Raw genomic sequence first — 106344 nt, 5'->3', positions numbered from 1 at the left:
TTTCACATATCTGTATTTCCAGCTTCTCTTGACAAAGATCTGGCAACACTGGGCCCTGCTGCATTCCTACAAGGGAATAATCAGCAGGCGGTGGGTAGAGGCTGCCCTCTTTAGAAAAGTATGCCATCCCATTTCCAGTTGGCTATATTCCCCACCTGGCACTCTTCACCGTTTTATGTAACCTGCCTAGTCTCTACAGGCATCTGAGTTGTGATCTCTGGGCTAGGCAAACAGAAATGTGATCCACGTGCTTGTGGAGGATAATCCAAAAATGACACCAGTAAAAAGTTTCCAAACAGACAAATGGGCCATCTAGAAAAAAATGTTGGATCCATACCTTCCACACACTACATTAGGATAAATTCCAGATGTCAAAGATTTAAATGTAAAAAAAAACTATAGAATAATTTGTTTATAACTTGAGTACAAAATACCTTTCTACTATGATATAAAATCTAGAAGATTGATATTCTATTTTTAAAAATATATGGCAAGGGCTGGCCTGGTGGCTCAGATGGTTGGAGCTCTGTGCTCCTAACTCCAAAGGCTGCCAGTTCGATTCCCACATGGGCCAGTGGGCTCTCAACCACAAGGCTGCCAGTTCAACTCCTCGAGTCCTGCAAAGGATGGTGGGCTCTGCAACTAAGTTTGAACACAGCAGCTTGAGCTGAGCTGCCGCTGAGCTCCCAGATGGCTCAGTTGGTTGGAGCAAGTCCTCTCAAGTACAAGGTTGCCGGTTCAACTCCAAGGGATGGTGGGCTGCGCCCCCTGCAACTAGCAACAGCAACTGAACCTGGAGCTGAGCTGCGCCCTCCACAACTAAGATTGTAAAGGACAACAACTTGACTTGGAAAAAAGTCCTGGAAGTACACACTGTTTCCCTGTAAAGTCTGGTTCCCCCTCCCCAATAAAATCTTTAATAAAAAAAAAATATGGCAAAAACAAAAAACACCACAAGCTAAGCCAAAGGCAAATGACAAACTGGAAAAAAAATTATTTGCAACTCATTTCCTAAAGAGTTAATATCCCTAATATCTTAAGAGTTCCTACAAATTAATAAGACTAAGACTCAGAAAAAAAGGATAAAGGACATGAAAAGACAGTCACAGAAAAGGAAATATCTCTTAAACATATTAAATATGCTCAACTTTAACTCGTGTTATGCAAAATGCAAATTTAAATTATACTGTTATCATTTTCAACTATTTGAATTACACACATCAAAACGTTGGATTATACACTATGTTGGTGAGAGAATGGAGAAACAGGTACTCCAATATATTATTGGTGAGAGCGTAAATTGGTTCAACCTCTATCAAAAACAACTTGACAATATATATGAAAGTTGCAAAGGCACATTGCCTTTGATCCAGTAAATTCTAGGAATATGTCCTAGGTATACTTGCTCAAATGTGAAATGACTTAGCACAAGGTTATTCATTGCAGTAGTTTGTTACAGCAAAAACAAAACAAAAAAACCCTAGAAATAAACAATTTAAATAATCATCAGTAGGAATAAGGGACTGGCTCAACAAATAATAGTACATCCATAGAATGGACCTATAAAGTCATTTAAAAAGAACCATGCCACCATGTTGTGTTCAGGTCTCTCGAACTTGAACATTCTCAAAGATACACTACAAAGTGAAAAGAGCAGGATGTATAATATAGTATTTAGAGCATTCTACCATTTGTGTAAAAAAAAAATGGAAGGCAGTATTTTATTACATATATAGTATCTCTGCAAAGCTGCAGAAGGTAGTGACAATTCTTGTTGCCTCAGGGATGACTGGTTGTACCTTTTTGTGACATTTAAATTTTAAACCATATGAATGTTGTACTTATTCTGAACATTAAAAGCCATTTTTTAAATGAAAAATTTCTAACCTCATTATAAGCACCTGCTTCAAGTGTTAAAAATGGAAATATTAAACACACTGATACTGTACGAGGAAGGGCCTATGATATATAACAAAAAGCTCAATCAAATTTGAGTTAAAATTAATATGCTATCATAGTAATACTTTGATAGTAATTTTGTCTTTTTAGAATTTAGAATTCTAAATTTTGGGAGATAACTTGAATGACCCAAGCACATCTCAAATTTTAAAAGGCAGTTAAAATTTTACCGCTAATATTCTCCCACTGAAAACATTTTAGAGAAGGACTTACTCAACATTTCTCCCATTTACTCTCTACTTCCTCAATTTCTTTAAAGCTACAAGTGCTGCCAGTCAGTAGCAAACCAAAGCAACACCACAGGAAACAATAAACGTTGTTGTCACTCACTTTCATGGTTCGTTGATGTAGCTAACTTTGGTTCTTATAGTCCACCTACCAGAAAGAAGTTGGGGCAGGTACTCAGGTCATTTGCCCTGTAATGGGAGGCCCATGCCCAGATGACAGACCCCCTATAAAAGATAGCATACCAAAAATGTTTTCCCTAGAACTGTAAGTTTTAAAGAAATTCCAAAAGATTTATTTATTAGACTCCCCTCACCCTGAAAAGCAGTGTGTTTATATGTTATATACCTTCTGCTACGGAAAAGAAATAATGTTCCTTGGTGCTCTGGGGTATGATGACGACACTGAGGTCAGCCAGATATTGCCACCACTACCAGATGGAAAGCCATTTTTGTAAGTGGGGAAGAGCTCCAATTATTACCCAAAATCTCAAATTACTCTATGTCATTTTTATACACAAACACAGATTTTTTTTAAAGATTGGCTGCTATCTAAAGCCTTGATAGTTCAAGTTTTACACCCCAAAACTCTATTTGAATCAGTTTTTATGAAACTAAAAATTATGTTCACAACACCAAGGCTCATCAAAATATTTTTAATAGTAATATACATTTTCTTCTCTCAGAAATACACAAAACTTAAAAAACTTATATCAGTATTACACAACAAAACCCTATTGACATAAAATACAAAATGTTTTACAAACAGAATAACCTACACATTCAAAACACTTGCAATAATTTTTTCACTTGTATTTTTTGGGGGGTATAGTACAGACCCACATAGAATGAGGGTTGCTTTAATTAAGACAATTATTTTTGTAATTTCAGTCTTTCACAGCTTAGTGCATATATAATCTTACTGTTGATGAAATAGAGAATTGTAATATTTTCCATCTCTTAGTAATCTTGTAATGGAACAGAAAAATATCCTGTGTCACATTTCTTGGAGGAATCAGCTGTTATGAAGAACCATTAGGGCTTGTTTCTTCTGTGAATGGTTTCTGAAGGCTTTCAAAATGCTCACCCAAGTTTTGAATAATTGCCTAGTCTATTTACTTGGGATATGTTACTTCTTGAACATGAGCTGATGATGTGTTGCCTTTCCAATTAGTGGATGAGGTAGCTCACTCAATGTAATCACCGAGGCTTGAAGTGAAAAGGAAGAAAACAGAAAAATGTTTCCTATCAACCAAAATGCATATCCTTCTAACTCATCCATCACACTGCTTTGGAGTGATAAGAGGAAAGAAAAAATGAAGAGTGGAAGATTAATCCTGACAAGAGTATACAGGAGGGAATGGATGAAAATGTCTCATCTAAATAGTGGTTCTGTAATAAAAGTTTCCCCTCTCAGTAGGCTGCCATATTTTCATTTATATTTCTATTTTCCAACTTTCTGAATTGCAAGAATATTTTCAACAGATTCCATACACTTAGATACAGTATGGCACTGGCCAGCAATTTCAAATACTCATGAAGTACACGTGAACATAAGGCACTTTTGCGGTTACAGTGAACGCCTCAAAGTTAGGTATTTTCCAAAAGTGAAGAAATATCCTCATAAAAGTTTGTAGGATCCCTGTAAAACCAAGTAGGCATGAATCATTAAGTAATCTTGGCCAACATTTGAGAAACTTGGTGTAACTGAAGAACAGAGACATAAGAGGTAAACAATTTTTTATATTATAGAGTTCTGTATATCAGTGCCAGGATTCTAAAATTGCTCTCATAAAAACCTATCAATTCTAAGTTCTTTTATTTTCTCAACCACAGAAAACTGACGAGTTGGCAACAACCATTCATAGTGTACTGCTGTTTAGATTTAGCGACAATACCACACCAAGTCTATATAAAGAGGCTGTGAATAAAAAGGCTTTGAGTTTCTCTGCAAAGTTAGTTCTTAAAAATATTATAGCTAAGATAGAATTTTATTCAAACTACTTAAAAATGTGAAACTTCATGTATTTTTTAATGAAGAATTTTAAATTCCCAAATACAAATACTGTTGTTCGAAATAATGTGAGCTTTTCTATGATTCTTCAAAATTAAAAGGTTTGCGATCTACAGTATATTTTCTTGTCTATGAGAGACAAAAAAGCTTAGATATTATAAAGCCAAAAAGTTAAGGGAATAAGCAATTTTTTATGCCATCATTCCCCCAAACTGTAAAAGAGTCAAATCTCTAGACCATGGCTGGTGAGACCAGGTCATTAACAAAGTCAGGGATTCAGGACAGACACAACTGCACCTTTCCCCTTTGTTCACAAAGTATAAGAACATGGACTTTCAAAAAAAAATATTATTTCTATGTTGCACCATTTTAACAATTCAGTGGTTATTTAAATGAAATATCTAAAAATGATATTTTCAAACCTGTTTTTCTTAAAATTAAAGAATGCTTCATGTTGCTGAATGTGGAGATTAAAATGCATACCTAGCTCCTTTCACTATTAGAATTTAAATCTTTGTTGCACTTCATCTGCAATCATTCCAGAAATTGCAAGGGAAGACGTAGCAGCAGGGGAAGGTGCATTTCTCACATGAAGAATGCGATTTCCAATTACTCCAACTCCTCCATCAAATACGAAATCTTCTATCAGATTTCCATCTCTATCCAGGGCTTGGGCTCTTACTCCAGCTGGACCTCTGCAAAACCAAGAGTGGCAGTCAACTGACTGGAACATAGGACACTTTACAAGTCAGTAGTCTCAAAGTATTCTTAAAGCAATAAAGTCTTTATTCTTCTAAATGCCCAATCATGAGAAATCCAACAGGTTTGTGTTTAGGCAAAGGCTGTCAGTTGTAGCCAGTAAAACTTACATCCTCAACCTAGAGCGTAATACCTGCCACATAGCAGTGCCAATAAATGCTTATCAATGAATATACAAATGGGTAAGCTAGGTATAAATATCTGCTCTTTCCCAAAGTAACAAATAAATCTGTATTTAATTAGAATAGATGTATTTTTTATTTAAATTTATAAAATGAACTTATTATAAAATCAATGGGAATAATAAAGCTCTTCTGGTTAATACAAAGCAATGAAAGCAGGATTTTCATGTTACAGAATTGTATTTGTGTGTGTGTGTATGTGTGTGTGTGTTTTGTTTTGATTACACTCTATTAAAATTTACGGAGAAAAATATTTTCAAGTGGCAGCAAGTTCATGTTTTGTAGTTTTTTTTAATTTTTAATAGTTTAGCCTTGACTATCAGGATAACGTTCAATTAACTAAAGAGATGACAGGAAAAGCATAAAAATGAATTAACTTGGCAGCGTGTTAATATGTAAGAGCCTTTACTACTAAAAGTTATGTTTTGTAACACTTGAGTTTACAAATGAGATTTAAAAAATTTTTTTAAATAGTTTAAAATTTTACAGATGGAATTTGAATAAAATATTTTTGGAATCCAAAAGCACCTTCATTGGAACTATTCAAGAAAACCCAATTTGAAAATAGCTGCCTTATACACACCACTGGGACTCAAGAAATCAGGCAACAATATTAAATATTTTTATTGATTCTGGGCCAGTGCAGATACACACTTGAGGAAGATACAAAGAACAATATGAGAGCACTGCCCTCTGAGACCTTAGCCTGGCTGAGAAGAGATAATGATAGTAATAGCTATTATTTGCCAACTGCTTATTCTGTGCTAGGAATTCTCTCATTTAATCCTCACAACTCTAAGTGGCTGATATAGTTTATATTTAACAGCAAAGAAACACAGAGTGATTAAGTAACTTGCCTGAAGTTACACAGCAATACTCTTCATTTCTAGAAAGGTAAATAAGGATTACAACAAGGGTGAAAGGTTCTATAATAAAGCTGAGTAATCTGCTCTACAGACTCATGCAGGGAATTTGGACAAGAGATTTTTGAGCCGTAAGGATTTCTGAGTAAGATCAGATATAACAGAACACAACAAGGTAGAATGGGACTGAAGCTGAACTTTCTTAGAGTAAGGATACATAACAGTGTATCAGTCAGTGTGTGGTCCATTTTGTACATTCTGTATTTGTAGCTTATCTCAATTCATCAAAACAGCATTTCTCCCTTTTTCTTGTACAATGTGCTGCTTCTGTTGAGAGTATCTCTATGGGTTTCTTATCCCTCTCCTTTTATCTGGCAGAAGGCCAACATATAGAGGACACACAGTGGCTTGACCACTGATGTTGAGTGTTCAAAGTAAAACTATACAGTGGCTTGACCATCCACTGATGTTGAGTGTTCAAAGTAAAACTTCTCTTTCTACAGAAGTTTAGTTAGCACATTCCCATTACTCCTTCTAAAACAAATAGAAGTTAATACTGATTAACTACAGTTAAAATGTGTCTGTTTATTTTGCTTACAAACACCAATTATGTTTTCAATTTCCCTATATTCCTGCCAAAGTGTTCCAGACCTATAGTCCAAAGTGTAAAAAAAAATATACAATGTTAATTTTTTCCAAGGATCTCACTTTAGTTCAAACTAAAGTAACTATTTAATATGACATGTTTAAACTATCAAACTCTTCATATTCGCTACTTAGCACTTAATGCAAATTCAGGGTTTTTCTTTGCATTTTTACCTATAGGCATCCCCCCTCAGAATACCTCAGTTTGAGATGAGTATTATAATTTGAAATTTCAGGTAAGATTAACCATAAATGTCTTGCGGACCAGGACAGCATCTTGTACAACACCTCTTCTTCACCTCCATGTCTAGATTTGTGCCTTGTACATAGTAAGGCCAGACACTTTTAATTTTTTAACTTCTGATTTTTAAAAATTCCATTTTAATAGTCAAAAGAACAAATGATTCAGCAAATTTAATATTTATGAAGTCAGCTACATTTAATTGTTTAGTGCTATTTGTAGCCAATGTATTTTACTATATTTGAAGCTAAATTTAATGGGAATGTACATCCTAGACCCTTAAGTATGTCCAGAAACAACAGCTGAATATCTAACTAATGGCATTAATTCATTTGAGAAGCATTTTTATTTATTATTTTACTGTTCTGCGGCAGGCATTATCCTGTGGGCTGGGAAACAGCTATGACCCGCTATACCTGACACCTTTGGCCAGGTCCAAATAGGTCAATTTAGTATTTTATAAAACTCACCATAGGATCTACTGTTAATCTAAAAGTAGAAGTTCACATGAGCATATTTAAATTGGAAATGGTGGAATGGGGAAAGTAAACAAATCATCTTATTTCCAAACAACAAGGAAGGGTATTTTGGCTACTAATCTTCAACTTAACTGGATTTTGACAAGATTTTTCTATATTCAATTTTTGAATTTTGTTGAGAATTTGGTTTTGGGTTTAGGACATTGTCAGCTTTTGTAAATGTTTTCTAAGGACTTGAATAACACAAGTATCCTGTAATGGGGTGGAGGAGTTCTATAAATCCATTAAATCAAGTGCTATTCAAATGTTAGATATTTTATCTGCTTGATCTCTTCTATCAATAGTCATGTCTTAAAATCACCCACCACAATTATGGATTTATTGATTTCTGCTTGCAGTTATATCAGTTTTTGTTCTCTGTATTTCATATTATATGCAACAAGTTTATGGTGACCCTCTTTATTTCTAATAATAATTTTTCCCTTACAGTGTATTTTACCTGAAATGAATCCAGTTCTCATCTTTCTTCTAATAAGCATCTGTCTAGCACATAAATGGATTTTTTGAATTTAACCTGACAATCTCCATCTTAACTATTAAGTATATTTACATTTATTGTAATTATTGATATGTTTGACTTCTACCATGTCATTGTATGCTATTTAATTTGATTTTTTGGGGGTTTTCCCATCTCCTTTCCTGACTTACTGAGTTTTCTATTAATATATTCTTCTTTCATCTTTTACCTGATTTAAGGGTTATATAACGTTTCAATTCTTGTAGTTAATTTTATTTATTCAGATGGGACTCACTGTGCATCCTGAATTTTATGTCTTTTTTCCTCTGAAACTTCCATGAGATGTAGGCTGGAATCTTCTAATTTTTTAGTCCATGTCTTTTAATTTCCACATGATGCATCTTTGTCTTATAACATTTTAAATTTTTCAGATTTAACTTTCAATTTACTGATTTTCTCTTAAGGTCTAAGCAGCTAACTTAGTCATTTGAGTTTTAAAATTTAAGAACTATATTATTCATTTTTAGAAATTAGTGTATTTCCAAATTTGCCTAGGGTTTTTTTTTCTTTGCCTTATTCTTTTTCATGTTTTCCACTCCTGTTTGTTTTCAATTCACTAGAGCATATTTACTTTACGGTTTCTAAAATTACTCTTACCCAAAATTGTGAGGGATCTAATTCTGGTATTTATTTTATCTGCTTACTCTCACTTATGCTGCTCTGTAACTCTTGATGGTGAGTTTCTGTTCAGCAGGGAATACTGCAAGGATTGTGTTGAGGTTTTGTTCCTCCACACAGAGGTTTTACATTTGCTTCTATCAGGTGCTCCAGGGGTATTACCATCCTGGGAACACTTTTTTTTTTCATGGAATTTTTTAACATGTACAAAATAAAACAAATAGTATATCAAACTCCCATGTATGTATTACCAAGTTTCAATAATAAGCAAAACACAGCCAATCTTGTTTCATCTAAATACCAACTCACTGTCCACCTCTCTCCACTGGATTATTTTAGAGCAAATCCCAGATGGCATATCATTTCACTTTGATGTATATTTCTTTAAAAAAGATTCTTTAAAATACTAATAATACAAAACCAATAATTGCTTAATATCAATAATATTCAGTCTGTGGTCAAATTACCCTGATTTTCACTTTCTCTTTCTCTAATCTGTTTAAAGTGAGTGAGGGAGAAGTGGTTAGTTTGAAGCAAGATAGTAACAAGTCTGGAACTACTTTTTAAATTAATTTCTTAGCTTAAGGTCCCTAGATCAAGCTGGTGGTATAAATTCACACTCGAAGCACTTGTGAGAACAGGCTCAGGGTTTAAGATTTTTAGGAGCTTCCATCCCCCTTCCCTCAAGACCAGGACAAACAAAATTCCTTAACATTTCCTGGTGCCAAGGGGAATCTTCCCCCCCACCCCCCCAGACTCCCTTTTCACTGAGAGTATAGCCCATCAAGGGTCCCTGGCTTTCCACAGGGGTCTCAGTTCCAACTTTTTACCTTTTACAGACCTAAGGCCTCCTTTTCAGCACTTGAGTGAAAACTAAAATAAAAGACCCTTTTATATCTTGCTTTGTGTGGTGGATAATACTTAATCTGCATTATTTTATTGCACGTAAATCACTTACCACTTAAAAATAAAACTCAATTACATTTACATCAAAACCAGCAAAACTTTCCTATCCCTCCAGGACAGCATTAGCATAAATTCCTCTTGGTACCTAGCTTTTCAATTTCCTCCTCGTTTTTTGCTCCTGGAATGCCCCTTACTTTCCTGCACTCTCAGCTATACGCATTTCAAAGGATTTTTATTATCTCTTCTCCAGGCTCTCTCAGTATTTCGTAGTGTGAGGGTTACTAAATTCTCTGGACTAGTAGTTCTTGACCAAGGGAGATTTTGCCCCCTAGAGGACATGTGGCAATGTCTGGACACTTGTGTTTGTCATAACTAGGGGAGTACTGCTGGCACCTAGTCGGTCGAGGCCAGGGATACTGCTAGGTATCCTACAATGAACTGGACAGTCTCCCACAACAATGAATTATTTGGCCCCAAATGTCAACAGTATGAAGACTGAAAAACTGTGATCTAGGTCACCTTGACTGTAGGAATATTTGGCTTTCACCTTTGCATTTCACAATGACAGAGAATAGTCTTTAGCTATCACTCACGATGAAAACATCTCGCCTAAAAATTTACTCTAGAACTCCCCAAATAAGACATTTTCAAAGTGAAGAGTGGGAAAAGGGGGGATCTTGGCACATATGTCTTCATCTTTCATATCCTTACAATGCTAACAGAAAGAAACTGCTGTTAGATTACCATGCCAAAATTAATCACAGAACTGAAGGACTTTAGAGCTAAAATTAAGAACCTTAGAGATCATGATTTAACAATGGGAAGTTTGTACACCTAATGCATATATTTGACAGATTATAACTCTGCATTCCAATCTAATGTTCACCAGGAAGTTATTGCCCAAGATGCCCTGGCTAGGCAATGAAAAGTCAACCTGGATGCCCTTTGTGGTTACTGCGATTCAAGTACACCATCCTGAGCTAAATATGCCACTAAAAGTGTTGGTTTGATTCTTTTACTATCTAGAACTGCTTAATGTGCTTCTGCCTCAATATTAATCATAGAGTATTTATGCTTTTACTATAGTGGGTTGCAAGATAGACAAGACTTGGACTTCAAAATGTGGGAAAGTCTATTGATCTTTTCATTATTATTATGTAATATTTCAGGCATATAACATAGTACAGAGAATAACATAATGAACACCTATTTTCTTACCAAACAGCTTAAGAAATAAAGCATTATAGATATGATAATAGCCCCCTGTGGAACTCTCTGAATCCCATTCCCTTCTCTCCCCAGAGGTAAATACTCACTCTCCCGAATTAGGTGTTTATCACTATACTTGTTTTAATTTTCACATTACATATGCAATCCATAAATAATATATGGTATTGTTTAAACTTATATAAATAGTATCAAACATATCTTCTATAACCTCTTTTCTATTAGTGATAATTTCCTGCATATAATAGCTGCAGAAATGGAGTAAAAGGGAAGGAGAAAATAGAATTGCTAAATGTGTTCAGCTTCTCTGTCTCCAAAGTGGAATTCATCTGTGATTGGATTTAATTTGTCCCCAAATGCACCCGCCTACAGTGCTGTGTACCTTTCTCTACTACCCACTAATAAAACTGGTAACTGAAATGCACACCCTTACACCCAGAGACAGAGGAAGTGTTCACCAAAACTCACAAGCCCCAAGCCCAGTTCTACCATATGAAATCCACTGGTCTACAGTGTTCCTCAGGCTCCTAGAAAGGGTGGTAATTGAAAATGGGTAGTGAATTCACTGCAACTATTTATACACAGAATCCACTATCCCTACCTATTGTGTTTTCCAAGGAATACTAATGGCAGTTAACAGACACCAGATTTGACCAACCTATTTTCAGACAGAAAACAAAACAAGTCTGCTAGAGCAGACCACTGAAAACCTAAAAGCCTTTATTGATTGAGTGAGTGAAAAAAAAATAAAGCCTAGATATTTTTATCCCTTCCACTTCAGAAGGTAAGCAGAAGAATGAGAGAGAGAAGAGTAAAGACATTAGCTGGGTTTTAATAGTTCTTCTAAGGATTCAAAAAAGCTGGTCTAAGAATGATACATTAGAGTCAGATTTAGACCAGGATATGCTCCCAAGGAAGACAGCTGACATGATTATTGCTCTCTTCCCAGATGCAGAGTCAAGCTGCTGACATTTTACGCCAAGCAAGTTCAGCAGCTATTACTGAGGCAATGCTTAGTTCTCTAGAGATTCATGGGATGGATTCATGGAGGGGGAATACCTCAAAGTACACTGCTGACTAGGTCTAACAAATATAATAGCTTATTCAGGGAAAAAGGTGAACACCCTAAAAATATCACCAAGGAGAAAAGGAAATAGGCTTGGGTAGTATTTAGGACAATTTACAGATCAAGTCCAGAAAGCCTTTTAATAAGAAAAAGAATTGTTTTAAGTAATACTTCCTTTGCCCCCCTTCCTTGTTATCCCAGTAATAAGGACTCAGACTGATGGTTACCACACTACTTCCCACTTCTGTCCTGCAAGTGAAGTCCCTGAGTGGAGTAAGACCCAAGAAAGAACAAGAGTGGTAGAGAAGAAGCAAGCGAAGATGTCGGTATATGATGTGTGTTTCTAAAAGGTTTTAAGAATCAATCAAAATAGAATGTTTTGATGTGTTTATTGCCTAATTAGTTGACAAGGTGATCACTGATCTTATATAGAATTAAAGTCAAAAGGCTTTGGAATCACAGGAGGCAGAGGCCAAGGAGATTCTTAAAAATTCGAGCAAGTTGTATTTATCATGAGTGATAGCTAGACACAAAAGCATAGGAGGCATCACAATACGACTGCAGTGGAGATTTCAGTACGGTAGTTTGTAAGGTAGTCTAGATAATTAGGACCTAATTCAAGCACTAAGAGCCATGATACGGCAAGGCCCAATACATGCACTGCAAAGGGAACGCATCAACTCGTTGGAAAGAGAGCCCACAAAGATTCAGGGGACACACTGACTGAAAATGTGCTGAAGAATCACCAAGTCAGACCCACCTTGCAAGTTCCACTGTAGGTCATGACTGTATGGACAATCCTATGGCTTTTCCTTACCTAATTATATCATTGATGGTAATTTCAGGGATAAACTTTTGAAGGTACTTCACTGTTACACTGAGAAAACAGGCTTTATACATTTCATTGACTCCATAGGACAAATTCTGGAACACCAGTTTAATCAAGCCACTAAAAACAAAGAAAATAAAATCTCTATGAGAGAAAGAAATTCTTTATTACTATAAAACACCTTTACAACTATTAGATTTGGGCGGGGGGGGGGCATCACAGAAATCTAGGCAGTCAGAAAAACCACAAATTAAAAGAAAATCAACTTTTGGCCAATATAAGAAGGAAATTTCATCAAAGGACTACCTTCCAAACTCCAAAGGTAAATACCTTTCAAACTCAAATTCCCGGGGAATTCTGGTTTCAACTAGGATTTTTATAAAGACTGCCAACACAGCAAGGTTTTCTAATACAAACGTTACATGCTTTCAAAACACACCTAAAAGGCATTAGCAGATCTTTAAATCTGGGCATTAAAGAAGTGAGACATTCACCCTACTTTTCTTTAGTCAACCGGAGGTAAGATACTCTACTAGTGATTGTCACGTGAGACTCTGATGAGTCTGTGTGTGTGTGTGTGTGTGTGTGTGTGTATTTTTTTTTTACAAGCACACATGCTGGGGAAACCCCATCCTAAACCTTCTGTTTCAGAATCTGTGGGAGGTGAAACTCAAGTACAGCTTAAAAAGCTTTCTAGTAATTTTGATGTGAAACCTACTGGAGAGAAACACTGCTAAAAGGACGCCCAAAAATACCTCACTGAGTTCTTACAAGAGTAAAGAATCTGCATCCCAACATAATAGTATTGTTAGTTTTCCACAAAAAGAAAAAACTTTAATTATCAGTAATTTCTCCAGTGGTTTTCAAAATGATGGTGACTGGATTGAAATGATCTTATCAAAGCAAGCCATCTACTGATTTCGAGAGAAATTTTTTTTTTTTTTTCCAAACTCAACTAGAAGGTTAGCAAAACAAGATGTACATTGTCTGATGTGTGATGGGCTCCTGGTCTTGCTCTTTTTAACCAAGACAACACCCTGAATCATCAGGATTTTCTTGAAGTAGTTAAAATATTATGCTTATTCCACAAAACTCTTAATTTGGATTAATAAAAAGAATCGATATACCAATCACAAATATGAGGATTTATTCAATAAACAGAATATCAAGAAAGACAAAATGTCTCACATTACAAATATAAGCACATAAAATCATTTGTTAAGTAAATAATGTTACCTCTTGGTAATTATATCCATACTATCTCTGGCACTGAAGTCAAAGGGTTTGTAACCCTCTCGTTTAAAGGCAAGAACTGCATTAGGCCCTAGCCAAATACTGCCATCCATCCTTGGTGTGAAGTGAACTCCTAGGAAAGGAAACCGGCTATCTGGGACCTACCGATTTAACATAGCAAAGATACTGTTAGCCCTACAGCATACTGCATTTTGGTATGCATGCAAACATTCAACTGGTAATATAAATAACTTTCTTCCCATCCATTTAACTCGCATTACTTTCTTCTTTACTCAGCTATACCTTTCTACTTACATGCTCCTACCTAGAAATGCCACCCAGGAATCACTGATGCTATTGAGACTAACATACACTGTCCCATCTATTCCTCTTTCTGGGTAAAGAAAAAACAACTGTTCTATTTCAGGTTATTCCCTGCCCTCCCCCTACCTCCCCCACCTCCCAACTAGGGATATATGTGGCTGGCAAGTAAAATCAGAGCTGCCAGAAAAACACATACATTTATAGCACACGTTTTTGTAAAGTTGGAATGTATTAGGTTGAAGCAGATGAAATGGTGTTTTGGCAAGGTCAAAAACATTAAGTAGCTGAATATTGGTAATTTCATCTGGTTCAACCTAGTAGTTCCAGATGGAAGAATGAAATCTTCATTTAAAGGGCTCTGTCTTCTACACCATGAAACCACAGAGGTAGCGAACTGAGAAAGAGGGTTGGGTATCTGGGCACAAAAAAAGGGAAAGTTCTCTTATGAGTGCTCCTTCCAGCAGAGAGGAAGAAGAATCAGGTCCTTTCTTGCTAGCCCTTCTCATGGTGTACTCATGCTTTCCGCAGACATGTACTTGTGGGCAATTAAGTATAGTTTAATGAGTATGATATCAGATTAAAGACTTAGGGATTTAACATAAGAGAAACAGGTGGAATGCTTGCAAAAAAAAAGTCCTTCAAAATATCTTACTTCTGACCCAGATAAAAGTTTTCGTTTCATTGCCTTTTTGCCCACAGTCATCTCGAAAAGGGTGAGAAGGCAGAAGCATCATTACCTACCGGATAAATATTTCCTTTTACAAGATAGCATTTTTCTGGCTTCAAGAGCAGGTAATCTCCCCGGAATGGTACAATTTGAGGATCGGGATTGCAGCCACTCAACTCGGAAATACGGTCTGAGTAAAGTCCTGCACAGGTCACAACATACCGACATTGAACTTCCTCTCCCTAGTGCAAAAGAAAAGAACAGTGATTTGTGGGACACTGAGAGGAGAAGAATATGTCAAGGACAGAAAAACAGATTATAGAAAAGATATTAAGGGTACAGGAATGGACTTTTTTTCTTTTTATTCCTTTTAAAACAGGACATTAGATACAAGTATCAGCAAAATAAATTCTTCAGCATTTAGGCGGCAGCTAGAACCTTAGAGTGGTGGCATACAAGAGGTTGTCATCTTAAATTTTGTACTTTAAATTGAATTAGGGATATAATGGTTGACCTAATGAAGACACTTAACAACACACACACACACACACACACACACACACACACACACACTTATTTTACTAAGATCTAGCATGGAACTTCTTAACTATTTGTTACATGAAGAAGCAAACTTCATTTAGATGGTCCCACCAATTTGGCCTCTTCTGTATTTCAGACAGCTTCTCCTGCCTTATCTATGAGTAATTATCCTGTTTCTCTCAGGTTGTTTCACACTCCAACCTTAACCTTCCTGATCAATATTTACTTTGCAAACTGAGACTACTTTCAAAACCTCATTCATTCACTCCACATTTACTGAGAACACATTACAGTCAAGGTTTGCTTTAACAGCTAAGAGACCGCTAATCTTAGGCTATTGTATTTTCTCATAAATTTTATTTTGTAATTATCATCTGCCTATTTTCAGATTTACCCTGCTGGGGTTAGTCAATGTGCCACCCTATTTCCTAAATGATTTCATTAAACCACAATTCATCATCACACTCTAATACCCATCTCTTAAACAACTAGCACCTCCTTGCTCGAGGTAATTTCTTGTTCTTAGATTTCCTCCCCAAATGACCTGTTTCTGAAGCCTCCAAGTTCTCACCTATCTCAACATTCTCTTTCTTTGCAACCTTCACTGACTCATCCTTATTCTATCTCTGCATGCATGCTATTTTCACCTACCTACAAAGATAAGCCTTTTTTCAAGAGATATATAAGTTACACTTCTGATAAAAATCAGATGAAACCTCTTTGTAGTGAGTTCAAGTTAGCTAGACTAAACCATGATAATTTTAAGACCCTTGAAATTAAATGGCTATGGAAACAAAAACAAAAATGCCTTCTTCTAAATAGGTTAATATATCTTTCCTGCTCATCTACAGTTATATACCAGAAGCACAAGAAATATTTTTATGTGGTATAAATCTACTAGTTCCTACTCTGAAAAGTCAGCAGTTCTTTTGTTCTTAGAACATAAAATGGAGATAAGCCATATGATAAATGTAAAGATAAGAGAATGTGTAGAATGGTGTCAGCATGCAAATAACTTAGATGTTCTCTTTAAAAAACTTATGAAACAGTTCCAAAGAAAAATGATTAACAACTGTCATAGGTGTGTGAAATCTTTTTATGGTATATATGAAACAATAGTTAAATTCAGTAACACACTAATTTCACATCCAAAATGGAAATTTAGGTAAGCATTGAATGATACATTTGTTCAAACATACATTTCTTTAAAAACATTAAACTATGCAACTCTATTGCTATTTCATAAGTGAGTCTTTTTCCCTATATGCAGTCTATAAATCTTTAGTTTGCAAATCCTTTCCCAAGAAGTTTCTTTTTAAAATCCTTTTTTTAACAAACTCATAGAAGCATAGATGTTCAATCTGATAAGTTGACTCAAAATTTTTAATTATATTATTTAACTATACTAAAGAAAAATGCCAAAATAACAGGCAACCACTATAAAAACTGTGGGTGAAATACATATTCACTGGTATCCCATAAGCCCCTACATATCTTCACATGACGCCACACTGTTGAAAAATGTCCCTTAGGTGAGAGCAGGGGTAAAAGCAAACTTTTAATTCTTCTTTGAATGGAGATCCTGGTTGCTTTGCCACTTGGGCCACATGACCTGGCAAATGGGATGGTAATCAAAGTGTCTGTGGCAGAGTGTGATGGTGTATGGAGACTCTAGTTTCCTGTAGGCACATCAGAGCACAGAACTTCAGGATTTTGATGCTAAGTTATACCATCCTCTGCAGATAACTATCCTCCTTTTGGGAAACTGCTTCTGGCTTTGACTCAACACTTGACCACAGGTCATCAAGTTACCATGTGAACTACCCATTATTAACAGGGTATTGTCTGACTCACCGAGCCACAGAATTGGGTGTGTACAGCAGCAGTCTGTCATTAAGAGGAAGTAGAATACATACGATCATATAGGTCCTGTAGGCACAAATAAGTTGCAGAGGCAAGTGGCTCAAATTTCCACGACCCCTATTCCTGCTAAACTACCTCCTCCTTCTCAACTGGGACCCCTTAGGAAGTTCTCTATGATCAGCTGACCAAGGAAGAGAAAAGAGAGGCCTGGTTTACAGATCGTTCTGCACAACATTCTGGCACCACTTGAAAGTCAACAGCGACAGCACCAGAGCCCCATTTAGGAGTAGCCCTGAAAGACTGTGGTGAAATCCTCGCAGTGGGCACAACTTTGAACACTATACCTGGTTGTTTATCATACTAGAAGGAGAGATGGCTAGAAGGATGGATCTACATTGTTTCATGTGCAATAATTAATGGTTTGGCTGGATGGTCAGGAAAAGGAGCTCTGGAGAAACGGTATGTGAATGGACCTCTCCAAACAGGTTCAGAAGGTAAAGATATTTAAGTTGCACGTCAACGCTCACTGAAGAGTAACCGTGGCAGAGGAAGATTTAATCATCAATAGACAAGATGACCTGCTCTGTGGATGTCTTCGCCTCTTTCCCAGTCACCCCTGTTCTTACCCAGTGGCTTCAGAAACTAAATGGTTATGGCAGTAAGGATGGAGGTGATGTGTGGGCTCAGCAACACAGACTTACTCACCAAAGCTGATGTATCTACAGCCACTGCTGAATGCTCAATCTGCCAACAGCAGAGAGCAACAGAGCCACTGATATGGGCCTTGGATCACTTCAATTAAAAAAAAAAAAAAAAAGAGGCAGCACTTAGTCCTGACTGGAAGACACTTGCTCTGGATAAACATGTGTCTTCTCTGCCCACAATGCTTCTGCAGAAATCACCATCTGTGAACTTACAGGATGCCTTATTCAACATTCTGGTATTTTACCCACAAGCATTACTTCTGATCAGTGAGCCTATTTTACAGTAAATATAACAATAGACTCATGCTCGGGGAATTCACTGATTTAATCATTTTCCCCATCATCCTGAAGCTGCTGGGTGACAAAATGGAATGGCTTTTGAAGATTCAGTAACAGCACTAGCTGGCTGGCAACACCTGGTAGGGCTGGGGCAATGTCTTCCAGGACGCTCTAAATCAGAGACTAATATATGGTATTGTTTCTCCCATAGCCAGGATTCACAGGTCTGGAAATCAAGAGGTAGAAACAGGAGCATAGTAGCTCCTTGACAATAATCCACTCGTTTCGGCTCCTAATCTAAAAATCTGCTTCCTATCCCCCCAACTTTGGGCTCCAATATCTTAGAAGTCTTAGTTCCCAAGGGAAAAATGCTTCCATTAGAACATATGCAAAGATTCCATTATGCTACAAGTTGATACTGCCACACCTGGCCGTTTTGGGATCCTGTGCCAGTGAATCAACAGGCAGAGAGGTTTACTGTACTGAATGGGGTAACTGATCTGGACTCTCAAGGAGAAATAGAGTTGCTACCACACAGATGACTTGGGATGAGAAAGAGGAGTATGTCTGAGATATAGAGTTCCTGGCGTATCTCTTAGTATCCCCATAAATTGTTATAAAAGTTAATGGAAACCACTACAATCCAAAACACACAGGGCTGTTTATGGCAGAGACACTTCAGGACTGAAAGTTTGAGTTACCCCACCAAACAAGAAACCATCACCAGCTGAGAGGCTCGCCAAGGGCAAAGGGACTATGGAACGGATAGTGGAAGAATGAAATTATCAATACCAGCTATGACCACATGATTGGTGACATAAATGTGGTAGTTATGAATGCAGTAGTTATGAATATTTCTTCCTTACTTTGAAACACATGTATTTGTCTATAATTATCCAATTCTACTTTTCCCTCATTGTTATAAACTGAATTGTGTCCCCCCTCAAAAAAAATAATCGGTATGTTAAAGCCTTAACTCCCAATGTGGCTGTATTTGGAGACGGAGCCTTTAGGGAGCCTTCACTCTTGAGGTCACAAGAGTGAAGCCCTAATCTGATAGGACTGATGTTCTTACAAGAGAAAGAGACACCAAAGATGGCTCTCTCTCTTGCGTGCTCTCTTTCTTTGCACAGGTGCATGCAAAGAGAAGAGACCATGTGAGGACACAGTGAGCAGGCAGCTCTCACCAGAAACCAATTCTGATGGCACCTTGATCTTAGACTTCAAACCTCCAGAAAACTTAAAAAATAAATGTCTGTTGATCAAGCCACCCAATCTCTGGTATTCTGTTACAGTGGCCCAAGAAGATTAATACACCCATCTCTGCCATTTCCTCTCTAACAGAGTTTCTCAGCTTCAGTACTATTGACATTTGGGGCCAGATACCTTTTTGTTGTGGGGACCTGTCCCTCACATTGTAGGATGTTTAGCAGCAACTCTGGCCTCTCCCTACTAAACGCCAGTAGCACTGCCCTACTTCGCCAGCTGTGACAATCCAAATTATCCCCAGACACAGCCAAATGTCTTCTGGAGGGGCCAAATCATCTCTAGTTGAGAACTACTGATCTAATATAAGATGTTCATAGTGGTGAATCTTTTATTTCAGTATTTAAGTTATAGGATCTCAAAGGGGGAGTGTGACTCACCTAGAAATGACTATCACCCAAATATGGATAATGTAGATTTCATATCTTTTTTGGAGAGTAAGCCTGTCTTCAGTTGTATGAAAGATAGTTGCACCTTGTAGGTGGAAGCATGATTTTACTACTATTTTAATTTGATAGTTAAGTGTGGTTATAAAGGGGTGTGAATGGATGCCTTGTTGAAAAGCGATGGACTACCGGGGTTTATATCGTGTCAATTCAGTTAAGCTGGGAACTATGCTTGATAGAATCCCCTTCCCTGTATGGTTCCAACTTCAAGTTGACCAAAACAGGAACTGCATATGATTTGGCAGACAGAAAGTAAGGCAGCAGCCATTATTCTCTAAAGGTCATTCTAGTCCAAGGTGGTGACAAACACCCAAGGCCCAGTGAATTATTGCTCCACATCCAGCTCTGCTTCCAAACTACTGATCCGACTGACCAACCGCTGCACTAGCCCACTATTTGGGTATAGACATGGAGGCAAGAGCTCCCCCAGATATCCTCACGAGCTTCCCATTTGCAGTTCCACTTCAGGAGCTGGACACACTTGGCTTCTCAGACTTGTTACATATGCCTCTGATCTTCCAACTCCCCTTCTGAAACCTTTGCTTCCACAGATCCTTTCACAATTGTGTAAGGCCTAATTTCCTATAATAAATCCTATTACACTCATTCATGATTCTGCTTTCCTGACTGAATTCTGATCACTCAGTAAACACACAGTGAACGCAACACGGCTATGCCATTCAGTAGTTCTTCTTTTAGACGATGTGAAGTTGAAGGAAAGCAGTCCATCTCCCTTTGTACAACCTGCCCCCCCCGTCCCGCCCCCCGCCAAAGTCTTCTCAAGAGCAGAGAGTTAATAAGTTAATGTAGATAAGCAGGTAAAACAATAAAATGTCTATCATATTTGCCTTAAAATTAAATACCCCAAGTGCTTATAATCATATTCTTTGCTGTGTGCAATCACTATATGAATACATTTCCAAGCTGAAACGCTTCTTAGAATGAAAGCTGTTACACTGCTCTCCAAGAATTTCTCTCAGAATAACTTTACATTAGACAAATTTCATTTAATGACATAAAATACAGCATGGTGGTTAATTCAACTTTTTAATAAAGGAGAGGGAATAAAAATAGATAAAATAGATGGAAGTAGTTTTGCTTAAGAATCTTTACCTTTGTGTTCCTTATAACAACTGGATATTTCATCCCTGAAAAAAAAGAATTAGTGAAACATTCATTTTTAGTAAAAGAAGGCCTACATTATTTGAAATAAATAAATTTATTAACTTAAATTTAGTAAAAGAAGGTCTACATTATTTAAAATAATTTTCTTCTGTCACAACCGTGATTGCTCCCCACATTTCTTTTTTTTTTTAATTAAAGTTATTGGTTAGTAAAGTTACATAGATTTCAGGTGTACAATTCTGTAATATATCATCTATTTATCCCATTGTGTGTTCACCACCCAGAGTCAGTTCTCCTTCCATCACCATACATTTGAGCCCGTTTACCCTCATCTACCATCCCCTTCCCCCCTTACCCTCTGACAAACACTAAACTATTGTCTGTGTCTATGAGTTTTTGCTTCTTTATTTGTTTGTCTCGTTCCTTTGTTGTTTTCAGTTTTATATCCCACATATCAGTGAAATCATATGGTTCTCGACTTTTTCTGTCTGACTTATTTCACTTGGCACAATAATCTCAAGTTCCATCCATGTTGTCACAAATGGCACTATTTCATCTTTTCTTATGGCAGAATAGTATTCCATTGTGTATATATACCACATCTTCTTTATCCAATCATCTATGGAAGACACGTTGGTTGTTTCTATGTCTTGGCCACCGTAAATAAAGCTGCAATGAACATCGGATACATATATCTTTATGGATAAATGTTTACAGGGTTTTTTTGGTAGATACCCAGGAGAGGGATTGCTGGGTCATATGGGAATTCTGTTCTTAATTTTTTGAGGAACCTCCACACTGCCATCCATAGCGGCTGCACCAATCTGCATTCCCACCAACCGTGTATGAGGGCTCCTTTTTCTCCACAGCCTCTCCAACACTTGTTACTATTTGTCTTATTGATGACAGCCATTCTAACTGGTGCTCCCCACATTTCATTCTGAACGTTTTTACCAGTAACAAGATTAAACTAGCTCATATTTAACAATATATATAACTATGGCCTGTTTTTGTCATTATTTTATAAGAATTCATTAAATCTATGCTTATAAACCTTTTCCCACCTTAGCTTCAACACAGGCAGTCTCAGCTTTTCTCTGAACTACAATCCTAGAAACCATGCTATAAAATGGATCATTATAAATCAGTATGTATTTTCCCACAGGACTAATTCTATGACATTTGCTGTCTAAGTGTTGGTTACCTGAGTCCTTGCAGATTGTAGGTTGTGGAGAGAAGCATGAGTTATCTCAACACAAAAATTTCCAATAATAAACTATGTATAAAATTAGCTCCCAATTAGATACATGGGACCTCAAAGTCTTATAAAGCACACATATAGCACGTAAAGAATACTTGTATCATAAATTTGATTGATTATGCTACCTAGCTATAATAATCTTAATTATTTAACAATTTTTCTCATCATCTTAGAATTTAGAAGGATACTTTGAGAATGATTCAGATGACCCAGATCGCCTTAAAAACCTGTCAAGGAAGAATAAATTCAGCACTACTTTTTTTCTCCTTCAAATTTCCCAACAGCAAATTCTAAACTTACAAACCAATTCATTTTTTAAAATAATTGTCCCCGAAGCAAAACAAAACAAACAAAATGCAGTCTACAGTGGCAGGGGTAGGTGAGAGTGGGTGAAAGGTATCGGGGTAGTTCAGAATGGCTGAGTCATACCCTATCCCAGCCAGTATGACTGATCAAGACGGGGTGATGCTAAAGTTTGCATTTTTAACAAGCATCCCCGAGGGATTCTGACTGTAACCTACAGGATAAGGACCTGTCTGGGAACTAATTTTATATAAACAGCCATGGCAGTTCAGGTTTTAACACCAGTCCGATCGATCAGTGTCCGATCAGTGCCTAGTTCTATTGGCACTAGACGCACTGGAAGTCCCAGTTCTCCTATGTCCTGTCTCACCCTTGTCCCTTCTGTACCTGCCTCCAGGTCTGGGCCCTGCCATAGCCTAGCTCCTGGAAGACCTCCCGCCAGGACTATCCCAGGCAAAAAACGGTACCAAGTTTGTTTAGAAGTCAATACAAGTATTCATAAGAAAAGACAAGGATGGCTTACCATCTTTACTTCTTGAAGGACTTTCTTTAGCCATTTCGATATCTTTTACTTCAAAATTGGTCAAGACAGAGCCACCTGCTTCTTGGAAATCCTGGGCAAATGACAAAGCCACCTGACGATAGTCCACAATGCCAGTATATGGGCAATCAACAGCCATTAGACCCTGCGACAGGATTATGAAAAAGTCAAGACAACATAGTTAAAAATCACTGAGGACAGGTTGTTCAATAAATTTTATTTTGTGCTGAAGTTTTTTACTATCTATTTTGATGGATTAACACACATTATCCTTTCCTGGCAAAACCTGATAGTTTTAAAGAAAAATAAAAGCTTGCTCTGTTCAGTGCCTAAATTTGATCTTGAATATATATGTGTGTGTATATATATATATATATATATATATATATATATATATATAATATATTATATATATATATCAGATATAAGAAATAATACTAAGTAAGAAAATCTTTACAATTAGAAAATAATTTTCTTTCTTAAACGAGTTAATATTGCCAGGCTCTTCCAGCTGCTACACTGAGTTTTTCAGTTTTATTCATTTCTCATCATATCTGATTCTCAGTCAAATTCTGTGTCACCAACGAATTGTGTTTTAAATAAACTCCACTGATATCTTCCAAGCAGTGAATCATATGTCATACACACTCAGTGAGAACTCATAATTGTTCATATGTTTGCAGAGCATTGATTTGGTTGGCTACAGACTCTATTTGCAAGACTGCAATATTGAATGGAGATTATACATGGTTAATTCAAACTTTCTTTTCAGTTACTATGAGAAATTAACAGCCTGGGTTGTTTTTTGTTTGTTTGTTTGTGTGTTTGTTTTTGCCAAGACATGGTCAAACTCTATAGATGAATGATCTACAGTCACACTTAGTTAATTTTTTGGAATAAATGTTGACTGCACATTGGCTTTTTCTAATTCTGAACAAAAGAATAACAGTAGAATTTCATACACTAAGTGTTGACTACATTTGGGGGAATCTTTGGTAATAGCACCATTTTCTATTGCCTTATTATTTGAGTATATCAGTTTTCCCAATCCATTCCCCCTAAGAGGGTAGCCTGGTTCCCAGGATAACTAAGGCCCAGAAGCTGAGTGTGACTGGTAAATGCTGCCGTCTTCTTGTTTGGTCAGCACAGCACTGTCACTGTTGCAGTTTTAAATAATATATTGTCAAATATTATTTTAAAACATTTCATTCTTGTATTCAGTGCCTCATCCCTACCTCCAATACATTTACCTGCTTATCCTTGAAAAGCTTTTAACTTTACCATCCATTCCTGACCAGTGGTACCTAAGGGTAAAGGTTCACAAAACACCCAACAGTCTCTTTTCACAAACTGAAAGCAACATTTGGAAAACATCATTTTCCTGGCAGTTTTGCTTTTATAGTATGAGAGCATTTGCCCAAGTATAGGAAATCATCCCTTCTGTTTCGATATAGTAGATACACGTAAGATTTTATATAGACCTTATACTGCCTGACAATCCCTAAATTCACAGGTCAATAGTTACAATTCAATTTCAACCTATAAATAGTATTTTGGTTACAATAACCTTGGAATCTAAGATAATACCGAGAGTTTACTCACAAAATCTTCTTTACCTAGCATAAAACTATGTGACAAGTATGATAACAGAGGGATAAAAATGTGCTGTAAAAGTGCTTCATATCAACAGTTTTTTGGAATCCCAAATATCCTTCTTATTCATCTTATATGCCTATTGCCCAGCACAATGCCTGACACACAGAAGGCACTTATTTACTGAATGAATGAACTTTTGAAGGCTGAGAAGATTCCCCCCTGCCTTCTAGAACTTCCCTAAAAGGTCTCCCTTCTTTTCTTTCCTTTTCTAGTCTTGGCTTTGCTCCTCCTCATGAGATGTTGGTGTGCCCCACCTACACATGTATGTTGGGGGAAGGCAGAGAGAGTCACTGCTACCAAGCAATCGAACACTCTGGCTGGGGACGGGGCTGGTGGACAGGGGGGCCGTCAGCCAGGAGCTGGGCATACCGTGTCCAGGTTAGCAGGTCAGAGCTTGAAATCTGAGGCCACAGCAAGGCAGGCGGCTGGAAAAGAACCAGGCAAGCAGAACAGGTAAAGCTGGGCGTCAGAAGTCAGTCAGGAAGATAGAAGAACAGATGAACGTGTGGTTGAACAATTAAAGCAAAAGAAGACAGATCTGCATAGCTAGGGTGAAAAGAAGCAGTCAGGATTTGCCCAGAAAGACAGCTGTCAAGAACTATCCTCTGAAGTCAAAGTTTACAGAGGCAGTTTAAAAATTTCCAAGATGCTCCCCTGGGAGTATTTCATCTCCCCCTCCCCCTCCCCCTCCCCCTCTCCCTCCTCCTCCTTCTTAAAGGTATCTAGTCCAAGAAGCCATTTAGAGCTGCCTTAATAAACTTTTTCTTTTTGGAGAGCCTGAAAGAAAGAGAAGTAACCCTGTACTATGGAAATTTTGCCTACCATTCTTGGTCGTGGTGGTGAGGTTGGGGGAGAAGGCAGAAATTCACTCGAGACACCTTTATGAAATAACCAGACTATATTTTTCCACTACATATTGCCACCCTTAAATAGGCATTGATAATTACAACGCGGCATTGTATAAAGTAGATCACTTCTGGAGTGAGAAAAGCAGGATATACCTCTTATAAGTTATACTACTTATTTTTATTACTACTTATTCATCTTTCAAGTGGGAGTTCCCCTCCGAGAAGGCTTTCCTAAACTCTGGGACTAAGCTCAAAGCTCTCCCTTACACTGCTACAAGTCAGACTATCAGTTCTATCAGCATTCTTATCACTGTATGAAAATGGTATCTTCTGCTACACTATAACTTCCTTTAAGTGACTATCAGGTCATACTCATCTTATCTGCTGTGCCTAACATAGTGGGTGGCACATAGTAAAGAAGAAAATATTGCTCAAGCTAAACAGAAAAAAATACCAGCTCTGAGTCAGATCTGGGGGCAGGGGACTCTTTAAGAGCTGTGTAACCTTGGGAAAGTAACTTCACCAGTTTTTTCATTTATAAGAAACAAAAAGATGTGTAGATAGGTAATTTGATTTTCTATGCACACATACCTCTTCTACCTCATTCCAAGACCTGTAAGGATCGTGGTCAGGGTCACAGAACAATATGTAGACTCATCCTTAGCTTATATGATGTGTGAAGTTATTGTTGGTTGTTTTTTGTTGTTGTTGTTGTTGTTTTAACAGGAAAGCATGATATAAAAAATCATGGGTTTTTGCTCCTATTTTTTCTCTCTTTAAAGCCCCTCATAAAGATACATGACAGACAATGACTGTTGTTCCAGCTGATTAGCTGAAATCTTCAAAAATCCTCCAAATTTCAGTATTACAACAAAACCAGTAATCTTGTTTTTCAAAATCTACAATCGATATTGTTTTACATCATGACCAAATCTACAGTGGGTCAGGGGCTCAGATGTCCTTTTTTGGGGGTACCAATTTTAAAGTTTGAAAAAGCATTTCGTTAGCAAATAAAAATAGAAACATGTTAAAGTTAGCATGCTTTTATGAAGGAGGTTATAAATTGTTTTAGTCTCAAAGGCAAGGTAGTACTTGATAGGAACAGAATAGTGAGATTCTGACATCTTAGTTTCACAACCAAATTCCAACAAAATCACATAAAGCTACCTATAAAGCAGCAGCAGGAATAGCACACTTTTAGAAAGCACTCAATAATTTTTGTAAAGCACTGTATAGATAAGGGACAGAAAGTGAGTTTAATTTTTTTAGACTTTATTTTTTAGAGCAGTTTTAGGTTCACAGCAAAACTGAGCACAAGGTACAGAGTTTTCCCATAGATTTTCTGCCCCTACATAAGTACAACCTCCTAATCTCTTAATTTTAATACTAGCATTTTTTTCCTTCAAGTATGGCCTCAGTCTAAACAACCAGCTCTGCTGTAAACAAATGACTGTGTGCCCCTAAAATTCATATGTTGAGACTAATCCCCAATGGTACGGTAGTTGGAGGTGGGGCCTTTGGGAGGTGATTAGATCATGAGGGTGGAGCCCTCATAAATTGGATTAGTGTCTTTATAAAAGAGACCCTGGAGAGATCCCTCACCTCTTCTCCCATGTGAGTACACGGCTAGAAGATGGCTGCCTATGAACCAGGAAGTGGATTCTTACTAGATACCAAATCTGCGAGAGCCTTGATCTTGGACTTCCAGCTTCCAGAATGGTGAGAAATACATTTTTGTAATTTATAAACTACCTAGTCTACAGTACTTTGTTATAGCAGCCTGAACTGACTAAGAAAAGTTCTTATGTGGCTTATGATTTCTGTTGCAATTATTCAACTGGTTTTACAATATTCTAGGATTCTTCCACAATGTTTTTAAATAGTCTGTATTACTCTCCAAAATTACTGACATGGCTTAAAGGAAATAAACAGAATAAAATAATGAGTTATACGTAAAACATCAAGAAAGGGGCAAATATAAACCCAGGGGAAAAACATATCTGACTAAGTATACCTACTCATCTTAACAGATATCCCGAAAAATCCCCAAATCTTCAAGCAAACGAATGGGAATTCACGAGAATTCTTTAAATAAGCATGTAATAGTATCTACTACCTCTTAAGGATTAACATACACTGGATGCCTTATGCATGTTATTAGGTTGGTGCAAAAGCAATTACGGTTTAAAAGGTTAAAAACTGCAATTACTTTTGCACCAACCTAATATTTCATTCAATTCTCAGAACATATGTCTGTCTGACTTCTCAACCACAGCATTATGCTCGTCACCTTATGTTAGATTCCAGTTTATGGGGGGAAAGGAGTGCATAGTGAGATAAAAATAGAGGATAATATGTCAAAATTCCCTGAGGTCTGGGAATTACTAACCTATGACGTACAAGAGATACCAGATATGCATCAGATATTCCAAAAATAACTATTAAGCAGCATTGGTGATACAGTGGTGAGCCTAGCTACCTTTCAAAAATAACTACAAATGGCTTTGGCTTCCCACTCCAAGGCTCCCCTCTCTCCCATGCCCAGTCCAAATTCTATCCTATGTACCAGGACTTGTTTACCTTTCCTAAATTAGCACATTTTACATTGTCGTTCTCCTGTCCAAATCCTTTAGTGGCTCCCTACTGTTTAGATCAGGGTTTGGCAAATTTTTCTATAAAGGGCCAGACAGTATATTTTTGTCTATGTGGGACGTATGATCTCTATTGAAACTACTCAACTTGGCTGTTTGGCATAAAAGCAGTCATAGACAATACATAAATGAAAAAATGTGGTTGTAGTCTAGTAAAACTTTTATTGATGAACACTGAAACTTAAAATTCCTATAATTTTCACATGTCACAAAATATTCTTCTTCTAACATTTTTCAACCATTTAAAAATGTAAGAACTATTCTTAGCTCACAGGTCATAAAAAATAGATGGCAGGCTGGATTTGGCCCACAGGTCGTAGTTTGCTGACCATGTAGCAGCATTGCCCAAAGCCAGAAAGAACTTATTTATTAAATTAATAAGTCATGGGGATGTAATGTACAGCATGTGACTATAGTTAATAATACTGCATATTTGAAAGTTGTTAAGAGCGTAGATATTAAAAGTTCTCATCACAAGAAAAAAATTTGCAACTGTATGGTGACAGAGGTTAACTAGACTTATTGTAGTGATCATTTTGCAATATATACAAATATCAGATCATTATATAGTACATCTGAAACTAATATAATGTTATAAGTCAATTATACTTCAATTTAAAAAAAGGACATTGCCTAAAAATTAAAAAGAATAATTGATAAGAAAGACCGCAATAGAAAAAATGGGCAGTAAACATATGAAAAGGTGTACAATTTTATGAATCATCAGGGAAATATAAATTGAAACTGTAATATTATACTACTACATACCCACCAGAATGTCTAAAATGGAAACAAACAACACCATGTGTTGATGAGGATACAGAGCAACTGAAACTCTCATAAACTGTTGATGACAGTATAAAGTGGGACAAAAACTTTGTTAAACTCTTTGGCAATACCTGCCAAAGCTCAACATGTATAAATTACAACCTAGCAACTTCCCTCCTAGATATATACCCAACAGAAATGTGTACACCAAAATACATGTGCTAGAATGTTCACAGTAGCACTATCTGGAATAGCTCAAAACTGGAAACTATCCAAATATCCATCAACAGTAGAATCATGCTATGCCCATATACAGCCACCTGGTATCACAAAGGAAACACTGCAGTGCAGTGGGAAATAATGGTCTTTTTAAACAAAAACTCATAGACACACAACAGTTTAGTGGTTATCAGAGGGTAAGGAGGCAGGAGGGATGGAAGAAGAGGGTAAAGGGGGTCAAATATATGGTGATGGAAGGAGAACTGACTCTGGATGGTGAGCACACAATGTGATGTATAGATGACGTATTATAGAAATGCACACTTGAAACCTATGTAATTTTACTATCCATTGTCATCCCAATAAATTTAATTTAAAAAAAAAAGAAATAATGGTCTTTTTAATAAATGGTTCTGGGTCAACTGGAGATGCATATGGAAAAAAATATATACCTTGACCCCTACTTTCACACAATGGAGTATTATACAGCAATGACAACAAACTACAGCTATATACAATAATGTGGATGAATTTCATAAACAATACTGAATAAAATAAGTCCAGATACAAATGAGCACATATTATATGATTCTACTTACATAAAATTCAAAAACCTGTGCTTTAAAAAGTCAGAACTGTGGTTACCCTTATGGGCCAGGTAGTGACTAGGAGGGGTGATGAAGGGAACCCTGGGAGGCTGGTAATGTTATCTGGGTGTTGGTCACACTTTATCAAAATTCATCAAGCTGTATATTTATGATTTCTGTTATATGTGATGATTCAATAAAAAGTTCCAAAGTATCAGGGTATATAGAAAACAAGGATGGAAAGATAAAATGAAATGAAGAGGGAAGTTAATACATAAAAATAAAAATGTATCCTTAAGGCCCCAGATATCTGGCAAGAGTAGGACACAAATGTGTCTCTAAGCTTCCTTGAAGCCAGGGCAAACAGGACAATAATTAAATGATTCATGGTGTTCATAAGATGAAAACAAACCAGTGGTGCTCAGGGAAAACAAAGTTATTGTTAGAACTGAGGTCTGAGAGAAATTTCTCCTGTGGATTCTCAGAGAGAGACATTGTGTAACAGTGAACAACCTATGTCCTAGATCAAATTCTTACAGTAGACAACGCAGGGACACAATGACCTTCTCCATAGGCTGATGCCATAAAACTAAAGAACAATTCAAAGAGAGTGATTTGGGGTCAAGGAGAAGGATGAAGAGGGCAAAACACTGCAGTGTAGGTGTGCCACTCTGATGATCTAGAAAGATGTACAGGAATGGTCTACATACCCTCCAGGCTAACTCCCATAAATAGCGTTTCTTTAAACCAAGTTTCTGATAAGCGTTGCTTAGCAGTGAGTTCAAAGTCACACTCTCTAAGACAGGTACCTGGAGTCCAACTAATGCATACTGTCGATAAAACAGTGGGGGAGGGGGAATAGGAAATACAGCCATTTACTGCAACAGTAAGTGGAACTGGCGGTTGACTGATCGCTACTGAAAACCTATCAAAGAAAGCTGATATGAACAATAACTATTATTATTCATGTCTCTTTCATGAATAAAAAGATGTTTTTCCCCACATGTTTTAAGCAAGATACTCTACAACCCACCATTCACACTCACGCCAGCCTTATCTTCCTGAAATACAGATTCAATATTGTAGCCACTCTCCTCAAAAATTTTCAGTGGCTCCTGTACTTACTGGATAAACTTCAAAGTTATTAGCATTAATATTAGGCACTTTATGCGGGCCTAATCCTGCCTTTCTAGTGTCACATTTTCTCTCTCCCCACACACTCTACGATCCTACCACACCTCACCACTGAACGCTTTCAAAGCATGTCATATGGTCTCAGACCTCCTCTTGCCTTTGCTTATGTTATGTTCTTCAGACCTGGTGTTTTCCATAGGGAAAGGAAAAAACAGGTGTCCAGTTTGTGGCAATGCCCTCTTGTGTTTGGCACCTCACTGCTTTTATGACAGGATTATCTGTTTCTAGTAGGATTCCTGCCTCCTCTAAATTCACCCTCAGCTTCCGTGGCACAACACTGAGCCCAAAATGAAAATGCTCCTATGCATATGTGTGGAGTCACTGAACCACTCACCCTACAATACGGCTCCTTCTTTTTTATATCCTCCTGCTGGATCAGTCTCAGGCCCTGGACACCATTCTGCAGGCCTCTCTCATATAAGGCCTGAAGTCTGGGAATTTCTTCTTGTTCAACAGCTACTATAAGCTTAAAAAAAAAAAAAAAAAAGATAAAGAATATGGATAGAGTTAAACATACCATCAAAAATGAAGGATAAAGTCCATAGAAAATCGTAAATTATTGCATGACTCAAATTGGGTTGATTTTTTTTTTTAAGTTGTTTCTTTTCTTCATATATCTACTTCTCCCTTTCTTCATGACCTCATTTTCCTCTCTGAAAAAAGTTCTCATAAGAAAACTGCATTAAAACAAAATTTTCCCACAGGTGAGATATAGCCTCAATTTCTGCTTCCATTATCAGTTGCTACATGCATCTTGGTTATAAGCTACTGTTAATCACTACCACTCCCTCAATTCCAGAAGGGAGAGAAGCACAGGTAGCTTAGTCTTTACATAAAAAAAAACAAAAAACAGAACAACAAGAAACAGAATGGCCTTCTTACTTCTATAAGAGAATGTAAAACACCAGCACATTAGAGAGACAGCCAGTATTCAGTATAATGGAATATCACTAACACGTAACTATCCATTTGATTTCCTGGAATAAAGTACATTACAAAGTATTCAGTAATGCATTCTGTTGCAGAGAAAAAACAGGTAAGTTTATTAACTTTACTGAGGAATCTTTTCCTATTTATTTCTGGGCAAATATCTGTTTCAGGTAGTTTCTTCCTTACTTTAACAAGCTCCCAGCAAAGGAAAGCACAGATGTATATTCACAGGCAAATTAGAATTCACAAATCACTATTTCATAGCAAGGAGTCAACAGAATTTCGCAAGATACTTTAAATCAAGGTGTAAAGGTTATTTAAATTAACAAATAATTAACCTTAAAAATAGAAGTGGAATCAAAAGACACTATCAAGAAAGTAAAAAGACAAGCCACTGAATGGGAGAAAATATTTGCAAATCACACAGATACTAGCTAACCAGAATAGATAAAGAACTCTTATAACTCAATCATAAAAACTGCAAATACAGTTTTACATCTTGCTTTTTATCGCTTAACAGCATGTCAGGACCGTTTCCCCACATTATTTAAAAAAAAAATCTTCATAGCATCTTTGATGGCAACAATGAACTTTTATTCTTAAAAATTGCATGGAGAAGACTTATAAAGGGATTTTATGAATAACCGTATGCCAACAAATTAAATAATCTATCGGAAATGGACAAACTCATAGAAAGACACAAACTTCTGAAACTGACTCAAGAAGAAAAACAAAGTCTGAATAGACCTATAACAAATAAAGAGATTGAATTAGTAACTTTAAAATTTCCACAAAGAAAATCTCAGGACCAAGGACTTTACTCATGAATGCTACCATGATTAAAGAAGAATTAATAGTAATTCTTCATAAACTCTTCCAAAAAACACAAGAGAGAATACTTCCTAACTAATTCAATGAGGCCAGTATTAGTCAGACAGAGACATCAAAAGAAAATAAACCTATACACCAATATCCCTTATGAATATTGATGCAAAAAAAATCCTGAATATTAGTAAATTGAATGCAGCAACATAAAAAAGAATTCTATACCATGACCAAGTGTATATTTTTTGCAGGAATGAAAGATTAAGTTAACATCCAAAAGTCGGCTAGTGTAATATATCATATTACTAGAATAAAGAACAAAAGCTACATGATTACCTCAATAGAAGCAGAAAAGGCATTTGAGACAATCCAACATCCTTTCATGATTAAAAAAAAAACAAACTCAACAATCTAGGAATAGAAAGGAATTTCCTCAATCTGATAAAGCTTATCTACAAAAAACTCACAACTAGTATCATACTTAGCAAAAGTGAAAGATTTAATGCTTCCTCCTTAGGGAAGATCAGGAAAAACACAAGGATGTCCACTTTCACCACTTCTATTCAACACTGTATTAGATAGAGATTCTATCCAGGGAAATTAGGCAGGAAAAAAATATAAAGAGCATCCAGATAGAAAAAGAAATAAAACTATCTTATTTACAGATGACATGATCCTGCACATATAAAATCCTAAGGAATCCACACGGGAAAACAAAAAACAAACAATAAAAAGAACTGAACTGTTAAACTAATAAATGAGTTCAGCAAGGTTGCAGGATAAAAGATCAATATAAAAATCAATCATATTTTATACATTAACAATGAATAATCCAAAATGAAATTAAAAAACAATTATCCTCACAAAAGCTTCAAACAGAATATCAAGGAATAAATTTAACAAAAGAAATGCAATACTTACACACTGAAAAATAGAAAACATTGTTGAAAGAAATTAAAGAAGATCAAAATAAATCGAAAGATATCCCATGTTCATGGCTGGCAAGATTTAATATTGTTAAGATGGGAATACTCCCCAGATTGATCTATAGATTCAACACTATCTCCATCAAAATCCCAGCTGTCTTTTTGGAGAAACTGACCCTAAAATTCACATGGAAATGCAAGGCTCCCAGAATAAACAAAACAAATCTTGGGAAAAAAAAGAACAAAACTGGAGAACTCATGCTTCCTAATTTCAAAATACAACAAAGAGTTACAGTAATCAAGATAGTGTGGTGCTGGCATAAGAGCAGACATACGAGGTCTGACAAGTTCACGAACTTGTTGCACCTATGTTACTAACCTTTTTTGATATCAGAGGGATTATTCATTCTGAATTTGTACCAACTAGACAAACAGTTAACCAAGTTTACTATTTGGAAATGCTGAAAAGGCTGTGTGAAAAAGTTAGACAAAAATGATCTGAACTTTTCACCAACAATTCATGGCTCTTGCAACACAACAATGCACCAGCTCACATGGCACTGTCTATGAGGCAGTTTTTAGCCAGTAAACAAATAACTGTACTGGAACACCCTCCCTACTCACCTGATCTGCCCCCCAATGACTTCTTTCTTTACCCAAAGATAAAGGAAATATTGAAAGGAAGACATGTTGATGACATTCAGGACATAAAGGGTGATACGATGACAGCTCTGATGGCCATTCCAAAAAGAGTTCCAAAATTGCTTTGAAGGGTGGACTAGGCACTGTTGGTGCATAGCCCCCCAAGGGGAGTACTTTGAAGGTGACTGTAGTGATATTTAGCAATGAGGTATGTAGCACTTTTTCTAGGATGAGTTTGCGAACTAAATTGTCTGACCTTTGTATATAAATTGAACAGAATTGAGAATTCTAAATATATCCTATTACATTTATGCTCAATTGATTTTTGATGAAGGTGCCAAAACAATGTAGAAAGAGCAGTCTTTTCAACAAATGGTCCTGAGACAACTGGATATTCACATGCAAAAGAATGAAGTTGGACCCCTTCTTCACACCATATACCAAAATTAATTAAAAAGTGATTATACACTGGAGGTACAGGTGCAAGGGGTAGGGAGCTCTGCTTCTGATAGCAGGGTCTGGGGAAGGTAGGCTGGCTGCAAAGGTTGTAAGATGCCCTGAAGGAGCCCAACAAGCAAGCCAAGGAAATGGACCAGGAACATAAGGCATTCAAGCAGAAACAAAAAGAAGAACAGAAGAACCTCAAGGAGCTAAAAGCGAAGGCTGTGGGGAAGGAAATTTCACATTTGGAATTCAGAAATCGGGCAAAAAATAAGCTTGTGCCTGAGACAATGGTGATCCTTAATTCCATTCCTGTTTAAACATCTAGATTCTTTGCCATACCATCTGTTGGCACCTATAGCTAGAATGAAGTGTTGTCTTGGAGCCTGATGTACATTTAAGAATAAACTTAAAAAAAAAAAATCATACTGTGGGTCATTTTCTCTTTAGTTCTTCTCACTCGGCCATTTCTTCCTTAACTGTGAGGTCAGGGAAAACCCAGCCCAGAATCCTGCCAAAGTCTGTTCTTCAGTCTTTGTTCTACCCCGATTCTATATCACCTGGAATTAAACCAGCTTATTTGGAGGAAAAAAAAGTGATGAAAAATCTAAATGTCAGAGCTAAGGCTATAACAAAATTCTTAGAAGAAAACATGAGTAATTTTTCATGATCTAAGGTTAGGCAATGATTTCTTAGATATGACACTAAAAACATAAGCAATGAAAGAAAAAGAGATATACTGGACTTCATAAAAATTAAAAACTCTGTGCTTCAAAGGACACCATCAACAAAGTAAAAAAGAATATCTACAGAATGAGAGAAAATTTTTAGTAATATTTTTAAAATTACTATTACCATTACTATTACTATTATTTATTTATTTTTTTAACAGGATTTTATTGGGGAACAGTGTGTACTTTCAGGACTTTTTCCAAGTCAAGTTGTTGTCCTCTCAATCCTAGTTGTGGAGGGTGCCATTCAGCTTCAAGTTGTCCTTTCAGTCTTAGTTGTGGAGGGCGCAGCTCAGCCCCAGGTCCAGTGCCGCTGCTAGTTGCGGGGGGCGCAGTCCACCATCCCTTGCGGGAGTTGAACCTTGTGGTTGAAAGGACGCGCTCCAACCAACTGAGCCATCCAGGAGCTCAGTGGCAGCTCAGCTCAAGGTGCCGTGTTCAATCTTAGTTGCAGGGGGCGCTGCCCACCATCTCTGACAGGACTCGAGGAATCGAACCAGCAACCTTGTGGTTGAAAGCCCACTGACCCATGTGGGAATCGAACCAGCAGCCTTTGGAGATAGGAGCACGGAGCTCCAAACGCCTGAGCCACCGGGCCGGCCCACTATTACTATTATTTTTAAAATAAAAAAATATTTTAATATGTCATAACTAATTAGGGACGGTATCCAGAATATATAAAGAACACATACAACTCAACAATAAAAAGACAAGTCAATTTTTAAAATGGGTAAAAGATTTGAATAGACATTTCTTCAATGAATAAATGAAAAGATGCTGAACATCATAATAACTAGGGACATGCAAATCGAAACTACAATGATATACCTCTTCATATCCACTAGGATGGCTAAAATAAAAGAGACATACAACAACAGGTGTTGGCAAGAATGTAGAGATGTTAGAATCCTCATTAATTGTCAATGGGAATGTAAAATAGTGCAGCACTTTGGAAAATAGTTTGGCAGTTCCTCAAATGTTGAACATGGAGTTACCATATGACCCAGCAATTCTACTCCTAGGTATATACCCAAGAAAAATGAACACATAAGTCCATACAAAAACATGTACATGAATGTCCATTGCAGCATTATTCCTAATAGCCCAAAAGTGGAAACAACCCAAATGTCTATCAACTGATAAATGAATAAACAAAATGTGGTATATCTATACAATATATGAGTAAAATATAAAAAGGAATGAAACACTGATTCATGCGACAAGATGAGTGAACCTTGAAAAAGTTATGCTAAGTGAAAGAAGCCAGTCTTAAAAGACAACATACTGTATGCTTCCATTTACATGAAATGCCCGGAATAGGCAAATCAACAGAGACACAAAGTATATTAGTGGTTGCCAGGGGCTATGGAGAAGGAGAGTAGAAAATAGGGGGACATGGGTAATGACTGTTAATGGGTATAGGGTTTCTAAAATTAGACAGTAGTGCTGGCCACACAATTCTGTGAATACAATAAAAACTAAATTATACACTTTAAAATGGTGAATCATATGGTACATAAATTATATGCAAATAAAGCTATTATTATTTTAGAAATTACATGGAGTTAGTCACACCATCTTTTTTTAAAGTTATTTCCTAATATAAGATTTTGCAAATTACATTGATATAAAGAAAGAAAAGCCAGGTTTTTTTTTTTTAACTCAACATTAAACATCAATAAGAAAATGCTAGCTATAAATAAGGCCCTAGTAAAATACTATACCTTGCCACATTGCTTGTAGGAAATTCCCTTTTGGTTACAGTATTCATAGAGGAGGGCTGCGCCTTGTACACATAATTTAGCTTTCAGAGAGTCAGGTTTATAATAAATTCCACTATGTATGACACCACTGTTATGTCCAGTCTGATGAATAGCTACCGAACAAAAGAAAAAGAATAAGAGAAAGTAATGACTCATATAAAACCTAAGAAGTGGGCGGACAAACACAGTTGAAGCTATCAGAGACCACATTATTTAAAGAGTCTTACAGTTAGAGCACTGGTAATTTCCTCTAGCAGACGTGCCTGGTGTCTGTGTCACTTCCCTCCAGCTCAACTCTGATTTCAGTTACTACTTTGGTGCACAAACTCACCTATCACTACCAGCAAACCACTTTAAGGGCCCACTATAGCTCTCTGCATTCTGCCCCAGGACCTTTTTTAATATGGGGAGGGGGATTCAATATCCCTAGGGGCAGCCTATTGGAATCCTCAACCAATAGGGGCAGGAGCTGATGGATAAATGAGCATGATCCTGGCAAATGTTTCTGTAGCTCCTCAGAGGTCCCAGTGGAATCAAGCTCACAGGAGCAACTTTGATAATGCAACCTCATGTAGCTTTTCCACCGTCCCTGTTTACTCTCCCCACTCCCTTACTCCTGTCTCCTAGGTAACCTCTCAAATAAATAATCTACACCCAAGTCCTAGTCCCAGGCTCTGCTTTATGGAGAATTCAAATGAGGGTACTAACATTGATTGACATTCAGCATGAAGGATGCAGAACTGACAAAATGAGCAGGTGTTCACGTTAAGCCAGAAGAGCAACACTGATAACATACATACCTAAATCTTTCTCCTTTTCCAGAACACCAATGGAAAGTGCTGGATGTCGAAGGATGAGTGCTCTGGCAGAGGCAAGCCCCACAATTCCGCCACCGATAATGACTACATCAAATGAGCTTTAAAGTAATGCATGGTTACAGTAGACCTCATCAAACTTCACATAATTTTGATCACCCAGGGATAATTAAACTATTAATTTGTAATCATTAAAAGCAAATATTCATTTGGCTTTATGCTATTTGACTTCATACTCATGAAGAAAACCTTTAAAAGTTACATGCATTGCTGGTCAGTACATAGTCAGCAACATTGAGCAGGCATGGTGGCTAGTTGCTCAAGCAGCTCTCCTCCACAGTACTCTGCCTGGGCTGGCTACATCAATGATTATCCTGTGTTAAGCATCACACTCTTCTCTACCATCTAGTCTTTTAAAATTGAAGTACAGTGTTCTTGAGCATAAGCTAACACAGTAAATCTTTAATGTCTTAATGTGCAAGAATTTGTACATTTTTTTCTGTTGAGGAGGAAATGGCCAGTGAGAACATCAAACCTTACGGAAATAAGGGGTCCAAAATAGGTTCAGAACCACAAATTTAGCCATGACAGACCCTGATTACAAAACCATTTCAAAAATTAGAAAGGGCTTGTATAGTCTAACTCTGCAATGAGAAGAGTACAAGATTACCTTTAGCACTGACCTTACGGTGAACAAATCTCGGTCTTATAGGAACATGGCCAATCTTGCTTCTTCTGCACCCCACCTATTTCACCCCTCCTGTATTATATTATTTTGATGTAAATCCAAAACATCATCTGTAAATATTTCCATGTTATTTCTTTTATTAATTTATTTATTTAAATTTTTATTTCAGTATGTTATTTCTAAAAGATCTCTTCAAAAACACACACACACAATACCATTATTCATATATAAAATTAACAACAAATATTTTATATCATCAAATATTCACTATAAATCTTTTAAAAGGAGAACACAGAAGAAAATCTTGGGATGTAGAGCTAGGTGGAGAGTTTACACCAAAAACATGATCCATAAAAGAAAAATTTGATAAATTGGACTTCATCAAAATTAAAAACTTTTGCTCTGCAAAGGATCCTGTTAAGAGCATGAGAAGAAAACCAACACGTTGGGGTCACTCACATATTGCTGGTAGGAATGTAAAACAGTACAGCCACTCTGGAAAAAGAGCATGGCAGTTTCTTAAAAAACTAAACATGTACTAACTGTATGTCTCAGTGACTGCATTTATCCCAGAGAAATGGAAAGTTATGTTCATACAAAGACCTGTACATAAATGTTTATAGCAGCTTTATTCATAGCCAAAAAATGGAAACAGCCCAGATATCCTTCAACTGGTGAATGGTTAAACAAACTGTGATTAAACATTTGTGGTTAAACATCCATGACATGAATGCTACTCAACAATTAAAAGGAACCCACTATCCACATAGGTAACATCTTGGATGGATCTCAAGGACATGCTGTGTGAAAAAAGGCAGTCTCAACAGATTACATACTGTGTGATTCCACTTACAGAACATTCTCGAAATGACAAAATTATAGGGCTGGGGGAATAGATTAGTAGTTGCCAAAGGTTAAGAAGGGTGTAGAGATGGGATGTGAATATAACAGCCAGTGACACAAGTGATATCTTTGTGTTGATGGAACATTTCTGTTTCTTGTGGTGGTAGTTACACAAATTAACACAAATGATTAAATTGCACAAAAACACACACACACAAATGAGTGCATGTAAAACTGATAAAATCTGAACAAGGTCTACGCTTTGTGTCAATGTCAATTCCCTGGCTTTGATATTGTACTGTAGTTATGTAAGATGTTATCATCGGGGTAAATTGGATGAAGGGTACATGAGATCTCTGTTTTATTGCAACTTTTTATGAATCTGTAATTATTTCAAAATAAAAAGTATAACCAAAACCTTCACTAACTCTACTTTTCTTCCCTTGAGCTTCCCAAAAGAATTGCCTACATACCTCATGATGAATCATGAATCCTATTCCACTCTAATCCCCCTCCAATCCACTAACACACAGCAGCCAGAGTCAACTTTTGAAATATAAATTTAATCACCCCCTCTTCTTAAAACCCTTTAAAATCCTCACAGCGCTGTTAGAATAAAATTCAATGTGTAGTTAAAATAAAATAAAAATCCTGCTGTGATGTAGCCCCTCGCAGTGTCATTCCACACCATCTCTGTTCTGCCAAACTCCAGTCACACTCATCTTCCCTACCTTCTAGTTCTAGAAACAGCCAAGGGCTTTTCAGCTTGAAAGCCTTCGCGTAAATCATCCCCTCTACAGAAAGCAAAGACAGTGGTTTCCACTGTGACCTCCAAACTTCAAATCACAGGACATTGAATTCTGCAGACTTGGATAAGAAACTGAGCTGCTTCTCACAGAGGTAACTCTATGCGGTGTCTGCCAGGAACTGACTTAAAACTGGTTTCAGATCTTCCAATTAACACCAGCTATGTCAGCTAATAAACAGCGTATTTAATTGCTTACAGTGTGCTAGGTCCTCTCATGCTCAAAATGACCACCTGCGGGAGAGACTAGGCTCCAATTCACAACTGAGCCTTTAAGGAGCTTACGTTAACCCGCCCAGAGTTAAATGGGAAGCGGAGGGGCTGTATTCAAAGACAGATTGTTTTAGACCTCTACTCAACCTCCCTCTCTTATTCTTTTCCTCCCGCTCACAAACAACGAATAAATCCTGCAGGTAACTCCTAGGATCCAAGGTAGGAGCCCGAGCTCCACAGGATCCTGACCTTCACTCAAGGCTGGAACAGGGAAGTAGGGCAGGGGCATAAGTCCAGCACAAGGCACCTCTGAGACACGATGCAACGCAGGCAGCGGGGACCACTGTGCTGTACTCACCTGGTGCTGGCTCTGCGGCCACCCTGGCACAGCGGCCTGTGCCTCCCCGGCGCGGGCCCCCACGCCGCGGAGAAGCCCCCGGGGAATCCCCCGCGGACCCATCCGCAAGCACTGCCCAGGTAACGCAGCGCGGGAACCATTGCCTGCGTCCCCCTTAACCTGCCTCAGCCAGAGGTGGCCACGAGCCCGACTCTGAAGGGGCCTCAGGCAGCACTCTCTAGCTCCGCCTCCCGCGCAGCGACCAATGAGGCGTGCGCCTTCGCCCAACGCAAGTGACCAATGGACGCGCGCGGCGGAGGGCGAAGGGCAGGCCCGGCGCTGCCGCAGACGTTGGGGGTGCTTACTCGCTCCCTCCGGTCGACGCTGTGAGTAGAGGAGCTAGGCCCCGAGTTGGGCGGGACTAGGGTGGTGGTTATGCTCTGCCCTTTGTCTCCTTTCTTCGCTGGGCTTACGGAAAACTTGTCCCGCCGAGTCACGCGTTTTTCATCTTCACTGCCGAGCGGTCTCGGGGCCGCGGGAGAAAGGCGGGGCGTGATTACGGTGAAAACTCATTTGGGTGGGCCCAGCGGCCTGCCTTGTCTCCCTCTCGGGCCGGTCCGGGCCTTGTCCCGGGTCGGCTCGAGGCGGATGGCTGGGCACCCGCTGTCTCCAACCCGGCCCCCACCTAGCGGAGTGCCCACTGAAGGGGCGCTCTCCGTCCAGCCCTCGCTCGGGACCGAAACGCCTTGTCACGGCAACGCCTGATAGCCTGCAGTTTTCCCGACTTTTTGTGGGGCTCTTGGCAGTGTCATTCATTCGGTCACTGGTGGTCCTGTAAATGTTGATCGCCTAGATGAACCAGACGGCTCGGTCTCTGCCGTCATCTAGCAATCGTTCCTTAAATACTGGACCGAGATACAGTTTTTAAATATGCAGTGCGGGCCTGGGAACAGCGACTCACCTGTACAGGTCACATCTCACGTGTTCCCTTATCTGTAAAATGAGGGAAGTGGGCTGTGTAATCTCTAAAAGACCTTTTAACTGTAAAATTACGTGATTCTGGCACCGTGCCAGTATAACACCCGTTCTCTGTGCTTGATGGCAGTTTTTAATTTTTAGGGTCAGAACAGCTGACCAGAAAAATAGAAGAATACAACTTGATTCCTGGAAGGACTTTGTTGCCTGTTTGAATTTGGTTCCAGTCGTTAGTCAGGTGACTTGGGGAAGTCATTTCACCTCTATGCCTCAGACCCTCTGTGAACTAGGCGTAACAGTCTCCTTCATAGGGCTGTTTGCATTACATGAGATAAGGCTAATCAGGTCTTTAGCACAATGAATTACTTGATAAATGACTGCTTTTATTATGCTCAAATGATTTTACCTCTTGGATAGTTGTATGCATTTTGCTTTATTTGTGAAAACAATGTAGAATGTTACCTATCGGTACTTGTTCCACAAATTAAAAAGAAAAAGAGATGGTTATTTTTTCAATTCAATTTTTAAATTTTGAGATAATCATAGATTCCCAAGCAGTTGTGAGAAACAGTAGAGATCCTGTGTTCCCTTCACTCAGTCTCCCCCAATGAGAACATATTGTAAAACTATAGTACAACATCCTAACCAGGAAACTAAGATCCATACAATCCATTGATCTTATTCAGATTTCCGCAGTTTTACATGTACGCATGTATATAGTTCTATATCATTTTTATCACGTTTAGGCTCTCGTGTCCACCACCACAGTCAAGCTACGGGTAAAGCAGTTTTTTTACCACAAGAATCGCTCTGGTTGCCCTTTTATAACTACACTTCCCTCCTGCAGGGCACCCTTCCTCAGTCTATTCTCCCTTTCTAAAATGTTGTCATTTCAAGAATTTATATAAACAGAATTATACAGTATGTAACTTTTTGGAATTGGCCTTTTTCACTCAGCATAATCCCTTGAGATCCATCCAAATAGGTGTATATATCAATGATTCATTCCTTCTTACTGCCAAGTAGTATTTCATGGCATCTCAGTATGTTTAACCATGCATTGAAGGACATCTGAGTTGTTTCCAGTTTTTAGCTATTTTGAATATAATTGTACAGCTTTTTTGTGTAAACTTGCTTTTGTTTCTCTGGGATAAATGCCCGAGTCCAATTTCTGGGTCATATGATTAGCATACGTTTAGTTTTGTAAGAAACTGCCAGACTTTTTCCAAAGTGGCTGTATGTTTTTACATTCCCACCAGCAATATTCGAGTGATTCAGTTTCTCCCATTACCAGCGTTTGGTGGTGTCACTTTTTTAAAAAAACTGAACCATTCTGATAGCTATGTTGTGGAGATGGTTATTTTTCAGTTTGCACAAGATGTAGTTGATTTGTTACTAGGTTGAATACAGAATTATACACTTCTAGGGTCTGTGGTCAGACTTTCCTGGGCCTGCTATGATTTTGAGCATGTGCTTCTTAGCAAGGTGAAAGAACTCACAATACATGTGCTCTTTTTATAATTTTTTTCTTGCTTACCTTCTCACTTTTTGACTGTACATTAGAATTTGTTTCAATTAGTAATTTCAAATCAAGAGCTCACCATACAGTTATGTACCCTGTCATGTCTTAGGCTAGAGATATTTATACTCATGATACCACCCTCCTCAGCTGAGAATTCTTGTTCATCTTCATCTATGTCAGAAGCTGTAAGACTTTAGTTCAGTGCGTGTCATGTGATGTTGTTGGCCTAGAAATGGCTTTTGGGAACTTTGCTTCCAATTCCTAATGAATTGCTGTTTTATTTCACTAGACTCTTCATATCTCTGGAATAAGAATTGGCATCAATAATAGGTTATTTCAAGAAGGTGGGGTTGTAATTCCCCATTTCTGATACCACCCTACCCTCTCTCCACATTTTTACCACCCTTAAGAACTAATTGGCTTGTTCAGTCTTTTTGACCACTAAGTTAGCCATCACTTTAAATAGCCCACTGAAGTAATTGTATTTAATATGTAAAAATAGAACTTCCACTTAAAAAAAAAATTTTATGCAAAGACTGAATCAAACCTGTTCAGAAAAACTTCATATCCTATTTTGAGTCACACATTGGAAGTCTGGCTTTCTCTAAGTCACAGACATTATTGCAACTTTTAGAAACATCTGCTAAAACTTATGGCTCAAGCCATGTTATGATAGCAAGAACTTGTTTTGTTTGTTTTTTCATGATTTGGATTTCTGATTTATTGCAGCAGTAATTTAGTAATGGTTATTTTTTTAACTTGCTTTTAACTGGTTTCTTTCATTAGAGTTAAATTAACCAACTCACCACTAGAGGTCTCCTCTTTCCCTATAGAAAGCATTCCCAGAGGTAGCTGCTTGAATTCATCAGAAATTCCTAAAATCATTTAGCAAAGTTGTAGTTGAGAATGTAAAAACCTACCAATTTATTTTTTTTACCTTTATTGCCAAATAAAAATTTGTTTGCATGTTTAAATTACTTTAATATATCTAATATTTTTAGAGATCATAGCTGAAGTAAATTTGGCCTTTAAGCTGAATTATAAGGTAGGCCAAAATGAATCAAGTGAAAGTACTAAAATTTTCACAGACCACTCTACCTTATCTGCTTAATAACAGTTTCTCTGGTTTTATCTTTATCCATGGAAAATATCAACCATTGAAGACTTATTTAGCAAATATTTATTAAACTCTTCCATTAGGGGTATAACACTGTACTGTGCTAGGTGCAAACATTTAATTTGAATATAGGTTCAAAATTAAGAACAATGGAAATGAATAAGATATGACCTTGCTTTTCCTTTTTCTCTGCATACTTTTTTTTTTCTGCCTAACTACAAAATCTTCATCATCGTTTAAGACCCATCTCAAAAGAAAACTCTAGTGTGAAGCCTTCCCCTTATTCCTCTAGGCTCCAACAGAACATGTTTATACCTCTACTAAGACACCATGTTGCATGTTGTTTGTTTATGTTTATGTCGTCTGCCTTCATTAGACTATACATTCTATGAGGATAGGAACCGGTCTTTCTGTCTCGCCTTTGTTTTGTTTGATTTTTCGATCTTCCTGTTGTATCTCTTGCACTAGGTAGAGCAGGCATGCAAGAACTATTTATTGAGTGAACGAATAGATGGATGGATGAAGATGGCATTTGAGTAAGGTCTTGAGGTTGGGTATGATTTCCACAGACAAGATTGGGTGGGTGAGGAGGGACGGTACATGGAGGGAACAGTCTGAGTAGAAGCTGGAAAGCCCAGATGCAGCTGGCAGTCAATGGAGTCATCAGAAGGGGGCACAGGTGGTGAGAGCTTTAACCAAAAGCTGAAGAGGGCTGAGGACGTGATGATAGCAAGGAGTAAGGTTCGCAGTAATGAAGGCAGAGTGATGGTGGGAAAGGGAGGAAGTGGTGATTCCAGGTTCTGTCCTCAGACCTCACCTCTCACTGTTCTACAACCTCAGCTTCCTTGGTCACTTCCTCAGCTCTAAGGTGGTTCCCACTCAGGCCTCCTTCTAGTCCTCTGTTTTTGTTTTGTTTTTAAATTTTATTGGGGAATATTGGGGAACTGTGTTTCTCCAGGGCCCATCGGCTCCAAGTCGTTGTTCTTCAATCTAGTTGTGGAGGGCGCAGCTCAGCTCCAAGTCCAGTCGCCGTTTTCGATCTTAGTTACAGGGGGCACATCCCACCATGCCATGCGGGAATTGAACCGGCAACCTTGTTGAGAGCTCACGCTCTAACCAACTGAGCCATCCGGCTGCGCCTCTGGCAGCTCAGCGGTGGCTCGTCTTCAGTCCAGTAGTTGTAGAGGGTGCAGCTCACTGGCCCATGTGGGAATCTAATCGGCAACCCTGTTCAGAGCTCGCGCTCTAACTAACTGAGCCATCGGCCGCCCCTCTTTCTCCCCCCCCCCCCGCCCCCGAGTTGTAGAACCATCCAATAGATAAGGAAAGAGCATTGGACTGGTGGTAGCACTAGGTTCAAGTTTAAGCACTGCCACCAATTAGCCATGAAACATTGGGCAAGTTCTTTTAAATACATGCATTAAAACCCCGCCTTGTTCCAGAAGGGATTTAGGGTGTCGACAAGTTACTTAATGAGGGCTTTGGTTTCCTCATCTCTGAATTAGAGGTTTAGTCTAGATGATCTGAGTTCCTTCCAGCTCTACCATTTTGTGACTCCAATTCTAATGATTTGTTGGTCTTCTCCACTTAGAAGTTCTGCCAACGCTTTATATTTAGAATATGAAAAATTGGTGAACCCACAACCCTGTCCTCCTGACATTGATTTCTGATAATGACATCATCATGTTACCGGGACTCAGGACCAAAACTTAGTGTCCTCTTCAACTTCTCTAGCCCTGCCTCTACATCTCACTTACTGAATCAGGTGGAGTCCACTCTGTAACGTCATTCCCATTCTTCCCCCACTTGGTGCTTTCCCATGGCCACGTGTGGGTGAAGCCCTTGTTAGCTGTCTCTCTGACTTGTTCTGTTGTACTCAATCTTGATGCTGCTGTCTGAAGCAAACATCGAACAATGCCAGTGTTCTGTGCATTCAGTCTCCCCCAATGAGAACATCTTGCAAAACTATTGTACAACATCACAACCAGGAAACTAAGATCGACACAATCCATCTATGCGCAAACCTCAGTGACTCCCAACTACCTGCGTAAGACAGTCAATTCCCTGGCTGAGCGTGCCACAGCCTCCTGCTGTGACTAAATTGTCTCCTCCAAACTGAACTACAACATGCTTTAAATGTTCCTGCCTCAGCTAATCAACTTACAGGCCTTTCCCTGGTATCTTTATTGAAATCCTGGTCTGTTCTTATTTTAACTTTTTTGAGGTATTTATCAGGTTCTGTGCTTTAACTGCTTGGTAGCTTGTTTTAACTCACTCCACCCTGCCTGAAGTTGTCAGCTCCCCAAAGGCAGAGACTGAGTTTCATGTATCGTTGTCCCCCAGACCTCCTCCCTCCTAAACTGGCACACTACTAGAGAAACTTGAATTGAGATAAATTGGATTGAGAACCAATTCAAAAATCACTTTCTCAACTCATGGTGATAGATTTTTACAGCTGGAAATCATCTGAGCACATCATCTCATTTTATAAATGAGAAAACCACGGGTTAGAGCGGTGAAGTTACGTACTTGCCCAGTCTTTTCCAGCTGCTCTTCTACCACCGTTCCTTGCACTGTTGTGGTGACACTACTTGCAGCCTTAACATAGCGAGATGTTTCCAAGTCTTCTCTTTCCTCCTGTATGTGTCTTGACTTCGACACATTGCTCCCTTGGTGATTTTAGCTTGCCATTTTGATACTGGAAATGTATACTGGGAGTGGAGCTGGTTTCAGTAAATTTGTAGGTGCACTGCCTAAATGGACACCAGGTGGCAACCTGCAGGCTAGAACGATGGGACTTAAGTCCAGGCTGGAAGGAACCATAGAGCCTGTTTTTTTGCAGCAAAAGAAACCAGGAAACTGAGACTGGAGTGACTTGCCCAATAACTATTGAGAGACAAGTGAGTCATCAGCTTTATTGGCACAAGAGCACTGACTTTGAAGTTGTGAAGTAAGTGACTATATGTATATGACTGATTGCCGACTGATGACCTAATATAAATACTGTTTTGTGTGTCTAGATCAAATCATGCTGTTTGGAAAAATTTCCCGGCAGTTGTGTGGCTTAAAGAAACTCCCATGGTCATATGAGTCCAGATACTTCTGGGGCTGGTTGAATGCAGTATTTAATAAGTAAGTCACTCTAATTAAAGTGAAGAAACTTGGGGAATTGTTAAAGATAGATGAGTTCCCAGTAGCTATTTGACTATTTCTTTTATTTCAAATGTTGTTGTTGTTGTTTTGTACAGTGTGTGCAGTATGATCCTCATTTTGTTTCAAAACAAACATATACATAAGCATTGAATGAAGACTAAAAAAATAGATTACAAAATATTAATGTGCCCGGGTTGCAGGATTTCAGTGATTTTTTTCTTATTTGGCCTTTCCATGCCTTTCAAGTTTTCTAAATTGAATATTTATTACTTTTATAATCAGAAAAGCTCAGTAAATGTAATTTTAGAATATTTTATTCCATGGCTTCTTAAGGGATGTAGTTATCCTTTTGAATACTATCAAGGGAACTCAAGTTTTTAAAAAGTGGGTGGTGTGCTTAGAAATACTTTGAAACTGATGAAACTAATCTCCTTGTTGCTTAACATAGCATTAACACCACTAACTAGAGAAAAAAGCATATGTAGAAATTAATAAGTATCACTTAATGAGATTTAATTTGAACATAGCTTCAAAATTATTCCCTCATTTATCATTAATAAAACAGTAAAAGCAATAACTAAATGTGTCATTCATTCAATGCATAGTTATTGAGTACCTCCTGGTGTCAAGTACTGTGCTACAAACAAATCAATGAAGACTCATGTCTGCCTGATAAACTCATATAAAAATAATATGCCTTGACAGAGTTCCCTTGGAAAAAATAAAAGCAGGAAAGGTAACAGGGAGAGAGCCATTGTATGTTGTTTACATGGATCTCACTAATATACTTACCTCCCTCCTCAGTCATTTGAAATGAAAAGTTGTTGCTATTCTGTATTTATGTTGGTGAATATAGTTAAGAAGCTAGTGATTGTAGTAAAAGCTAACCGCTTTTGTTCTCTTTCCAACAGAGTAGATTATGAACGTATCAGGGATGTCGGCCCCGACAGGGCAGCCTCTGAGTGGCTGCTGCGCTGTGGGGCTATGGTGCGCTACCATGGCCAGGAGAGGTGGCAGAATAACTACAACAACCTCCCAACAGGCCCTCTGAACAAATACAAGATCCAGGCGATCGATGCCACAGATTCTTGTATCATGGGCATTGGATTTGATCACATGGGTAACTACCCTATCATTTGCTTATGATTTACAGTGACATTTTGTTGCTATTGAATATGATAGTCATAGGTGTGTCCTTTTTGCTTTTTCAGTATAATCCCATTTGTTTTTACAGTATAATCCAGTTTGCTTTTGCCTATGTATGATATTTATCTTTAAATTGGAGATTACAACACCTTCCTGTCCTTTCTCCCCTTACTAAGCTTGTCTCTACATGACTTTTCTGTGGTTTATTGATTTAAAATTCAAGGCCTTGTTTGTCAAATAGTCTTTGTCAAAGTTCTGTCATTGAGAAATCCTCAGTAATATAGGAATAATTGTATCCACACAGCTTCTGCCTGTGTGGGCATTTCTTTCCTCCAATGCATGGTGTCTGACTGCAACATGGTCCTGTCCATCAGTACAACCTGTCTAATGAATACCTTGTAGAGTTAATAAGGTGACTATCCATTAAAGTTTTCCTTCCTGGGCCTGAGAGCTTTCCCAGGACATAGGACTTTCAATCCTAAAACCAGAACAGTCCCGGGCAAACTAGGACAATTGGTCATCTTAATGGTAAAGCAGATTCTTAAACTGTGCTTTTTTACCCCGAGAGGGCCTACAGCATGTTGAAAAAATAAGGCTATGCAAGTGTCATTATATCGAGGATGACTGTTTGGAGAGACTTGGTCAACTTGAAAATTTACAAAAAAGCATGTTGGAAATGGAAATAATTTCATGTGGGAATGTCACAGACAGAGGCATCATTGCTTTGCATCATTTAAGGTAGGTAATCATTGCCAAAATGGAAACTTAGTAATGATGTGAAGATGAATAATCAGAATTTTTTTTTAATTACAGTTGACATTCAGTATTTTTATATTAATTTCAGGTATACAGCATAGTGATTAGACATTTATATAATTCACCAAGTGATCCCCCAATTAGTCTAGTACCCATGGGGCTCTATGCATAGTTCCTACGATATTACTGACTGTGTTCCCTATGCTGCACTTTACATCTCTGTGACTATGTTGTAACTGCCAATTTGTACTTAATCTCTTAACCTCTTTCACCCAGTCCCGCTACCCTCCACCTTCCTGCCCTCATCTGGCAACCGTCAGTTTGTTCTCTGTATCTATGAGTCTGTTTCTGTTTTGTTTGTTCACTTATTTTGTTCTTTAGATTCTACATATAAGTGAGATCACACAGTATTTTGAATAATCACAATTTAAAACAGTTGAGGGGTGGTATTTTATTTTAGTTCTGAAAAATATAATTGAAGAAAATGACTTAACTTTCATCTATAATACTTTAGAACAGTTATAATTATCAACTGTAATATGTCAAGGTTCTATTGTATGTTTTAGGGGACATCTTTTTAAAAAATTAAATCTACATAAAGCACCTAGCGTGGTGCCTGCTATAGTTAGCGTTCAATAAGCATTTGCTAGTATGCTTCCTCTCCATCTTTTAAAGCAATTTCCCTCATCTTCTGCCAATAACCTATCACAGGAAGTCTGAGGAATTTTAAACATTATAAACAAAAGTACAAGACTATTTGTCTCATAGATTAGTTGAGGCTTTGAGGCTTCATCTTTTAATAGCCACTTGAGTTCCTTTAAAACTTCCCTGTTTTCCCTTTCTAGGTTAAGATTCATATTTTATATCTCACATGCAAAGTAGTTCTGTGCCATAATATACATATAGTAGTTGGAAAGATTCAGCTAGAATTATTGATGTAATTCAGAATAACTAAACTTTCCCAAGTCTGGCCCAGTTCCTGGCATGAATTTCATTTGAAGTTGTATTCCAAGACTACTGTTCTAAAAGTCATTTTGAAAGTATAGGGTGACATATACACATTCTGTGTAATTTTTTTCTAAAAGTCAATATATCGAGTTTATTTTTAGTGCTGTAAGGGTAAAGGCCAAATTGAAGTAATTTTTTTTTTCTCTTTTTACAGAAAACTCAAGTATTTGTTATTAAGTGATCTTCCTGGAATAAGAGATAAAGAGAACCTTGTCCAAGCCTTTAAGACAGCATTACCTTCTCTGGAACTAAAATTAGACTTGAAGTAAAATAATAATCAATAAGTGCCTTATTCAGTGTAAAGTATCATTTAAAATTGTTGATCCTACACAGCAACAAATATAATCAACAATAGAACTATAGGGATATCATGACATTTTAGAAGCAGAGTCCATCATGTAGAAAATAAATATTCAGATATGACTCACTAAAGTTACTAAACTGGAAGTGAGGGTTTTATGTACATTAAATCATTTTAAGAAAAATGCAAACTAGGTAGCATTTTAATTCTAATATATTCCTCATTTTATCTAGCTATCTATATAGATACCTCTTGATGTAGATACTGAGAGGTCTTTAAAGTGATTTAAATGTACAACAGATATTCTTTGCTGTATTTTAACAGTAATTTATGTTACATTTTACTTTAAAGTTATTGAAGCATATTACTATAAATGTACAATGATGAAAAATTGGAAGCCAAATTTCAGATTCATTGATGGAGTCAATTATAGAAAGTAGTTAGTAGTTGTTAAAGCATTCATATTGCTTCCCAGGATTTGCATGCCTTTCTCATGATCCTGCATTCCTGTGTTTTTTATAACATACACTCTTTCTCTGAATGAATAATTTCTGGCTAATGTGTCTTTTTAGTAAGCTTAGTCTGGTGTTTTATGAAAAGTAGACTAAATACTTGGCTGACTTCAAATAGTTCTGCTGATTGCAATAGAACAGAGGAAACAGGCATGTAGACCAGCACAGTTGTACTTACTTTTTGCTTAAATTAAAAAATTGCATTAGGGGTGGCCTGTTGGCATAGTTGGTTAGAGCACAGTGCTCAGAACACCAGGGTTGCTGGTTCGATTCCCACATGGGCCAGTGAGCTGCGCCCTCCACTAGATTGAAAACAATGACTCGACTTGGAGCTGATGGGTCCTGGAAAAACACACTTTTCCCCAATCTTCCCAATAAAAAAGTTTTTTAAAAAATTGCTTTAAACAGAAAATTTTAACATGTCAATTAGAAACGAATTTTTATTCCCTTATATATGTTGGATGCTACTTCCTGTGAGCTCAAAGGACATAAAAAAGAAGTATAAGCATAAAATTCAATTTATATCTAGAAAGCAGTGATAAAGAATATCGTTAACAGATAGAAACATCTTTATTTTCATCTGCTTGAAATGGCCCTGATTCTGTTATTATTAGTTACATGCCAACTTGTTTGTGGATTTCTGTATATTTAGTTTGAACATTAAGCTGTTGAATATAACCTTGATTAGAAATAATTTTAAAATAAATACATTCTGTGATGCAACATTAGGTAGAAAAATGAATTTTAATCATGTTTAGAACCCAGCTTATGTAACTAGCACAGACCATAAATGATACAGTATTTACTAATATAATTGACACTGTCGTTTTTAAAAAATCAGAAAATACTGAATTTTAAAAAAAGAATATAGAAACAGTGATGATTCCATGCTGAAGAAAGGATTGCAGATCCTGCAATATGGATAAGTTAAACATAAGCATACATATAATAGAACTCCTTAGGAAAAAATAAGCACTTCTGTCTCGAGTTTGTCTGATTACTATGTGGTGAGGCAAGTGGTTCACCACAAATTAGTCTGGAGCTCATTTTCTATTCTGCATGGTTTTCTATAAAACTATTAGATGAATTAGTCAGTTATAGTTATCTGCCTCATCAAGTATATATTGTTTTGGGTTATGAAAAAACACAAAATGTAAACTACTTACAGAAGTTGGTTGTCCTTCCTTGTCATTTGAATCAAGGCTGCATAACAAGAATTAGATAATACTGGGATTAGTATTTAGCCCACTAACACCTGTATGCAAGAAGCTACATACATCAGGAAGCCTTAGGATATCATTAATCTGGCTGGCGAAGCCAAAATTATTAAAGAGTTACCAGAATTTGGTGGATTACTTAGCTGTAAGTGAATACGGGCAAATGTTCTCATGAAGAAAATTAACATAGAGTAAACAGAGTGCAGAAGAAATGGTGTGAAGATACAGTAAAATATAACTTCAAAAACCGCAGCTGAGACGTGCTAGAAAACAACAGAAGCACATCAACCAAAAATGGCTTTGAGTTATAAGAAATTGATATGAATTTTATATTGCCTTTGTGTCCACATGACAAGGATGAAAAAGCTTTTTGAATAGGAGCAATAGGCCAAATCAAAGCTAATTTTATGTCATTTTAAGTATCACTGTGCAAAGCTAGGAATCCTCGATATCATTTTGGACGTTTTTATTATTAGTTGTTAGCATAGTGTGTGTGTGTGTGTGTGTGTGTGTGTGTGTGTGTATGTAGATATATGGAGATATATGCATATATACATGTATATACATACTTGTATATATACATATAGTGTAAAAAGATATTTCAGGGAAAATAGTTTACAACATAGTGTGTTTCATGACCCAAGGAAAAGCTCACAAACCGTTTCTTCCAACACCCAGATCGCTGTAGTCCTGCTTGTAGATTGGTCTCCAAGTCTGAGGCAGAGCTGGAGAGACTGAAGGACTCATTATTTTCAGGATGGCAGGCTCAGTTCCTGCCAAGCCTCTAGGTCTTGTTGTACCCCTTGATCACCTTGGTCAGCTCCCAATCTTCATGTTTGCAATGGGAACTGGGTGTTTGCAAGGGGAACTGGGTGAACAAATGTAGATGGATTATAGTAAATCCATCTTGCCTGCAAAAAAGGACTAAGATGCATCCTTTATTTACTAAAGGTAAAGACAAAAGTATATGTAAGAAATATCTATAAACGTATTAAGTATATAAGCACATAAGTTAGTCTTTTTGTGATAATCCATATGATATTAAATATTTTGAACTCTTAAATATTCCACAAAATGTTTTAAAATATAAAAATCAAGATAGAGCAACGAGGAAATGGAATTTTAAATATTTTGATGTCAAGTACTAACACTCTCCTTATGATGCTGAAACACTGAAAAGGCAGGACACAGCACTCAAACAACACACAGAGGTCCAAGGAAACATATATGGGCACTGTATAATCTATTTTTCATTTGTTGCATATGATACAATTAAAGCATAAATCTTTTTTTATATCTCTAATTTTGCCCAAAGTCTGGGCAGTCGATACCGGTTATACATCTGTCCATAAACTTAGCTACTTAGATACAACAAAAGCAAAAGTGAAAATCCAAACGAGTTTCCTTTCTGTTCTGGACACCATCATCAAGCATGAAAACAGCCTCTGCAATTTCCTTTCAGATCTTGCCAAGTGACCTCCTCCAGTTAGTTATGTTTTCTCAACAACTGTGATTGTTTTCAATCAAATGTATTATTTTCTTTGAATTATTGATCAAGCCTTTTTATCATCAATCTCAAGCTCCTCAAATGTTTGGAAAACGGTAGTTAAGTTTCTTGGTATTATAGCAGTACTTCTTATTATCCAAAGCTGGAAGGATACTGCAGCTAGTCAGCTGAGGTAGGTACTGCAACTGAAAATACAAAACACAGAATGAGGTTCAGTGCCATGCACTTTTTTCATTATTGATAACACCAAAAAAGAGGTAAATAAGTAAATTTTTCAGCACAGAAATACTTTTTCTGCACAGAATCCAGAACCTGAGAGAAAAAAAAATGTTTAAATTTGGTTTCTGCTTTTCGTTTTAAAGGTTTAAATTAAAAAGCAAAGCAAAACATGCACATTAAAGAACATTTAGAGCGTATGAAAAAGGAAAAATCTACATGTTAACATTATTGGAAAAAAACATATATTCAGAAGCGTTAAGAGCTTCCTAGGACTGTAGGATCATTTAAGCCAATGCCTTGTTTTATAGCAAAAACAGCTGATGTCTGCAGCACTGAGGCGGTTTGCCCACTGTACGCCTTAAACAGGCAACACTGCTCCCTTCATGCTGCCTGAAAATGTTTAAATTTCTTGTCAATGTCAAGTGAAAGTAAAGAGAACACGTATTGTTTGTATCATACTATATGGCCTTAGGTATCCAAAAAGCGGGTACCTCTTAATACTTTCAAATCAAATACTTGAATCCTCCAGTACCTCTTAGGTTGGTGCAAAAGTAATTGTGGTTTAACAGGTTAAAAATAATTGCAAAAACCGCGATTGCTTTTGCACCAACCTAATACAAGCAATACGCACATAAGTGAGGTCCCCTATTCTTTCATGCAAGTAAAAATATTTCCATCAAGATCTTTACTCTTGAATACAAAGAAACAGCAAGATAAGGGGAACTGGGGGGAAGTCTATTTCTGGCCTGTTTTGTATCCTGAGTCTTACATGACAGAGAATAAAATAAAAACATTAATTTCTAAACTCTGGTTTATCTCAGGGCCCGGGGGGTCATGCAGCATCTTTTCTAGTGGCTTGTCCACTGTCTTCCTTTCTCCAAACCTCACACACCACCAGAGACCATGGAACATGCTGTGCAGAGGAGGCTGCAAAGGGAATGACTAAGGCAAGATCACTTAGGTCTAAGGGTACGTAGGCAGATCCAGAAGTGAGCAGGGGCAGCCTGTCATCTCATTTGTGGTTCTGTTCTAAATTATCACAGCTTTTGCCTTATGACAAGACACTAACTGTAAGGCTGTTTTGTCACCTTATACCAATCATGGTTCTTCCCAGCTCCCAGTGTACAGTTGGGATGCTATTCTTTGGTTAAATGTACTGTTCCGCTGCTGTCACTGAAAGCACACATTTATTGCATTGACCCTAGCCAGCTCTGATGATGGAAGGATCAGGGAGGAAAACAGTTCCTTTCTAGGATAAACCTGGGATGTCAATTAATACTGAAGGTGAACATGATGGCAGAGAGCTGCCTTGCATACATCTGATTTTGTTTTCCAAAGCAAAAGAAGCTTGCTCAGTTGGACTTCCCCGTGTAGCTGGCTGAGACCTGTGCTCAAGCATAACGCCCAAAGCCCTGATCCCTATGGGGTAGCTGAGAACTGCAAGGCAAGGACACCTTTAGGATTCAGGGAGAAGGGGCCTTAGGAGGCAGTGGTCTCAGGGGCCCTGGTCAGTAGACCATGTGACTTGTCTTCTCGGGCTGGAATGAGGGTGGTCGAACTGCAAGCCACACCTGCTGCCTCACGTATAGCTTTAGACTCTACACCAGATGGCAAGTATGAAATCACTTGAAGCTGCAATCTTGGATGCCTCCGGAAAGCAGGGCCCCATTTTTACCCTAGGCAGGTGCTTTCGGTTCTGTCTTAGGGTCTTCCTTGTTGGTTTGCCATGATCTTTTGCCAAATCTCCTATTTCTCTGATGCTGTCAAAATATGGGTGCTTCAACAGCTGTTCACATGTCAGTCTCTCAGCAGGATTCATGTGAAGACAGCCCTAAAAGAACAGGAAATTCCATCTTTAAAATAGTATTCACTTAGTAATGTCATTTTTTTCTTCTTTGTAAGAGTAAACTGTTCAGTTGGGAATAAGAGGAAGGAGAAAAGTAGGAAAAAAAAATCCAATCATGATTTTATTTCCTTCTATTATCATTCCTAAATGGGTAGCCATAGCCACATAAATAGTTTCTAGAAATAGTAACAAAAAATCATTTGCCCCACCATATGCTGTTCTTGAAGCAGTTGGTGCTTTACCCACAGGAAACAGGATACAATTTTTGAGTTCACCTCTGTGTCCAACTAGAATAATCCACTTAGTCTGTTTGGTCCCTTGCATATACTTTGTAAAAATTAGTTGTTTTTTTAATTTAAAAAATAATCCCTACATATGGTAAAAATAAACATACAAGATATAGCACAGTCTAGAATGGTTCTTCCATTCCCCCTTTCTAAAATCAGCGCTTTTTTGTATATTCTTTCAGAAATAGACTATGCTTTAGAGGCATGTATGTGTCTGAATGGGAGAAGAGATGTAATATATGCATCCCTTTATGTTACATCTATTTGCTTTTCCAGTAAGTGGGCCATGGGGCTCATACTTGAATAGATTAAATCTCAACCCAAGGAACTGTCTCATTCTTTTTATTATTAATATATTATAAATACACAAGTAAACATATTAAATACTTTTTGAAATGTGTGGGACATTGACAGTAACTTGCAAATATTTTAATTGGTACCTCATTCATATAAGACCTATGTATTTCTGAAAATGTATATATAAATCAAGTTTTAAAATCAAAACCTATTTCAAATATACTAGGGAGTTGGCTATTTAAAAGGATCCTATGGCTAAACATTTTTTGAAGAAAAGGATCCTTTTTTAAAACAAACACCACTCCTCTGAAATTTCTATTTTGTGTAAATTTAGATTTCAAACACAATGTTAGGTTTATTTAAAGTAAAAAACACTGATGTTTTCACTGTAATAGAATGTGACCCATTTTAAAAACTGAAAATATGTATACTTTTCAAAAGAGGAGAGGAATTCTAAAAGGAACACTTTTTAATCCATGGATTCCCCAAGGATAACAGCTGCTGCGTACTTTCTGGTTGGCTGGAAATCATGATTTTTACCTTTAAGAGTCCCAGGGCAGGATAAGAGATGTTTGGAAATTTTAATTCAAGTGGTTCCTGTTTAAAAAAAAAAAAAAAAGAAAAGAAAAAAGAAAAGAGGTTATAGACAGCATGTATTCAAATATAAAGTTACCTCAGATTGCATTTCTTTAGAGTGAGAGTATCTTCCTGGCACCTTCCATTCCTGCTCTACCCTCTGCCCACCATACCTCTCACCTAAAACAACCTCTCTACGCCTGTTTCACAAGCTGCTTCTCTCTCCACCTCCAAAATGCTTTTCCAAATTTTCTTCCTAACCACTCCTTTCATGTCCTGAAGAAATGATATAGGTAGCAAATTATGAAAAAACACTAATGAAAGAAAAAAAAACATATCGAGCAATTGTTATTTCCTCTTTTCTGCCTCAATTTATGTAACTTGCCTGGCCTCAGAATAATTTTTGGCACTTATATTGGCATTTATATAAAGAGGCCCCAATTATTGCATTTATTGATATTAACATAAAGGGAGTTTCAAAATATATATATATTTTTTGCTACCCAGGTGAACAGATACTTCTTGGTTTTCTGGAACAAACACTGTTGTCTTCACGCACAAGAGCCTGCTGTTCCCCTGATAATCCTACTGTCACCCAAGCAGACATTCCTCAGTCTTCCTTTGGCCATATAAGACTATTTTGCTCCAGTCACATGCTGGAGACAGTGAGGAATAACAAACACGATGAAGTGGGAGGAATGCCCAATGTCAGACAGGCAAGCCAGTTAAAGAAATATACCACTGACAAAGAGGCTAATCAAAGAAGGGAGCTGAGAAAGTAAGAGCCAGCCAAGCTGAGGAAAAGAAATGACCAGAGTGCACTGAGTGTATAAAGATGGCAGTGTGAGAGCTAGAGGCTGAAGCAGCTGGCCAGGCTCATGGAATGCACACAATCCCTGGTGCTGTGAGCACAACGTTATTTGGGACAGGGAACCAGCCAACAACAACCAGTTCCTGAGTGTGCACTTATTAATCACTGATAAGAGTAAGGATAAGAGCTTCACTTTTGGAGTTCCCTAACAGGAAAAAAAAACAACCCTAAAGCAGACTTGTATTAGCCGTTGAGAGTAGCCCTTTCCCCCCTCATAGCTTAAATATTTCTCTTGCTACTTCTGTGTGTTGAACGTGAGCACCACTGGGGGTTGACACGACACTGCTGTCACTGCGCTCTGCTGTCTCAGCAACAACGCCTGGGATGAGGCGGCCTGCTTGGCTGTGATAAGATGGGCCCATTCTGCCTGCTTAGCCGGTTTTCCCCGCCCTCCCCCCACCCCCCCCAAACAAGCAGGCCTCCCTCCTGCAGGGTTACTGACTGGCAGAAGGGCTCCAGCACAGATGTTCTACCAGCACAACGCCCGCACTGTTTCTTCCTGTGTTTCTGTCAACAGGAAATCCCCTGCAGGACAACCTCTGGGAAACCATGGGAAGCTTTTTACATTTATGAAACCTGGGTTGTTACTGAGGCTTCCCCAGTAGACAAGCGAGCAGGAAATTGCTGAGGGATATTTAGTGTGGTACTGGGAATGTCCAGGTCACAAGGGAGCCAGTTAGGTCACCTCCCATATGCCAGATGTCATTCCTGCCTCTGCCGCCCAGCATGTTCCCAGCATGACCTACTTTTCCTCTTGCTAGTGCTGCAGGAGAGGGGGGCAGTGGGGAAGTGGAAGCGGAAGCCTTCACTGTGGGACAGGCCAGAAGCCGAGGGAACAGACAGCTCAAATGGAACTTGACAGAACTTCCATGTGGAAACTGAGCAACGGGAAGGTTAGTTTCAATTTGAAAGTGACTTTCTTAGTAGAAACTCAGGATTTCACAGACTTTAATTGTGCTCTGAAATGTTTCTGATTATAATAAAGCTCTTTAGGAGACATAAAAAATATTTAAAAACCACACAAAAAGAAAAAAATTACCCCACCAGAGAGAGAGATGCACTGTTAACAATTTTTGTATATATCCTTGCAGCCATTTATTTCACAGATGTGAAAAGCTTTGCATGATATTCCAGGGGTTGTCATATTATTTTATATTTATATATGTAAATACATGTATATTAAATATTTATCAAAATTGTGTCAAATTATATATACTGTTCTATAACCTTTTTTTTTCATTTAGCAATATGTTATGGACTTTTTTTTCAGGTGAATACATACAAATCTATTTTTACTGCCTATGTGCTTCTATTATAAAGATATACCGTAAGTTATTTAATTATTTCCCTACTGATGGAACACGAAAGGAAATGATTTCTATTAAAGAATGCTACATCTTTATGCCTTTGTCTAATGATTTCATTGGAAATAAATTCTTGAAAGTGGGCTAAGGGTATGCACGTTTTTAATTTTTCAGTTTTTGTAGAATGAGTGTGTTCCCCGCATTGGCCACAGAGGACACACGCCAAATGAGGCTGACCAGGCAAGTTCATTACCATTTGCCCCCATGGCCTGGGGAGGGAGAGCACAGTAGACTAGGAGATTGGGACAATGCGGGATTTTCCTGGACGAATCATTGTCTGCAAGTTGACTGGCTCTGAGCTACCTAGCTTCAACTGCTGAAAGTGCTGCAGAACAGGTGAGGTATGGCAGGCCGTTCTGCAGTCCTGTCCAGCCTGCCAGCCAACCTTTGCTATCAGCAACCTCTAAGTGAGCACTGAAGGCCAGGGTGTTGCTAGCCGACTTGCCCCGGTTTTCTTTTTCACCCTTAGACTGACCTTACAGTGCAGAGTGGGCCATGGGGCTCAGGCAGGTGAATAACTACCAAAACCTACTTAGCCTGCGACTCCCCAGGTAAACAGAACAATCACCACATAAACACGTTGGTAACCTTAGCCCTGACATGCAGGATTCTTTCCAAAACGGGTCACTCACCCTATCTTCAGGGTCTGGAATTTTCACCCCACTGAAGTACTGATTTGTGCTAAATACTTGCTGGTGCCTAGGAATGAGGTTTCCTGTAGACAAGAAGAAAAAGGAAGGTCAAATGAGATCGGTTAGCAAGCATTGACCTGTGCTGTCCCTCCTCTGGTGCTGCGTCCATCTGGGCCTACAGCTACAGAGGCTGCAGTTTGCTCTTCCAGTCTGAGGGAGAGGCATTTAACAACCCTCAACAACCTACAGGGGGTGACGTGCCACGTTAGGCACAGAGGAGGCATGCACACACATGGAAAGCTACCAGGTTCTTACCCTGCAAGGCTCACAGTGTATTTAAGGAATCCAAACCAAACAACTCAGAAGCAAGCGCGCACGCGCGCACACACACACACACACACACACCAGATAACACCCTTTTTTAAAATAGCAAAAGTGCAGCAACTACAAATCAAAATCATGTTAACTGGATCCTGATTTGTCAGGATAAAAGTGTATTGGCCTAACACTTAGAACAGCGCCTGACACATAGCAAGTACTCAAATATTTGAGGAAGGAAGGGAGAGAAGGAGGGAGATGGATGGAAGGAAAGGAGGAAGGGAAGAGGAAGGAAGGGGGGAGGGAAGAAGGGAGGAAAAGTAGGAGGGAAATCATGGAAGATCTACCTAAAAAGACTACATTTCTAAATTGGAACCATCTTATTTCCCCAAGTAGCGATCACCTAAAAATCCAATTTTATCTACTGTTTAGAAGCACTTAGGATGTGAAGCAATGAAACAAAAAGAGCATTTCTATATTCTGGGGATTATGTGAGGCTCACTCTGCCCATGTTTCAACCAAATCAGCTAAAATCATGCTTGTGTACATTTCTAGCGATATTACACTTGAAGAGGAATTTTGTTCAGAGAACATAGGGAGATACTCTGAAGGGCGCCCCTGGGGCACACTTCCCATTTCCCAGAGCAGAGTGAACAATAAATACCTCTAAAGCTGCTGTTGGACTGGGCTGGAGTTCCTACCCCTGATTTTACTGATTTGATTTGGAACTTTATCTCTCACTCAAATCTAAAAGCTGCTAACCTGTCCCACTTTGGACGAACAGCCAAAATATACTCTCTAATGCCTTGCCCCAGATATCATGAGAGCAGTGCCTGTACCTTCATAACCTTCTTCCATCAGAGAGCTGAGGGGTGGGTGGGAGGGGGGACACAGAGAGAGTGTCCTAAAATCACAAGGGGAAACACAGCAAAGGAAGACTCAGTGTCCCTGGAAGGAGCTCCACGGTGGCTTACACGTCACTCAACAAAAGCCATCAGCAAACATTTACTGCTTAGCTTGTGCAGATGTTGGTGGAGGACAGAAATAAGACATGATCTCACCCTCAGGCAGCTTACAGTATCTTTGGGAAGATAAAAGTACAAGAGAAGACATGGTGACAGCAGGTGCTACAAGAGTTCAGAGGAGGACAATTTCACTTTAAATTGGAATGCACAGGGGAGTAGTAGCTAAACTCCCTGCCTTGTGAAGAGGACAGTTACTGCTTGTAGGTCTTTTCATCGGTCTCTTTCCTCCCCTCTCTACTCCCCTCCTCTCCTTCACTTCAAGAGTAGAAAGTAAAGAAAGGGCTTTGAGGTGGGAAAGCAAGATAAGAAGAGTGACATCAGAAGAACCAGCCTTTCTTCATGACACTTAGAAGGTTCAGAAACTTCCTCTACAGCATCTAAAGAATTGAACCTAGCCTGGCAGGCTGGAGCCAAGGACATCCAAAGAATGAATGACCACATCATCCGAAATGAAATAAAATACATGAGCATTCTGTACACTGCGAAGCCCTTATAGGAATGTATGTTTTCAGTGTTGCTACGATCATTATTCAGAGTTGACTTGATCCAAACTATGCCGAAGAGAGAACCTTGTGTCTTTTATGACAATTAGTACATACTCAAAATTGTTGATTCTTTTTATTAAAAGAAATGTGGACACCTTTAATGGAGTCACTTAAATGTGATGCTGAGAGTTTCCGTCGTTCATAACTGTAAAGGGCATTAGATGAGACTAGGAACTTGGCTCTGCCCTACACGGACAAGGGTAAATCTATCCAGTTTCCCAAAAGGCGGGACGAAGACACCAGATATCACTTACCCAAGGTTTTCCTGATCAGATAGAGCTGATCCACATCTGATTTTCCTGGCCACAGAGGCACCCCTGAGAGCAGCTCAGCAAAGACACAGCCAATTGCCCAGACATCTACTGGGGGGCCGTACTGCGTGTCCCCCACCAACAGCTCTGGGGAGCGGTACCACCTAGTAGCCACGTAGTCTGTGTAGTAGTCACTCGGTCCAGCTGACCAGGGATAGGCCATGGAAAACAAAGCAATGGAAGCATGGAATCAAAACCAGGACAGGGAGGACCTAAGGCATCAAGCTTGTGCCTCTTCTGTAGCTTTTCTCAATCAGTGGTTCTTAATGCTGGTTGCACATTAAAATCACTTGGAATATGATATTTTTAAAATTACTGATGCTTGGGCCCCACCCCCGTCCAATTAAACCACAATCCCTGGGGGGAGATCAGTATAGTTTTTATAGTTACAGTTTATAGTTCCCCACGCGATTCTAATCTGCAAAGTTGAAAACCACTCTTCTAAAATAGTAAGTCTGAAAAAGTGCTACGTTAGCAAAACAATGGTAGAAACCAGGAGAGTAACATACTTTTTAGTAACCACTTTACTGTGGTACAATTTATATATAGAATACATGTTTAAACCACTGTATGTGTCTCCATGTTTTCAATAATTACGGAATTGTAATTTATATCAAGCCTATGCCCTACATTTACAAGAACTAGCTTTCTATAGCATTTAGATCAGAGTCATATAAAGAATCTTTCATCTTTACACTTCAGAAGAACTTCAATACTCACTCAAAAGCCGAGCGAATCCAAAGTCACAAAGCTTAATCACTGAGTGTTTTGTGATGAGGATATTTTCTGGCTTCACATCTCTATGTATGCACTAGTCACAAAAATCAAACCAAAACAGATTATTAAAGAGCAACTATAAGATATGGCATAAATAAAACACATGAATATTTAGCAAATATTTAAGAAATTGTTTGAACTTCTTACTGGCCTTTTGGATAATAGGAAAATAGCAGCACAGTTTGCAAAATAGCAGCATAAAATAAATCTAGTACCATACCTATTATAGCCCGAATTATCCCAAATTCCTGAAGGGCCCAAAAGCACCAACAAGGGTGAAGGGAAAAATGAAAGAAGGGTAGTCAGATTTAGCAAATAAAAATATAGGACACCCGGGTAAATCTGAATTTTAGATAACATTATTTTTTAGTATAAGTATGTCTCATGCAGTATTTGGGGCATACTTATACCAAAAAGTTATGTTTATCTGAAATTCAAAATTAACTGGGACCCTGTATTTAATCTGGCAACCCTAGGTGAAAGGGAAAATGTTAAAAGGTTCTGGACGAGGCCTGAACCATGACTGCTGGTGCAAGTTGGTGCATAAGCAGAATTCATAATTCGGTTGTTTAACAGAAAAGAACACAGTCCGACTGGTAAACAGGACAAGCCCTGGGCCTGCTGAGATAAGCTGGGGAAGAGAAGGGCAGGAACCAGGAGCTTGCCAAGAGACTTCCCTTCAAGCTCTGACATTTGTCCTGACAAGATAAACAAGAGTAGGCTGCGTTTGCCCTCTGGAGAGAGTCGCTAGATGTCAGCTCCATTCCACACACATCAAGTATTCTGAGAGCTGCATCCACCTCACAGGATGAGGGCCCCCACTCCATGGTTTAGACTCAAATCACCTGTGGTTTCCAAACGACAGCTGACATTGTTTAACAGAGAGATGTTAGAAGAATGTTTAAGAAGCTTCACATGATTTTCTTATTAAAAAAATTTTTTGGAAAAGAACAAATCAACAACCTAATTAACAATTACATAAAAACAAAAGTTGGGTTCAAATACTGTTTCAGCGTTCTTAATAATCTTCCCTTCTTCCAAGCATTTTCCTCTCTGGAGAAGAATGTTGGATCCTTCTGCAATGAGAGACCCTCTTTGGCTTGCAGCTGAAACCCTGGGGTATTCTTGACCTTCTAGAATTTGGAGAGAGGACAGAGGTTCTTCTTGGGCCTGGCCTAACATTCATTTCAAAGGACCTTCAGGGTGAGAGACCAGCGTCAGTGTTTCCCCAAGGGTACTAATTACTCTGGAAACAAAATTGGGGAGACAATTTCTGAATTATTCTATTACAATCTATGTGGTTCTCAGCAATTACTGGCCCCGAGATCTTCACTCTTTTACCACTGGCTTCATGTATTACTATAAATGGGTACACCGTGAATATCATGATGACAGATGGTCAGAAGTACTTGTAAGCAAGAATGTGCTCCTATTCTGTGCTGGGAATTCTTTACAAGTTTCTACATCCTGCCCCCATCAGCACATATGGCCAAACAGAGTGTCAGGGGCTCTCCAGGGAACTGTAGGATGCATTATATTTGTCTTCAGTATCTCTGGTTTTCCCCACCAGGGCCTTTATACCAGCTCTCTTGCACCCCCATCCTAAAACCTGCTCCCAGGAAAGCAATACCCTCACTCGCAGTAAATAGCAATACCGTGTTTCCCCGAAAATGAGACCTAGCCGGACAATCAGCTCTAATGCTTCTTTTGGAGAAAAAATTAATATAAGATCTGGTCTTATTTTACTATAATATAAGGCTGGGTCTTTAATATGATATGATAATGATATGACATAATATGATATATATATAATATAATACTGAGTTTTACATTAATTTTTGCTCCAAAAGACACATTAGAGCTAAGTGTCCGGCTAGGTCTTATTTTCAGAGAAACAGGGTATAAGGTGCCTATGCTCCTTGCTATACATGCAAATGTAGCCTTCAGCAAGGCAGAGACTCAGTAGGGAGAAGTTCTGGCTACTCCTATATTTTCTCCTAGGAAGGTGGCATCAGGAAAAATCATTTAGAAAAACTCAGAGATGGGGATTCAGACCCACCAGCTAAAATGACCCTGGCATTTGGTAGGATGACATATTGCAGTCAAACTGCCCTTGTGACCAAAATGAAGCTCTCATAGTGGGATGTGGCTTCTGCGTGCAGGGAGGCAGCAGGCTTCTCAGCACCTGGGAAGTCACGCCACGTGGGAGCACTGTGTGTCCTCCAGGCCTCGCTGTGGCCTGAGTGTCACAGGCTGCCACTGGGCTGCTTTGTTTCAGACCTGGCACTCATATCTCAGCCAAGCAGACACGAGCACTTGTGTATCATGCCTGGGACTCTACAGCAACCAAATAAGCATGTGTCATGTGGAGGTCTCCCCAATTTCCGAGCGTTTTCAGAGTACCAGACCCCTACAGGCTCTAAGTCAATGGGATGCTTCCTTAAATATGAGTAGCTTTTGATCAGTATGCATCTATAACTACTATCTCAAAATCATAAAAGTGCATCTTTTATGTAACCTGAACAAGAAGGAATAGCTAGGTTGGCATTTTTCGCCTCTACTTACCCCAACCAGGCTTAAGAAGATTTGGGTGAAAAACTACGCCCACAAAAGGATGATATAACTTTGAGCAGAGGCTCCACCTCAGCTTAAGGGCAGCCTTCTGATGTTTCAAGGGAGATCATGGGACTTACATTGTGTTTATGGCAAAAATTAACTGCTTGCAATGTCTGCCAAGTTATGCTCTTCACGAGATGTTCTGGTACCCTAATGAAAATAAAGAAGCAGCACAAACACATTTTTTAGTGTAGCCATGGAATCCAGCTAACAAAAGAAAAAAGTAAATTAAGACAGGCTTAAATAGTGAAAACTCCTGGGTGGCACATAGCGTCCTCTAACTCATCGAAATGTCATTTCATAGGTCCTACGTATAAAGGACATGTGATCAGCGCACTGCTGCTCTCCAGGAACAGCGAGCTAACAACAGTGCTACCAGCTACTTCTACAGGGAGGGACCGTGAAGACCCACGGGGATTTCAACAAGTATTGATGACCAGCGACCTCAAACACCTGTGACCCCATTGGGAACTTGCCTGGTAACCTGAGCTCCGTGCCTATAAGAAGCTTTTTGTGGATGGAAAGTTAGTTAATAGGTGGCATAAAAGATGCTGTGTTTTTTTTTCACATTGCCCCAAACTAATGGCTTTGCAGCAGAACCCATTTTCTATGTGTGGGAACATGGTTTCTCCAGGCTCCCTAGGCCACATTTTTTTTTTTTAAGGCAAACAAGATTTTACTGAAGATAGGGAAGAGGTTTACATTGTGCACCATGTAACAAAAACTAACAATAAATAAAAACGCACAATCGCATGCTGGCTCTTCGCCCACACTGCTCCTTGCTGGTAGTTAGCTGCATCCCCCTCTCATCTTTCTGCCTGTCCTTGGTCATAGCATCTAAACAGGATGCCACGGTGCCCAGCACTTCTCTGACTCTAACGTTATGTGACCAGGAAACCAGTAGCCCCAGCAGGTCCTTTGTGGGTATCAGAAAAAGGCACTTCCTTGGGGAGCATTTTTAAGTATATATATCTATATATACACACGTAAATTAGGCAATAAGTGAAATGGATTACAGAAAGAGTACATTTATTTTCAGAGACATCCACCCACACACCAGCTGGACTTACTGTTTTTATGAATCAAACATTCGACAATGTTGTTGTGGTCCTCAGCCAGAACTAATAAAGTAAACCAGGGAGGAAACTCTTGTCTTGCATAGTTGTGTTAAGGTGATCAAAAAAAGCCTCTAGGAGGGGCTCCAAGGTCACAGACCACATGTTCAGGAAATCCTTTCAGACAGATGAGAGGATGCTTAAACAGTGGGACAACGTGCCAGAAATGAAGAGGCCACTTCCAGGAAGAATAGCTGGGACATTTCTGCACCAGAACTATGTCCCTAGGCTTGAAGTACCTTCTTTCCAAAATTCTCTTCCTTATTCTAGAGGCATATATAGGCACAGGTGCTAGAAAAACTCACGTCTAAAAAAGTACAACTAAGAAGGTAACATTTCAGGGGAGATGCTTTCCCCCAGCCTTTACTTTTTGTCCAGAAAAAAATGGAATATATTTTGATTATTTAACAAATTAAGTATTGATATAAGGTTATCAGTGCCAGGCAACTTTCGTCTCTAAGAACATTTCCCAAAATAAATTATTTCAAAGGAGCATTTAAAAATAAATTATAATAGCATATCATTCAGCTCCTCTAAGGCTGAGCACATTAACACCCAATTCCCTAGTGTAAAAATCTGTACACATCTCCTAGTGTCATCTTGGGTTAGCCCCTCACTTCACTTCTGTAGGTATTACTCTATTTCTTCTCTGAAATGCCAGAGCCTCAGGCTCTAAGACCCTTTTAAACTGATGATGATAGGAGCCAGGTTTTTACTGCTGGAGAAGGGGGTTACAGATATGTCAAGAAAGAAAAATGGAGCCTGTTCTGTGGTGTTAGGCTGGAATTGGATATACACATATGTATACAGGGTGCTATGCTGGAAGGGATGCTATCTTACATAGAGTATTCCAGAAAGCTTCTTTGCTTAACTACGTCTGAGACAGTGGTTATGTGATGAGATGTGGCCAGCTGTGGGTTATATTTTTAAAAATAGAGTCTTTAGGAGTTTCTGAGAGATTGGATGTTAGAAAAAGAGAGAAATCAAGTAATGACACGAAGGTTAGCAGAAGTAGCTGGTTCACGGTGGGACCTTTTACTGAGGAGAATGAAGGGGGAGGAGCTGGTTTGGGGGAGGGAGGGTGGCTAAACCGAGATGCTTGTTGGACATCCAAGGGAAGACTCTAAGTAGGCAATTCTGAATTCAGCAGGAAGGTCTAGTTGGAAATATAAATTTGGGAAGCAAAAGCATATTAATGGTCTGTAGAGCCCTAGGACGTGAGGAGGCCACTTAAGTGAATACAGAAAAAGAAGAGGAAATCGATGTCTGGAGGCCCTGAAACATGTAGAGGTCAGAAAGAAGAGGGGGACCCAGCGTTGGAGGGGACTGAGCATTGGATGAACTGAGACGACACTCAGGAGAACACGCCACTGAAGCCAACTGAAGAAAACGTTTCAAAGGGCTTCTTGATTAAGATGGTAGATTGAAAACAAACCCGCCTAATTTCACTCTCTCCTCAAACCTGCTAGAACTACAATAAGAGGCTTTTTGTTTGTTTGTTTGTTTGTTTGTTTGTTTGTTTGTTTGTTTAAGACAAAACCCCACATGGTCAGAGAGAACAGGAGAAAAGATAAAAGCAACACATTTTGAAATTTGGAAAGCAGTCGGATGAATGACAAATCCTAGAAAACTAAAACCTAAGCTAGGAGAGGGAACAGTGGAAGAGCAACCAGCTTACCCCAAAGAATCCTCAGAAGGCTCAGAACTAGCAGCCAAGATTGCTATGTAGGTGAGAAGGAAGGAAGAGTGTGGAAAATCTGTTTGGGAAACAATTAAATCCTTAGATCCCCTTCCTGTTCATTTCTAATAGGAAACACTTCCCCTACCTAGCAGAAGGCTGGAGTTTTGTTTTCTGGGGAGGATAAAACAGAAGAAATTTGGCACAGTTCAGAACGTGGATACTGTTCCAAAAGAGGGGATTAAATGATTGTGTATGTACGTGTTGAATACTGAGACTCCCCAGCCCTCCTCCTGCACTAGGTTCTGAGAAAGCTGACAGCCAGACTTCACTCTCCAGACAAAATATTGGAAGATTTTTTGGGAGGAAGCTCAGAAGGAAAGATCTGAAGATTGGGGTTCCCCCAGCAAATGGCCCAGCCAGATAACCCCACAGTGAAGTTCAGAGCTTCCAATAGTTCCCTACTCTTAACCATGGGCATATAGCCAAGATTATATGATGCCCAAGAAAAGTCTCAAATAAGAAAGTCAGAGACCAAAACATACAGAAAACAACTTAAAAGATACAGGAACCATGGAGAGTGAAGAGCACATTTAAAAAAAAAAAAAATTAATATCCTCAGAAAGGACAGCAACAGGAAAGATGCTGCATCTGTGAAATAAGAACGGGACACTATAAGAAGACAAGAGGACCAAAGAGTCCAAAATCCAAATAATAGAAGGTCCAGGAAAAGAAAAAGCAGAGAAAATAAAGAATAGGAAATCAATAACAAAACAATTCAAAAATTTTTTTCTCAGACAGAAAGTGTCCACCAAATGCCAGCATAGTGGATGAAAAGCAAGGCTCATGATTTTCATAACGCAGAATGCTGTGAGCAAAGAGAAGATTCTACAAGCTTCTAGAAACAAAAAAGAAACAGGGCTTCACAAAAGATCAGAAAATAGAATGACAACAGACTTCTGAAGAGCACTAGAAGATCGAAGGCACTTAAAAGATGCCTTCAAAATTTTGAAGGGATATTATTTTCAACCAAAAACAAACATACAAACCTATACCCAAACAAAAATTATAAATCACGTGTGAAGAGAAAATGAAGACGTTATAAACATGCAAGGGCAAGGTCTCAATCTCTCTCTTTCTCTCTCCCTGTTTCTCTCTATATTTTTAACCTCTCATACACTTTTTCTCAGGAACCCCTGGAGGATGCACTCTACCAAAAAGGAGTAAACTACCAAAGAAGATGACATGAAACAGAGAAAACTGGAGACTTGACACAGAGGGAAGCAATTGAAACCCCTAGGAGGATGGTAAAGGAAAATGACAAGGTGGTAATTGCGTTCTAGGAGTAGAAAGCAACCCTTCCAGATTGGAACAGTGTGACTCAGAGCCAGGCATGTTGACAGTTGTCATCACCATGCCCTGTGCCTTATATTATCTTAAATAAATATGAAAATATTTAACAAACAAACTTAAAAGCTTTGGAAGAGTCTGAGTGTCTGGCCAAACCCTTTGGGCTAAAGCAGACATTCTTAAGGATGCAGCTTACTCGTATGCTGGCGAGGCTAAGGAATTCACTCCACTTTATAGTGTTTGCTTCCCAACTGGTGGCAAACGGTGGTCATGGCTGAGCTCTGGGGCAGAGTGGGGAAGGACTGGAACAGAGAGGAAGGGAAGGGACCCAATTCTCTTCCATTCTTTACTGCCTATAAGAGCCCCCATTGGGATTCTAGCTCAAAGACAAGCTGTCCCTTCAGAGAATCATGTATAAACTTAATCTTAACCTGTGAGGGAAGTGGTGTTTGAGCTTTTCTCCTGGGCCTGGTTCTCCTCCAGATGATATTAGGCTATTGAACTTCAGACAAACCATATCCCCATTTCCTTTTCCTAGCATATAGTGTCCCAGAGGGGTGAGACAGGAGGATCCAGCCTGGGCCTCTTGGACTCCCAATTAGCTGGGCAGGTCTGGTGGGATTTGTACTCCTAAACATGTCCGCTCTCCAGACCTAGAAATGTGGGTCTAGGCAGGGTATGAGAAAATTGAGCAAGGACACTCGCTTTATTTTCTGTCCCAAACCAAGGAGGGAAGGGCTCAGCAAGGCATGTCTTCATTCCCTGGGTAGTCTTCTTGAGGGTCTTCAGTTCTTTCTAGGGAGGGTAGAATGGAACCCTTCTTCTACTATTAGGAAGAGGTGGAGGAGAAAAACACTCCTTAGTCTTCCACCAGTGTGAACTCACGGCATTTTTCCTGCACTTTGGGAGTTTGTTTTACCCCCAGGAACATAAAGGGCTCCCAACTGTTTAACTCCAAGGAGAGATGAGGATTGGGGGATGGGATGTCTTTAGAAATGTCTGTAGTCTAGATTTCTGTGTGACTGTACCATCTTTGGGAAGGATTGGAGATGGATCTGCTTGGCTAAAATAAGCAAACCTAGAAAGAGGAGGACAGAAGATCCCAGAAGTAGTAAATCCAACTGTAGAGAAATGCAGAGGGGATTCCAAGGATGACCGCAAAGGGACGTCCCGGGAAGACAGCTGGACAGCGGGCTTCGAGTCCAACAAGCCAAGAAGATCAGATCAGATGGAGAATGGGGGGCATCACAGGGAGGCAGGATGTGACCAAAAAAAAAAGAAGAAGTGAATGGATTATCTGGTGTGGTTATCTTGTGGGAAAGTATATTTAGATGGTATTAAAAAAAGTGAGAAAAGTTAGCAATAGGATTAAAGAATATTAAGCAAATTTAAAAAGCAAGGCAAACATTAATTTGTAAAAAAGTATAAAAGGAATCTCTAGTAGAACAAAACACTCAGCTACAAGTAATGTTTACATAAGCATAATAATGGGAACCATAAATATTGAATTGATAAAATTTTAATGTAACTATTTTAGGGGAGTAGAATAATGGTGGAAGAAGGCAAAATTCTCATCTATCATAATAGGAAGTCTTTGGATCATCTCCAAATTGATAAATCAAGAAATAGCAGTACATCACTTAGTATATTATACGATATGTTATATTATATTATATATTTTATATTATATTATATTACATTAAATTATGTTATATTACATTATATTATATTCTATTGCTGGATTTGATTTGCTAATAATTTTGCTAAGGATTTTTGCAACTAAGTTCATATTTGTCTGTCATTTTCTTTTCTTGAAATGTCCTCATCTGGTTTTGGTACCAGGGTATAATAGCCTCATAAAATGATTTGGGAAATGTTTCTTCCTCCTGTATTTTCTGAAAGAGTTTGTATAGGATTGCTATTATTTCTTCCTTATATATTTGATAGAATTAATTCATCAAATATTTTAATAATAGAAACCAACATGAGTAACAGGAAAAATATATAAATGCACTACACTGGTGGTAAGGTAAATTGGTTCAGTTTGGCAAACCCTACAACCCAATAATTCCATTCTGAGAACTTCTAAGGGAAAAGTGCAAAAGAAGAGAAATCTATTGTAGCGAGAGTTTGATAGCAGAATCATTTATCAGACCAAACACTAAAACCAACCTCAACATTCAACAATGGAGAAATGGTTAGATGGTAATGTAACTACATGTATAATCTTACAGTTATTAATAATAGATCTAAAGATTATATTGCACATACATAAAAATGCATATGAAAGACTATTAAGTGAAGAATAGAATTGAGGGGAAAACGATCATCTCATCACAGCAGCACGGAGAAAGTAGTGCTTTGCTTGGACAAGCAGCCAGCAGGTTGGCTGCTTTTATAATGGTCTTCAAGCTTACAGACCCAGACACTTAATATTGTCAGCACATCAAGACAGTGCCCATTTCAAAGGGGCAGGTGAATATTAAACACATTTTCTAGCCTGATATATAAAACCAGAATGCCAATTTATTCATCCATGTTCAAATCCTGAGTACCAGCTCATGCTCTCTTTGTAGGCAATTCCATAAACAAAGTCAAGTTATAATCAGAATGGTGTTTGGTAAGCAAAGAATCTAGATGAAGGAAAATAGACAATTTGACTGATTTTTGCCATTAGGCTGTAATAGCTTAATTGCACCCATTTCCAAATTAGGAGGATCTTGTCATTAGATAAAACATGCAGTCAACTCTAACAAGCCCAGCAGCCATTCTATCTCTGTAAGTTTGCTCTCCATAACTCTGCCCTGATCCATCGTGTTGGTTTCACAACATAACTCTCAGAAAGGAATCTTCTGTCTCTCCAAGTGTCTGGGACAGGATGGACTGTGACCCAAATGTTCTAATAACAAAATTGAAATGAACAGAGAGAAACATAAACAACTGCTGTGTGAAAGTGAAGAGCTCAAACTGATTTTTTTTAATTTTAGAAATTTTAAGAGAGATGATGAAGAGAGAACATGTATCTCTCCAGCATTCTCAATGTGGCAGCTGTCCTTTCCACTACTGTTCTTCTAATATTTGTGACATTACAAGAAGCCAAACAACCAACATTCATCAAAGCTTGATTTCTATACAAGGCTCCAACAAAGGAAGAGAGAACTGGCCAAACTCCTGTAGAAATAATATGTTCTTGGGAATTTATCCTATAGAACTACGTATTTGTGCAAATGTTTGTTCACTGTAGAAAACTAGAAACAATTTAAATATTTATCAATGGGGGATTGAATAAAGAAACAACGGTATGTTTGTACAATGAAAATCTATATAGCTACTTTAAAAATATAGAAGTAGATATGTATGAATAAAGAGACAGCTCCCAAATACACTTAAAAAATAAAGAACAGTATATAGAGTATAAGCTATGTAAACATATATATGTGCATAGAAAAATACTTAGAAAACAATTTCTCAAGCTAATTTTATTTCTTTCTATATGTTTCTTTGATGACTGAAACAGTTTTACAACAAAAAAAAGTACCATTTTTAGTGAAAAAAGAGAGATTTTTAGGGTTCTATAAGGGTTCTGGAATTCCACTGTCAGAAACTGAAAACTTGTAGTAACAACTTTAACCAACAAATGTTCTTTGAACAAACTATATTAGAGTCAGAGGAGGAACTGGTGGTAATGGTATCTGTGCAGGAAAGAATCAGTGAAGGATTGTGTCTGGCTGTACTTATAGAGGGACAGAAAAATGAGGAGAGAACACCAAAACTAGTCATTTACAAAACTTTGAGATAGGAGAGACAAATAGTTCATATAATAATAATTACAAAGCACATTAACACCCACAGAAGATAAGGAATTGTAATATGCTTGTATGAGGGCAAATATGAACATGAACACAGAACCAGGAATCACGATAGACGTGTTTATATCACTGTAGCAGGATACATATCTTGTAGCATAAATTGGCTTATTAGTATCAACATGGATTTGAATCTTCTTCAAAAGCTTTCCAGAGGAGTACAAGAACTTACAAACATGTTAATAAGAAGATGAATTAGTGTCCATTTCAGATTCACAATAGAGAGAAGCCTTTGAGCCTAATTTGGCAAGAATTTTTTTTTAATAATTAAAATATTACCATAATAATAAATGGAACATGGAGAAAATCGGAAAAAAACAAATAAAATGAAAAATACCTATAACAATCATAACTCAGAGATAATCATTTAAAAATGTGTATATTATTTATTTTTCTTTCTCCTACCTACATATATGTTTTGTGAAAATGAAATATGTGTTTTTATTATAGCATAATATTTTTTCATTTTGCAACCACTCATGAACATATTTCCATGTCAATGTATGTTTTATCAATAAGCAGGATTCTTAATGGCTCCTCTGTATTCCATTGTAAAGATATGCCATAATTAACCAATCCTCTATCATTGGACATTTCTGTTGTTTACAATTCTGTCATCATAAACAATACTTTAACAATAAACACGTCTATAACAAAATCTTTACATATATACTCAATTATTTTCTTCTGTTAAGTTATTAGAAGTAGAATTGTTTGGTGTGGATTATGTCTCTAAGGCTTTTAACACATGTTGCCAAATTGCCCTCTGGAAAGGTTGCTCCAGCAGTTGTATTAATATCCTTTGACAATATTAAGTTTTAGCATTTTAAAATCAAAGTCACTATCTTAAAATGAAAAATAATCAAAACTTTGTTATGATTCCTCTTCTTTAAAATCAGTTTATAAGTATCAACTTATTGGTTTGCTGACTTGGTCATTCCACAACAAGTGTCAAGAATTAAGCTAGAAGATACTGGGGATATACAGGTGAGGAAGGCACAGCTCTCGCTGAAGATTTTATATGAATAGTTTACTGCACAAATGGGGTATGTGATGTAAATGATCCCAGAAGATGTTACAGACCCTAGAGGAAGGAACTCCTGACTATCACACAAGAGGTCATATGTGAGCTATATGTGAAGCAGGAGTGTGCTAGGCAGAGTAGACAAAGTAGGGCAACCCAGGCTGAGAAAACAGCAAATACTGAAGCTTTAGACTGCAAATGATTCCATGGCGTGGGAAACTTAGGTAGGAAAGGGGTGTCTTGTAGAGTGAGTGAGAAGTTGCCTCCCATGCTAGGGTTTTTACCACACTAGTAAAGCTTTGGGGAGCTAGTAAAGGATTTTACGTAGGGAAGTGGCATGATCCAGTCTGAGTTTTAGAAATTTATACTTAGTAATACAGTGATCACAGGACATTCTTACAGTAAGTGTGCAAACCTAAGGAGGACACACCCTAGCACCAGGCAGGGAAAACAACAGCGTTATCCTGTGTTGATATTGTCTAACAGATCCAATATGAAACTAAAGGAAAACCAAAGTCTTCTAACTTCTACGATATTAGATCATCAATTCATACCATTATAGAGTTGGAAGTTCCCTTACACTTTATCTGGTACTAAACTCTCATTTTTACGGATGAAGACACCAGTAGGCAACTTGCCAAAGCTCATATAGATGATGATGACCCACTTTTCCTTCAGCGTACTTACAAAGTTTTATAATATGAGATCTCTAAATAAAAAATAAAAAAAAAGTTTTCCTATGAATTTCAAAATCTTTGGTTAACACAATTTAATGACATTTACTTTTCAATGATGACAAGCAAAAATTTGAAATAGAATTTAAAATAGATTGAAGAATTGCCAAATAGTATAAGGGAAAGTAACTTTTACTTTAAAACAAGCAAGCAAACAAAATCCTTAAACTTCCAAACAAACGGACATGACCTGGCTTAGAATAAATCTTATTTTTCAAACTTGCTCATTTATTAGCGTTCCCTAAGTCAATCTTATATTTAAACCACAGCACATTGTCATTTGGAAATAAAATTGCTTGTACTTAACCACACATATCTTCTAATCTTTCCCTTCTTTAATCCACCTCCATATTAAAGTATTGTCTATTTCCTGGAATATAGATAACATATTTTTAGACAGTGGAGTTAAAAAAAAAATCTGCTTTCAAAACTCTAATCACTCCTCGTCCTGCCCTTTTTTCCTTCTGTTCAAATTATATGCCAAAAAAAGAACTGACTCCCAATTACTTTCAACCCCCGATTTATCAGTGTTTCCAAGTGACTCAATGTAACATGATTAACCAAACTCCCTGCGATACCTCCCTTGTACCACACAGCCACGAGTAACTTATAGTATTAAGTTTAATTGAAGTGTCACTTGCAAGCTGTCAAAATAGCAAATATCAACATACTAAAGATTTTCTCTCTTGAACACATAATTTCTCTGTATCAGTAACTTTCTGAAGGGAGGTGTCTGTTTCTTGACTCTGGTTGTGTAAATTAACATGAAAACCTGTGCCATGGTCACTAACAAACCTCGAGCCACTTTAATCCCATTTGCCTGCAGGTCACAGTAGATCATATATAACCACCACTACATGGCAGAGCAAGCTCTTAGCCCAGGTTTGCAAGCACTGATGAAAGAGCCTCAGGCTCTAGCTACTAAATGTGAATGTGAGCCAGGATGGGGTGCCATTCTACCACTCTGATCTACAATGCACTCAGCGTTTTGTCCCCAGCCAAGTTGGGTTTCCAGGAGCAGAGCAAAAGGAGAGGATGGGATATCCTACCCTGATCAACTTCTCTTAAACCTCCTCACCTCCCAACTCAAAGGCCACCTCCTCCACGAAGTCTTCCTCAATTGCCCTGCTTTGAATTATATCTCCCAGAGCCTGCTGATCATTCTACCCTCTCCTTCTGATCACGGTGATTGGTCCCAGGAATAGCTGCATCATATGAGCTGAGCCAATCAGAGTGTCCTCTGGACTTTATATGTAGATGCTACCGTCTTCTAGAACTTCCTTTCTTCTTGAATGGCTACATAGGTTGATAAAAGCCTGTAGCCATGCTTTCTATCATATTTCCCCCTCCTAACTCCTTCCATCCTACAACACACACACACACACACACACACACACACACACACACACACACACCCCTCCAAAATCTACCTTATAAGAGAGACTCATTTGCAAGGCAGAATGAAGCCAACACAAAGAAGAAGAGTTGAGAGAGAGACAGAGACAGAGGGACAGAGACAGAGAACAGCCACCACCTATGGTGCTCTACCTAAGACAACCACCTGAGCATGGGTGGGAGACAAAATCCAGCCTATATTCCGCTCACTCTGGCTACAAAAAGAGGCTACTCTTAACCAGAGGAGGCAACTCCCCCTTTTTTTCAAACAAAGGCTCTGTCTGCTCACTAAGCCTTCTTCTAATGCACAAAAGAGTTTCAGGTGCTAGAGAGAGATGTGTGATACGCTCAGCGGAGCCTTTAACGTCTCCCTCCGTCCTTCCTAGTTACAGCCACAACATTCCTTTTTCACCCACACTTGCTTCGCTGGGTTTTTGTCACTTGTAACCAAAAGAGTCCTGACCAATACAGCAGACCAGACACCCGATTGCTTCAGATGAAACAACATGTTCGTTTTAGCTGTAAACTTCCTATTAGCCATGGTCTTTGGACTCTTCCTTTCAACCTCCTGTCCTTACACTTTCCTGGTCAGGCACAGATAACTAATATCTTTCGTTTTCTTTCTTTGAGAGTCAGCATCTATGCAGAGATAATGTACCAAAGAAATCAAGTTCAATCTAATAATGCTGCTGCTGCTTTCTTCATGAAAATGATTACTAATAATCTCTTCCCCAACATTTTTGGTACCTTCTTCTCTGTCAACCCCAGCAGTAGAGTGTGCTGTCTAAACACTGACTATTCTCGCCTAATCTGAGAAAGAGTCATTGCTAATTTTCCCTTACCATTTTCCCACAGTGTGTTTCGTTGTGTTTTGTTTGTCAGGAATGGGTCACTCACCCCCTTTGGTATCTGTCCAACTCATGGAGAACCGTGTGGTCGCAGTACTCAAACACCAGGTGAAGCTTCCGCTTCCTCCGGAAGACTTCAATAAGGTTGATGAGGTTGGGATGCTTGAGTTGCTGAAAACAGGAAAAGGAAGATGCTAAATATGAGTTGGGAAAGACAGTTTCCTCTAGTTTGGATCCAGTAGGAAGAAAGCTGTTTGTCCTTTAGGAAGTTTCTTGTCTTGGTCTGAAGGAGGCTGTAAACAGTATTGTCTTACTTCTGTGAGCTGTTTGTGGCTTGTAAGTGAGAAGTGATTATAACCCAGGTGGTTGGTGAAGGCAAAGAGAGATATGAGAAGGCTGGGAAAGAAAGGAGAATAAGAGCGGGGGCGGGGGAGGGGGATTTTTAGTTAATAGAAACTGATCCTTTAAGGCTCGGAGGAAATGTCCCTTCCTATGGGGGTCTTCCCTGATGTCCCCAGACTGGTTCAGTGCCCCTGTATGTCTCATAGCCCTCCTCCCCGAAGGGTATGTCCTTCAGGATCCTTTGGAATTACAAAGTAAGGATCACTTAGTAATCGCTGTTCAGTTGCTTGTTTAATGTCCTCCACTGTCAACAGATATAATAGATACTTTCAATAGAAGTAAGACCCATGTCATGAAGGTCCGTGTTCTCTTGTCCACTCGGAATGATGGTGTTGGACCCCAGCCTGGGGCCTCATACGTCATAGGCATTTGATAATTAGTTATGAATGAGTTAGCAAATCATGTTTCCTACATGGATATAACACTTTAAAGCAGAAAAAGGAGGAAGACTCTCCAATCTGCTGTGCCTGAAGGTGTGTATCTGGAACATGGGCCCCGGTAAAGGCGAGGGAGTGGTGAGAAAGGTCCTGCTGGGAGATGTACTTTGTTATTAGTGTAGTCAGGATGCAGTGATGGACTGGAGGTGAGGGGTGAAGGAGAGGGAGGGGTCAGGAATGCCCAAAGGTTTATATAAGGGGGCAGATGGTGGGGCCATCAATGAGACGAGGAGCAGGTTTGAGGGGGAAGAAACTACTGCTTTTGGCCCATTGGGTTGGTGAGGACTCGGATACCCAAGGGGGTAGTCAGGTTGGCTGCAGTGTGAGCTGAAGGGAAAAGCCAGAGTCAGCATGAGTGTAAGCGCAGCGATAGATGCATGCGACTGCCCAGAAGAGTGAGTAAGAAGGGAAGAGGCCCAAGGAACCCAGCACCCAGATGTGTTTTGCATGAGGAGAAAGAGAAGAAGGTCCCCCAACATAAGAGAGAAGACAACAGAGCATGATGCCATGAGGTCACGGGCATATCATGGAAAAAGGAAGTGGTCTGAGGGGACGGATGCTGCCGAGAGCTGCGTGGCGGAGGGGTGTGTGACCTCCCTGGAAGCGGTGAGGTCCTGTGCATTCAGCATCTCAAACCACATTATCTGTCTCTCTCTGTTGACTCCTCTGGCCTCAGGGGCAGAACTCAGAGGGACACCTCTGGTCTTAAAACCAGTTTGCAATCAGCAGCCTGGAGGTTTCAATATTGTGAATGTTTGCATTCACGAGGGTTTGGATGTTTCTATTTCAATACTGAATGGGCTTCTTTAGGGATATACAGAGGAATTAGACCAGAATAACTAAGCAACGTGAAGGACAGATGTTCACAAGCTCACTCAATATGTTTATTATGCAGACACGTAATCTTAATAGAACAGACTAAATTACCATATATACTACAAAGATGCAGTTCAGGGCTCATTGGAGTATACCGCCTTCCTCTTTATGAGTGTGTGAAGCCAAAGCCTCAGGCCTGTTGTTACTCCTCAGCATTCTGAATTGGGCTGGCCCAATCTGGAGGATCTCCGTGGTTACCAGGCCAGTCACGACATCCTTCAGTTATGCTGTATCTGGAAGCCTGGGCCGCTCAACTCAGATGTAGTTTCTCATGTATAAAGTTTCCGCCTTTGCGGCTGCTGTTTTACTTTGGTCTCCCTTTTATTTTTACTCTGTTTTAAATACTGGTATTTCCTGTTATGCTGTGAAGTGAAACATTTTGTCCTATATTAAGAAAAGGACTCCCTTTTTATCAGTTGAATTTAAACTGAGCCCTACTTGGTTCCCCTGCAGAGCTGAGAATGCTGTATTCTTGGACAGCGTCCTTCATCTTGTCATCAGCCCTATGTCTTCATTGCCCACCGGTCCATGGTGATGAGCTCAGGCTCCTACCTACACTTTTTAAGGTTAAATGTTTGGCCTGTGTAGCCCACAGCATTTTTTGTACTAGTTGGCAACATTTCAGACCAGAAAATGTTACTTTAAGAACCTGGCTATCAAGATTCTCTTGAAAATGCTAGAAATCTAGCAATACGGGGCCTGCAGTCTCTGTGGCATTAGTAAACTGGGGCTGAGAAGCAGCTGTTCACTTTAGATAAAGCCTGTATGCTTTAGTTCACCAAAGTCCCTACCACTGCTGGACACGAAGGCCAAGTGACAGCTGGCCTTTATCATCACTCTTGCATTATTAATTTTCTTATATTAGAGTTGAAAGCGAGATAGTCAATGTACCCATGTTTCTATCAAAAGTACGAAAACATACAAGCAATAGAAATGACTGCATATTTCAAGACAAATAAGAATAAGTATATTATCAATGGAATATTATTCAGCCATGAGAAAGAAGGAAATGCTGCCATTTGTGACAGCTTGGATGGACTTTGAGAGCATTATGCTAAGTGAAATAAGCAGACAGAAAAAAGCAAATACTGTGTATCACTTATAGGTAGAATCTAAAAATAACAAACTAAAAAAAAAAAACCCAGTAGAATGGTGGTTACCAGGGGTTGAGGTATGTGAAGAAACTGGGCAGATACTGCTCAAAGGGTACAAATGCCCAGTTAAAAGTTTAACAATTTGGGGATCTAATTACAGCTTGGTGATTATAACTAATAATATTATATCATATATTTGAATGTTGCTAAGAGAGTAGATCTTAGATGTTCTCACCACAAAAAAGAAATGGTAACTATGTGACAGGAGGGAGGTGGTAGCTAATACCATGGTGGTAACCATTTAGTAATTTATAAAGGTATCAACATGTTTCACACTATAAACTTATATAATGTTATGTGCCAGTTATATTTCAAAAAAGTTAGGGAGAAAAGGTGTATTCATTTGTGGAAGTGAATCATTTGACCCACACCTGCCTGGCCCCTGTATTGGGTCTGTAACCTCTACTCGAGGGGGTCTTCAGTGGTCACATGCTTCCAGAGTGACCAGCATAGAGACCGTTACATCTGTGGTCTCTCCTATCCTTCAAGAGTCAAGGATTCTCTGGTCTATTTGTAGGGAGAATGGGGGATATTTATCCTATCGATGCTTTAGACAAAGAACAGCAGATCATTTTCTCAATGGTCATATCCTGTTTTCTTTCTAAATCATTCTCCTTCTCCCACAACTGGGTTAAATAACAAAAGAACAGACATTGGAGTTTAGAAAGTGGGAGCTATCTTAGTAAAATGTTTTATTTTTTTAAAATAATTTTTGAAATTGATTTCAAAAATCAACTAAGAAACTGGGTCTTAGTTACATAGACATCTTTGCGGGAGTCTTTTGTCAATTAACGTTCACCCAGAATAGAGAAAAGCAATGTACCCCCTTCCCTGCTTTACAATAACAATTAATCCTGGGTACTTCCCAAATATTCCTACACCAGCATATTATAATACCCTCAAGGTCTTGACACTGAGCAAGGTTGAGACCTTCTCCAAACTAAGAAGCAGAGAAAGAATCAAGGTTCTTCATATTTCCTTTCATTCTTCTTTCTCACCAGGATGAATGTTCTTGACTAAATCATACAACTCATTGTAAGAGTTAATAGTAACGGTACTAAATTTTGCTTTTGATTCACAATGAAAGCTCTAAAGTTCACCTTTACCCCATTTAAAGACTTTGGAATTATAAGTATGCTCACGACAAAATGATACCACTGAAGAATTCATATCACAAAAAGGTCAATTCTTATAAAAATAATATGTAGATGTAATGAAATTCCAATCAGAATCCACATGGGATCTTTTTTAGAATTAGATAAACTGACTTTTAGGTTCATACAGAACTATAACTCTCTAAAAATCGCCAAGTTTGAAAAAACTAGTGGGGGGCAACTTGCTTGACCAGTTGATAAAATTTTCAATAAAGTGCCTGTAATCCTCCTTCTCCTCCGTTTCATCCTCATCATCTGAAGGCCAACAGGCCATTGGCATAGAAATAAACAAACAGAAGTAGTTTGGAACCTAGAATCAGATCCGAGTATTTAAGGAAAATTAACATATGACAAAGATGGTACTTCAACATAGTTGGAAAGTATGTGCTTTCTTTAATAATAATTCTGGGAAAACAGGCTCTCCATCAGGAAAATTAGAACCATATCACACCATTCCATATACAAAAATAAATTTCAGATATATTAAAATGTCTAATATAAAATAATATAAATACTGGGTAGGAGAACATTTGTATGACCTTAGGATGGGAGAGAGCATCCTAAAGAACAATACCGGAAATCTAGAAGAAAAGAGACATAGAGGGGCGGCCGGATGGCTCAGTTAGTTAGAGCGCGAGCTCTGAACAACAGGGTTGCCAGTTCGATTCCCACATGGGCCAGTGAGCTGCACCCTCCATAACTAGATTGAAGAACAACGACTTGGAGCTGATGGGCCCTGGAGAAACACACGGTTCCCCAATATTCTCCAATAAAATTAAAAAAATAAATTCTTAAAACAAAGAAAAAGAAAAGAGACATGTAAGTTTGACTACATAAAAAATAAAATAATGTTAGGAAGATGACAAAAGTTCTGGAGATGAATGATGGTGATGCTTTAACAACAATGTGAGTTACTTAATGCCACTGAACTGTACACATAAAATTGTTAAAATGATCAATTTTATGTGTATTTTAGTGTAATAAAGAATAAATAAAATAATGTTGGTTTGGTTTTTTTAAAAAAAGCACTACAGGCAATATCAAAAGATAAATAAATAGCTGGGAAATATTTGTCAGAATTATGACAAATACAGGATTATAGCCCTAATATCAAAAGAAGCTTAATATGTTATGAAGAAAAAGACAAACCTGTGGGAAAACGGGCAAAAGACATAAATAGGTAACACACAGAAGAGGAAATACAAATAATCAAGAAACATGAAAAGATAATCTCAATGGGATACTGTTACACATGTATTAGAATGGCTTAAATTCATAAAAAGCTGACAACACCAAATGCTTTTGATGATACTGAGCTACAGGAACTCTCACTCATTGCTGGTGGGAATGCAAAATGGGAGAGTCACTTTGGAAGACAGTTTGGAACTTTCTTATAAAACTACATATAGTTGTTCCATATTATCCAGTAATCACATTCCTAAGTGTTTACTCAAATGATTTGAAAATTTATGTCCATACAAAAACCTGCACACAAGTGATTGTAACAGCTTTATTTATAATCACTAAAAACTGGAAGCAACCAAGTTGTCTTCCTATAAATAAATGGATAAACAAATTGTGATACATCCATGGAATGGAATATTATGCAGTAATAAAAAGAAATGAGCTATTGAGCCACAAAAAGACATGTATGAAACTTAAATGCATATTGTTAAGTGGAAGATGACAGTCTCAAATGGCTACATACTATATAATTCCAATTATACAACATTCTGGAAAAGGCAAAACTATGGAGATAATAAAAGATCAGTGGTCGCCAGGGGTTCGGAGGATATGTGGGAGGGTAGAATGGATGAAACACAGGATTTTTTAGGACAGTGAAACTATTTCTATGACATGGATTTGTGACATTATGAGTTTATCAAAACCTTAAGCACAGAGAGTGAACCTTAACATACGCAAATTTAAAAAATCATTGAGGAGGTTGGGGAATCATAGGATAGAATGCAGACTCTGACAAAGAACCTATCACAATGTGTGAAACAAGCTCACTGAAGGGGGCGGGGGAATATGTGCTGACCTAAGTAACTCTGTAAATAGGTAGAGTCTGTAAGACTAAAGGTACTACACACAAGCCCTGGACTCTTATTGATAAGTTTGTTTCCCATGGGGGTAGAGATGAACAATTCTGATACTGCTATATACGTATCCTGCAACAACAATGAATTAAATTAGTGCCGGACAATGGGAGCCAGGTTTCTCCCTGAGTATACAGATAAGCAAGGAGAGGAAACGAGTATAATCCATGATCTAATCAACCCATTGGTTTGAGTTGGAGACATCAGTATGAACTCATGTTTAGCTTAATACAGGTACAGGCAACTATATATAAATTAACTATAGATATATAATATAAATTAACGTTTCTATCCATGTGTTGGTATATACATAAACCATGTTTCCCCGAAAAAAAGACCTAACTGGAAAATAAGCCCTAGCATGATTTTTCAGGATGACATCCCCTGAACTTAAGCCCTAATGCGTCTTTTGGAGCAAAACTTAATATAAGACGCGGTCTTATTTTCGGGGAAACACGGTATATTACCTTGCTCTGTCAGCTGAAAGGGCCTAAAAGCAACCACACTGCAGTAGCAACAAGTACAACTAGTGCTCAGATCTTGGTTTCTAACATCATTCTCCAATAAAGGGAACCAGAGCTCCTTGGAGAAAATGGATAATTCTAGGTAGGGCACGAAAAGTATAATATGAGCCTGGAGCATCTTGCAGTGCCAAGATGCTAAAACAAAGTGCTAAAACAAAAACAATTGTTTTTGATGGGGTATGTCAAAGGGACACAAATATCCACGAGTCCATACTGGTATGAATGACCGACTGACTGAATTAATTAATTAGGGAGAATAAATAAATCTCCTATGTAGAAGAATTCTAAATAATTTTGTATAGCTACTCTGCCTTCAAGGAGGAGAGCCTAACTCCCCACTCCTTAAGGGTGGGCTACACATAGTGACTTCCTTCCAAAAAAGTACAGCATGGAGAGACAGAAAAAGAGTAACTTTATAGTGGAAAAACCTGACAAACACTATCTCAGCCAGGTGATGCCTTCTTTCCCCAAACCCATCACCCCAGTCTAACCATGAGAAAAACACCAGACAAATTCCAACAGAGGGGCATTCTACAAAACACCTGACCAGTACTCGTCAAAGCTGTCATGACCATCAACAACACGGAAAGTCTAAAACTGTCATAGCCAAGAGAAGACTAAGGACCTATGACAAGTAAACGCAATTTGGTATCCTAGATGGGATTCTGGAACAGAAAAAGGACATTAGATAAAAATTAAGAAAATATGAATAAGGTATGAACTTCAGTTAATATACTGGACCAATATTGCTTCATTAATTATAACTAATGTGCCATACTAATGTAAGATGCTATTAGGTTGGTGCAAAAGTAATTGCAGTTTAGAAGGTTAAAAACAATTGCAAAAGCAGCAAGTACTTTTGCACCAACCTAATAATAATACGTGAAACTGGGTGCAGGGTGTATGTGAATACTCTATATGAGCATCTCAATTTTTCTAAATTTTAAACCTTTCTGAAAATAAAATCTATTGAGACACACACAACACACACACACACCCTTTACCCAGCACATCACTTTTGGGAATATACCTTCTATAAATAAAAGCAGTTTTGCATAAAATTATATATACAAGGATAGTTATTGCATTGTTTGTGGAGGCAAAAAAATGGAAACAACACAAACAAATGTCCTTTGATAGAAGAGGATGGGTTAAATAAATTGTGATACAGTCAAACCATGAAATATTAAATAATATGCAGCTATTAAAAAGAATGAAATTAATAAAGGTCTCTCTATTGACCTAATGAAAAATGACGTATTGTTGAGTGAAGAAAGCAAGTTACTGAGTAATTTTATAAAAATATATGAAACTTGAAAGTGTATTAAATATATGCAAAATTATTCTATTTTCACATATTCATTTATTGTATATTATTATTTAAAACATACGCTGAGCCCTACTCAGTGCCGGACATTATTCTAAGCTTTGGATTACAATATTTAACAAAGCTGACAAAAATCTCTGCTCTCAGGGAGGTCATATTTGAGCACACTAGATGGTGATAAGTCTTAGGGAAAGAAAGAAAGTAGGTGGGGGCATAGCATAGTAGGAGGGTGCAATTTAAAACAGGATGATCAGAGAAAGCCTCATTGAAAAAGTGACAAATGAAAAAAGATCTGGAGAAGGAGAGGGTCATGAGGATATCCAGAAAAATGTTCCAGGTAGAACTCGGGAAATACCATTCCCGAGGCTCTTGTGTAGGACCTGACTGGAATGTTTGAGAACAGCAAGGAAGCCGTTGTTTTAGCCACTTCTTGTGTCTTGCTTCACATACTTTCAGTACCTCTTTTAATTTAACCACTGCTGCAGCAACCAGCTTTGTGCAGGCGTAACCTGCAGCCCCTCACCTCAGCTGCACACTGTATCTTTGGGGCTTCAGGGGTGATGAGGTGTGGGATGCTGGTGGGATGATTGTAACACGCAGGAGGTCACACTCCACGCAGGGAACCCCTGACCAATGGGGGACAGAGAGTGGTGGGTAAATGCTCCCCTCCTCTGGTCCGTGGGCTCCCGGGAGAGACCTGGCAGGATTAGTCTCTGTTTCCCCTGGCAGTGGCTTTTCCTCCTTCCCCATTTCCCTCTCTCTTGTCCCCTACTCCTGCTCCCTAGTCTCACTTCCCAAAATAAGCTACTAAGAGAGTCCCTTATCTCAGACTTTACTTTCTGGTGGTGCACACGCTAAGACAGTTGGTACCAGAAGTGGTCTTAACTAGCACATCTTCAGAATGGGATTCTGGAACTGGACCAACCACCAGGCAGATGGCAACAAAGCCCCTACTGCTGGTGGTAGGTGGGCAAGAGGCAGCACTGCGGAGCTGCAGCAACACGATTACCAGGACTTCCATCCGTGGCGGTTTTGAATGAGGTGCAGGTTGGCCTATGCAATAGCAGTGGCACACGAATAGCATTGGGCAATGGCAATTATGGGGATTATCGAATGAGCTGGCTTTACTTAATACCTCCAGTTCACTGAAAAAGGAAAAGAGGTAATGATAGGTTCGAGTTAGCCACCCACCCGTCAAGCGTGGGAGTCAGAAGGCCTTGATGGCGGTAACTACAGAGACATTCATCTTCTGCAGTCATTGGACAGACTGCTAAAATCAGGCTCAGGACTTAATTTTAAGAGTGGCAGAGATAAAAAAAAAAACAATAACAATGTACAGCCGCAACAGGTCTCTTATGCCCAAGTCAGGGCTCCAATGAGAAAGAGAAGAACCCAGAGGTCTGCGATAGGGACATTTATGGGGATGAGCCAGAGAACCTTAAACCCTCAAATTTCCCTCACCTCTCTGGGCTGGGAGAAGCAGCCTCTCTGCCCGTTTGCCAAATGAAATGCTTGCTCTCACGGGAGACCTGAAAATACCTCACTGAGGCACGTGCCTCCTGATTCTATCCCTACCTCCTCCCAGGGCCCACAGAGGTTGTAGCAGTGCCTGAGGCAATATGGTTCATGCTTCAGGAGGAAATAACTGTACTCAAAGAATTACAAGACATGCTTCATATGTACCAGCTGGAATCCTGAAGGTGCTGGACCACGGCAGTGGAGAAATACAAATGGTTTTAAATGGTTTTAAAATGGTCTCTTCATTATATTGTAAAACCAAGATAGATATTTTGAAGTTAGTTTCAGAGAGCTAGTTAATACATCAGCCTTGGGGGGCAGCTATTTTCAGTATTTAAAAAAGCTGTTTAATTATTACCGCCGTCTCCAGCCTAGAGGGAAATAGTCTGCATCCATCATGGGGTAGCTGAGGAATCATTCTTTAACACTCGCTTTGGTAAAGGAAAGCTGCCTCAATTCTGTATTTCCTCCAAATGCTAAGAATCCCAATGGTAGGTACCCTGGCTAATGTTTTGTTTCAGGGACGGGTAGAGAAGGAAGGAGTGTGACATATGGAGTGGAGGAATACTGAAAAAACTGGAATCATGGGTGGAAATTTTGGGTGCTACTGAAGTTTATTTATTTTAGGTTTGCTATAGATAGCATGGAAGGAACAGAATGTGTCAGGCTGGTCCTCTGGCCAGAGAGCTGGGCTGTGATCTCTTGTAGATTCTTCTCTAAACCAAGCACAGGCTAAGGATGTGCACAGTGGATGCTTGATCTGTTTTATCGTGATGAATAAAGCATATGCAAAGTACCAGGAAAGAAGCAATCGTACAAAAGTGATCAAAATGAAAATGAACAATGACACAGCCAAAAATTAATGTAGCAATGTACTGTTAGTTATAAAACAAACTGTTTGGGTTGGCCTGGTGGCTCAGGTGGTTGGAGCTCCATGCTTCTAACTCCAAAGGCTGCCAGTCTGATTCCCACATGGGCCAGTGGGGTCTCAACCATAAGGTTGCCAGTTCAACTCCCGCAAGGGATGATGGGCTGCGCCCCCTGCAACTAACAACGGCAACTGGACCTGGAGCTGAGCTGCGCCCTCCACAACTAAGACTGAAAGGGCAACAACTTGAAGCTGAACAGCACCCTCTACAACTAAGATTGAAAAGACAACAACTTGACTTGGAAAAAAGTCTTGGAAGTACACACTGTTCCCCAATAAAGTCCTGTTCCCCTTCAAGAAAGAAAAACAAAATGAACTGTTTGGTTTCTATGTATGGTGATAGCATCAGTTGATTTAGAAACTCACCTTTCATTATTCTAACAAAAAGAAGAAGAAAGTTCAAAGATTTTCAACCTGGCAATTTTATCCAACAGCATTTTTATGATAGTGCTTTTAAAGTTAATAAATAATAAAGAATGTTAATAATTAGCAAGAAAATATGCCTGTTGAAAGTAAATTTGTGGCCTGAAACATAAATCCTGCCAAATAAAAAGGCGAATTAAAACACTAAAAAAAATTTAAAGTGAAAGACTCAAGCCTGGCTCATTTTTTAAAATTTCCATTCCATATAAAAGTACTACTTTCTAGTGTGGTTGGACTGTTCTATAATAACTATATGCAACACAGGCTGTCTACCTATACATTTTATTTGCTGGAAATAAAAATAATTTAAGTGGTAAAAAAAAAAAAAAGAAATAGCAAAATTTATTTTTTATCCCTGTGCATTATAAAATCACCTTTTCTGCCTCCTCCTGCTCTATATTTTATCTTCTGGAGTCCAAGAGGTGTGTCAGGATGTGTGTAGGGGCATTTAGGGCACTGAATGGTGGTATGTGCTTAATCTTCTTACAAACGGGGTGTCTTTAAGAAGGTAATGAACCAGCTTGTTGATTTCTGCTTCTTTTGTTCTTGAAGTATTTGCGTAACAGCTTTATTATTTAGGAGTTCACTACACAGCAGGAATACAATCCTTCTAGATAAACACCTTATGAGCTAAGGCAAAAAATCTTCCAATAAACAAACAAAAAAGTCTGTTACTATTTGCAGTTAGTATGTTATCTTGTAAAAATAAAATTAAACAGGTCTCCACTTGTTGAACAAATAAAGAGAGATGATGATAAGGGGATTGTTTGGTTTCTCTCACCGTGGGCACGGGAATGCTCTGCTTGGTCTTCTACGCTGGTGACGACTAGTTTCCATAAACTCCCAACACCTATCTGCATATTAGAAATGGGCAGCGAGGGGCCAGCTCTGCCAGGCCACTGAGAACATCGACACATAAGGAAAAGCTGTATAATCCGAGGGCCCAAAATGGAGCCTGCAGCCCAAACACGGTCTACACATATGTTTTGTTTGGCATGAATGGTGTTTAAAAATTTTTAAGTTACTTGTCAATGCTTTAAAGTCAGATTTCCTTCTCACTAAAAGGGAACTGGGGCTTGTTGCAGAAATGGCTGATTCCAGAGATGAGGCAGGATGAGCCTGGGACGTTTTGTTGTGCACGTATTGTAAAGACGTATTCAAGGAATGAAGGGCCTCTGTCATGACAAAGGTGCGAGATTCAAGGAGCCGCAAGTGGCCAAAGGTGTGCAATTTGAGAATCAAGAAGAAGAATGACAGTGATGGTCTGTAAGATGTTGAATGAAAGAAGAAGATCCACGAATTCACAGTGATACTAAAAAGTATATGTATAAGGTGGGGGTGGTGGTGAAAGAAAGCACTTTTTTTACAGAAAAAATTATAATTGATGTTGAAAGACTTGTTGAAAATCACCATTTTACAATAACTCTTATTATAATCGAGTGAGGCAAGGATCATTGGGTAAAAGTTGTTGGGGAACAAGGTAGTCACACAGTTTCAAATTATAACCCCACAGATTACTTTTTAGTTAAAAAGGGGAAAGTGCTTCTTTATAGTGGAGAAATATGGCAAACCTATCCTAACCATGAGAGTAAAACTGAAAGCACCAATTGTGGGACAAACAGACATCATGTACTTCCTGATGAGAGCTAGTATGATGGACATATCCTCACTCATGTAGTGTTCCTGCTGAAAAATTTACTCTGTATCAAATCATGTGGAAACAACTAGACAACCTACAGTATGTTGAGGCACGTTCTGCAAAAGAAGTGGCCTAGACACTTCATAAATGTCGGTATCATTTAGATACCGACAAAAAAAGAACTACAAAGTTGGGGAACTGTTTTAGATTAGAGGAGTTCTAAAGAAACAGAACAACTAAATGCAATGTATGGTCATTGATTAGATCCTGGATTAAAAAAATAATAATTATATATATATATATATAATATTATATATATATGTAGTTATATTATATAATATATATATATATGTAGTTATATAACTATTATTGGGACAATATAAAAAATTTGAGCACAGACTGTATATTATATAATAGTATTGAGTCAATGATAAATTTCTTGAGTGTGGAAATCATATTGTGGTTACAAAAAAGAATGTCTTTGTTCTAGGAGATTCACACTGTACACTTAGGAAAGTGTTTCAGCCAAAAAAGTGTGTGTCTGTGTTGAGAGAGCGAGAGTGTGTGTGTGTGTGTGTGTGTGTGTGTGTGTGTGTGTAACAGAGACAGAGACAGAAAGGAAATGAAGACTTTTAAAAACTGATTAATGAGCCTAGTTAAGAACATGCAGGTATTCACTGTATTATTCTATATCCCCTTCTATATATTTTGAAACTTTTTTCAAAACAAAAACTTGGGTGCAGTGGAGGGCACCCAGGAGATTTTACATAAAATTCTGATTTCTGGCTTTTCAAAGAAAGACTCCGAAAATCAGCATGCTGGGCTTGCAGTCTGCGAGCTGAGCAGTGGCCCCCCACTTTCCATGAGACACGAGACTCCAGTCGCCCTAGGCTCCACCTCTAAACCTTGTCTCACATTTATGTCTCACATAAATTTTCTCATTTATGGTATCAGTGTGATTCCCCACCGACATTTGAATTTATAATCTCATGTAAACCGTAACGCAGAATTCTGATCATGGCTAACACAGTCTATAGAAACACGTTACCAATCCATTTCAACAAGCCAACTAAAGAATTGAGAAGAGACGGGACCTAGAAATGAGTCCCAATTAGCAACAGCAGGACTAAATTCTTCAAGACGTCATAAGATTTCCCATTGAGACTTTTACTGAGTTGGGGAATATTATTCGATTAACATGGGGGAAATATTCCTTCAACTAATATTGGGGAAAGCAGAAGTGTTTACAATTATAAAAGCTCTACTTAGATTTCAATGCGAGGGAGCACTTACGTGGTACTCTGTTAGTTTAGTGGAACGGGGCCCTGAGGCCCTAAGAGCACACGGAATTAAGCACTTAATAAATGCTTTAATAACAGGGAACCCTGCCGGTCATACTTCCCATTGCTCACTACCATCACCAGGATGGTAATTTGCAGTATTTCTGGTCTGATATTCTAAAGTAGTGAACCTCTTGGGGAGACCGGTGAAGTACTTCACCGTCAGCGTCCCTCTGGTCCTAGCACCATGTTTAAATCCCACCTTTTTTGCCTTCCCACCTGTGTGCTTCTCTTGCCTACGTTACTGCTCTTTTTGACCCTCTATTTTCCTGCCCTTGCATCCTTCAGGTGCTTTGACAGCTATTGGATGTTTGGCCCAAGAGCACTCTGCTGCCTTCAGCAAAAAGTCAGCAAAGCAACGCCAAACAGAGACATAAATCATGGGGATGAGATGGGTCAGGTTCCAGCAGGAGCTTGCCCAAGGTCACCCAATCGCTACGAACCACATCAGAAACAGTAATTCCTAACTGGCTCCCGTCCCCGTGCAGTCACACCGCCCACACCTCACTGGAAGGTTACTGAAAGTGAGGAGACAGTAGGAAAAAAGGGCGCTCTGAACACTTGGTGGGTTGTTCCTATTCACGACTAACTAAAGTCAAATTAAAGCCCGTTCCTGGTACAAAGTACACACTCAACAGTCTCACTGGAATAGCAGTTCTTTGCAATTCTCATGCCACAACCCTATGGAATATTTCAGAAGGCAAAAATGTATGGTTTGCCACCAACAAAGATGAGAATACGTACTCTCACCTTCCCATATGGGTCTTTTTTTCATATCTGTCACCCAAAGGAGTCTTTTTACACATTATTTTCCTAATCACCTCCAAATTAAATTTTAATACCACAAATAAACTGCCTATCTCTATATGTACTGTTTGTATATCTATGCTTTAGACACTAAAAAAGTCAGACTTTCTGCTTCACACCCAAGAACCAATTTTCATCTTTATGTATGTGTTACGTGCCCTTGAGTCAGCTCTGAGTCCTGGTGACCCTGTGAATGCATGACGTCCACAATGTCCTGTCAACAGCCCTGCTCTGCTCCTGTGGACTCTTGCCTAGGGCTTCTTTTACAGAGTCAATCCGTTTCATATTTGGTCTTTCTCTTTTCCTGCTATCTTCTGTTTCTCCCATTATTGTCTTTTCCAAAGAACCCTGCCTTCTCATGATGTGCCTGAAGTCGGACAGCTTCAGGTTTGTCATTTTTCCCCTCCAACAATGTTTCAGGCTTAATTTGCTCTAGGACCCACTTGTTCATCTTTGCTGGCGGTCCAAGCTACCTGTAGAACCCTCCAACGTCATACGTCAAATGAATCACATTTTTTCCTATCAGCCGTCTTCACTGTCCAACTTTCACATCCATACATAGTAATTGGGACTATGAGGGCGTGGATGATCTCTGCCATGGTCTCTAATGACACGTCTTTGTTCTTGCTGATCTCTCCTAATTCTCACATTGCTGCCCTTCTGAGTTTCAGCCTTCTCTTGATTTCTTGGCTGCAGTCTCCATTTGAATTGATGACCAAACCAAGATACCCAAAACCTTTAACAACTTCAATGTCTTCATTGTAAATTGCTTCTGTAGTCACAACTTTTGTCTTCCTGATGTGCAAATGCAGTCCTGCTTTGCCACTTTCTTCTTTCACTTCCATCAGAAGTCGGTTCAAATCATTGCTACTTTCTGCCAGTAAGATGGTGTCACCTGCATATCTTAAGTAATACCGTTCTCTATTAGAATGCTTGTGCTTTACTGTTACGTTTACAGTAAAGTTTTAAATGGGCATTTCCCCCATGCTTATTCTCATCTTTGTTGGTGGCAAACCGTAATTTTTTGCCTTCTAAAATAATCTACAGTGTTGTGGAATGATAATTTGTAAGCACTGCTATTTCAGTAAGAATCTGCACCCAGGCTTCCATGGCAGCCATGAGTGCCACAGCTAAGCAGGGCACTAGAGCAAGGGCAGAATAAACCCTGAGGACCAGTCAACGTCATCGGGAGACTTCAGAGTGTGGTGTGTGGTGTAATGTGATGGTTCTGATGTGTGGGAGCACAGGGCATGGACTTGGAGACAAACAGAACTGTGTCTCCATTTCAGCTTACTCACCAGAAGGCCGTGGCAAATCATTAACCATCTCAAATCCATCCCGCACCTTCTAAGGCTGTATAAGTGTAATCTGTGCATCCTGGGTAACAATACAAGGTACTTGCCCAAGTCTACTGGGTGACCAAATGGCAGTGTGTGATTCCTTCTCCCGCTGCCTCTCATTTTTCTCGTCTTCTGGAGGGTGGGTTGTCAAAGAGAATGACTTAGCTACTGCTTTCATCCCTTGATTGACATCAGTCTGATCTACCAGAAGGTCCCTGCCCCAGCTGCCACACTGCAGAAGGTCTGCCCAGGCACCTCAGAGGGACAGTCCTGTCCTTCGCCTCAACTCCTCTGGGATCATCTACTCCTTCCACCACTGTTGACTGGAATTCTTTGCTTCCTCTTCCAATTGTTCTACCATTTTCATTCCCCAGAGAGAAGGTTCCACGTCACCGAGGCTTGGAAACAGTAACACAATTATTCTGGGTTGGTTGGTTTGTGTCTGTTTTGAACCACATAGGCCTTTCTTTGTTGGACACATTGTTATTCCCCAGGGGGCTAGTCTGGGTTCAAGTACAGTCCCCTGCTTTATGCAGAAATAGTGTCCACGTCCCTTCACAGGGCCTGTGATAACTCGAGCCTGTTGTGCTAGACTTCTTGATTTCAGGTGATTTTCTTTCAGGGACTTTGTCTCTCGCTGTAATCTGGTTTCTGACACGACCTCCCCACCTCCCATTCAAAATATCTTTATATACTTGAACCCTAGTTATGAAAAGGGGTTGAATTCTTTCCGGTAGCGTTCATGGGTCATATGCAAATCAGAAGATTTCAGACATCCTGGTGGAAGAAGTTCTACACCCACACTTTGGTGATAGCTGTGGTTCCTGTTACATAAAGATCAAGGATAGTGTCTGTAAAGAACCTAACAACATTCCACATAACATAAGAGGTAGCCTAATCTCCTAGCTGGTCCACGAATTGGTCTTTTATTATGCTGTTCGGGCTATTTTTGGTCACAGTCCAGTTAGTAACTCAAGGTCATGGCTTTAGCAATTCTTTGCTTCCAACATCATCCCCCCTTTAGTGGATTAATACAGATATACTTATTTATACCATATTAAAAACAACAAACATTCTCTTGATCCCTCACATCCTTCCAAGTGCCTGCTGCCCCAGGACTCAGGTTTCTTTTATCACAGAATTCCTCACAAAGAAGTATCTGTATCACTATCTACCTTCATTTTGCTCCTCTCATTCTCTCGAACCCTCTCTGATGAAGGTTTCATTCCTACTTCACCCAAACAACTCTTGTCCAGATCTCAGATGAGCCTCCTATTTTCAAAGCCAATGGATAATTCTAAGTCTGCACTAATGGTGACCTTCGATACCGTGGACCATCTCCTCATTCTTGAAACAGTTTCTTCACTAAGCTTTGAAAAACATCGCTCTCGGGATGTTCCTTGTCAAATGCCGCTTCTTGCCTCTCTTGTTGATTCCTCCCCATCTTCCTGACCTCCAGGTGCCGGAGCGCTGAGATTCAGGCTTTGGTGCTGGTCTCTCCATTCTGTATGACGACCCAGTCTCATGCCTTTAAACACCATTGCTAGGCCGACGTCTCCCAACTTTATATCTGCAACCTGGACCTTTCCCTGAATGCTGGACTTGTATATTTAATTACCCTTTTATGGCCTCCTTGAATTTGCATCTCAAACAAAATATCTAAAATGAAACTATTGATTTCCTTTCCCCAAATGTGCACATGGGTCTCCCTATCATGGTAAATGATCTCTTCATTCTTCCAGTTATTCACATCAAGAACTTTTGAGTCATTCTTGACTTCTCTTCCGACCATCAGATTCCTATGTGCTCTTCTCTCAGAATAAATCTAGAATCTGGTTACCTCCACTGCTACTATTCTGACCCAAACCCCATCCCTTCATCCTGGATTACTCCAATAGTCCTTCATCTGATCTTTCTGCTTGTGGAGCTGAAGCAACCAGCAGCTGGAGGAATCCTTCTAGGATATCAGTCATGCCAAGGCATCCCTCTGCTCAAAACCCTCTGCGGGCTCCCATCTCATTCAAAGTAAAACCCACAGTCCCTGCTGTGGCCCCCAAGACCCTCGTGTCTGACCCCCTTACCTCTCACTTTATCTCTTACGACCCTCACCCTTACTTACTGTGCTGCAGACACACTGATCTACTTGCTCCTCCTAAAACACACGAGAACATGACTTCATCCTGCCTCGGGACCTCTGTACTTACTATTCCCTCTGCCTAGAATGCTTGGCCTTGGCTAGCGGCCTGAGTCATCTCTCAGACATTTCCTTCTAGTCTCTCCTCAAATGTCATTCATCAGAAAGGCTTTTCCTAACCACCCTATATAAAAAAAGCAAGCCCCTCCACGGTTTCGCTCCTTATCCTGTTTTATTTCTCACCACTTGACATATCATTGTTTGTTTACTCTCAGTCTCTCCTCACCTGTGAGGGCAGGAGCCCAGAACAGTTCCTGGCACATGGCAGGAGTTCTGTAAAAACTTGCCCAATGAAAACATGCCAACTATATTATGCACAGGTATCTTATCAAAACACTGACTGAAAATAATGAATTGTTCCCTTTTTTTCCACAATGGAAAATGAATTTGAGAAAGGGTAGGATAGCTGCTTTGAGCCCAGTTATTGCAGTAAAATTTTATTACTGTCATTAGAATGGAACTTAATTTGTTCTTAAAGTAGAGTAAGATCTAGCTGATTTTAACTGGAGCAGTTGTTTATTTTTTTTAAAAGCCTAATTATGTAACCTAGAAAAACTATGACTCAAGATTAAAACATTAAAGGGCTAACTACAGTAGGACTTCTTGGTGTAGGGTGAATTATGTTTAATTTAGGAAGCAATTCATTAGTACAAATGCTGAGTTTTTCTCATAAAAATGTCATGCTTTTGTTCCCCCCCAAATGGCATGAAATAATGCTATTTTAAAAGTGTTTCCAACTTTCAGAAAAAATGTCTTTTAAAAATATTAGCAAAATAGGTGCCTTGATAATAGTTATCATCTTCAAAAGCATTTACTAATGGATGGCGGCATCTTCATATATACTTTCACACCAAGAATGGAAAGCATTGTAGATGTGCTGCCTTTATTACACAATTGACTGCTGGACAATTCATTCCCATGATCATATCTGCTTAAGAGGAAACAAATATAATTTTTAAAGGAGTCCATAGCAACATTTGGGAGTTTCTTTAAATTGTTAAATAAACAGATTAAAAAAAACGTATCCAAGGACTTCTCTGTGGATGGATACAGGCTAAATTCTATTATATAATTGAAGGGACCATGCCATGCTTTTGTAGTCCGAGTATGCCGTTGTGTCAGATACAGACCCTTTGAAGCAGGACATTACCTGATCTGGGGAATCCTTTTGTTCCTAGACAGAGTGCTTACTTGCACGAGATTTAGACTACACAAAACAAATGATGTCACTCTTTTCATCAATGGATAGTGAAATGAGAAAAATAAGGGCAATGATACATACACACAATTATACACATACACTCACACACACCAGAGAAATATGTGTATAAAGGTGTTATTTATAATTGTCAACTTTTCTTTCTTGGGAAGACTGTGCTCTTTTCTAAAATTGTGTCTTTCCTAGTTGTTTTTTTTTAAATATTAAATATCCCTTTTTTATGAACTGATGGTAACAGTAGTAGGAGGTTTTTTAAAATGCTGACAACCCTATCCCAATCTATAAAAAAAAATTTTTGTTTGAAATTTTATTAATCCATGAATTCCAAAAATCTGCAAATGATAAGTTTCTAATTAAAAAAAAAAAATCTTAGCTAGCTTCCTTTCTTTTCAGGAAAAAGTCAAACTTCTTACCCTGGCATTCAATGCCTTCTACATCTGGTCCCCTACTTTTCCTTATTGTAATGGGACCAGTCAGGGGGTCAGCGCCTGCCTGTCCTTACCTGCTTTGGCTAAGGTCATTGTGGTACTTTCAGCCTCAGTCCTTCTTGCTCCTAGTTCCTGACCTTAGCAGCCACAGTTCAGTGAGGGATGTGCAGGGAAAACCCTAGGAACTCAAATTCCCCGAGTCACTGAGCTGCAAACTTCCCCTGTGCCCACGGAACTATGCTTTGCTCACGCTTGGTATTCCTCCTTGCCATGAGCACTGAAGCTCTACCTTTAATTCCCGTCAGACAGGGCCCTAAAACACTTGCCTATACGTCACCGACTTCCTGTTCTCAGGGGCTAAGTGTCTCATGGAGCCAGGCTCCAAACCCCAAAAGCCACTGGGGACCAAGGTGCATCACATCCCAGAGCCAGACTTGTATTCCAGGAAATTGCTCATACCTCCTCCCACTGAACCATGGCTTCCTTTCCTTCCCTTCTCTCTCTGGCTTGTCAGTACCAGGCAGGCATCTTGGCCAAGACTTTGGGGTTATTACCTGTGTTCCTTCAATATATTTACTGCTTTCCACTTACGCACCTTTTCCTAGGATAGACTGTTTGCCCTGAATGCCTTCTGTCTCATTTCATGCCTCCCTAACATCTCAAAATCTAATTTGAATGTGCCTACAAACACTTCATTTTCATTTCTCAATAAGCATTTAGAGGGTTCTCGCCAGGCATGGGGACATAAGGTGAATGACACAGGACCTGCCAAATAGGAACCCAGTCTACCAGGAGCGAGAGCTGAGGGGAAATTCATCTTACTTCCCTTCCACGAGATAAGCATCTGAAAGACAGGGTGGTACAACTTCATATAAACATTGTTTTAGGCACAAATGGGGCTCAATAAACATTTACTGAGTAAGTGGAGAAAATCTGACTTTATTTAATATACCTTCATTTCACTTATTCAGCAAATAAGTATTCTTTATGTGTTAAGAATATCACAGAATTCTGAAAAGATAGGGCTTAAAGCAACAGATTCTACCAAAATCTAGTCCCATCATGTCACATAGATCAGGGGAATCTGCATCTGTGCACTTGATGTGGAGCGTGGGGTGCTGGGTGCCTTGAAATCAGGTTCCTGTGCATACAACTCTAGCCTTTAAAGCATATCAATATTCAGTTATTCAAGAGAACACATATGACTTCCTAAGTTATTGGCCTCCTAATTTATTACCCTTCCTAAGAGCTTATTTTTTTAAACAATTCTTTCCTATCCAACAATAACATTTATTGGAGGCCTACTACGTGCCAAGCAGTTGATACAGAGACACAAAGGCTAGGTTCCCATCCTGCAGGAACTCAATTAATTCTGGGAGCTACACCTGTAATCACATATTGCTAAAGAGCGGTGAGAGGTTTCAGACAGGCATTCACCGGTGACCTTCAGAATCAGAAAGAAACAGAAATAGATTTTCTTTTTTAAAAAGTAAATGAACACTTGAAATACAATTACCACCTTCTCCTCTAGAAATAGCATGAGAAAGTGAAAAACTGTCCATCAGCCCAAGGGAAATGGTGAGAACCTCTCCCTGGGGAGTGACAGCAGGATGGGCAAACACTACTGGTCTTACTCCTTCCTAGGGGAGCACTTGGGGAAGGGGGTAGTGATAGTTTGGAAGTGTCTTCTCAGAACAGATAACAACTGCAGGTAAAGAACATTCTAAACCCAAATAGAGAAAGTGTTCTTATGACCCATCCGTTTTAATTTATCCAAAGCCTGCTACTTCCCATTCAGGATCCTTATCCAGAGATAACCCCACATACTCAATTCATGGGGGGAAAGAAGACTTTTAGAGAAGGCTGGAGAAAAGGGAGAAGCAGGGATAAGAGAAAATCCATTTCTCTCCCACGAGGCTGCTCTTTCCTTGTCATATAGTTAGTTACACATGTCAGAACAGAGGCCCTAACTATTTGACACTAAGTTAGCCCCCACTGCAGTCATTACATGTCACATTCTACGATTTGGGTTTCATCTTCACAGAAATTCAGAAAAGAAGTCTCTTTCCATTAAAGGCAAAAAATAGCCTGTAATAAACACCCCGTTCGCCCCCTCCCTTCCCTGCTATGCTATTATGGTCTTCTAGGGTTAACCAATAAACATTTTAAAAGTGATCATCTCACTTCTTTGAGAAGAATCCTTCTTTTCAAGACTGGGCATTATGAAGCTCAGTGGTAGACAAATGTGAGGTGTAATGAAAACCTGTCAGGATCATAGCAGTTTGAAAACAGGTGAATGATTAATTCTCTTAATAGACTGAGAACATCAACAGAAGATAGCCTTAAAGTTTAAAACTCATGAATGCTAGGAAACTTGAGTTGTGGTGAGTTCTTGGACTATCAAAGTTGATGGCTCCTGAAGAACCAGATCTACAGGTGGCATGGAAGAGAAGCTCCTGGGAAGGAAAATAACGTATCCCACAGCATCTCTGAAAGTGAAAACCACCTTGCCCTCGTTTACATCTCTGCTTTTAGCTCATTATATAACTGGTGACTTGTTCAGAGATGTCCCATTTGTATCACAAGACAAACGTCTATGGAGGAAGGACACGCAACCGTATCTCAAGGCACTTATTTAACATAATCCCATTCACTTCAATGTTTTAGTCCCTGAAAATTCACGTCAAAGAATCCATTACCTTCAGCATGCGGATTTCTCGGAGGGCGATTTTCTTTATGACAGGGTCATCTTCTGACTCCAGAAACCTCTTGATGGCCACAGTCTGACCCGTGTCCCGGTTTCTGCATTTGAAAACAACTCCATAGGATCCTTCACCAATTTTCCCAATTTTTTCATACTTCTCCATCACAGAGGAATAAATCTTCTTAAAAAGGATCTTCACATAGTTTGAAAATGTCGCTTATAAAATACTGGCATGAACGACACACTGCACTAGAGCTGCACTCGACGATAGGTCTTTGTCAAGGAAGGACCTAGAACTGAACAATGGCACTTGTTAAGAATTAGGAAGCGACCCCCGCCTTTAAAGCCCCTCAGCAATGGCAACGCGACCGAGGATGACAGCCTAGTAGTTAGCTGCCTTCGGTAACCCAAGGTTATACACCCTGCAAGTTAAAATGTAACCTGTCATCCTAAAACCAAGCGAGTTGTAAGATAACCTATCTTTTCAATGTTACAGTTCATCCGATCTAAGACATATGAGCTGGCTGGAGGACGGCGAAGGCTAAGGGATTCCCCGGTTCTAATTTCAGGTCTGATTTCCTTGGAGCAAGAAGACACCGCCGGGCTCCTCGCGGGGGCGGCGGCAAGACTGGGGCGGAGCCGAGATCCGACCCCGAGAGGCGGCCGCCCCCTTCCCTGCTCCTCTGCCGCCCGCTCAGCGGCGCAGGCGGGGAGCCGGCCGCGCGGACCCACCCCTCCCGCCCGGCTGCTCACTCGCGGCCCCGGAAAACGCCGCCAGCGCTGCCCTGGCCTCCCACCCGCGCTCGGCCCGCGGCGCGCAGCCTCGAGCGGCGCCACGTGGAGGCCCCGGCCGCCCGGCCCGGCCCGCGCCTCCTTCCCCGCCCGGGACTCACGGCGCCACGGCTGCCCAGCCTGGCCTTGCTGCCGCCTCGCCAACTCCTGGCAGCCGGCGGGGCCCGCGATCCCTATGGGAACCGGCCCCCGCCGCGGGCCGGCCTGGGCGGGGCCGCGGCGCCCCGGCTTCCCTCCCGCACCTGGCCGCGGGCCTGGCTGCGGGGAAGGGCCCTGGTGGGTGTCCCTCGGCCGCTGAAGGATCTGTTCTGACAATGGGCCTGGGGCCCCGCACGTCCGTCTGCCATGGAGGAGGTCTGCAAGATTGCGAACTCCAGTGGGTCAGGGAGAACGCAGCCGTGGCAGAGCCTGCTGGGAAGACGCCTGCGCTAGGAGTACCCCCCACGCCCATGCAGTCTGTATTTCACAGGCATAGCTGATCCCACACCATGTAACACCTGTGATTTTCCCCATATCCTCTGCTAGACTGTAAACGCCTTGAGGGCAGCTTCTGTGTCTGTCCTGATCCTTGAGTAACATCCAGTGAATGAATGATTGAATGAATGAATGAGAGACAGAGGAAGAGGAAAGTATGCCTGAAATTGGTTAAAGTTAGCACTTTCCTCCACTGGCTTGGAGGGGGAGGGTGCTTCTTGACCACTGACTTTCTTTACAAAGGGGCTTCCTGATGTGGGAGATGGAGGTTTCTTGAGCCGGCCTTGTTTTACCTTCTTTATTCCCTTCCTTCTCCTAACTGGCTTCTCATTCGCTCAGGTCTGAGCACAACGCTGGGAAGTTAATTAACGTGTGGAAATCATGAAATAAGGTAATTTGCCACAGGGCAGACTGCCTCAGTACTTGATCACCCACCCCATTCCATCTTGCCAGCACTGAGGTGGGTGTTTGCCCTGGAAGCAATACCTGAGGAGAGAAAATGAACGTGCTGTCTTTGAAACAGCAACCGATCCCATGCCAAACACCACGCCACAAAACGTAAATCTGGATAGGGTTCAGGTGGCAGCTGGAGCTGGGAGGAGAGGGACTCGTAGCTTCTTTGAAAACAGAGAAGCATATAGACAGGGTCCAGTGGTGAACTAGAAGTCGTCTATGAACCTCCCAGAAATTGTTTGCAAAGGGCAACTACTTGATGTGTTTTCTGTCTCTATAGTTTTGCTTTTACAGAATGTCATATAAAGGGAATTATACATTCTGTAGCCTTTTAATCTAAGCTTCTTTCACTTAACAATGCATTTGATATTCATCTATCTTATTGCATTTATCAGTAGTTTATTCCTTTTTATTACTGAGTAGTCCATTGTATGGATGTAACATAGCTTGTTTATCCATTCCAAGTTGAAGAACATTTGAGCTGTTTCCAGTTCGGGAGATTATAAAAATATAAATAAATAAATAAATAAATAAATAAATAAATAAATAAATAAATTATCACTATAAACATTCATGCATGGTCATTTGTGTAAACATGTGTTTTCATTTCTCTTTGGAAAATAATACTTAGGAGGACTACTGCTGTGTCACATGGTAAGTATATGTTATTGTAAGTAACTACCAAAATACCAAAATGTTTTCCAAAGAGACTACCATTTTACATTCCTACCAGCAATGTTCCAATTACTCTGCGTCTTTGTCAGCACTTAGTATCTTGTGGCTTTAATTTGCATTTCCCAAATGACTAGTTGAACAGTTTTTCATATGCTTATTTGACATCTGGGTGTTTTCTCACAAGTTCTAGAAAGCTTTTGTAAATTCCTTGGGATTTTCTATAATAGGTAGACAATCATGTCATCTGTAAATAGGAACAGTTTTAGTTCTTCGTAACTGGTAGGCACTTTTTTATGTTTGTTTTATTTTTTTTTCTTGCTTTATTGCACTTGGTAGGTCCTCCAGTGTGATCTTAAGAGTGTGAGAGCAGACACTCTTATGACTGATCATAGGAGGTAAGCATCATCAGTCTTGCATCACTAGGTATGATGCTGGCTAGATTTCCCAGGAGATGCTGTAGAGGGCAGCCTCTAAAATGGCCCTAAATGATCCCTGCCTCCTGATATTCATGCCCTTGTGCTCCTGTTCCCTTCAGTGAAAGCTTGATTTAGTGACTTGCTTCTCAGGGATGGAATGTGGCAAAAATAATGTAATACCATCTGCAAGATTAGGTTACAGAGAGACTGTGATTACCACCTTGGGTCCTCTCTTGTGCTCTCTCGCTTACTTGCTCTGAGGGAATAGAGAGGCCATGTTGTGAGCTGCCCTATGTGAAGGAACTGAGGACGCCAACAGCCAAGAAGAACTTAGGCACTCAGTCCAACATTCTGTGAGGAATTGAATCCTGCCAACAACCATGATTGGGCTTGGAAAGAGATCTTCCCTCAGCCCCCACCCCCAGCACCACCACTCCAGTGAGCCTTCAGAAGAGACTGTAGCCCCAGCTGACAAACATACGTTCAGTCTTGTCACAGACTTTGATCCAGAGGCACTTAGCTAAGTGATACCTGGATCCCTGACCTCCAGAAACTGTGAGATAATAAATGTTTGATATTTATATTTTGGGGTTATTTGTTATGCAGCAAATAGAATTCATACAGCAGCCCTTTATTAGGTTGAGAAAGTTCTTTTTAATTCCAATTGGCTGAGAGGTGTTTTTTTTTAAAAAATAATGAATTGATGTTGAATTTTGTCAAATGTTTTTCTACATCTACTGAGATGATCATATGATTTTTCTTTAGTCCTTTGATATAGTGAATTACATTGATTTTAAAATGTTGAACCAACTTTGCATTTCTGGGATAAAACCAACTTGGTTATGATGTTCTTTCATTTTGATACATTGCTGGAGTTGAGGATACTCAAAAATACTTTATTGGGGATTTTTACATTAATGTTACTGAGATATATTGATCTATAGTTTTTTTTTATTTTCATGTGATGTCTTTGTCTAATTTTGGTATCAGGGTAATGCTGAGCTCATAAAATAAGTTGGGAAGTGTTTCCTTCTCTTATATTGTCTGCAGACGTTTACATTAAATTGGTATTACTTATTCCTTAAATGTTTGGTAGAATTTGCCAGTAAAGCAAGCTGAGTCTGAAGTTTTCATTGTTGAAATCTTTTTAATTCCCAATTCTATTTCTTTAATAAAATATAGGCCTATTCAGCCTGTTTCTTCTCTAGTGAGCTTTGGTAGTTTGTGTCTTTCAAAGAATTTGTCTGTTATCTACGTATTTGAATTTATGGGCATAAAGTTGTTCATATATAATAATATTACCTTATTATTATCCATTTAATGTCTATAGGATATGTAGTAGTGTTCCCTATGTCATTCTTGATATTAGTAATTTTTTCCCTTCTTTTTGCTGATCAGTTTGACTAAGGCTTATCAATTTTATTGATCTTTTAAAAGAAACAGCTTTTGATTTGTTGATTTCCTCTATGGTTTTTCTGTCTTTCACTTTCATTGATTTTATTTCTTTATTATTTTCTTCTTTCTGCTTGCTTGTTTTTAGCCGCTTTTTCTTGTTTTTTAAAGATGGAAGCTTAAGCCATTGATTTTAGATCTTTCTTCTTTTCTAATATAAGCCTTTAATGCCATAAATTTTCCTTTAAGCACCATTTTAAATCTCGATATGTTGTATTTTCATTTTCATTGAGCTCAAACTATTTTCTAATTTCCCTTGTGACTTCCTATTTGACCCAGGGGTGATTCTGAAGTATGTTGTTTAATTTCCAACTATTTACAGATTTTCCAGATATCTTTCTGTTATTGGTTTCTAGTTTAATTCCATTGTTTCCAGAGAAATCCCTTTGTATGATTTAAATCCTTTGACATGTGTTGAGGTTTGTTTTAGGCCCAGAATATGATATATGTTGGTGAATGTTTCTTTTTGTCAGTTAAAAAAATATATATTTTGAAATGAGGTGGGAAAGTCAACGTGAATTTTTCCAGAGTTACCTTGACTGAAGTTCACACCAGGTTAAAGTTAGTCTGGAAAATTAACTTTATGGCTTAGTACCCAGGGAGCCTGGGCCTGTGCCAAGCCCAGTGGTAGTTAAAGTAGGGAGCAAGTGCACCAGTTATTTACGCCTAAGTGGGCAGTGAACCAGAAAGCTAGCGTGTCTTGCAGCTGCACCAGTTGTTTTGTTTGGAGGAAGTTGGATTAAAACATGAGAGAACAACTTTGAAAGGGAGACAAACAGTGGACGTCACCATTTAGCACCAAACAGAGAAGATACAATGGCCTCTATACTGTCTAACCTTGGAAAGCTGAGGAATGCTTTATGAGTGCTCTTCTTCTCAAGAAAGGGCAACAGTGAAACAACATTATCACTTCCCAATTGTAGTGACCTTTAATTTGCAGCTCTACACAATCAGAATACTTCCATGTCCCTGGATAACACGAAAATTACCGTGGTATTTCAATCATTGAAGGAAGAAATTGACATTCAGTAGAGTAACACATGGTAAGAGAAAGAGCCTGGAATTTGGAGTCAGAACACCAAGATTTCTGCCTTTTTACTGGTGTTTGATCTTGTGCAAGATAATTACTATTGCATAAACAACAACAGTAACTATTTAACTAGTGCTTACTTCACGGCAGGCATTATGCTAAGTATAGTTTATACAGGAACCTCACCACAACCCTAGGACGGGGGCATCAATATAATCCTGAAGTTTAGATGAGGAGAGTGAGTTTTCCAATGGATAAGTAACTTACCTAAGGACACAAAACCAGTGAGTTGTGAGGCGGGGATTGGAATGCAGGCTGTCTGACTCCAGAACCTCTGTTCCTAATTGATTTGCTAATGCTACCTAACGCAGAGGCGTGGTGGTCAGGATTTTTTTGTTAATGTATAGGATATTGGGAGTTGGCCCAAAGTACTTACAATGCACAATGTAGTACCCTCCTCCTTTTGTTGACGCTGCCAGGAAGGTAAGTCTTGTCCTTATGCTTCCTTCTCACAGTAGCTCAGTATCTTTGTCTGTGCAGCCCCCACACTCTGGAGAACAAACCGCCATGAGGATGGGCAGAACAGTGATACCTCATCTCAGTGCTGG

The 106344-nt window shown here is 39.0% G+C and overlaps 3 protein-coding genes and 1 long non-coding RNA gene across 13 annotated transcripts; 2 read left to right on the top strand and 2 right to left on the bottom strand.

Moving 5' to 3' along the window:
• Nucleotides 1–2825: 2825 nt before the first annotated feature.
• Nucleotides 2826–41264, bottom strand: L2HGDH (L-2-hydroxyglutarate dehydrogenase). 2 transcript variants are annotated; one of them, XM_033107146.1, is made up of 11 exons: nt 41045–41264; nt 38123–38238; nt 37284–37435; nt 31399–31530; nt 23124–23286; nt 21025–21059; nt 14888–15055; nt 13826–13983; nt 12578–12709; nt 4681–4892; nt 2826–3825 (listed from the first exon to the last, which is right to left on the bottom strand). In XM_033107146.1, exons 1-10 carry the CDS (start codon nt 41182–41184, stop codon nt 4697–4699), a joined length of 1392 nt encoding a protein of 463 aa, XP_032963037.1. In that variant the 5' UTR covers nt 41185–41264; the 3' UTR covers nt 2826–3825; nt 4681–4696. The 2 variants fall into 2 exon arrangements, with proteins under 2 accessions (XP_032963037.1, XP_032963038.1); XM_033107147.1 differs by having other exon boundaries at nt 2826–3392.
• Nucleotides 41265–41273: 9 nt separating this feature from the next.
• DMAC2L (distal membrane arm assembly component 2 like) lies at nt 41274–51210 on the top strand. Of its 7 annotated transcripts, none has more exons than XM_033107153.1 (6): nt 41368–41409; nt 47480–47537; nt 47658–47769; nt 48702–48910; nt 49503–49674; nt 50855–51173. In XM_033107153.1, the coding sequence occupies exons 3-6, from the start codon at nt 47666–47668 to the stop codon at nt 50967–50969; spliced, it is 600 nt and encodes a 199-aa protein (XP_032963044.1). In that variant the 5' UTR covers nt 41368–41409; nt 47480–47537; nt 47658–47665; the 3' UTR covers nt 50970–51173. The 7 variants fall into 7 exon arrangements, with proteins under 7 accessions (XP_032963043.1, XP_032963048.1, XP_032963050.1 ...); XM_033107155.1 differs by lacking the exon at nt 47480–47537 and adding an exon at nt 42143–42236 and having other exon boundaries at nt 41385–41409; nt 50855–51174; XM_033107154.1 differs by lacking the exon at nt 41368–41409 and adding an exon at nt 42164–42236.
• A 1199-nt stretch (nt 51211–52409) lies between these two features.
• CDKL1 (cyclin dependent kinase like 1) lies at nt 52410–102255 on the bottom strand. Of its 3 annotated transcripts, none has more exons than XM_033107151.1 (10): nt 101479–102255; nt 100440–100740; nt 77981–78102; nt 65999–66071; nt 63249–63339; nt 62472–62672; nt 60330–60412; nt 57427–57483; nt 56132–56287; nt 52410–54422 (listed from the first exon to the last, which is right to left on the bottom strand). In XM_033107151.1, the coding sequence occupies exons 2-10, from the start codon at nt 100605–100607 to the stop codon at nt 54315–54317; spliced, it is 1059 nt and encodes a 352-aa protein (XP_032963042.1). In that variant the 5' UTR covers nt 100608–100740; nt 101479–102255; the 3' UTR covers nt 52410–54314. The 3 variants fall into 3 exon arrangements, with proteins under 3 accessions (XP_032963042.1, XP_032963041.1, XP_032963040.1); XM_033107150.1 differs by lacking the exon at nt 101479–102255 and adding an exon at nt 101338–101463; XM_033107149.1 differs by lacking the exon at nt 101479–102255 and having other exon boundaries at nt 100440–101161.
• On the top strand, nt 63532–70805 carry LOC117022922 (uncharacterized). Its single transcript, XR_004423144.1, has 3 exons — nt 63532–64508; nt 66226–66400; nt 69905–70805. It is a non-coding gene; the product is annotated as an uncharacterized LOC117022922 (long non-coding RNA).
• Nucleotides 102256–106344: the final 4089 nt, after the last annotated feature.

The sequence above is a fragment of the Rhinolophus ferrumequinum genome, chromosome 6 (genome assembly GCF_004115265.2).
Source record: "Rhinolophus ferrumequinum isolate MPI-CBG mRhiFer1 chromosome 6, mRhiFer1_v1.p, whole genome shotgun sequence".
NCBI classification, from domain to species: Eukaryota; Metazoa; Chordata; class Mammalia; order Chiroptera; family Rhinolophidae; genus Rhinolophus; species Rhinolophus ferrumequinum.
The sequence above is the reverse complement of the archived record's forward strand: the minus strand, read 5'-3'. Positions and strand labels throughout refer to the sequence as shown.

What these genes read in the sequence shown, in the direction of transcription:
- L2HGDH (XM_033107146.1), bottom strand. Translation starts at nt 41,184, where the DNA reads ATGGTTCCCGCGCTGCGTTACCTGGGCAGTGCTTGCGGATGGGTCCGC. An exon ending in CCTACAAGCAATGTGGCAAG is followed by an intron (nt 31,531 to 37,283) that starts GTATAGTATTTT and finishes TTTTTTTTTAAG; the next exon opens with CTTATAGTAGCTGTTGAACA. An exon ending in TTGTTATAAGGAACACAAAG is followed by an intron (nt 15,056 to 21,024) that starts GTAAAGATTCTT and finishes CTTTTGCACTAG; the next exon opens with GGAGAGGAAGTTCAATGTCG.
- DMAC2L (XM_033107152.1), top strand. Translation starts at nt 41,289, where the DNA reads ATGAGGCGTGCGCCTTCGCCCAACGCAAGTGACCAATGGACGCGCGCG. An exon ending in CGCTCCCTCCGGTCGACGCT is followed by an intron (nt 41,410 to 47,657) that starts GTGAGTAGAGGA and finishes TTGTGTGTCTAG; the next exon opens with ATCAAATCATGCTGTTTGGA. An exon ending in ATTGCTTTGCATCATTTAAG is followed by an intron (nt 49,675 to 50,854) that starts GTAGGTAATCAT and finishes CTCTTTTTACAG; the next exon opens with AAAACTCAAGTATTTGTTAT.
- CDKL1 (XM_033107151.1), bottom strand. Translation starts at nt 100,607, where the DNA reads ATGGAGAAGTATGAAAAAATTGGGAAAATTGGTGAAGGATCCTATGGA. An exon ending in TTGGACAGATACCAAAGGGG is followed by an intron (nt 66,072 to 77,980) that starts GTGAGTGACCCA and finishes TATTTTCATTAG; the next exon opens with GGTACCAGAACATCTCGTGA. An exon ending in ACCGAAAGCACCTGCCTAGG is followed by an intron (nt 54,423 to 56,131) that starts GTAAAAATGGGG and finishes TTGTATTTTCAG; the next exon opens with TTGCAGTACCTACCTCAGCT.